A 119,677-nucleotide genomic window follows, 5' to 3' on the forward strand; every position below is an offset into this window, starting at 1 on the left:
GTGTTCTCTGGTCCTTTCTAATCTTTTTTGCTTTTGATATATATTTTTTTTTCATCTTTTCTCCCCTCAGAGAGTCCCCCTGAAAATTTCTTGCAGGGCTGGTTTAGTGGTCACAAACTCCTTTAATTTTTGTTTGGGAAACTTTTGGTCTCTCCTTCTATTTTGAATGATAGCCTTGCTGGATAAAGAATTCTTGGCTGCATATTTTTCTGATTCAGCACACTGAACATATCCTGCCACTCCTTTCTGGCCTGCCAAGTTTCTGTGGATAGGTCTGCTGCAAACCTGATCTGTCTTCCCTTGTAGGTCAGGGACTTTTTTTCCCTTGCTGCTTTCATGATTCTCTCCTTGCCTGAGTGTTTTGTGAATTTGACTATGATATGCCTTGTTGATTGTCGGTTTTTGTTGAATCTAATGGGGGTCCTCTGTGCTTCCTGGATTTTGATGTCTGTGTCTTTCCCCAGGTTAAGAAAGTTTTCCACTATGATTTGCTCACATAACCCTTCTACCCCTATTTCTCTCTCTTCCTCTTCTGGGACCCCTATGGTTCTGATGTTGTTCCTTTTTAATGAGTCACTGATTTCTCTAATTCTTAAATTGTGCTCTTTTACCTTAATCTCCCTCTTTTTCTTTTTTTTTTTGCTTCATTATTCTCTGTAAGTTTGTCCTCTATATTGCTGATTTTCTGTTCTGCTTTGTCCATCCTTGACACCCCTGCATTCATCAGTGATTGCAGCTCAGTTATAGCATTGTTAATTTCATTCTATTTTTTACTTCTTTTATCTCTGCAGGAAGGGATTCTAATCTATTTCTGACTCCAGCTAGTATTCTTATTATCGTGATTCTAAATTCTGGTTCAGCCATCTTGCTTGTGTCTGTGTTGGTTATATCCCTGGCTGTCGTTTCCTTGTGTTCTTTCTTTTGGGGTGAATTCCTTCATTTTGTTATTTTGAAGGGAGAAAAGGAATTAATGAGGTAGAAAAATTGAAATTAAAAAAATATTAAAATTAAAAAATTAGGGGCGCCTGGGTGGCGCAGTCGGTTAAGTGTCCGACTTCAGCCAGGTCGTGATCTCGCGGTCCGTGAGTTCGAGCCCCGCGTCAGGCTCTGGGATGGCTCAGAGCCTGGAGCCTGTTTCCGATTCTGTGTCTCCCTCTCTCTCTGCCCCTCCCCCGTTCATGCTCTGTCTCTCTGTCCCAAAAATAAATAAACGTTGAAAAAAAATTTTTTTTTAAATAAATAAATAAAAATTAAAAAAAAAAATTAAAAAATTAAACACACACACAAATCGAATAAATGATGCTGGATCCTAGGTGTGTTTTGGTCTGGGTGTTGAAAGTGGTTTGACATATTAGGGGGAAAAAAAGGGGGGGCAAGAAAAAAAAGGCAATCAGTTGAGAATTTGAAAAAATGAATACACTGAAGTAGACTAAAATGAGATGATGGGAGTAAAATAGAATTTGAAAAAATACACACAATAGTAAAGAATACAGTAGAAAAAAATTAAAGAAAAATATTTTAATAAAAATTAAAATAAAAATGAATTTTTTCTTTTTCTGTATTCAAGAAAAAGAAAAGAAACAAAAAAGAGAAAAAAAGGAAAAAAGCGAATACACTGTAGTAGACTAAATAAAATGATGGAAGTAAAATAGAGTTTGAAAAAACTTATATAAAAGCAAAAAATATAGTAATAAAATTAAAGAAAAATATTTTAATAGAAACTGAAAGTAAAAATGAAGTTTTTCACTTTCTGCATTCAAGAAAAAGAAAAGAAACGAAAAAGAGAAAAAAAGAAAAAGAAAAAAAGGAAATCGTTTGAAAATTTGAAAAGGTGAACACACTGAAGTAGACTAAAATGAGATGATGGAAGTAAAATAGAATTTGAAAAAATTTACACAAGAGTAAAAAATATAGTAATAAAATTAAAGAAAAATATTTTTAATAAAAATTGAAAATAAAAGTGCATTTTTGCTCTTTCTGTATTCAAGAAAAGTGTAAAGGAGAAAAAGAAAGAAAGAAAGAAAGAAAGAAAGAAAATTGAATAGATAGACCTGCTAACATATTGAAGTAGGACTAAAATTACTTCGTTTTCCCCTAGAAGTCAGACTATGAAGCGCTTTATAGTCCATAAACTAAGCCGGCAGTGTGACTTGTGTTCTTGAAGAGCGAGGTTGACCCAGTTGGGAGTGGCTCAGTGTAATGGCTCCGATCGCCACTAGATGGCGCTGCTAGCATACTGGGGTGGAGTGTTGTGGCACTCGTAGGTGCGTATGCGCATGCGCGGGAGCGGTGAAAATGGCGCCACCCAGCTACCCAGTCTGTCCTCCCGGATCACCAATGGCGCACCCATCCTCCATTCTCAGCTCTCATCCACTACCCACTCCTTCACTCTCCGTGACCAGGCTCCAGGCAGTACCTCTCTCCCGAGTTTTGTCTCAGATGTGGCTGTTTTCCCCAGCCCCTCACTTCCGACGGACTGTGTCTTTGACCCATTCTGCCCCTCTGCGGGAGGGTCTCACTGAGCAATGGCCGAATGTCAGCTGCACCCAGGAACGCTTGCTGGATCCTGCTGCTGCCGGTGCCCTGAGTCGGCAGCCAGGTGCCAGCCCGTCCCAGAAAAAGTTCGCGAGATAGTGTAGCAGCAGCTTTTGGGGGATTATGGAAAATCACAACACACATCTGGCACCAGGCTTCACCCTTAACGACCTTGTTCCAGCACCAGCGAATGTGGCCATTCTCTGGGGTCTGCTGGGACCAGGTGGCTTCCACAGTGTCTACCAAATGTCCTCCCAGCAGTGGAACCGCTTTTCCCCGTGTGGCCCGAGAGCCTCCCGGACCCCACTCTGCTGCTGGGGATTCACTTTTCCCACCAGAGCACCGCCAGGTATGGAGCTGTGGAGTTGCAGCCTTTGCCCTCCCCTTGTTTACAGTCTTAATGGAGTTTAAACCCTCTCCTTTCTCCTTTCTCCCTTTTTAGTTTAGTCCCTGCGGCTGTTTCCAACTTTCCACTTTCTTGCTTTTGGGGAGGGGTGCTTTTCCCATATTCTCCCCTGCCCCCAGTCTCCGTCCTCTCTCCGCCCGCAAAAGCACCTCCCTTCCTGCGCCTTCTAGCTCCCCAAGTTCACCTCTCCGCGCCGCGTACCTGCTGAATTCTGTGGTTCAGGTTGTGCAGATTGTGGTGTTAATCCTCCAATCAGTTTTCTAGGTGTGTGGGATGGTTTAGTGTTGCTCTGGCTGGATTTCATGGACGCGAGACGCACAAAATACTTCCATGCTGGGGCGCCTGGGTGGCGCAGTCGGTTAAGCGTCCGACTTCAGCCAGGTCACGATCTCGCGGTCCGTGAGTTCGAGCCCCGCGTCAGGCTCTGGGCTGATGGCTCAGAGCCTGGAGCCTGTTTCCGATTCTGTGTCTCCCTCTCTCTCTGCCCCTCGCCCGTTCATGCTCTGTCTCTCTCTGTCCCAAAAATAAATAAACGTTGAAAAAAAAAATTTAAAAAAAAAAAAAAAAACTTCCATGCTGTTCCGCCATCTTGGCTCCTCCCCCCCCTAGAGTTATAAAATGTTAATGTCATCTCTTTTTGTCACCCCTTGAGCAAGTAGCCCAACCCCAGGTCCCTGGGCCTCACAAACCCTGTTGGCTTTCCCCGTCCCCTGCTGCTGTGGGTGGACCCTTTGGAGATGCGGACAGAGTGACCTTGCTCCCTTCCTCAGGGCAGAGTGACACCTGCACGTGTGTTTACCTCAGCAAGCCCCGGAACTGATATTTACGTGGTGTGCCACGAATAAAGCAAAATACTCCGTGTTCGGTTTGACTCCCAAACCTGGACTTGGAATTCCGTAACAACAGTTGTCATAGGTTTTGTTGTGAGAATTTCTGAATTCCCAGCTTCCCCCTTCAGATGCCGAGGCCTCACCCGCCCACCTGGGATGGCAGAGACGGCCCCTCGAGGGTAGGGGTCTCCGCTTTATTCACTGATCATCCCCCCGTGCCTAGAACTGGGTCTAGCCCTGGTGCCTGCTCGGCATTCTCTGGGGGAAACAGAGAAGTGATGTGCTCCCTGGTGTAGACAGGCCAGGTGCTGGAACGCGAAGGAATTCCCTTGCGGGAGTGAAGGTAATGTAGAAAGCCTTTCCCCCTCAGACCCCAGAGAACCGGGAAGGGCTGAGAGGGTCCTCACTCATTAGGAGAGGCGGGCAGGCAAGCTGGGAGCCCCCTCAGCCACAGGGATTGCCTGGCTGGGAGAGAGGCTGGCTGTAGTCACTCCAGGGCCCCGGGGCTGCAGCGTGGAGGCCAGAGAGTACAGGAGTCCCTTCACTGTCCTGGAATCCTGGGGCTGGGGAGAGGCCAGGTGACAAAGAGAAAGATCTAAAGCCTGAGCTGAAGCGTGTGTGTTTCAGATGCTCCCTCACACGGTGGTTCTTTGGCCCTTCCCTTCACCAAGGTGGCCAGGCGACAGGCCCTCCTAATAAGTAAATAACATGGTCTAGCAACAGGATTATAATTGTCATAATTTCGAAGTAGTGATAGGCATACATGGAACTTTGAGATTCCCCCCCACAGCTTAACGTGCTGAGAAAATGTCTATGACTTCCACTGGGGGGACGAAACTCACGCGTTTTTTGAGGGAAATGCTGAATTTCAGTTGAAGACAAGGAAAAATGAAATGGTTGTGTTTCCCCCCTTTTCTGCTCCCAGGGATCCCAGGTTAAGAACCCAACACCCTAGGGCCTGTGGCTGCCTGCCAGAGAATCAATTCTGAACCTCTGGTTTGCAAAGCAGCCAAATGTGCCCTTTTGCAAGGCGGGCAACAGTGGGAAGAGTGGCCGAGCAAGTGACAGGTGGCAGGAGCGGGAACCGTTCATCAGAGGGGCCTGGGGACTCGGCATCAGTATTCAGAGAGTAGACTCCTCAGGCGCTGCCCCGACCTACTGATTCTAATGCCCAGTGTCAGTCCTGGGAATCTGCATTTTAACCTTTATTTTTGAGACAGAGAGAGACAGAGCATGAACGGGGGAGGCTCAAAAAGGAGACACAGGATCTGAAACAGGCTCCAGGCTCCGAGCTATCAGCCCAGAGCCCGACGCGGGGCTCGAACTCACTGGCCGCAAGATCATCACCTGAGCTGAAGTCGGACGCTTAACCGACTGAGCCACCCCGGCGCCCCAGGGAACCTGCGTTTTAAACAGAAGGCCTGGTGATAATTTTCACCAACATCCCACAACTTTCCTGGTGCCTTGTCCCAATTAGGGACTCCGGGTAGAGGAAAAGGGCCCTGGGATGCTCTTCACATCCCCCCGCGGCCAGAGTGCAGGTGGCGTCAGAGCTGGGAGGTGAGCTGGCAGCTCCTGGCCCCTCCAGGGCCCCTCCGTGTGTAAGTGATGCCTGAAACGTGAGGCCACACTGCCCCTCTGCTGGGAAACCTGAGCGGAGGAGTGTGTGGCCGGATTGAAGGGCTGGGAACTCCCCGCCTCCTTCCTCACCTCTCTCCCGACCTTCACCCACCTCCAGTTCAATCTCGAACAAGCCAAGGGGCCCCGGCTGCCATCAGGGCCCAGAAAGGAAGCCCGGCCACCATGAGGGCAGGAGAGCGCCCCAGGCTGAATGAAGGTGCACATGGGCCAGCCATCGGTGTGAGCCAGCGTGGGGGCTGAGGCGCTCCTCTGACCATGAACCGTCAGCCGAAGAGCCTGGGGGAGGAAGGTGAGTGGTCCCCAGCTCCGAAGGGCCCACCCACAGTGTTCCGGAGCAGCAGCAGCGAGCCAGGGGAGCAAAGGGGGTCTCTTGAGGCACAGGGACCGGGCTTGAGCCCAGGGTCTGCCACTTGCTGGCTGAATGGCCCCAATCTGGATATCCAGCCTCTCCCAGCCTCACCCATGAGATGGACGAAGGCAACTTGCTCCCAGGCAGGACCATCGAAGGGACTGCCAAGGGCACATGTAAAGTGCCCCGCACAGTGCTGGTGTTGGCAGAACCCTGAGACTCCAGCAGGGGGTCTCAGTCTCCTGCTCTCTTGGTTAGAATCACCTTTCCTCAGCAATCCCCTCAGCAAACTTCTCTATCTGTCCGTCTGTCTGTCTGGGGCGGGGTGGATGGGGGATGCGGGGATGTTCTGACCTCGTGTCTGCTCCAGGGTGTCAGAGATATGTCAGGACTGGGGATGCTTGTTAGTAAAATTATCGGGGCCAGGTCGTCATCTGGGGCAGTGGGGACCGGCTGAGGGCTCCCCCACAGCAGAATGGGGGTGATCCAGGGAGGGGGACGCCCAGAGGTCGGCCATCTGTCATGCTTCATCTCTTCCAGCAGGCAGTGGGGTGAGAGGACAGGTGAGGAGCGGCTCTCCAGGCACAGGTGAGGTGGGGTGATGCCTGAGTTGGGGTGTATGTGAGATGGGGTGATGCGTTCCTGGTCTGGCCGCCACCCAGAGTTCTCTTCCACCCTCCCTTCCCCTCCCCCCTCCCTTGTAAGGACCCCTGGGGGCGGGGCGGGGGTGGGGGGGTGGGGAGGCAGGTGCTTTCATTGGGGAAGGGACGGGATGCTGCACAGAGAGGCCCTGCCCGCAGCCCAGAGTTCGGGACACTGAGTCGAGCCTCAGGAAGCAGTGACCATTTAGCAGGGAAGCACCGTCCAGGCAGCGGGTTGGGTGTGGAGCCAGGACTCACACCCAGGCGGCCTGACTCCAGACAGCACGCTCGTCACCTCCACGAAGTACCAGCAGTAGTGGGGTTAGGCCACCTTCCCATCAGGACTGCGGCCACAGCTCTTCTGTGAGCCGGGGAAGGCTGTACCCAAAGTGGGGCCACCTGCTCCGGGAGGAGCCGGAGGAAGCCATCGGCAGGAGAGAGGACCCTTCGAGGCCATGAGGAGGGCAGAGGCCATACTCACAGGTCAGGCAGCCTACGCTTCGGGTCATGAGACGTGTTGTGGATGTTATGATGCCATTTTCTCTTTCTTGAATCCCCCCGATAAGCGAGGAAGCAGAATTGCAGGAAAGGATGGACATCCGGGGTGAGGGTGGAAGAGATTCCCCCAGCCAGTTCCGAGGGGGAGGGACTCGTCTGGGCCCCCACCCAGGCACACTGGACTGGCTCGGACGAACTGGCCAGCATCCACCTCGTCTGTCTCCTTTGCCAAGCCCTTCTCTCTTGTCACCCTCTGCTTCCCCACAGCCAGGGGCCCGAGTCCCATCATGACAAGTCGGGGGGGGGGGGGGGCGGGGAGAAGAACCCAAGAGCAAGGCTTGTGGAAAAGCCAGGACCCTGGGCAGGAGGGAGGGGCCAGGGCACCACCAACTGGCATCTCAGCCCTCCTTTCTGCCCCCAGAGCTCCAGAGCTGCCCCTTGGCCACTGTCTGTCCTCCCTACCCCACCCACCATCCAGTCATTATCTCCCTCCAGACATGCCTGCGTGTGGCTGGATGAGAAACCCCTTCCCCACAGGAGGGTCAGCTCTCTTGGTGACGGTTGTCTAGATGTAGGATGCACAGATCTGTTTCTCCACATCCCATTCTCCTTGCCCATGTCCCTCCTGCACCCAGCCTGGCTCCCCTCTGGCCCAGCTGAGGGGGCTGGCCTTGGTGTCATGGGTGGGCACATGGCCCTCAAGCAGGACTGAGATGGAAAGTCATTTTGCCTAAAACACAAACATTTTCCTACAGAAATATGCCACTCACCGCCCCCCCCTTGCCATGCTCCCTTCTCCCATAAAAAAGAAGAAATGAATTTTCATTTCAGGGGTCCAGATGGTTAAGGAATACAGCAAAGTTAAATATTGGGAATCCATTAGGTTAACTGAAGCCCGATTACATAAAGATTTTCATTTTAAGTCTCCTCTGGAGTCACCTCTGAGGGGACCTGATAGCCTCTTCCTTCAGCTTCTAGGATGTTGAGGGGGGAAAATGTCTGAGAATACAAAGCTATTTTCTCAAAATAATTACAATCTGTCATTCTGTTAGTCGAAGAGGGGGGTCAGAACTCTCCCGCCTTCCAGATCCTTCGGTAAACGTATTTAACGGTGAAAATCACCGAGCTGGAGGGTGAGCCAGACCCTGCTGGGCCTTCCAGCTTCTCCTCAGCCAATTTTCACTTTGGATCAGGTCCATGCGCCCGAGGAGGCCTGTTACGAGTGAGGGAGTACATGCTGGGGCTTGGAGGTCTTCCTAAGGTAGCAGCTGCTTTTCTGGCTCCTAAATTATTCATTGTGTGGAGTCCACGGAACACTGGCTGTAAAGAAAAACTAAAAAAGTAGAAGAGGCTTGGGGAAGATTGAGGAGCAAATTCTGGCTTGCTTTCCACATTCCGTATGGATTTTGTTCAGTTGGGAAATAACATTACAACAGGAGTTACAGCCTGTAAAAAATGCATGAACCCTCGACTTTCATCCATAGCGTTTGAAAAAATGCTTGGTATAGCTCATTACCAGAAAGAAAACCATTTGTTAGCTGATTGAGGACACACAGAGCTCAGAAGAAGATGCAGACATATATCGACATTTTTACCCAGTTCTTTCAAGCAACATGCAGCTGGTGTTGGATGGGACCCAGGAGACCTGTTGCACACACTCTCTGCTCTTCTGTCTTCTCTGAGAGCATAGCTCAGTTCTAGAACTCTTCTAAAGGGTCACAGCTGCAGTAACACACACTTTGTCACACTCGCTCCTGGTCTTTGGACAGGGTGGCCTAGTTTCTGGCTCCACCCCCCCCACCCCCACCCCACCCCCATGAGGGGGGCCGAAGCCTTCCAGAGCCATGCGGAAGAACATCTACAGGACAAACCCATCTCTCACTGGCTGATACTGACCTGCTTCCTAATTTGGATGAGTTACCATTACACTTAAATAATCTTGCGTTCACATTTTCTGACCGAAACCCTTTTCCCGTAGGAGGGGAGTCAGAGATGAAAGAGATCAGGGCAGGAGGGAACCAAGAAAACCTATCCAGCCACACATATGATCACCTGTCTTTGCATCTAGAAACAACGCTCATTGCTTTTCAATGAGCTGACACCAGTTACCTCGTGCCATAATTGCAACAATGAGAAACCGAGTCCCAAAGATTGTTAATGGTGGAGTCAGACCCTTGCTCGGTGCCTTTTCTTGCCTTCACAGCGAACATGCTCACGGGGCCTGCCTGCCCTGCAGTGACCGGGAACCGGTGTCCCAACCCCACAACAGTTTCATCAGTGCTTCTAGCAGCATTCTCTGATGCAGACCACATCCTGCACAACAGGCTCCAGTATCACACCCTCGCCCTCCAGATTTTAACCCAGCTGCCCCATGGGTACAGCTCTCTGGGCAACCTCCCCTGTGCGAACTCCCCACCCCAGCAACCAGATTATAGCCCAGACTCTGCCCTGCCTTGCTCACCCATGCATCAGACCTCTTGGCGTTTCCACTGGAGCCTCTCCATTGCCTAGAATCCCCCCACCTTGCTAGCACCGCCACTCCCTTCTCCCCTTCTTCTCTTGGCAAAATCCTGTTCATTCTTCCAGAATCAGAGTGAACATCAGTTCTTTGCTAAGTATTTCCAATCATCCCAGTTATACTTTATCACTCTCTCTCTCTTTATTTCCATGACTTTTTTTTTTTTTGGCCCACCATATTTATTCCTTCTTTTTAAAAACAAAATGTGTTTATCTAAGTTGTTGTCAAAAACCGGCTTCCTAAATATCACCAACACAACCTATTGATAAGATAAAGCTGCTTTATTGCTTATAGCGAGAAAAGCTTTGGAGGGCCTCAGGAAAGGGAAGGGAAGGTCAGAATTTACTGAAAATTGAAAGTTTGATTTAAGGCAGGACTTTCAAAGTGGGGGCTAGATTGGAATTGGATGAGAATTCTAATACAAGAGTCAACAATAAATGGCAAGGTCAGGATTTTGAGGCAAAGCATTCAAAGAATCTTTGGGTGCAAATTTTTGGTGATGCTTTCCATTGAAGAGTTGATGAGTCTTTGGGAAAATCCTGCAATGACCAATCAAGCCATTTGCCTGGGGGAGGAGACTCTTGGAAAAAATAAAGTCATGCTAAGGAAGGCAGAGGTATAACACAAAGTCATCTTAATGAGGACCCTAAGGTGTAGTTTTGGGTTCTCTGTGTTTGGGCGGAGTGTGGGATGATGGTTTCTGTTCTCAGTTGGTCCTTGTGGTCATTATTCAGCCCAAACTGAAGGTCAGACCATCAATATCTGAGAACATCAATCCAGATCTTCACCGCTGTTTGAGGTATCATAATTGCATGTCAATCACCTGTGGATAGTTGTTTCAACCTCCCACTTTCTGGGGATAGTTGTTTCAACCTGTGTGTCACGTTTTCCAGTTCTTTCTTCTGCATGACCTTTTGCTGAATCATTTGATGCATAGCAGGTATGCAACAGCATTTAAAACTCTGGAGATCACACATCTGAACACTGGTACACAGACAAATACAAAGAGAAGGAGTATGGCCAGAGTGTGCATAGTTCACTTTTCAGCCAGGAGCCAAGAATGCCCAGACTAAATAAAATAACAAATCTCATGCACAATCGGAAAAGTCCATGGAACCAAATATGGGATCAAAGTTCCCCGCTTCCTGATATCTTTGTTTACTTCTTGGATCTTTTTAGTCATGTTAAAGATCTCTGAGAGGTCTTCAGGAATGTACGTACAACATTCCTCCCCTGAACATTGCACATTACCCTCGAAAGGCCAAAATATATCTGAAGCAGCTCTGATATAAATCATCTCTTGTCCAATGTCATAAACCTCTCAGGAGATGGATTCTTGGTGGATTATCTAATCACCTTTTCTTCTCTCAATAATAGCACATAAGTTTCATTTTACCATCCAGACTTCTTCTAAAGTATGGAAATGAAAGTCCTGAATTTCACAATACCCCTAGAATAAGTAGGAGTTTCAGTTCTGGAATTAAGGCCCAAGTTTTCTTTCTTCAATGAAACTGTTTACTAATCTTGTTTTCCTAGAGGGCAAACTACTGGGCCAAAATGGATCCTGGGTGATGTCAGAAGCAATCCTGAGAATAGGTATTAGTTTACCTAAGTAACAAGTTCCTGTCTGATTTGTGGGTAATAGTAGGCTTCTGTACCAGATCCAATACCGGTCACTGGGGGCCACGTAATGATCTGGTTTGGGCCAAAATACTACTATGGGATTGGGAAATAATGCTGTAAAGTTTTGACACCGTTCATCAAAAATAGATTGGTATCAGGTAGTGAATGTTGTAGTATCGAGGTTATTAGGTGGGTCTAAAGGAAAAGTAACGTGTTTTGTTGATCTGCAAAAGCGAGACAGTCTCCAAAAATACACCACCTGTCCCCTGATCTCCTTCTAAGCTTTAGTTCAGTGACACTATTGTTTCAGCAGAGTCAAGGCCCTCCTAGAATGTGATGGGGGTTTTGGGTTTCCGGCCACTTGGCCTATTGTGGAATTTACCATCTAAAACATCACGCAGTGGTTGAGTCCAGTTTGCCAGAAAACCAACTGATTTCTTACATGGAATTGGGACCAAAGACAGCTGAGTGGTTCCCAAGGGAAATATGCACTTTAGGTAGTTCATGGGTGAATTGTAACTGGGTATTGGATTCATACCAAGGAGTGATTAAGGAAGCAAACAGGGCTTTATTAGTAACACAACTAAATACAGCCTTACGTTAGTGCAGGATGGAATTTAGGTTAAAGAATAGAAAACAGGGGAATACAGGTTACAAAGTGGCAATCTATGGTCTTGTTCCATGGATCTTGGGCACAACTGTCTATATCCAAAGACTGTCCGCTTCAAGAGGGCTTCTAAGCACCCTCAGCTTGAGGTCACCAGTAGCGATGGTCTTCCAGTAATTTGAAGATGGTGATGTCTCTTCAGTCAAAGGACACGAATCCAAGAATCGACCCCTTGAGAGTTTCACTACTGTGCTAGTTGTTAACAATACCTGCTAGAATCGTTCCGGTCGGGGTTCTGAGACAGTCCTTTGATTAAAGACAAAAACTCTAGACTACAGCTGAGATTTCAAAGAAGTTTCAGGGTAAAAACAAGTAGTATCTGTGGGTGACAGAGACTTAAAATGGCTACGGTTAGCTTATTACTAATAACTTACAAAAGTGAAATATGTCATAGCAATAATGAAACTGGCCAGGAAATTTGGTTGTTTCTATGGGATGCAAAACAAACATAATAGGGCAATCTAAAAGTTTTGGGCAAAACGTTTATAATGAGTAGGCATGTTTTTGTATAGACAGGGAACATTATATCTGACTTATAAAGTTGGTTAAACATAATCTTTACAGAGAAAAAATGTCTTGAGATATAATGTATAATTAGATAAAAACATATACATAATATAACAAGAATATATCAACCAGATAAGAAAAATAGATCAAGAAAATTATGTAAAGAGGGGTGCCTGGGTGGCTCTGTTGGTTAAGTGTCTGACTCTTGATTTTGGCTCGGGTCATGACCTCATGCTTGGTAAGATCAAGTCCCACACAGGACTGTCAGAACAGAGCCTGCTTGGGATTCTCTCTCCCTCTCTCTTTGCCCTTCACCAGCTCATGTACATGTGTTCTCTCTCTCTCTCTCTCTCAAAATAAAGAAATAAACATTTTTTAAAAAGAATATTATGTAAAGCGATTCATTCAGTCTAGAGTAGGTCCTAAGCTTATGTGTTTTGTTTTTTTTTTTTTGAGAGAGAGAGAGAGAGAGCACATGCACATGTGCACTGGAGAGGCAAAGGGAGAGGGAAAGAGAATCTTTTTTTTTTTTTTTTTTTTTTTTAGGAGACAGAGAATCTTAAGCAGGCTCCACAGCCAGTGCAGAGACTGATGCAGGGCTTGATCTCACAACTGTGTACCAGAATCAAGAGGTGGACACTTAACCTACTGAACCACCAGGCGCCCCAGCATGTGTATTTTAATAAAACTCTATAGGTAAATCTGATGTGCATCTCCAGTTGTAAGCACTGGCCTAAAAGATGCACTGGCCTAAAAGAATATTGTTATCAAATAAACATTTTAAACGATAATTGAGTTGTGACTGATTATTATACTGTTGCCTAACATCAGGCAAATCACCCGCAGGACTCTGATTAATGGAAATAAGTCATGGACAGCAAGGGCATGCAGCAGACCTCTCAGAACTGCCCATAGGACATACAGTTGCTGAAATATTTAGGGGCGCCTTGGTGACGCAGTCGGTTAAGCGTCCGACTTCAGCCAGGTCACGATCTCGAGGTCCGTGAGTTCGAGCCCCACGTCGGGCTCTGGGCTGATGGCTCAGAGCCTGGAGCCTGTTTCCGATTCTGTGTCTCCCTCTCTCTCTGCCCCTCCCCCGTTCATGCTCTGTCTCTCTCTGTCCCAAAAATAAATAAACGTTGGAAAAAAAAATTTTTTTTAATATTTAAACATTTGACCTATCCCAATTTAACCTAGGAAAGGCTAAGCGTCTCCTCTGATTTGACAACTTTTCCCATGAAACTCCAACAGTAACATCAAATAATCCTAATTGTTTCTGGCACCTGTCTTTGTCATAAGGTGGAAGAATAAGTCTTTGTGATTTTCCAGGGACCTTCTGGGAAATCTCAAAGATAGTTTTAGATACAAAAGATATTCTGAAAGTTATTTTTCTTCATTTTACACTTAGGACTCACTCTTAGAAAAAAGAAATCAACAGTTGTCAGATTTGAACACTTAAGAGAGGATCGTGGTGCCTTAGAAACCATACCTGGCTACTCATTTGTTTTACGGGCCAGAGTGTAATCTATCTTCATGAATGTTCCATGTGAGCTCAAGAAGAATGTGTATTCTGCTGTTGTCGGATTAAGTATTCTATAAACTTCAATTAGATCCAGTTGATTGATGGTGTTGTTCAGTTTGACTATGTCCTTACTGACTTTGTGCCTGCTGGGTCTGTTGATTACTGACTCCCCAACTGTAATTGTGGATTCGCCTGTTTCTCTTTGCAGTTCTATCAGCTTTTGGTGTTGTGTTGTTAGGCGCATACATGTTAAGGATTGTTATGCCTTCTTGGAAAACTGATGATCTCTTTAGCATTATGTAATGCCCTACTTTTTGCCTGATAATTTTCCCTGTTCTGAAATCTGCTTTGTCTAGAATTAGGACAGTTACTCTAGCTTTCTTTTGGTTCGCATTAGCATGGTATATTTTTCTCCATCCTTTAACTTGTAATCTGTATTTATCTTTATATTTAAAATGGATTTCTTGGGGCACTGGGGCGCCTGGGTGGCGCAGTCAGTTAAGCGTCCGACTTCAGCCAGGTCACGATCTCGCACTCCGTGAGTTCGAGCCCCGCGTCAGGCTCTGGGCTGATGGCTCAGAGCCTGGAGCCTGTTTCCGATTCTGTGTCTCCCTCTCTCTCTGCCCCTCCCCCATTCATGCTCTGTCTCTCTCTGTCCCAAAAATAAATAAACGTTGAAAAAAAAAATTTTTTTAATGGATTTCTTGTCTTTCCCAATATCGGCTCTGACAACCTCTTTCTCTAATTGGTAGACCATTGTTGTTAAAGTGATTATTGATATAGTTAGATTAATATTTGCCATATTTGTTGCTGTTTTCTATTCATTGCCCTTGTTTTTTGTTCCTAGTTTTGTCTTCCACTCTTCCTTTACATTTTGTGGTTTTGACTGAGCATGTCCTATGATTCCAGTTTCTCTCCCTTTTTAGCATTATCAGTTGTACTTTTTTTAGTGGTTTCGCTAGAGCTTGCAATATCCATTTATAATTAACACAAGTCCACTTTCAAATAACATTATACCACTTTATGGGTGGTGCAGGTTCCTTATAACAGAGTATTTCCAGTTCCTCCTTCCTGTCCCCTTAACACCACTGTCAGTCATTTCACTTATCCATACGCTATAGTCATCCAATATATTTTGCTATTATTATGTTAAACAAACTCTTATCTGTTGGATCAGTTAAGAATAAGATCTTAGATCTCAGCTTATCAGTTTCCTTCTTCGAAAGGCCTTCGTTAATTCTGGGTGAAGCCCACCCCTGTGCTTCTTGAATCATAGAACTGATCACGCTATCTCTTCCACTAACTCAAAATGTGTTGAGGGACAGAATCTTGTCAATCTCATTTGCTGCTGTAGCCTGTAGCCAAGCAGGCAGGCACATTGTCCATTTGAATATGCCACCAATATCCTGGTTTGAAACCCAAAAAGAGAACTTTGAGTAGTTTCTCTCTGAACCTCAATGCAAATTGCACTCACTAAATCTAACCCCAGCTCACATCACACTTGCACTGATACTATCTCGGTTGGATTTCCCGACCACACTTTGAGGTAGGTGCCTATAGATCGATCAGGTTCCCTGGAAGCAGAGCCTGATATGGGGATTCGTGGGCATGTGATTTATCGAGGACGGCTGTCAAGAGACAAGGAGTGAGGGAAGCAGGACAGGGCAAGGGAAGGAATCGAGCCAGGATGTATGCTCAGATGGACTCTAACCATCCTGTGATCCCACAGGAAGCTCTGGAGTATGAATGAGCCACAGATTGCTCAGCCTTGAGGCAGAAGACTGGACTTTTGTACCTCTGTATCAGTTAGTAATTGGCCATGGGCTGACTCAAGGAGAGGAAAGGGATGTAAACATCTGGGCATTTCCCGGCAAGATGGCTCCCGTCAACCAAAGGCTCCCCGGAGAAGGGAGAGCCTGTGAGCTGTTAGAGCCTCCATGCCCAGGAACCAGGGGATGATGCAGTGGCCCGGTAATGGGATCTGGGTTGACCAGGGGCAGCACTTACCAGAGTACCCACAAGGAAGCTGACTCAGAAAGAAAAAGCAACCTGCCCAGCGGTACCCAGATAATAACCATCAGAACCAGACTTCAGACCCAGACAGCCAGACTCTGAGTCCCCAACTCTGTCTGCCCAAATCCAGCCCCACCTACCACAAACTAGTTCTGGTTGCTGTTTGACAGGGTGGCCTGCTTCTCAGAATGTAAAATCTCTAGGGGCAGGGAAGCAGCTAGGAAAGCTCTCTGTGGCCACTGCATTGCATGCACAGCCTTGAGAGACTGCATAAGGAGTAGGGTAGAGGTGAGAATTTGGGAAGCTGAGAGTCCACATCCCAGCCTCCATGACTGCTGCTGGGAATGGCAGGTGATGAACTTCTACTCTGCTCTGCCCAAAGTTGGGGCTCTTGCAATGCAGCTGGGGAAATCTGCCCGGCCATGACACAAAAGCCTGGATGGTGGCTCCTGTGGACAATGAGACCAAGTGCCCTGCAGAAGAGTTCCCAGGCACTGCCCACTCAGAGGCAGGGCCTCAGGGTGCAAAAGTGGGAGGCAGGCTGGAGACAGGAGGGGAAGGGGACTTCGTTGAATACACCCCCATGGGCCAGACTTTTTACTCCTGCTTTTCATTTTTATTTTTATTTTTATTTTTTTAAATTTTTTTTTTATTTTTTTTTTCAACGTTTATTTATTTTGGGGACAGAGAGAGACAGAGCATGAACGGGGGAGGGGCAGAGAGAGAGGGAGACACAGAATTGGAAACAGTCTCCAGGCTCTGAGCCATCAGCCCAGAGCCCGATGCGGGGCTCAAACTCACAAACCGTGAGATCGTGACCTGGCTGAAGTCGGTCGCTTAACCGACTGCGCCACCCAGGCGCCCCTCATTTTTATTTTTTTAATGTTTATTTGTCTTTGAGAGAGAGACAGCGATAGAGTATGAGCGGGGGAGGGGCAGAGAGAGGGGGAGACACAGAATCCGAAGCAGGCTCCAGGCTCTGAGCTGTCAGCACAGAGCCCGACACGGGGCTCGAACTCATGAACTGTGAGATCATGACCTGAGCCAAAGTCGGACGCTTAACCAACCGAGCCACCCAGGCACCCCTACTTGTGCTTTTAATTAACCTCCCAACCACATAAGGAAATAAGGGTTACTAGAGCCATTTTACAGATGAGGAAACTGAAGTGCAGAAAAGTAATTTATTTGTGGCCACAGAGATAATAAATGATAGATATGATCTTTTCATGCAAACCAACATAGCTCGTAACCTGTGTTCTTTCTAGAAGTAAAAAATATCTTATTTCTGGGGCACCTGGGTGGCTCAGTCGGTTAAACCTCCAACTTCATCAGGTCATGATCTCGACCTCAGTTCATGAGTTTGAGCCCCGCATCTGGCTATCTCTCAGCACAGAGCCTGAAGCCTGCTTCCAATCCTGTCTCCCTCTCTCTCTGCACTTCCCCCGCTCATGCTCTCAATCTCTCTCAAAAATAAACAAACATTTAAAAACATTTTTTTAATACTTTATTTCTGGATTAAAAGTATCAGGGGAGTGCCAACCGTTCTCAGATGTCAGTCACTGTTCTGTGTTCATTAACAAGCTGATGGAGAAAGTATGAACATCCCCATGGCAGATGGGAGCTCAGAGAGGTCAAGTGACTTGCTCAAAGACACCCAGCTAGTAAGTGACGAAGAGGTTGGTTATTCACACCAGAACTTCATGATAACCTTGCCCGTATGTAATTCGTAACTTTGTGAATAGTTGTACTTAGCCTAGCTGTTGGGCAAACTGTTGAGGAAATTTCATACTGTAGATTCTGTTCAACCAGGCCGTTTGCCAATGCTACAAAGTCATGGTTGATACACACACTCACAGGCAGGGTCCCGTGAGACAGCAGACCCTGGAGAAAGGAGCCTGTCAGTGGTCCAGACACAGCCTTGCCAAACAGAGACGGGGGCTTGGCCTGGCCCTGGGGGTCAGGAGATGACTCCGCTCTGACCCCAAAGAGCTGCACACCCACAAAGAGGAAAGGCATGTGCCTAAATCTCTAACCGAGCTTTATTTTTTTTTTGTAATGTTTATTTATTTTTTGAGAGAGAGCGTGAGAGCGTGCACATGAGTGGGGGAGGGGCAGAGAGAGGGAGAGAGAAGCCCAAGCAGGCTCCACACTGTCCGTCCAGAGCCCGACGTGGGATTCAAACCCACGAACGGTAAGATCACGACCTGAGCCAAAACCAAGAGTCGGTCACTCAACCGACTAAGCCACCCTGGTGGCCCCCATCTACCTGAGGTTTAGGCAAGAGCGTGGGAGTGCCAACCGGTCAGAAGAGGGAGACGTTAATTCTCATCCCAGACCAGGGGCTCTGAAAGAGGTGGCCTTTGGAGCCAACAAGCTCCAGGAAGTATCTTGGACATCTGGTGTCTCACAGCCGGGGGCACTTTCCTGGGGTGGAGGCGGGTGAGGCCAGAACTGCCCAATTCCTGCCCCTGCAGGTGACAGGTCCGGGAGGAGACCCTCAAAGAAGCGGGCTCCCAGAGCCGAGGGTGCCGCGGGCAGGCGCGGAGCCCAGCCTGGCCAGAAGGAACGGGCCGGGGGCAGCCCAGGGCCGGGGTCCCCCCGGGGGAAGCAGGCAGAGCGCAGGAGACACCGAGAAGAGCTGGGGGAACGGGGGCGGAGCTCCGCAGAGAGGACCTGCACAGAGAGGAGGAAGAAGGATGGGAGGACTTCCCTCAAGGAGCAGAGAGCACCCTCAAAGAAGGAAAAGGAGGTGCCGAGGAAGGAGGAGACTTGGAAGCGGCTGAAGAAGCACAGGTATGTTGTAATTCTGATCCAGGTGCGTTTATGATCAGTGCCCTCCTCTCCTTTGGTCTTTCTCCCTCCCATGACAAAGGGCTGATGTCCCCTCCCCTGGTATAGGTGACCCCTCCAATCTCCTGCTTCTGTTTGTCCCCCACTTTTCCACCACCCTGCTCTCCCCATCTGGGGCAGAAATGGGAAGAGGGTCTTGGCCACGCTAGGCGGAGGGGACACTGGGTGCTCTCAACCGCAGTGCCTCATGTCCGGCAGGTGCAAGTGGACATACTGAGTGGGGAGGTGACATGGCAGCGGGGTGGGACCAGATCCCAAGTCTCCTAAATTTCAGCTGGTGGCTCACCGCAGCTCTTGAAGAGGAACTGAGAGAAAAGAACAAAACTGAATTTAGGAGTCATCGTAGGAGTTAAGCACACCATTTCCCCAGTCTGGACCTGTGTCCTCTTCTGTGAAAGGTGGCATTGATTTAAAGGACCCTCGAGGGGGCGCCTGGGTGGTGCAGTCGGTTAAACGTCCGACTTCGGCTCAGGTCACAATCTCGCAGTCCGTGGGTTCGAGCCCCGCGTCAGGCTCTGGGCTGATGGCTCGGAGCCTGGAGCCTGTTTCCGATTCTGTGTCTCCCTCTCTCTCTGCCCCTCCCCCGTTCATGCTCTGTCTCTCTCTGTCTCAAAAATAAATAAACGTTAAAGGACCCTCGAGGATTCCACCAGCCCTGAAACCTAGGATGTGGGGGGTTTGTTTTTTTCCTTTGTTCCATTAGCGCTGGCACATGTGGGTTCACAGACAGAGCCAGCTTCAGGAGTCAGCAAGTCACGATTTGGGTTCCATTCTTTGCTGCCAATTTTGATGGGACATCTCCTTCTCTTTGCCCCCCCCCCCCCCCTTTATAGCTTTCCTCACTTCCCGGGATGTTTTAAGAATCCCTGTTGATAATGGCTGCAGAGGCTTTTGAAACAGTGGAAGGAAGCAGGGCTAGGGTGAAGGTGATGTTCCTTCCCACTGGGGTCTAACCCCCTCAAAAGGGTGTCCCACCGCCCCTCCCTGCCTTTACAGAGGGAACTGAGGCCCTCCAAAGGGCCACTGATTTCTTCTGTCACCCATGCCGGTCATATCCGGCGTGGTTAGGGCTTTTGTCTCCTGCCTGATTGTCCTTGGACATAAGCTAAAGGGGTAAAGAGTGCATGGTGCCCATAGCAACTTAAAGAGAACTTGAATGCATGTTGATCAAGCCCTGAAGTGTCCTGAGCGTTCGAGGGAGGCTGCCCCACCCCAAGCAGACCGCAGGTGTCTGGACGGCAGAGGCAAAGCGAAGGGTGCCATTCTCAGCTGAGTGTCGCGGAAGGGCAGAGAGAGACGGAAAAGACTCAGTCGTGTTCCCCAGACGCTGACAGTCTAGTAGGTATGATAGGACATGGGCATCAGTCATCATAAGACAAGGCGGAAAGCAATATGCACTCGAGAAAGGGTTTGATGAAATGCCTTTTCCATGGGGCCCTGGGGCATCCGGGTTTCTCCATTGAGAAGGTAAGCATTTCGTCCAGTCCCTGAAGCACACGGGGAATTGAGGCAAAGCCTGAGTGCCCTGCACCCCCAGACCGAGGGACCCCTGAGGAGAGACTCAAAGGAAGCTGTCATGAGATGTGCATGAGGCATGGCAAGACACCCCTGTGCCCTCGGCTGTCCAGCGAGGTGCTGGACCCCTCTTTTCTCCTCTGGCCCATGAGATCTCCTCCGTTCTTTGAGTTCCTCAGAAATTAAAACTCATGGGGGCTGCTGCAAATTGTTCTCTAAAACCTGCAGGGACCCAAGCCCACATCCTGTATTTACATTTATGGAAGTGGCTAAGAAGGCTGCCTGGGTCTGGCCTTCTCCACCCACTCCCTCACCCCATGGGCAGCTGTCCCGCTCAGAGTTTTTTTCCGCAAGCAAAGGACACTGTGAGGAACACACACAACAACTTAAATGCTGCAGCAGCCGGGGATGCCCGGGTGGCTCAGTTGGTTGAGTGTCCAACTTCGGCTCAGGTCATGATCTTGTGGTTCATGAGTTCGAGCCCCGCGTCAGGCTCTGTGCTGACAGCTGGGAGCCTGGGGCCTGCTTTGGATTCTGTATCTCCCTCTCTCTCCGACCCTCCCCCTCTTGCTCTCTCTCTCTCTCTCTCAAAAATAAGTAAACATTAAAAAAAGGTTTTTTTTTTTTTTTTAATTTTGTGGCAGCCGAACACATGTGGTCTCGGCTGTGAGATGTTGAGGCTCCTTACACAGGGAGAAGGTTTCTGGATGCAAGTCCCCTCCCCCATGCCATCCAGTACGACGGCCACCAGCCACATGCTGAGCCCTTGAAATGTGGCCAGTGTGACCAAGGAGCTGAATTTCTAATTTAACTTCACTTTATTTTTTAAGTTTATTTATTTATTTTTTATTTTGAGAGAGAGAGAGCGCGAGCAGGGAAAGGGCAGAGAGAGAGGGAGAGAGAGAGAGAGAGAGAGAGAGAGAATCCCAAGCAGACTCCGCATGCCAGCACGGAGCCCAACTTGGGGCTCGATCTCACGAACCATGAGATCATGAGCTGAGCTGAAACCAAGAGTTTGCTTAACTGACTGAGCCATCCAGGCACCCCTCACATAACTTCATTTTAATTCGGTGTTAATGCTACTGAGCTGACACAAAAGTTAGTGAATTTACTTCACTTGGATGGACAGCTGTAGTTTTGAAATCAACTTAACTTTGAGGCACCTGGGTGGCTCAGTCGGTTAAGCGTCCAACTCCGGCTCAGGTCATGATCTCGCGGTCTGTGAGTTCGAGCCCCGCGTCGGGCTCTGTGCTGACAGCTCAGAGCCTGGAGCCTGTTTCAGATTCTGTGTCTCCCTCTCTCTCTGCCCCTCCCCTGTTCATGCTCTGTCTCTCTCTGTCTCAAAAATAAATAAATGTTTAAAAAAAAATTAAGAAAAAAAAATTTTTTTAATTAAAAAAAAAAAGAAATCGACTTAACTTTGAAGCCAATGCATTGCTCCTTTAAAAAAAAAAAAAAATGGGCCAACTGCTTTTGTCCGTGCAGATGTAAATGTCAAAGGAAAATGATATTCTGCCATGTAATTCGTTGGTTGGGAAACTTTTAAGTATGTCTAAAACCATTTGGGTATGTGAGTCTACCTTTTCAACTACAAATCTTATGAAATCCAGATACAGATCAAATATGTTCACTGAAAATGTAATGTCTAAATCGACACACATAGGGGTTGTGAGAGGAACACCAGATTTTGAAGACAGCACAAGAAGAATATAAAATGCCTCATTAATAATTTTTAGATTGGTTACGGGTGAGAACGACAATTTTTGACATGTTGGATTCAACGACGTGTATTATTAAAATGAACTTACCCATCTCCTTTTGCCATTTTAATGTGGTTACTAGAAAAATTTCAGGGGCGCCCGGGTGGCTCAGTCGGTTGAGTGTCCGACTTCGGCTCAGGTCGTGATCTCGCGGTCTGTGAGTTCGAGCCCCGCGTCGGGCTCTGTGCTGACAGCTGGGAGCCTGGAACCTGCTTCGGATTCTGTGTCTCCCTCTCTCTCTGCCCCTCCCCCGCTCATGCTCTGTCTCTCTCTCTCTGTCAAAAATAAATAAACATTAAAAAAAATTTTTTTTTAATTAAAAAAGAAAAAAAAGAAAAATTTCAAATGACAACGTGTGGCTCGGGCTGTATCCCTCCTGGGCAGCACTGTGCTAGAATGTGGCGGGTGGGGAGCACGCAGAGAAATCGAGTTGGGGGAGGCGACCCTCCCGGTGTCTTAGGCTACAGGACAGAGTGGCAGTCTCTTCTGATGGGTGCTGGGAGTCACTGAGGGCTTCTGAGCAGGGGCGGGCCTCTGAGGGGTGGTCAGGGCTGGGAGGGTCAGGGAACACAGCCCGCCTGCCTTGCCCGTGGGCTCCCCTACATTCCGCAAGATGCCTAAAGACACCAACTTCTCACTCTCCCCTCCTCTGACCCGGGCTCTGCCTCCAGATCGCCCTCCTTGGCCTCCAGTGCCTCTGTCGGGGAGTCTCTGTCAGAGGAGGAACTGGCCCGAATCCTGGAGCAGCTAGAAGACAAGAAGAAGCTCATTGCCACCGTGCGGAGCAAGCCCTGGCCCATGGCGAAGAAGCTGACTGAGCTCAGGTGAGCAGGTGGTGGTCGGCCGGGGGCCTCTTGATGTTCGAGAGGCTCAGCTCCTTCTGATGGGCCCGGAGTCCCTTCTCCCTCTCCGCCCCTTGACAGGAAGGGAGATTCACCCTCCCACTCTGCTTTGGTCCCTTCAATCCCTAACACAAGCATAGCGCCTGGGTTGGGGGGGGGGGGGTTGTTAGAGCCTAGACAGGCATGAGCAGTGACTGTTTATTGACTGAGGCCCTTCCGTTGGCCAGCACTGACAGGGTCTGGCGGGAGAGACAGAGGATCGTGGCGCTCTGGCCTACACCCAACCTGGCATCCTTTCTGTTTCGTGTCCTTTCCTCTCATCTGGCGGCTTCTACGCCTCCCTCACAACCCAGCACCGACGTGCCTCCCTTGGGCGGCTTTCCAGCCCCCACCCTCCCCACCTCGACACGTTCAGAACGCCCTCTGTGTTCTTTGGGCCCCAGAACCTCTTTGTGTGTGGCACACTCACGCTGGGCGCGTGGAGAACGGGGAGTGTGTCTGTCTCAGCTACTCTCGAGTCCCAGATGCCCGACAGCTCAAGGCCCAAGCTTGAGGTGACGCTCCATGAATGTGGTTCGGGCCTCCTCCTCTCCGAGCCCCTGACTCCTGTTTTCAGCTCAGCCCTTCTCCCGTTTCCACACGAAAGGCCGGCACACCAAGCGTTTTGTGAGTCTCGCGTCTCTGCCGTAGTCTTGAGATGAGGCCAGGGGGTCACACTGTTTAACTGGTTTTCTACTGGAAAAAAAAAAAAAAATCCCATCCAATATTACCATTTCCCCCCAAGTTCCCCCTTGGTTTTTCTGCCACTGGGGGCTGGGGGCGGGGGGGGGGGGGAACACTCCCCTTGTCCTTCCCTCTTCATAAAGCCACTTTTGCTGGCTCCTGTCACACCTGAGTTTCCAGTCTGCCAACCGCCTCACCCTTTATGATGTAGAACAATTTGGCAGCTGTATTTTGACTCGGCCTCCCCGTTCGCTCCCAAGAGGTGGAGCGAAGAGGCCCGTTGCACACAGTGCAGACCCTGAGGGAGTTCTGGTAAACCCAGCTGACTCTACGCACCCAAGCAAATTATTACCGGGTGCCCCAGGCTCCTACGGGAAGAAAGGCCTCCCTGTGGTGCCTCCGGGCCAGTGCTGACCAACAGAACTTTGGGGCGTGACGGGGATGCTCTAAAGCTACACTCTTACTGCCGCCGCTAGCCCTATGTGGCTGGGAACCACTGGAAAAGCCGTTAGTGGGACCGAGTAACTGAATTTTTTGTTCTATGTTAATTTATTTAAATGAAATCATCCCACGTGGCCGCTGGCTACGGCTCGGGTGGCAGGTGCAGGCGTGGGCAGGGGCTGTCTTCTGGGTCTCCTCTCCCTGATCCCTCAGGGCCAGCTTCTTCCTCCTGTCAGGGGGCCCAGAACAGCCATCTGTCACTCTAACACCACCTCGCCCCCACTCAGGTGTCACCTGAACACATCTTTTATTAACAGCGGAAAAAGAGCAACCCAGGTGCTCGTGGAAATGAGATCTCCAGCAGGCTGAAGCCTCGGGGACCGTGAACATTTCTTGAGGGCTGTTCGGCTGCCCAGAGGAGATGCGTGACATCTCCTCCAGCCGGAGGGCAGAGCTCCCGCCCCCCGGTACCAGCGGCTAAGGCCTGGGAAATCAAACAGACCCAGGCGTCTGTCTCCGGGGCAGGTCTCCTCAACCCACACTGGCCTCTTCCCTTCACGATTCCCTCCTTCCTCTTCCCTCTCCCAAGACTCCTTATCCCAGAGTCAGGTCCAAGGTGGACAGCCTCTGGGTCTCCAAGCAAGCTGGGGCCTCTCCCTAGAAGATCTTTGCTTTCTGCCGGCCCACCTGGCTAATTCCTACAACCCTGTAAGACTCGGGCCAAGCGTGCCCTCTGCGGGGAAGCCCCCACCGCCCGCCCCACATTCAGGCTGAATTATTTACTGCCCCTCAGATGCCCAAGGCAGGGTGTCCTCACTCCACCGGATGCTCTTGTCCACGGAGCTGGGTCTAACACATCTCTCAGTACTCTCTTTTTGTACATATGGCCACCGCTTGTTGAGTGCCCCCTGGGTACCAGATCTATTCTGAATGCTGGTATGTAACAACCAGTTACATACCAAACCAGTTGTTGGTAACCACTCCTTTATTTATTTATTTATTTTATTATTTATTTATTGCCCCCACTTTACTGATGAGCAAACACAGAGCCATCAGGTCACTTGCCCAAGTTTTACCAGGTGAGGTAAGGGGCCTGGCCCGCATTTGAATTCAAGAGTTCTGGCTCCGGTACCTACACTCTTAATCTGTCTTTTGCGTTTGTCTGTTTATTTGTTTTATTTTTGAGAGAGAGAGCAGGCGGGGGAGGGGCAGAGAGAGAGGGAGACAGAGGGAGACAGAGGATCGGAAGCAGGTTCCAGGCTGTCAGTGCAGAGCCCGATGCAGGGCTCAGACTCAGAACCATTGAGATCATGACCTGAGCCAAAGTCGGATGGAGGCCTAACTGACTGAGCCACCCAGGCGCCCCACCTACACTCTTAATTTGTAATCATCTGTCTAGGGTTACTAAACATTCTAGAATGTTCGCGTCCTCCATGATTTCCTCCCATCACAAGTAGCATTCCCAGACTACATCTTCTTTTGTTAGAAGCAATGGTGTGGGGACCCGTCTCTGGCCCACTCGGGCAGCTGGTTGACCCGGGCAGAGTTGTTGTGACAATCAAAGCAGGATGACGGTGCATGAAGAACAGAGGTGAACTGGGGCAAGGCTGTGTTCACACCTCTGCTGCATCTAGGTGACTTTGGCTGGCTGTCCAGTGCCGCTCGGATGATTTCCTTCCCTGAAGCCCTCTGAGCCTCCCTGAATTCCCATTCCCACTCAGCAGTAATGAAGAGTCCTACCCAGCCCCAGGTGCCAAAGTAAGCCAAGGGAAGAACAAGGACCTCCATCTGGAAGTAACCAGACAGCATCCCTTTCACCCACTGGGCCAGTGTCAGAGGAGGCCTGCTAAAACAGAAGATTTCAACAAGATCCAGAGTCTTATAATATCCAACGTGTCCAGGCTTCAACTGAAAATCACTCATCATACCAAGAACTAGGAAGATCTCAAGCTGAATGATAAGAGACAACTAAAAATGCTAACACCAAGATGATATAGATGTTAGAATCACCTGGCAAAGATTTTAAAGAAACCATTACAAAAGTGCTTCACCGAGCAGTTATGAACATATGAAACTAACGAAGAAATAGAAAGCCTAAGAAATAGAAGATATAGGGGCGTCTGGGTGGCGCAGTCGGTTAAGCATCCGACTTCAGCCAGGTCACGATCTCGCGGTCCGTGAGTTCGAGCCCCGCGTCAGGCTCTGGGCTGATGGCTCAGAGCCTGGAGCCTGTTTCCGATTCTGTGTCTCCCTCTCTCTCTGCCCCTCCCCCGTTCATGCTCTGTCTCTCTCTGTCCCAAAAATAAATAAACGTTGAAAAAAAAATTTTTTTAATAAAAAAATTAAAAAAAAGAAATAGAAGATATAGAGAACAACGAGAAATTTTTATCTTTGAGACTACTTATTTAATGTTGGTTTATTTTTGAGAGACAGAGCTCAAGCAGGGGAGGGGGAGCAGAGAGAGAGGGAGACACAGAATCCAAAGGAGGCTCCAGGCTCTGAGCTGTCAGCACAGAACCTGACACGGGGCTCGAACTCCTGAACTGTGAAACCATGACCTAAGCCAAAGTCAGACACTTAACCGACTGAGCCACCCAGGTGCCCCACAACTAGAAATTTTCGAAGTAAAAAAATACAATCACTAAAATTTAAAAAAACGAACGAGTGGGCCCAACAGCAGAATGGAGAGAGCAAAGAATCAATGAAATTGCAAGTAAAACGAGAGAATTTACCCAATCTGAACAATAGAGAGAAAATGGTCTGGGAGAAAACGTGAAAAGAACCTCAGGGACGTGTGGGACTATAATAAATGTTCTTACATTAGCGTCTCTTTCAAATCCCTCACCCTGAATATGAGACGGTTGGGGGAGGGGTCCCAGAAAAGAGGAGAAACAGAGTGGGGCTGAAAAAGGTCTTCAAACAAACAATGCCCCCGAATTTCTCAAATTTGGCAAAACTTACAGATTCAAGAAAGCTAAAGAAACCCTCCCGCAGGATAAACCCAAAGTAATCTATGTCCAGACATATCATAGTCAAACTTCTTACAAGCAGTCAGGATATTTACAAGCAGTCAGAGAGAAACAGTGCATTGCCTAAAGGGGAAAGCAATTAGAATGACAGAAATTTTGTCATTAGAAACCCTGGAGGACAGAGGAAGGGAGCACAAAAACTTTTCAAGTGCTAAATGAAAAGAATTCTATATTCTGCAAAATATCCTTTAAGAGTAAAGAAATCCAGACATTCTCAGGTGAAGAAAACCTAAAAAAATCTGTTACCAGCAGACTATCCTAAAAGAATGGCTAAAGCAAATTCTCTAAGCAAAAAGGAAATGATGAAAGAATCTTCAAACATCAGGAAGGAAGAACATGGTAAGAGCAAAAATATTGAAAACTGTCATAGATTTCCCTTCCTCTCTTGAGTATTTAAAATTATGTTTGACAGTTGAAGAAAAAATCCTAACGTCTAATATGGTTCTCAATGAATGTAGAGAAATATTTAAGACAATTATAAATGGGAGGATAAAGGAACACACAGGGAAGTAACACTTTTACACTTTACCTAGTAAAATGTCAGCTCCAGTAGACTTTGATAAGATATATATATGTGTATATGATATATATGTATATGTATATGATATATATGTGTGTGTATATATGAGTGTTGTGTACAAACACATTATATGATAATATACAGTAATAATTAAATTATATTATTATAATATAATATATTACAGAATATTTTGCTTAGAGCAACTACTGAAAAGGCCATACAAAGAGATAATGCTAAAAAGCATCATAGATAAACCAAAATGGAATCCTAAAAAATGTTCAAGTAACCTGCAGGGAACAAGAAAACAGAAATGAAAAACAGAGAGAACAAACAGAAAACAAAAAATAAAATGGTAGGTTTAAACCCTAACACATCAACAGTTACATTAAATGTAGGTGGTCTAAATATACCAACTAAAAGACAGATTGGCAGAGTAATTTTTAAAATGACTTAACTCCATACAGTCCACAAAGTGAGTCCATAGACTCACTTTAAATATGATGATATAGGTAGGCTGAGAGTACAAAGATGGTAAAAAGACATATCCCATGCAAATGTTAAGCAAAATAAAGTAGAAGAGGCTATGTAAATATCAAATAAATTTGACTTCAGAGTAAAGAAAATTGACAGGGACTGAAAGGAACATTATAGAATGATAAAAGGGTCAATCCACCAAGAGGAAGATGTAACAAACCTAAAAGTGTAAGCACCAAAAATAGCAGTGGTTTGAGTTCTACAGTATATTATCTCGGGATGTATAATACATTACCCCAAAACTTAGTAGTTTAAAACAATAAGAAACATTTATTATCTTCTATGGGTCAGAAATTCAGGAGCAGCTTCGCTGGGCAGTTCTGACTTGGAGTCTCTCATAAGGTTGGGTTAAGATGTTGGACAGGGCTGCATTCATCTGAAGGCTTGACTGGGGCTGGTGAATCGACTTCCAAGGTGGCTCACTCACGTGGATGACAAGTTGGTGCTGGTTCGTAAAAAAAGGCCTCAGTTTCCCCTCAGAGGATACTTGAATATCCTCATGGCATGGCAGCTGGCTTCCTTCAGAAGAGGATGTATTCAAGGAAGAAGTCACAATACCTTTTATGTCCTCATCTCAGAAGTCATAAACTGTCACTTCTACTACTTTCTAGTCATTGGCAACAAGTCACTAAGTCTGGCCTGCATTCAAGGGGAGAAGAATTTAGTTCTCCATTTTATTTTATTTTTTATTTTTTATTTTTTTAATTTAGAGAGAGAGAGCAGGAAAGAGGGAGAGAGAGAGAGAAAAAAAAAAAACCTCAAGCAGGTTCCATACTCATTGTAGAGCCTGCCATGAGGCTCGATCTCACAACCCTGGATTATGGCCTGAACTGAAATGAAGAGTCCAACGCTCACCCCAACTGAGCCTACCCAGGCACCCCTGGTTCTCCATGTTAAAGGGAAGAATAATAATTTGGTGACATATTTTAAACCACCACTTCTGGAAGCCAGGCATGCTCGCTTAACCTCCCCTCTCTCAGATTGATTCACTGAGGTCTCTAGAGCAGATGCCTCACCTGACTGATCTCAATTTCCACTTAGCATGAGTTCAGGGTTTCTTTGACCCTTGTCTCCACAGCTGAAAATGGAGATTGCTTGGGGACAAAGACAGACACCAAGCCAGCCTGGCCCAGGCCGCCTTTAACCACTCTGCACCTCCAGCCCCTCGCCACCTCCTTTGGACCTTCGAGTGCATCCTTCCTATTTCCAGGTGTCTTCTAGATGTCAGGCTGGCTGATGCTCTCTCCCAGTGTCCTGCAAGGGACAGCAAAGCTCTGTGAGGATCAAGCACACAGTGGCTCTGTGTCTAGTTTTAGCTGTGCATCTATAAATTAAGTGTGATTTTGAATCTGAGCTCCTTCATCAGGGAAGAGTTTGGGGAGGTATGTAATGTCTCTGAGAGATGCCTTGGGTCAACTTCAGAGTGTTTCCACTGTGGAAGGCCACGTCACTGAGCCCCTTGTCAAGGCACCTGGGAGAGCAGAAGGTTCCACCCCAGCCCCTGAGCTTGGCAGAGGCTTATCAGCTGCCCACCCCAGAAACTGCTGCTTCCTCGGAAGGGAGAGGGGTGGCTGCCTGCTGAATGAAGTCCCTATGCTCACCTTGCGAGCATGCACACCTCCAATTTTCACATCCTTGTCCCCATTTCTAGATGAAAAGTGCCACTCTGGGAGGCACAGAACCCCGCCTGGGGCTCCATTCTGGCGCAATACATCCTCCTTCCCTCCCAGCAGCAATCACTGGCCCCCTCCCAACCGTGTTTTCCAAACTGTGGTTTGGGCCACTTTATTTCCAAGGAGGGTCCTCCGGGAGGCGAACGTGAGGGGATTCTGAAGCGCTGTCTGTGGGTGACCGCGCCTGAAAGCCCCTTCCTCCATAGCTTCCTCCTCTGCCGAGTGTTGGAGGCATCTAAGGGGCTCATCATCACTGCCAGGAGTGACCTGGAGATCCAGGCCCCGTGAAGCTTCCTCAAAACAAACGAGTCCCTCCTCTCTTGACTTCTCACTGCGTTTACCGCACACCATCCGATGAGAGGAAAAAGGCGAGTTTGTGCCATGTTCTCGTTTCAAAAGACCGTTGGTGACGAGGAGGGGACAGAAGCACCTTACAGAAGTAAGATGTGCAACAATTAGGAAGTGCAGGGCAGGAGCGAGTGGTTTCCATAAACCAAATATTCTCTGGTAAGGAAGAACACGAGAGCCTGGATTGCAGGTAACAGGGGTACAGGAGTGCACTGCAAAAAGGTAGTTGTTACTATTTGTATCCTTTTGCAGGACCCAGAAAAGCTTGCTGGGTCCATCAGTGTTCTTAAATGAGGTGGGTCCTTCACTGGGAATGGTCCTCAGAGTTTGCACCCAGCGCTGGGCAGGGCCCTCTGTTCCCCTGAGTGCCCTTTGGGGGTCTAGACACAGAGTCTGGACGTCAAGAAGAGAAGCATTTGCCACCAGGCTCAATGGCTCAGGCACAAGAGCTGGCTCTTACTTTTGAGAATCCTCATTTGAAGTCCCCAAATCGTAAAAGCTGGCACATTGAAAGTCACAAATTCCCAGCGCTTACAAGCCTCTGCTCGATGTAAGATACAAGAAGAGAACAGAAACACACATTTTATTGGGGGCGTTTGGGTGGATCAGTCGATTAAGCGTCCGACTTCAGCTCAGGTCATGATCTTACGGTTTCTGGGTTCGAGCCCCGCGTCGGGCTCTGGGCTGACAGCTCAGAGCCTGGAGCCTGCTTCAGATTCTGTGTCTCCCTCTCTCTCTCTGCCCCTCCCCTGCTTGCACTCTCTCTCTCTCTCTCTCTCTCTCTCAATCTCTCTCTCAAAAAATAAAATAAAACATTAAAAAAAAAAGAAATACACATTTTACGAAAACATTTTTTTGTGACATGGCTATGTTGGTAGCTCCAGATAGCTCATTGACTGGACATGTCCTGCCTAGGGGACAACAGGAGCTGATCCCATTACAGAGACTTAATCCCACACAGACCAGGCTTTGACCCTGGGCTCAGGAGCTAAACAGTCAGCCTCATTAATTTGAGACATCGGAAAAAATAAAAACCAGCTTCAGGATTGACCTGAGGTTAGAATGCGACTTTGACTCTTGTCATCTGCCCACGCCTGCGCTGTGGGGGTGGGGTAGGTATTCTTCCGGCCCCCCCTGAGATGGACTTCCTTCCTCACCCCCTTGTGCAGGTCAATCCGGTGGCTGCTGGCAAACTGGGTCTCTGGGGGGTGGGATAGAAGGGGCCTGATTTGTAGCCTTTGCTGATTTCTGTGGTCTAAAGACTCCCACCGTGGCCAATTTCAAGCTACCAACAGTTTAACAGCTCGCGGGTCAAGTTCCTGAATATTTAGCAGTCGGGTCTCAGGCAGGAGTCGGTTCTGACCAACTGATCGGTGTCTGACTCATTCAACATTCAGGCAGTCCACAAATGTCTGGTGAACACTGTGTTCGTTTCCTTTTTCTTCGCTGAAGCGTGACATACGACGCTCTGTTAGTTTCAGGTGTTCAGCGGAGGGATTCGACATTCACATACATTAGGCAATGCTCACCGCGCTAAGTCCGCCTACCATCTGTCACCATACAACACGCTTGCAATATTATTGACTGTATTCCCTAGGCTGCACTTTATATCCCCGTGATTTACTTATTTTATAACTGGCATCTTTTACCTCTCAATCCCCTTCATCTGCTTTGCCATATTTGTTTCTCTTGCTGCCGCAACCCAAGTTTCACAAGAGTAACCGTTTAAGACCGTGCTCATCTACCTGTTCACAGTGCTGCTGGCCAGAAGTCCAGCGTGGCATGGCTGGATTCTCTGCCCAAGGTCTCACTGGGCTGAAATCAAAGTAGTAGCAGGCCTGAGGTGCCCATGTGGGGCTAGAGGTCCTCTTCTGGTTTTTGCGGAATTCAATTCCTTCCCTTGCTTTCCACGTGGCGTCCTCTTGAGGGGCCCCAGCAACAGAGGGTCAAGAATTTATTCTAATTCCTCTGACTTCCCCTTCTGCCACATCTGTCGGACTCTTCTGCCTTCTTCTGTGTGTAAGGGCTCATGTGGTCACTCTGGGCCCTTCCCGAGAATCCAGGATAATCTCCCTATTTTATTTATTTAATTTTTTTTAAGTTTCTTTATTTTTGAGAGACAGAGACAGAGTGCTAGTGGGGGGAGGGACAGGGAGAGAGGGAGACACAGAATCTGAAGCAGGCTCCAGGCTCTGAGCTGTCAGCACAGAGCCTGACGCAAGGCTCAAACCCATGGACTGCGAAATCATGACCCAAGCCGAGGTCGGATGCTCAACTGACCCAGGCACCCCGGATCTCCCTATTTTAAATTAAGTCATGGGGTGCCTGGGTGGCTCAGCCGGTTGAGCCTCCAGCTTCGGCTCAGGTCATGATCTCACAGTTCATGGGTTCGAGCCCCGCATCAGGCTCTGTGCTGACTGCTTGCTCAGAGCCTGGAGCCTGCTTCAGATTCTGTATCTCCTCTCTCTGTCCCTCCCCCGCTCACGCTTTGTCTCACTCTGTTTCTCAAAAATAAATAAATGTAAAAAAAAAAAAATCTTTAAATTAAGTCAGGAATCTTAATTACATCGGTAAAGTCCCTTTCGACATTCATGGGTTTACCACCAGAGGGCAAAGGTCATGGGAGCCAAAATTCTGCCCACAGGTGCCTACCATGTACTAAGCACCATTCTTAGCATTTGGGAAACATCAGTGAATGAAACAGACAAATGCCCTACCTTCACAGAGCTTACATTCTAACTAGGGGTATAAAAACACATAAGGCTTCCAGCCACATGTACACTCTCATAGTTCAGATTTCTTTCAGTTTGGGATTAAAGTTCTGCCTCTACCCCCCTCACCCCCCCTTTTTTTTTCCTAACCAGAGAGGCCCAAGAATTTGTGGAGAAGTATGAAGGAGCCTTAGGAAAGGGGAAAGGCAAGCGACTCTACGCCTACAGGATGCTGATGGCTAAGGTGGGTGAGAGAGAGGCAGCAAACCCCGGGGAAGGGCTTGCTCAGCCTCTGAACCTGGGTGACATCACAGGCACCTGCCCAGCCTCTGCATTTGTGGCTGGCTCCCCCCCCACCGATCCTCAGTGCGAGGTCCAGCCGACTGACTGATTTGTCCGGGAAAGGAAACCAACTGTTTCCTGTCAATTTCTCTACATTTATCTGTGAGGGCTCCGGTGTATCTGAGACTCATTTCCTCCCCAGTGAAGAACTAAGCTCACAAAATTGATGAGGTTAAAAAAAATTAAAATAAAATAAAATAAAATAAAATAAAATCATTGATGAGGTTAAAACCACTGGGATCTTATTTTCCAAGCCCCAAATCAGGACAGTTCATTTGATAAATCATCTATTTTTATGCAACACCTTGAGCGTTTTTTCCTGTATTCCCTGTTCATGGGTGTGTTTGAGTTTTAACTTTTTCTTGGGGCCATTTTGATATTTCGTATTCTTCCCAAAACTCAATCATTTAATTAAGATCTTCGTATGTATTACCAGAAAGTTGCAGGTGGTGGTCCCATAATTTTTGGAACTACTTTCTGTGTATGTTGGGTTGGAGTCTTTTTATTCCTAATATTCTCTTTTCTCCTTTTTCTTAAATTTTTTTTAGGCTTATTGATTTGTTTTAAAAGGCAGACAGACAGAAAGAGAGGCAGAGAGAGAGACAGACAGAGAGAGAGAGAGAGAGAGAGAGAATCCCAAGCAGGTTCTACACGGTTAGCACGGAGCCCAAGGCAGGGCTTGAACTCACGAATGATGAGATCATGACCTGAGCTGTTTTTTCTCCTTTTTCAATTTTACTTGCCCAATAACTATCTTTGGGTCATTTTATTAATTTGATCTAGAGACTATTTACCACTTAATAACTGCACACTTAGGTCTTCCCCCCCCCCCGCCACCCCCACCCCAGCTGAGGAATGTGCTCTTCGAGCATATCTTTGATAAATGATTCTGTTTAATCATGTTTCACTGCAAATAGTTCTAGTTCCTTCCTTAGGAAAAGGATGGCTGTCCCTCCTCTGTGTTTACCTTCCCTCATTGTTTTAAATTCTTTACTTCCTCTCTTTGCATTCTCAGAAATGTCTCAGGTTTATTCTCAGTATCACTGAACCCATTTTCTTCTGCTTCAATTATAGGCTTTATTATATTATTATAATGTTTCTTCTCCTTCAATTACTGGGCTTTTAGTTACCTTGTAATCCTTCCATGCTTCCCTTACATTCTTTTTTAAAACTCAAAGTGTTATCCTTTACTTAGAAACCACATTTCTTGTATCCTGTTGTGAATGCAGGCTCGTTTGTCAAAAATTAGTTATGGAGCCTAGAGGCAATGCTTTTCAAAAGTTACAAAGAGGTGTGTCCCCTTTTCCTTGTTCTGCGATACTATTTTTCAGGCCTCACTGGCTGTTTTAGTCATCCAGATCTGGATTTCATGCGCGGACAGAATGGGTAGCTTGCCTGTGTCTTATTTGCCCGCTATCAGAAAGCCTGTTTCTGTAGCCAGCCAGAGACAAGCATATCTCATCGCCCAGTCCTGGGAGAGCAGCTCCCGCCTCACCTGGCTCTGAGAAAGGGAGCTGAGGTCTTCTCCTGCCCGCGTCCCATCCCAGTTTTCTGATTCTCTAAACCAATGAGGGATAAGAGCTTCACTACAGAGCTTCCCCAAGGCCTTCTCGGCCTCTGCCCCACCTATAGGGCATCACTTTTCAGGCCGAGATGCCCACAGCCTTGAGGGGCTGTCAGCTGGTTGCCGAGTGATCAACTAACTGGCAGGCCGTCCCCAGGGGCCTCCCTGAGCCATGTTCATTACCCCTATTGGCCTCAGCCTTGCAAGCCTACATTCTGTACTGATTTTATCAGCACCCCGACAGGGGATTGATCTCTCAAGGGAGGACTCCTATTGATAAAGCTTCCGAGACCGATAGGTAAAACCAGCTGGTGGATTATTAATTTACAAGGAGAAATAACCGATGACAGAACTAGAAATGCGAAGTCCGCATCAGCAGTGCCTTTTATTTTTGATAGTAGAGTTACTTACACGGGTGGCTAAACCATAATCCCAATTCCATGTTATTGATTTGCAATGACAAAACGCTGCCTTCGAAACCAAAATCCTCACAGCCCAGGTGACGGGCAATGCTTTCCTTAGAGACAGGCTTACATAGAAAGCCAAATAAGCCAAAGATTAATTTTTTTTAACGTTTGAGAGAGAGAGAGTTCGAGGCAGGAGAGGGACAGAGAGAGGGAGACAGAGGATTCAAAGCAGGCTCTCGAGATCATGACCTGAGCTGAAGTCAGACACTTAACCAGCTGAGCCACCCGGGCACCCCAAGCCAAAGATGAATTTTGAGCGTGGAATCAGAGCTAGGGAAGGCAGATAAAGCCATGGGACTGAAGTGCCCAATGTCCACAGTCTGCTATTCCCCTTCTGGTCTTAGGGATATCTCTGCCATTGTTCTCAACCAGGTTTTGCCCTCGGCTCGTCTTCTCTGTTGCATCTGTGACCACCACCCTCTTCCACACACGGTTTCCTTCCTTAAATAGCAGTCATCCCATCGGGTTACGGTCAAAGCCTACAGATCTAGAAACTCGCCTGATAAACTTCCCTTTTGATCCCTTAGTGAATTTACATGGGAAACCTCATTTCCTTCAGGAACATGTTCTTAGGAGACCTTTATCATAATGGAAGCTGACCTTAGGGTCTTCTCCCTCCTACCTCCTTGTCCTCTGTTTTCTGTGAGTTGTTGTTTCTGTTGTTGTTGTTCAATTCCAAATGGATTCGTTGCCAGGGAGTGGGGTTGTTGGAGAGCAGCCCCTTGAGAGCTAACCAATTTTCACCCAACCGGCAGCCAGACAGCCACTCAAGTTCCTGACTGGTACGAACTCTGAGTGTTGGACCTGGAAACAGACCACGGAGAGAAGCAAAATGCCTTTCTAACTCCTTTCAGCAAAAAAACAAAAAAACCCCACAAAAACAAAGAAACGGGCTGTTGTTTCACCAGGAGAAGAATGGAAGCCATGGTTTGAGGGGGCTTACTCATTTCACCAGCACCGCGTTGGAGGGACAATTCCTATCAGATTTAGACACCTGAGTGTCCGCTAAATGTGGGTTTGAGAGCTACGAGACTTCTTTTTGCCCTTCAATTTTTGTTTTAAGATTTTAAAAAAAGTTGTGTCAGAGGCTGCTAACCCAATTTGATCCCCCAAACCAGACGTCCTATACAGAATTCCTAAATTCACATATACACGGTCCAAACTTGACATTTTATCGGCGCCACAGACCAACACAAGACTTTATGTTGTCCTGGCTTCTCTTACCCTCTGCTCCTGATTTTGGTGGTGATGTGTCAGCATCAGTGTGTCCCCCCCCAGGCCCCAAGGCGGGATGGTAATGAACTGAGTGTGTTGCCTGTTTAATTTCAGAAGTGGGTCAAGTTTAAGAGAGACTTTGATAATTTCAAGACTCAGTGTATACCCTGGGAAATGAAGATCAAGGACATTGAAAGTGAGTATTTTGGTGTCAGCATTTGTAGCTGGTGTGCTAGAGTTTTCCAAGGGCTTGGGTTGCGTTCGTGACCAACTGATCGGATTCTTCCGTAGGTTCTGTTGTACTGGAAAACAGAATGGGCTTGGAACTAGTCAGACCAAGATTTAAACTGTGTTTCTTCACTGTCTGACTGTGGGAGTTTAGGTAGAGTGGTTAATCCCACAGAGCCTCAGGTCACTTATCTGGAAAAAGAAAATGGAGATGAGAACATCACGTTCCACAGCTGATGTGAAAACTGAATCCGTCACCCACACAAAGCGCTTGGTAGTGCTAACGTCCTCCTTCGGTGATGCTTAAATCCTACCGTCTTTTCTCTCCCCAGGTCACTTTGGTTCCTCAGTGGCATCGTATTTCATCTTTCTCCGATGGATGTATGGAGTTAACCTCGTCCTTTTTGGCTTAATTTTTGGCTTAGTTATAATCCCAGAGGTAAGACAAGGGCTTTCTATATCTTCAGATAGCGTTGAGGCTTATCATGACACCACCCTCTTTAATCAAATACTCTTCTGTTTTACAAAGAACCAGTCGTTCATTTTAAATTCTACACTCCCATCAATTGCCCAGATAGTTCGGGACAAAGCACGGAACCAAATACTTCTGTTCCTAAATTAAGAAGTGGACCCCACACTTTTCTATCTTTTGTTTTACTTTAAGATCAGTAGAGAATTAATATCTTAGTAAGTTTTTGTTTTACTCTGGAAAAAAAAAAGAGATGGAATGCATTCTATCGTAATTTATTACAAAACAAACAAACAAAAATGAACCCTCACGAGGCGCCTGGGTGGCTCATTCAGTTGAGCGTCTGACTCTTGATTTCAGCTCAGGTCATGATCTCACAGTTTGTGGGTTCAAGTCCCACGCCAGGCTCTGTGCTGACAGTGAGGAGTCTGCTTGAAATTCTCTCTTTCTCTCTCTCTGCCCCTCCCCCACTCATGCTCCCTCTCTCTCAAAATAAAGAATGAAATAAACTTTAAAAACAAAACCCTCACATTTAAATAGCACTCCTCACTGTTCTCCCACTATACCCTTATCACAGATGTAAGTACATCCTTACCTACTGATGAGTAATTGAGAAACAAAAAAGGAATAAGCAAGTTATGTAAAGTCACACAGTAAGTTTGCAGTGAATGAGATCCCAGGTCTCCAATGTGAGCCTGGAATCTTTCCCAAGGGAAATTTAACAAATTAGATGATTTCTGTGAGGAATACCATCAAGCATTACAGGACCAATATATGAGTGAATAAACAGGATGACTTATTCTTGGAAGGGAAACTTAATACCGTAAAAAAAAGTCAATTCTTCCTAAATCAATATGTAAAGTTCATACAATTCTGATTTTTTTAGAATTAAGGATGCAAACACAGGCGTATATATTAGAGTATTGATAACAGAACTAGATACATGCAAAGAACTAGCAATATTTCTAATGCCCAACAAAAGGTAATTTGTTAAGTAAGTTTATGGTAGATACATGTGGTTAGATATTTTGAAGCCATTTTATTTTGAGACATACTACCTGCCGTATAGAATTGGTCATAAAACGGGGCGCCTGGGTGGCTCAGTCGATAAGCATCCGACTTCGGCTCAGGTCATGATCTCGCAGTTTGTGAGTTCGAGCCCCACGTCGGGCTCTGTGCTGACAACTCAGAGCCTGGAGCCTGCTTCGGATTCTGTGTCTCCCTCTCTCTCTGCCCCTCCCCCACTCACACTCTGTCTCTCTCACACAAATAAATAAACATTAAAAAAATTTAAAAAAAAAAGAATTGGTCATAAAACAATAAAACAATATTATGCTAAATAACCACACTAATATATATTTTATTATATATATGTTTATATATGTATTTGATATTCATATTTATATATGAATTTATATAACTATATATTTATATAATATAAATGTATACAAGTATATATAATAAAAATGTATACAATTATATATAATATAAATGTATATAATTATATATGTAATATAAACTTATATGATTATATGTATAATATAAAATTTTATACTTATATATTATGTTTATATAATATAAATGTATATAATTATGTATAATATAAATGTATATAATTATGTATAATATAAATGTATATAATTATATATAATATAAATGTATATAATTATATATAATATAAATGTATATAATTATATATGTAATATGAATTTATATAATTATATATAATATAAATGTATATACTTATATATTATGTTTATATAATATAAATGCATATAATTATATATAATATAAATGTATATAATTCTCTATTTTATATATTTATCTAATATAAATTTATATAATTATATATTTACATAATATATATATAACTCAGAAACAACTACGAGGAAACATACGCATATCTAACCGTCATGATCTTCGGAATGTGGAGGTGATAGGGAATTTTTTTAATGCTCTCCTGCACTTTTTCACATTTTCTACAACGAGTACATGATAGGTCTAAAACCAGAGAAGTGATTAATGTCATCTAAAGGAGAAAATGGGTATGTCCTGCTCTAAGAAGGGAAATATTGCACGCCGGGTATGAATGTCTCCATGTGTTTGTATTTTCTCCACACGTCATCGTGTCGTCCTGTCCCTTCACAAGGTACTAATGGGCGTGCCCTATGGAAGTATTCCCAGAAAGACAGTGCCTCGGGCTGAGGAAGAAAAAGCCATGGATTTTTCGGTCCTTTGGGACTTTGAGGTACCATCACTAACAAGCCAATGCGCTTCTATTCTGTGATTGTGAGGCCTAAAAGATTGCATGGGTATGTGTGAAATATTGCATTGAATCCCTGGAAAACCAGTGCTTTACTCAAATGGGAGCCCCCACTATGCAAAATGAGCTAGCCAATCATGTCCTCCTAAGTCCCCTCCGTGGGTCCTTTCTCCAGCCACACACTGCCCCCCTCTCTCTGCCAGATCCATCTAAATGATCTTACAGGGAAGTTTTCTCTCCCCACACCCACATTAAGACTCCAGGGCTCGCGCCAGTTCAGCCGTTCCCAAGCTTCACATGGCATCCTCAACTGAATGTCCTACCTGCTCCTGAAATTCAGTGCCTGTCCAGCCAAACCCACATCGCTTTTTTCCATCTCCTTTATTGGAACCACCATCCATCCGAACACTGGTGTGAAACCTGAAAGTCATCCTACACTTCTCCCTCTTCCCCACCACCACGCCCCACAACCAACCACTAAATCTGAGCCTTTCTCCTAAACCCATCTTGACTCCGTCCCCTTTGCCCCATCCCTCTCGCCTCTTCTTCCAATAATGTCCCCACCGTACCAGGACCATGTCCGAATCTTCTACCTCTGCTCCTTGCTTTGACTTGGCTCCTAAAATCTCCATTCCCTCTGCTGCCAGCATGATCTTTCTGAAAGGCAAACCTGGCCCTGTCACTTGGCTACCTTGGATATTCATCTATTCCATCGTTTCCAAATGGAATAAAAGCCAATGTTCTGAATCAGGTTTACGAAAGAACCGTTCACCATCTGGCCACTCCCTCCCTCTCCAGCTCCATTTCTATCTCAGCCCTCACACCTTATGTTCCTGTATTTGTCAAGTTTGGGAGAGATCCCTGAACCCATCACATATCATTGCCTCCCTGCTTCGGCTCAGGACACTGCCTGAAACGCCCTTCCCTCCTTTCTGAATCCACTCACCTCCGTGCCTCTGGAGGGCTTGGTCTGTAGCTCCAAGGAGTTCCTGAGGCTGAGAGGCCCGGCTGTGATGGTTCAGGCAACAGGTCATTGCTGCTGTTATCCTTCACACTCCTAGGCAGGTTCGAGACTTCTCAGGTATGCGTGGAAGTGAGTTGGAGTATTTTTCTAAGATTTTGGAATAAGTGTGTTTCAAATAATACTACACAACTAAGTATTATATACAACTACTACTGTGTATTACCACTAAGGATTTCCTTTATTCTTTTTTTCTTTCATTTATTTATTTATATTTTGAGAGAGAGAGAGAGAGAGAGAGAGAGAGAGAGAGAGATTGCATGCACGCATGGGAGGGGCAGGAAGAAGGAGACAGATCTGGAAACAGGCTCCGTGCTGTGAGCGCAGAGCCCAGTGGCAGGGCTGAAATTCACAAATGGCGAGATGACCTGAGCCAAAGTCAGACGCTCAGACGCTTAACAGACTGAGCCCCCCAGGCGCCCCTCCGTTGTTCTTTATTTCACTCAAGGACTCCTATGGAATATCCTATGTGCTTAAAACAAACTGAATTTACTCAACAGTAATCCTCTGTTTTGTTGTCGCTGTTGCTCCCAATGGGCAAATTTTCTTTTTCTATTTTTTGTAACGTGCTGTTTAAAAAAGTAATCTCTACCCCCAGTATGGGGCTCAGAGTCACAACCCCAAGATCAAGAGTCACATGCTCCACCCACTGAGCCAGTCCAGGTGCCCCTAAAATGTCTCAGGCCAGAATTAAAGTTTTGGAGAACTTCTATCCATCACCACGAAGCGACAGTGTCCGTTTCTCAGTGATTAAATCCTTTTCTGATGAGATCAACGAAGATATTAACAAAGGTGACTTTTTATTTTATTTTATTTTATTTTTAATTTTTTTTTTCAACGTTTATTTATTTTTGGGACAGAGAGAGACAGAGCATGAACGGGGGAGGGGCAGAGAGAGAGGGAGACACAGAATCGGAAACAGGCTCCAGGCTCTGAGCCATCAGCCCAGAGCCTGACGTGGGGCTCGAACTCACGGACCGCGAGATCGTGACCTGGCTGAAGTCAGACGCTTAACCGACTGCGCCACCCAGGCGCCCCCAAAGGTGACTTTTTAAATACGGTGTAAGAAGTATGTCAACATTTGGCAGATTTTTATAACATACGGAACCATTATGTTCCCTGTGACCAAATACATGATGTTACAGAATTACGTGTGGGTAAAAGATAGTACAGGATGGAACAATTAAGCTTTAAAAACTTTACATCTCGAGATAATTTTTTATTAATTTTTTTTTTAACGTTTATTTTATTTTTGGGACAGAGAGAGACAGAGCATGAACGGGGGAGGGGCAGAGAGAGAGGGAGACACAGAATCGGAAACAGGCTCCAGGCTCTGAGCCATCAGCCCAGAGCCCGACGCGGGGCTCGAACTCACGGACCGCGAGATCGTGACCTGGCTGAAGTCGAACACTTAACCGACTGTGCCACCCAGGCGCCCCTCGAGATAATTTTTTTAAATCTTGGGACAATTTGAAGCTTACAGAAGAGCTGCGTAAATAGTACAGAGTTCCCATGTACCCCCCACCCAACTTCACTTTATGACACCATCTTACATGATCAAAACTAAGAAATTAATCTTGGTAGAATAGTAACTGAAGTGTGATATTTATTTGGATTTCACCAATTTTTCCACTAATATTCTTTTTCTATTCCAGGACCCAATTCAAAATCTCATACTGTATTTGTCATGTCTCCTTAGTCTCCTCCAAATCCATGACAATTCTCTGTCGTTCAGTGACCTTGGTACTTTTGAAGAGTACTGGACAGTGGTTTCGGAGAAGGTCCCTCAATCTGGGTATCTGTTCTCTCACGATTGTAGTGAGGTTATACATCACTGGGAAGCCTACCACAGAGATAATATGCCCTTCTCCGGGGGTCAGATCGGGGTTACATTATGCTGATGTGTGTTATTAGTGGTGATGTTAACAGTGACCAGTTGGTTAAAGTCGTGTCTGCCAGAATTCTCTGCCATAAAGTTAGTATTTTTCTCTTTTTAATTACTCGGTATTTTGGGGAGTGCGATGGATTTTAATATAACAAGGTATGAAAAGTCAATTACGTGATTCGGATTCCACATGACAACTAACATTTAAGATGACCGTTTATTGAGCTTACGTATCATATCAAAGAAACAACCCAGGGGCCCCGGGCTCAGTCGGTGGAGCATCCGACTTCGGCTCAGGTCACGATCTCACAGTTCGTGGGTTCGAACCCCGTGTCAGGCTCTGTGCTGACGGCTCGGAGCCTGGAGCCTGCTTGGGATTCTGTGTCTCCTTCTCTCTCGTCCCCTCGCCTGTTTGCACTCTCTCTCTCTCCCTCTCTCAAAAATAAATACACATTAAAAAAAATTTTTAAAGAAGAAACAACCTTAGGTATATGAAAGACTGTTACGATTTGTTTCCCCTTTCCAGCTACATATCTATGTGAGGCCAGAATAACCCCCCGCTTTACATTCAGCAAAGATGTCAAAGAAGGGCCAAAATTCTAAGCTTCTGTTACAAATAAAAAGTGTACTGATTATACCTAAAACCAAATTATATCTGAAAACCAAACCAAAACTTGAAGTTCAGGGGTGCCTCGATGGGTCAGTCAGTCGAGCGTCCCGCTCTTGATTTCGGCTGAGGTCATGATCCCAGGGTCGTGGGATCGAGCCCCATGTTGGGCTCCATGCTGAGTGTGGAGCCTGCTTGAGATTCTCTCTCTCTTTCCTGCCCCTCTCCTCTGCTTGTGCACGCTCTCTCTTTCTCTCTAAAAAAATAAAATTAAAATAAAGGGGCTCCTGCGTGGCTCAGTCGGGTAGGCGTCTGACTTTCGAGTTTGGCTCAGGTCACGATCTCACGGTTCGTGAGTTCAAGCCCCACGTTGGGCTCTGTGCTGACAGCACAGAGCCTGCTTGGGATTTCCTTTCTCCCTCTCTCTCTTCCGCTCCCCCACTTACACTCGCTCTCTCTCTCTTTTTCTCTCTGTCTCTCTCTCTCTCAAAATAAATAAATACACTTTATAAATAAATAAGCTTGAAAAAAAAAGCAAAAATCCTAAATAGAAATGAAAAAAAGACTTGAGGCTCAGATTCGACTGTGAGTCTTATAATGTATAGTTTTCTCTGTAAGTTTTGCACTGAGAAAGCTCACAGACTCCCACCTGCTTCCAGAGTGTTAAATCAAGACCCTGGCATTGTGGGGGGAAAGAATTTGGAGCTCTACGTGCCTGTGTGCGTGCACATGTGCACGCACACACACACACACACACACACACACACATCCCCTTATCCCCAATTTTATCCGGTATGTTAGCAACGCTCTCCTCCTCGTCCTGTATCTGTAAGCATTCTGTATAATGGAGAATAAAGAGAACAAAGGAGAGACATGGAGACATGGATAGACTCGGGAGCACTGGGGGAAGTAAGGTACCCACAATTCTTCCTTTCTCCTCTCAGACTCCCATTAACCCCCTGAGAAAGACATTCCCAGTAGAATGAAAGTGTCTGGTGACTATATGCACGAAGCTTACAAACCCGGAGCGTTTGATCTGCTGTCCCGCAGGGCTACATCAAGTATTCTGCTCTCTTCTACGGCTACTACAACAACCAGAGGACTATCGGGTGGCTGAGGTACAGGTTGCCCATGGCTTACTTTATGGTGGGGGTCAGCGTGTTCGGCTATAGCCTGATGATTGTCATTAGATCGTAAGTATGACCGTGTCTTTCACAGGCTTTTCATTTCCTTCACACAAACATCCTGCTCCTATGGCCACTCTGTGCCTGCTTACCTTCCTGTGGGAATTTAGAGAGAAAATAAGGAAACAAAAAATGCAGATATGCATTGTCGTATGTAGTATAAAAGGCATAAACAGGGTAATAGGGGAAGTTTGGGGAAATGGGATAGAAGCATCTTTACATGATGCTGAGAACTGCCAATCGCACTGAGAGTCTGGGGGACAGCATTGTATGCAAAGGAAGAGCATGTGCAAAGGGCCTGAGGCAGCAGATATCCTAATGAGTTCCAAAACCTGTCAAAAGGCCAGTGTGGCTTGAGAGGGAGCAAGTACCTGATAAGGTAAGACCAGAGAAGTCTTTGAGGTCTGTTTTTGCTTTCCCTGGAGCTCAGCTTCTTCAAAAAAAAAAAAAAACAAAAAAAACTCTCCTGCTCCTCTGTAGCTCTAGCTTGCATGTCAGCACTGAGCCCCTCACTTATCGACAAAACAGCGCAAAGGAACGTATATGGTGCGATTAACGATGGGTTAACGATGGTGTCCTCTCTAGCCCCAACTCCACCTGTCTCTGTGGTCAGAAATGGCCTTTTAATTCGTCGGTGCCTCTTCATTTATATTCTCTGAAGAAAAACCTTGGCCCGTGAATTGCCTTCTTCGAAGCCAGGGGACCCCAATCAGCACAGGCTGGTGCAGGGTGGGGGACACCGTCTCCTGCACAAACCTGACTACCAGGGCCCACCCACCCTTCAGCAAGGCCGTAAGAGGTCACTCCTCCCAGAAGCGTACGAGTAGCTGCGTCTGCAGAAGAGTGGGGCACTCTGGGAGCCTGGATAGGACCTCTGAAAGGGCAGTGTGCGGGCCCAGCATGGCTTTCTATCACATCATCTCGGGGGAAAACGCTGCCGTCCGCCAGGGCCTGCCCTGGACGTGACAGTAACCACCAGGTGATAGGCAGCCGTCCGGCCAGCTCCATCAGGCAACAAAGAAAAGCAAGGAGATAAGCTTGGCCCTCGTGTTGTTACATTTCCCCCCTGCTATTATCCCAGATAAGTACAGAGATATGGAATGTTTCCCCGATGAACCAGAAAGCTAACTAAGCCCTTGGAGTAGCAAATCCCGAAAGCCAGCACATGAGACGGAGAGGCGCGACCTGTCCTGGCTATCGTTAGCCCAATTCAAATCGTGTTGGCTCTCTCCTCCCCATTGGATGTCTGCCATCTGTGCCCCAGACCCGCTGAGGCCAAGGTTCCCTGGGCAGTCATAACAGCAGTGGTGTGCACCCTACAGGATGGCCAGCAATACCCAGGGCAGCGCAAGCGAGGGGGAGAGCGCTAACTTCACCTTCAGCTTCAAGATGTTCACCAGCTGGGATTACCTGATCGGGAATTCAGAGACAGCCGACAACAAGTATGCCTCCATCACCACCAGCTTCAAGGTAGGTGCCTAGAGTAGTTCCTACTTCCTGGGGGGAGCTTCGGGTCCCGCTGGTCATTAGGGGACTTCACCCAGCTGGGGCATGGTAGAGAAGATCCCCCAAGTAATTTGTGGTAAGAGCTCTACCAGAAGTGTGGGCCTAGCTCTCAAGCCTTCCAGAAAGGATGCTCAGGACTGATACCCACCATCTGTTTTTTAATATGGTGGAGACCCATGGATGCTGAGACCTGGTCCTGCCTGTTTCTTCGTGGAACTGTTTTCTGCCAGAGGGAGTAGAAGGACTCAAGTGGGGCTGCAGTTCTCAACCTTTTATGCACGATGGAGTCACCTCAGCAGCTTTAAAAATCTTTTGGACCCAAACCCCCAGAGATTCTGGAGTCATTGGTCAGGGGCTGGGGAATTCCTGGCAATGGAGTCTTTGAAAGCTCTCTGAGAGATTAGGAAACCTAGAAAGAGTAGCGAATGCTGGTTGTGGGAGTCAATTAAATGTGCAACTCCAGGGGCGCCTGGGTGGCTCAGTCGGTTGAGCGTCCGACTTCGGCTCAGGTCATGATCTCGCGGTTCGTGGGTTCGAGCCCCGCGTCGGGCTCTGTGCTGACGGCTCGGAGCCTGGAGCCTGCTTCGGATTCTATGTCTCCCTCTCTCTCTGCCCCCTCCACGCTTGTGCTCTGTCTCTCTCTGTCTCTCAAAGGTGAATAAACGTTAAAAAAAATTTTTTTTAAATGTTCAACTCCATATTTAATTATCTCATTGATTTGTCACAAAAGATATGTGAGGTGGCCTATACATCTCTATTTATTTAAAAAAATTGAAGCAGACCTAAGGGTAAGCAAATGAATGAAGGCAGAAACTGGTATGCCAAAGCACTGTGCATCTTATTTTTTCCTCCATGACTGTAAAAAACCATTCAGAGCTATTGATAGTTCAATATTTCCCCCATGCGACCAGACTTTCTTCCCTCACGACCTGCCAAAGGTCAGATGCACGACATCAGTGTGCTTGTCTTCTTCCCTCCCCTCTCTCCTTGCCCTTCCTGGCCGAAGAGGGCTGCTGCAATGCAGACAGACGGCAGGGACACCCACCAGGGGCAGAGCTTGGGCTCAGCAGCTCACTACATGGGTTTCATGAGCCCATAGTCCTGACAGCTTGGCAGTGGGGAGCTCAGGGAGCTGCCTGGGTTCTCCTCCCTTCTCCTTCTCCCAGCACCAGGGGCCCATTGACAGAGCATCCAAGGGCAGGAAAGGGATCAGTGAGGGCTCTGCCTCTTCCTCCAGGCCTATCTGAGAAAGACAGAGAAGGTCAATGCCTATGAAGCACTTTAAACATCTGGGAAGGTGAAAGCTGCTTCTCTGAGTCTATTAAAACCAGGGATAAACCCTTACATAACAGGACACACGTGCCAACAGCATGAGCTGAGGTATATGAACGGGTTGATAAATTAGTTAAATCTGAACCTGAATATAGTAACTGTTTATTGAGTGGAAAAGTCTCCTTCCAGGTACTTTGGAAACTGGGAGGCCTCATTTATCATCTTTGGTCTGCCATATACTGCCATCTTGTGTCTTCATAGAGAATTACAGATGCAGGATGCAAAGTTTATAATAAAAAAAAAATCTATTGTATTTTTATATACTAACAGCAAACAATTAGAAAAAAATGTTTAATCCCATTTACAATAAAATTACATGAATTACATAAAATTCTTAGGAACATAGTTAACGACAACAAATATACAAGATGGCTACACCAAAAAATATGACATTTCTGAAAGAAACTAAGAAACTCTAAATAAATAGATATACCATGTTCATAGATTAGAACAGGGATCAGCAAATTATGGCCCAGGGGAAAATCCAGCCTCCTGCCTATTTTTGTAAATAAGATTTTATTAAAACAAAGCCATGCCTATTTATTGCCATATTGTCAAAGGTTGTTTTCATGGAGTTGTGAGAGAGACCATATGATTTGCAGAGCCCAAGCTATATACTATATGGCTCTTACTAGAAAATGTTTGCTGGCCCCTGGATTAGAAGACTCAATATTCTTAACATTTCATTGTAATCTATTTAATCTATAGTTTTAAAACAATCCCAGTCAGACAGTTGCTGAAATCTTTCCGGGCCTTAGTATCTGAGATATGGGTAATAATAGAAACTACTCCATTGGTTTGTTTTGGGGATTAGGAGAGATAATGCAAAGCAAGGGTTTAGTACCACGTCTGGCATATAGTAAGTATTCAATAAATCTAAGCTTTTGTTATCACATGTTCCAAAATAGCAATAACAATAAGCTATATCGTCTTAAAGAAAATTATTCTCCATAGGGCCACAGTGCTCTGCACCACCTCCTTTGTAGTATTTCATTTATGAAAATATAGTAAATAGTCATCTCAGGAACCCAACAACAATGGTTCCTGTTGGTTCCTGGCCTGTAATTAGTCACATCTCCTTTCCACACATTAAGGAATCGATAGTGGATGAACAAGAGAGTAACAAAGAAGAAAATATCCATCTGACAAGATTTCTCCGGGTCCTGGCCAACTTTCTCATCATCTGCTGTTTGTGTGGAAGTGGATACCTCATTTATTTTGTGGTGAAGCGATCGCAGGAATTCTCCAAAATGCAGAATGTCAGCTGGTATGAAAGAAATGAGGTAAAGAGGACATCTCTGTGGAAGTGAAGATTGAGGGCAAACACAGAAATTATATTCATTCCTATGCCATTCTGCTGAATTAATTGAAAATCTGGATTATGGGACATCTTTTAAAGAGTGAAATTACATCCCTTTCTAGTCAGGTAGCATGAACCTTTGAACCAAGAGTCACCTCTTATAAGGCTTTTGTAGGTTGATAAAGCTGCATTATAATTAGCATGTCAGTCAACTGAATAGTCAGTTGTCTTAGCACCAATTATTAAAAAGGTGATCCTTTCTTCACAGCTCTACAGTGCCATGCATCAAAAATCAAGTATCTGTTAATGTGTGGGTGTGATTCTGGGATCTCTAATCTATTCCATTGGTTTATTTACCTGTTCCTGCACTAAACACACACTGATAAACTATGGCTTTATAGTACGTATTGATATCGGGTAGACTGAGTTCCCTCCCAACAAGATCCACAATAGGATGCATTGAAGTTTCATTGTAATTATATTAAATCCGTAAATCTCTTTTGGCAATCTAGCATCTTAGTAGCTAGCAAAAATGGCTACAAATTCTTCCCCTTATTGTATTCCTATATTTGTTTGCAATATGATTTTTCTAACTCCTCTCATGAAGAGGTGGAATCTGTTTCCCCATCCCTTGAATCCAACTAGGCTTGGCCATGTAAGCTCCTTTAGCCAGTGAGACAGTAACACCCATGATATAAGCAGACTTGAAAAGGGCTTGTGTATTAGAACTTGCTCTCTTGGAAACCCCGAGACCTCCACCATGTGAATAGTTCCAGACTAGCCTATTGAATGATGAGAGATACAGGACCCATTTATCTCATCATTCTACATTATAGCCAGCCAATGACCAGACATATGAATGAAGCCATCAACCATCAGCTGACCACACATACACGAATGAAGCCAGGTGAGGCCAGCAAAAGAACCACCTACCTAAGCCCAAAGAACAAAATACTGACCCACAGAATCATGAGCTACATAAATTAAATAAAAAGAATCTATTTCCTCCCACAAAGCAAGAAAGGATAAAAAAAGAAATATGGAACTTATAGGACAAATGTAAAGCACAAAATCAGACAGATTTAAATCTAAATCTATCAGTGATTACAATAAATGTAAATGGATTACAACTACAGTTTAAAGGCAATGATAATTGGATTGAATTTTTTAAAAACTACATGCTATTTACAATGAACCTATCTAAAACATCAGGTCACTAAGCTGTGAGGGGGATACAAAAGATGCTTGACATGGATTCTGCCCTTAAGTGGATTTTGTAGTTTCCTTAGGAAGCAGATTTGACAAGAATAAACCAAAGTACGAACAGAAATAGGCTGGAATAGTGATCAAATAAGATGTTTTGGGTTACAGATGTGTGGCAGGTGGAGAGGCCAATGTGAGCTGGAGAGACAGAGGGAGTTTGTGGCAAAGGCAGGAATTAAGCTGTGCATTAAAGAAACATGTGAAGAAAGGTAGCAGTGGAAGAGGTGCAGTGATGGCTTTCCAGGTGGGAAGCACTGCATGAGCCAGTGTGAAGGTATGAAGATGATGAGAAACCAAGCCAACAGTCAGTGTGACAGAATGTGAGGGAGTCAGAACCAGCCCAGAAGAGTTGACCCACCTGTACCTTGGTCAGCAGTTTAAGGATTTACTCTCCACTAGATGAGCAGTTTTAATTTCAGAAAGAATGTTCTACTGTGGTCAGATTCAGTTACACGAGTAGGATTCTCCCAAAATTGGAGCCAAAATTTAATGCTTACCAGGCTCTGGGCTAGTAGACTTACATCCATCATCTATTCTGACTCTCACAACAAGAACTGTCTTTCCCACTTTATATGTGAAGAAACAAGGAGCCTGAGCTCCTATCTCTGAAGGAATTATGTAACTTTTCCTGAATTACAAAGCCAGCAAATGATAGAGCTGGGGCTCAATCCCAGAGAGCTAACTCCAAATGGCATACTCTATTTTTAAAATTTTTTGTTAAGTTTATTTATTTTTTTTTAATTTTTTTTCAACGTTTTTATTTATTTCTGGGACAGAGAGAGACAGAGCATGAACGGGGGAGGGGCAGAGAGAGAGGGAGACACAGAATCGGAAACAGGCTCCAGGCTCCGAGCCATCAGCCCAGAGCCTGACGCGGGGCTCGAACTCACAGACCGTGAGATCGTGACCTGGCTGAAGTCGGACGCTTAACCGACTGCGCCACCCAGGCGCCCCAAGTTTATTTATTTTTGAGAGAGAGAGAGAGAGAGAGAGAAGAGATGAAGAAGGGGCAGAGAGAGAGAGAGAGAGAGAGAATCCCAAGCAGGCTCTGCACTGTCAGCACAGAGCCCGACATAGGGCTCAATCTCACGAACCGTGAGATCATGACCTGAGCTGAAATCAAGAGTCAGACCATTAACCGACTGAGCCACCCCAGCACCCTGAAATGCGATACCGTTAACCACATCTCCCTGCTATTAGTTCCCTCCTGTGATTTGAGCTGCCTATCTTCCATGATCCTGAGATAAGAGCTACCACAGTGACTCTTGCCCAGCTCATGACTTTTACAGAACACAAAACACTGTTCCATATGTTAATTCATTTATTTCTCAAAGAAAGTTTGTTATTTCTATCAAGACTAATGGCAACATCATGAGAGCAACCAGTCACAGAGCAGGTATGATGTGTGGGACATACAGTGACTGCTCAGGGTGTGTTGGTCCCTTAGCCAAGGCCACACAGCAAGTTGTGGAGACCAGAGGGCATCTCCAGAGGCAGAGGAGGGGGCAAGAAGGAGCCGGGGATTCATGGCCCTAGGGAGTGCAGAGATGGTGGCCAAACAAGTGATATTAATGGCACAAGTCATCCAGGCTTTCCTGATTTTCTCAGGTAGAAATTGTGATGTCCCTGCTTGGTATGTTTTGTCCCCCTTTGTTTGAAACCATCGCTGCCCTGGAGAATTACCACCCACGCATTGGACTGAAGTGGCAGCTCGGACGCATCTTTGCACTCTTCCTGGGGAACCTCTACACATTTCTCCTGGCCCTGATGGATGATGTTCACCTCAAGGTAAAGACCACCAACTCCCCCTAATCCCTGGTGCCCACCAAATTTCCTTTTCCCACTGTAATAATTTCCTTATGAGCAATTCCTATTAAGTGAAGAAACTTTGGAAAGTTGAGGAAATGAAAATGAAGAAAAAAATATCCCTAGCATCCTATGACCCAAAGACAACCATTGTTAACATTGCGCTGCAGGTCTTTACGGTTTTTTCCTCAGTTGTCTTTTTTACATCATATACATGTCATTTGGTCCCCTTAATATTTTATCTGCAGCCTCTCCTATGTTGTATCGTAGCTGCCATAAATGTTTACCAGCCAAGTAAGTGTCCATTGAGATGATATGGCATGATTGACCCAACCTTTCATCACTGCTCACCTGACGGTTATGGAGCACCCACTATGTCAGGCCCTGAAGGTACAGCAGACAGCAAGACACGGTGCTGTTCCAAGGGTATTCACATCTAGGGTGGGAGACAGACTCGTTCATTACAGCATGCTGTGGCATGTGCTTCGATGGGGGCAAGCCCAGGCAGCATGGCAGTGCATAGGAGGGACTCCAGATTTCCCCTGCCCAACCTGAGAGTCTTACAAGACACTGGAAAAAACAGAGGGAATGGCTGGTCCAAACAAGGAACTGCAGGATGGCTAAGAAAGGAACGGAGGGAAGAAGGGGAAAATGAACCTAAGGGAAGGGTCAAATGATGATGGTCCTCTTCCCCACCACTTCCTCCTCATTATTGGGCTGCATGAATTTTTACCTGAGGTTATCAGAAAGCTATTGGAAGGTTCTAAGCCTGGAAGTAATTGTATCTGTCCTTTGTCTACCCCTCCACCTTCATTTCTGGCTTTCCTCCTACCCCAGTGAACTGCTCTCTTCTCCTGAACCTCACATTTCTTCCCCAGGACAAAAATTTCTCTTGCCTGTCTCTCCACCCTTCTCCCCTTCTTTGACTAGTTGACTAATCCTCCCCAAGGTTTTGTCTCAGATGTCACTGCCTCCAGGAGATTCTCTGTGGCCCCCAGGGTCTGACGTGGATTTCCTTGGTCCCCAGAGGATATTTCCCATAGCTCTTATCGCTCTGTTCTATAATTGACTGTTCATCTCTGTCACCTACTAGACTGTGAACTTTCTGAGGACCCTGCCTTGCATGCCCAGAATAGACTCTCAAAGAAATTATTCTCAAAAGAAGAATGAACGACTGGATAGATGGATGGATGGATGGATGGATGGATGGGTGGATGGATGGATAATAACTTAGAAAAGATATCTTCGTAGGAAAGACCCAAGGACTTCAGCCAAATGCCCCCCTCTCCTGTACAGACTGAAAGGCTGGGAAGGTATTCTTATAAAGACTGTTGTGGGGTAGGACAGAGGCCAGGTGGCAGGGTAGTGGCATATTCTGCTTTAATTGTTGTTCCCATGGAAACAGTTGGACCACCCTTGGCTCCTTCCAATCCACATCTCCATCTTCCATTTTAGCTTTCTAATGAAGAGAAAATAAAGAACCTCACTCACTGGACTCTGTTTAACTATTACAACTCCTCGGGTTGGAATGAGAGTGTCCCCCGGCCACCCCTGCACCCTGCAGATGTGCCCCGGGGTTCTTGCTGGGAGACAGCTGTGGGCATTGTGAGTAATTATGCTTCCCTGAAAAAGTGATCCCTGTTCTCAGTTCTTTGTTATTTCTTCCTTGATGTTTCTATTTTTAAGCCACCAAAATGTCAAGCCAGTATTTCTTCGGAAAGTTTCACCTTTTCTCTTCTCCCTTTTTTTTCAGCATCCCACATATTTCTCTGAATGCTCTGTTCAGCAGTCTAATGCCACTTGTATTCATTTAGAGTTTTACTGCAGATTTCACTGAAAGCCTGAGGCTTCTCCACCCGGAAATAATGAATAAATACTCCTAAAAATTGAATGCAGGATTCGTGTGTGCATATGCCTCTGTGCATTATTGTAAAGAGAATTAATGGTTTGGATTAGTCTCAACAATTAATAACTACCCTTTCTCCTAACCACTGTCACCACTGTTCCTGTGGGTCGCACCGTGTGGACTTCAAAGGCTAATGTCTTTCGTCTTCCTGGGCAGACACTTAAAGTATTTGCAGGCAACACAGGGATCAGCGGCCCTCTTTTCCTCAACTTTTGCACAGGATTTCTATTCGGACGCCACCCCGCTGAGACGCAGAGTTTATCACTTCTTCGTGGGCTCCCTGAAGAACCCACTCACATCCACCCGCATCAGACAACAGTGTTTTTAAATTTTTTTTTTCAACGTTTATTTATTTTTGGGACAGAGAGAGACAGAGCATGAACGGGGGAGGGGCCGAGAGAGAGGGAGACACAGAATCGGAAACAGGCTCCAGGCTCTGAGCCATCAGCCCAGAGCCCGACGCGGGGCTCGAACCCACGGACCGCGAGATCGTGACCTGGCTGAAGTCGGACACTTAACCGACTGCGCCACCCAGGCGCCCCGTGACAACAGTGTTTTTAACTGAGGATGGCAAAGTACAATGAAGGAGGGGATTACATCACTCAGTCCATCAAACACTGCCTACGAATCCACGAGCAGATGTTTTCCTGCTGCACAGTGTCCTTCCCATGTGGCCCTGGGGGGCCTTTTCTCCCTCCTGCCCCCCGAGCCTTCCCTCCATGGAGGGCTCAGACTCACCATTTCTTGTCTCCTCCAGTCCAGATTCCCCCATACTCTTTAAATCCTCCTCTTCGTTATTGTACAAAGCAACCCAGCTTCCCTAGCTCATGCATTTCTTTTTTTTTTTTTTAATTTTTTTTTTCAACGTTTATTTATTTTTGGGACAGAGAGAGACAGAGCATGAACGGGGGAGGGGCAGAGAGAGAGGGAGACACAGAATCGGAAACAGGTTCCAGGCTCTGAGCCATCAGCCCAGAGCCCGACGCGGGGCTCGAACTCACGGACCACGAGATCGTGACCTGGCTGAAGTCGGACGCTTAACCGACTGCGCCACCCAGGCGCCCCCCTAGCTCATGCATTTCTAAAGCCCTCACGTGTGTAACAAAGAAGGCGTCCTCAAGTCAATGAAACCCACCCTCCTTAGAAGGCCGAAGAGAGTTTATTACCTACATGGTTCCTTTGGAGTATTCTGCGATAGAATGTCTCATTTCCTGCTTGGATGCCCATCACCGTTCCAAACACTGATTAAAGCTTGTCTCTTTCTGAACCTGTAGCAATGACAAGTGTGAGCTGTTAAATACTGCTCACCTGTACCCTCCACCGCCTCCACCCCAGGCCCCAGAGCATCACCTTGCCCAGACGTGGAGACCTGATACACGTTGATTTGTCTTTTACTTAGGAGCATTAACTTGAATTATTATTGAGGAATACTACCGAAAACTCATCAGCCGTTCATCCAGCATTTATTAATCATCTTGGAGGATGCAAACAATGAATAAAGCAGACCCTGTGCCCCATAGGAACTCCAAGACGTCTTAAAAATTGTGATAATGCCTGGTGGATCTTTTCCACTTTTTTAAATTAATAAATTATATTCACCCTATAAAGCAGAGAAAAGCTTTGCTTTTGGCTCTTCCATTGTGTGCCTCGTGTAAAATCTGCATTATTATCTCCATATAGCAAGCAAAACATCCAATGAGCAGGAGATGAAGAATGCTGGCTGTTGTCCCGAGGGCAAGTGGTCAGATTCAGTCTTAGCTGGGGGCAGCTGCACGTCAGAGGAGGTGGGGGGAGCAAGGAGGGAGACTTCAGATCCTCTCTCTGTGCAACAGTGCTGATAACTACCATATACTGGGCCTTGCCAAGGTGCCGGGCAATTCACATGCATAATCACTAAGCTTCCCAATAACCCTGCAAGGCTGATAGCATTATCAGCTTCGAGAGGCCCCGAGATTATTCCAAAGCAATGCAATTGGTAACTTGTAGAGCTAGGACCTAAAAATAAACATTTTCCCAAGCCGAGGGGCCTTTTTCTGCACTACCTCTCTGTCCCCAAGAACCAGAAGGTCGCAGAGAAGCTTCAGGTGGGTGAGGAAGACTTTGCATGGCTGCAGTCCACTGGAAGGGATCGGCAAGGTTTGACCTTAACCAGGCCCTTTTCCTGTGTTCCGCCTTGCAGGAATTCATGAGGCTGACGGTGTCTGACATGCTGGTAACCTACATCACCATCCTGCTGGGGGACTTCGTGCGAGCTTGCTTCGTCCGGTTCATGAACTACTGCTGGTGCTGGGACCTGGAGGCTGGGTTTGTAGGTCACCGTTTCAGGGACATTTCCGCAAGAAGGCATCTCAGCCATCCTGTCTGATATAGCCAGATGCATTCCTAGGCATTTATTTAGATAATCGATGCCAATCTCTGCTCTGGGAAGTATTGACGTATCCCATGTGTATGTCCTTTAAGTGTCATATTTGCCTTCTCAGAGGAAACTCCACTTCCCCCATGCCCCCATGTAATTAACAATGCAGCCTTCCTATCCGGGAAATGGGGGCATTTGGTCTGGGGAAAAGTGGAGCCCATGCTTCAGTGCTGAGCAGACGGTAGTAAAGAAATGCCACAGTGGCATCGCCTCTCACTCGAGAAGGCAAAGAACACTAGCCTTTGAAGTCCGCACTGAGCAAGCGATGGGAACGGTAATGGAAGTGGATGAGGGGACAAGGTAGCTCGTAATTTTTGAGACTCTGTGAAATCTCGGGGTGGGAGAGGGCAGATGTGGACATGACTGTTTCAGAAAGTCTTGGAACACCCAAAGAACACAGTCGCCATTGGTGCAGTCTTCTGGATTATGCTCTGAGAAACCTCTTTGGATTCATTCCCTCCACCTGGAATACTCCTCTTCCCCACCTGCCTAGGAAACTGCTCGTTCTAAATGTGGGTCATTTCCCCTCTGGGTGGCCTTCTGCGATATGGCAGAATCTCTGACCTCATCCATCCTGTGTGTGGCTCTCTCACAACGCATCACTCACTGACCCTGTAGTCACTGGTGTTGGGGTGGGGGGCACTTTCCCTGAACTGAGCCCCATATCTTGTTTACCTGAGTCGTTTTCATCCTGGCCTGCAATAGAATTGGCCTGGCCTCGGGGCGCCTGGGTGGCGCAGTCGGTTAGGCGTCCGACTTCAGCCAGGTCACGATCTCGCGGTCCGTGGGTTCGAGCCCCGCATCGGGCTCTGGGCTGATGGCTCAGAGCCTGGAGCCTGTTTCCGATTCTGTGTCTCCCTCTCTCTCTGCCCCTCCCCTGTTCATGCTCTGTCTCTCTCTGTCCCAAAAATAAATAAACGTTGAAAAAAAAATTAAAAAAAAAGAATTGGCCTGGCCTAGGTAAGGGCTCCAGTACAGGTTTGTGTCATATTTTTTTTTTCTTTTAGTCACCAACCACAATGTTACACAAGCCTCTTCAACTCCTCCTCATAGCAAGGAAAACTTCATAATTTCATCTGAGAACAAGAGTAATCAACTTTATGCTCAAAGAGAATGCCATCTTTATTTTTTTATTTAAAAAATTTTTCGGGGCGCCTGGGTGGCTCAGTCGGTTAAGCGGCCGACTTCGGCTCAGGTCACGATCTCACGGTCCATGAGTTCGAGCCCCACGTCGGGCTCTGTGCTGACAGCTCAGAGCCTGCAGCCTGTTTCAGATTCTGTGTCTCCCTCTCTCTGACCCTCCCCTGTTCATGCTCTGTCTCTCCCTGTCTCAAAAATAAATAAAAACGTTAAAAAAAATTAAAAAAAAATTTTTTTTCAATCTTTATTTATTTCTTTTAATTTTTTTAACATTTATTTATTTTTGAGACAGAGAGAGACAGAGCATGAATGGGGGAGGGTCAGAGAAAAAGAGACACAGAATCTGAAACAGGCTCCAGGCTCCGAGCTGTCAGCACAGAGCCCGATGTGGGGCTCAAACTCGTGAAACGCAAGATCATGACCTGAGCTGAAGTCGGCCGCTTAACGGACTGAGCCACCCAGGCGCCCCAAGGAAAAAAATTTTAATATTCATTTTTAATCTATTTTGTTTATGAGGGGGGGGAGGGGCAAAGAGAGAATTCCAAGCAGGCTGTGCTCTGTCAGTGCAGAGCCTGACATGGGGCTCGATCTCACGAACCATGAGATCATGACCTGAGCCAAAATCAACAGTTGGATGCTCAACTGACTGAGCCACCCAGGCGCCCTGGGGTGAGGAAAAATTTTCTAACCAGGACACAAAACCCAGCAGATGAGAAGTTTTTAAAAATATTTTTAAACGTTAAATTTCAAATTTCTAAGATTTAACCCTCCCGTATCTGGAATACGTATGTTTCCTCCCTTGATCCATGCCTGACCTTCCTTTCTCTCTCTCTCTTGACTTCTTCCTCCTCCCCACCCCCCCCCGTCACCTTTGACCTCCATTCCCCGAAGGACAAATGGAGAAGTCGGTTTAAGCATGCTGCATAAGGAGGCCCAACTCCCTAGTGCTCAAACGCTTTGCGTTCTTTCACATAGTTGACGGATCTCCGAAACTCAAAATCAGATTCAGGCTGAAAATAGGAATCTGGCTGAGCTCTTTCCTTTCCATGAACTGCTCTGAGACTAGAGGAAGGTGAAAAGGAGAAAAGAGAATTGAAAGAGTGGTTTAGTTATTTTGTTTGCTTGTTTGCTTTAAGAAAATGTTTATGATGTTTATTTATGTTTGAGAGAGACAGAGTGCGAGTAGGGGAGGGGCAGAGAGAGAGGGAGACTCAGAATCTGAAGCAGGCTCCAGGCTCTGAGCTGTCAGCCCGACACAGGGCTTGAACTCACAAGTGTGAGATCATGACCTAAGCAGGAGCCGGTCGCCTAACCGACTGAGCCACCCAGGTGCCCCTGCCTGTTTGCTTTCAAAATGATGGTTTTATTTGACTCCTCATCTGATTACTCACATTTGGTTATTTATTCGATTTATGCCTCGGCTATAATTTCAAGGTCCATCTCTGATTAGAGCATTGATAAAACGTTCTCCTAGGGGCTAGTGCCCTCCCAAGAACACACTGTTGGCCTGCAATCCCTAAAAGGTAAAAATTCTCACTTTTTTTGTCGAAAAAGTCATTGGAAAAAATTTCAACTTTGACAGCTTCAAATCTTCTCTTGAAACGTGTAAAACGTGTTAAAGAAACAGAGCCGTGAAACCCAAGTTTCTTCAGTCACCAGAGCAGGCCCTTTGGGATAGAGCGGCCTTGGCTTAGCCAGTTGGCTGGTAATAGAGGCTGGCTGATGCCTAACGGATTCCTTTCTCTCTGTCTGCCTCCCCCTGCAGCCCTCTTACGCTGAGTTCGATATCAGCGGAAATGTACTCGGTTTGATCTTCAATCAAGGAATGATCTGGTGAGCTCTGCATTTTCTATCTGGGGACCACCTCATCGGGGGAGTCAGAAAAGTGGCATCCCAGGCTTTGCCCCCCAGCTAGCTGGGGAGAGGCTGGACAAATCTTCAGACCTCTCTGAACTGCCTCTTTTGAGATGACAAATAGAGGGCAGGATGGGATGAGAACCAGGGCAGTGTCTGGCCAACCCATGTGCTACCATAGAGTGGGGAGGGGAGGAGAGTAGGAAGAAAGAGAGGGGAATGAGAAGGAGGAAGGAGAAAAGGAAGAAGTAGAGAGGGGAGGAAGGAGGAGAAAAAAAGGGAGAGAGGGAGGAGAAACAGAAGGGAAAGGAAAGAAAGAGGGAAAGAGGGAGAAAATAGGAAGGAGAGGAAGAGTAAAGGAGCCAAGGGGCTCCCTCCTCTGAGACACGAGTTGGAAGAAAAGGCTGTGTAACTTCAGCCAAAGACTTTCAAGACTTCCGAGGGCTCGCCGCAAGCCAGTGTCCAATGCTCTCAATTTCAGGACTTCAGATACTTTTCTGGGCAGCAATGCTGTTTTAGGGGGGCCACAGAGAAATGGACAGGAGGCCAAAAAATTTGCTAGGTGCCTTGTGGTGAGACAGTGGTTAAATCCTGGCTAGAGCCCAAGCCGGGGGTGCTCAGAGCGCCTCCTTCCCCTGAGGAACCGGTGGCCAAGGCTTGGTGACAAATGTCCTGCTTACGTGGGAGACCCCAGCCCTCGGGACCTGCAGGGAAAGCGGCTAGGCTTCGTGCTCCCAACCCCTCGGTCCCGTTTCCTCCTGTCTTCCTTCCCTGGCCTCTCCTGCTGTTGGGCCAACCAGGTGTGTGATGTCTGCCCTTCCAGGATGGGCTCCTTCTATGCCCCGGGACTGGTAGGCGTCAACGTGCTGCGTCTGCTGACCTCCATGTACTTCCAGTGCTGGGCGGTGATGAGCAGCAACGTCCCCCACGAGCGCGTGTTCAAAGCCTCCCGATCCAACAACTTCTACATGGGCCTCCTGCTGCTGGTGCTCTTCCTCAGCCTCCTGCCCGTGGCCTACGCCATCATGTCCCTCCCGCCCTCCTTTGATTGCGGGCCGTTCAGGTGCACAGGCTTAGTCGCCGGGGAGCAGCTCCTCTCCCAAGGCAGCCCACTCAGAGAGTGCTGGCTCAGAAGGCCAGGTCTAGCGTCACACCGGGCTGCGAAGGGCCATGGAGCCTTGGGCAAATCATCAGGGCTGTTCAATAGAGATTGTTGCAGGGCCGGAAGGGTTCTATGTCTGTGCGATCCAATACGGTAGCCACCAGCCACACGTGGTTACTGAGCACCTGAAATGAAGACCGAGAAACTAAATTTCTATACTCCATTACAATTCATTTTCACTGAAAGAACGAGAAACATGGCCGAAGGCTACCATGTTGGACAGCACAGCTCTGACCTTTTAACATCTGGATAATCTACAGCCCTGGATTACCTTTTTTTTTTTTTTTAATTTTTTTTTCAACGTTTTTTATTTATTTTTGGGACAGAGAGAGACAGAGCATGAACGGGGGAGGGGCAGAGAGAGAGGGAGACACAGAATCGGAAACAGGCTCCAGGCTCTGAGCCATCAGCCCAGAGCCCGACGCGGGGCTCGAACTCACGGACCGCGAGATCGTGACCTGGCTGAAGTCGGACGCTTAACCGACTGCGCCACCCAGGCGCCCCAGCCCTGGATTACCTTACTGTAGCATGAGTAATGGGAGATATTCTGAAGACGAAATAACCATATATTTACAAGTGCCTTTCAAGCGTGAAGCAGCCCCCTGAGACCCTGGCCTGGGTCCCCACGCTCTGCAGAGCATTTGTCAGTGCTGTGGGCTCAGGGGATAAGCCGGACTAGTTTAGGGGGCTGGGCGTTGCGTAAAGAAATAAATAATTGCAGAAGGAGGTACATTGAGAAGCCATATGCCATCTGTTGCTATCTTTCCAAGTGTGAGGCCCCTTGGAAAGAAAGCCATCTCTCTACTTCGTAAGAAGGGGTTCTGTGGTTCAAGCAGTTTGGAACACGTTACCCCTTTCACCCGCCACCTTCTCACTTAGAAATGCTGGAGGCACACTCTTTATTAAAGGATTGGAAGAATCGTGCGATAAGATCACCAATGCACACCAGTGTCTCCAGCCTTATTGACCACAGACTCTTTCGTCACGTAACAACCATCCAGGGCCAGGAGTAAGGTGAGGCCAGGAAGGAAGCTCCACGAGGGTGTGATGTTTGCTTCCTTTCTCGCTGCTTCATACGCGGCGTCTAGAAGAGCACATCTGGTTTATGGTCACCGCTCAAGCTAGACCCTTCATGTCACAAAAATTCACTTGTACAGGGAGGGACTTAGGGCTCCAACCAGATCCAGGCAGGCAACATAAATGAACGAGACGGGCAGTATTGCATCACATGAAGTTTTTGCAAATAAAGTGTAATTGGAGCACAGCCACACCCACTTGCTTACTTCTAATCTACGGTTGCTTTCTCAATGTAACAGCAGAATTGAGTCATTCCAACAGAGACCATCCGGTTCAAAAAGCCTGAGATTGTTATTGTCTAGCTCTTTCCAGAAAAAAAAAAAAATCACCAACCCCCTGACTTACAGCATAGACTCTCGAGTCAGCTCTGTCATTTGCCAGCTGGGTCATCTTGAGAAGTTACTTAGCTCCCAACACCACAAGCTAATTGCCTCTAAGATGGAAACAACAGTAGTGCCTACCCCAGAGGGTTGTTTTGAAGATTTAGTGTATTATTTGCCAAGTACTTAAAGGAGTGTGCTAATCCATAGTAAGCCAAGCTTGAGCCCTGGCCAAACTGGGGGGGGGAGCTGGGACTCATAACAATGCTATGAGGTGGGAGGCATTATCTACACAAGGGCTTAGCTAACTTTTTCTGTAAAGAGCCTGAGAGCAAATATTTTAGGCTTTAGGAACCAAGAGGAAAAATCAAGCGTATCATGTAACTACTGATATAACAAGAGAAAGAAATGGCCACAAAGTTTTTGTTGACGAAATTCAAGATAGGACGACAAGAGAGAGTAATTTTTTGTAATATAGGTCTACCAGTGAAAAGAATGGAGTTCTTTTATGAGAAGGGGCGATAATAGTTCACATAAGAGAGGCTCAAAGTTACTGTTCCCCGTCATCAAACGTCAATTTCACCGCTCAGATGGCCACCTTTGCCGCCCGGATCCATCACTGTACCAGACGTGACGACACATCTCCTCCCATAGGAAAACAATTGCCAGTAAGCTTTCCTGCTGCTAAGCCATCGAACTGCTGTGCAGTAGGGCAAGTCAGAATAGCTGGCTTCTATCTCTTTCCTTTTTTTAAAGTTTTGTGTATTTAACTAATCTCTACACTTCACGTGGGGCTCAAACTCACGACCCTGAGATCAAGAGTCACACGCTCCTCCAACTGAGTGAGCCAGGCGCCCCTGGGCTTCTGTCTCTGACAAAAAAAATGTACGTGTTGGAAAAGGACTAAGTCATGAGAGCGAAAGAAGTTCACCATCGACATTACTGATGGCGATTGCGCGTGACAGATTCATCTATTTTCTGCAAATTACCTACAGCTGAATAAGAGAATGAATAACCATAGTTTGCACACATCCAAAATTTCACGAGCTTTGTCAATTTGTCCAGCTAAGCCGTCTTCTGCTCTACACATACTTCGACCGTTATCAGCTACAGCACGTCTTAGCAGATCCATTTCGTTTCACCCACACTGAATTCCATTCCATTCAATGGAATGGGTACATTCTCGATGGAATTCGGGGCTAGTGGTACCAAATATAGGGTTTACTTAACTTCTTTGAGAAATTTTCAGCCAAATTTGTTCCACACAGTATATTCACAGAAATCAGTCCTTCAGCCACTTCAAACTTGGCATTCATTCCTCAAATGAACAACTGAGTTGCATCAGTAACCTCTATGGACCGGTCAAGAGCCAAAGAAAAGCACTCGAGGTCATTTGCTGTCCTTTGAATACAATGTTGCTCTCAGTGTCCTCAACTCTTCCAGCAGCTGCTTTTGCCGGAAACTCTAAAAGTCTTAAGTAAGTTTCTTTTCTCCAGATGCATTTCTTCAGCTCCTGCAATCAAACGCAATTTAATTACTGCACCACTGGTCAGTGACGAACATAATTTTGGAAAGCGGAGGGGGGGGGGGGGGAGGTGGTCCTTGCTATATAGAGAACAGAAAGCTTAGCTGAATTATGTCCAAGAAGTGTATGGAAATCTGAATTTATAAATCATGAACTTGCATGTTTGGCTAAGGAGACTTCTAAGCAAAGTGTTGAAGGTGCAGCCTGGTTTCTTCTTGCTTTAAACTGAAATGGGAGAGGAAAGAGATAAATTGAGAGAAAAGAGCTGACTAGAGAAAAGGAACCAGAACTTGATGATTTGGGAAAACCTTATCCAGATTGAAAAAGACCCTAAAAACGAATTCATGGTCAGGAAAGCACACTCGAAAGAGAAAACGAAGGGGCAGCCTGGGCAACTTTTTGCTAGTGCTTCTGAAGAATCAAAAAACCTGAATATTCATTCATGCAGAGGATTTTTTTTAAGCTTGTGACTGGGATCCTCTCAACCACCCCAGCGGAAGCCAAAAGTAGAGACAGAATTCTCCAGGAAAGATCTGGGTACCACCCTCTGGTCTAAGGGACTGAATTCCCACAACCTACATGGAAGACCCACCAGGTACTTAAGAAAGTTATATAAGCCGGGGCTCCGGGGTCACTCCGTCGGTTGAGCATCTGGCCTCGGCTCAGGTCATGATCTCACAGTTCATGAGTTCAAGCCCCGCATCGGACTCTGTGCTAATAGCTCAGAGCCTGGAGCCTGCTTCGGATTCTGTGTCCCCCTCCCTCTCTTCTCCTCCCCTGCTCATGCTCTGTCTCTCTCTCTCTCCCTCAAAAATAAATTTAAAAAATTAAAAAAAATTTTTAAGAATGTTATATAAGCCAGCTTTAACTATTATCTTATGGCCGACTGACCAGTGTATTCGTGGAGTAAAGAACTTGTTTTCTGGTTTCCCAGGTCCACAGATAGAGAAGAATTTTGCTCCAGGATGAATCCTATCCAGAGTCGCATCTATACCTGATTTAGATGATGAAATTTGGGACTTTTGAGCTGATGATGTTTAGATGAGATTTTGGACTTTGGGTTGATGCCATAATGGGCTGCAACTTTGGGGGAGGAAAGGAAGGCAAAGAATGTGTTTTGCAGGTGGGACAAATGTGAATCTTCAGGGACCAGAGAGGATGCAGTGGTGGGCTGAATAATGGCTCCCCAAAATATTTATGTCCTAATCCCTGCAACCTGTGGGTGGTAGCTTATTCAGCAAATGGGCCTTTGCCAATGTGATTAAGTTAAGATCTTGAGATGGGGAGATTATCCTAGATTATCCAGGTGAGTCCTAAATCACGAGTGTCCTTATTAGAAGGAGACAGAGGGAGATTTGACCACAGAAAAAACAGAAAGTGATGTGACCATGGAAGCAGAGAGAGATTTGAAGATTCTATGGCACCGGCTTTGAAGAAAGAGGAAGGGGCCATGAGCCAAAGAATGTAAGGAGTAAAGGTCTAGATACTGAAAAAAGGCAAGGAAACAGATTCTCCCCTGGAACCTCCCTCTGAAGGGAGCGCAGCCATGCCCAACGCCTTGGTTTCAACCCAGTGAAATACGTCAGACTTCTGGCCTCCAGAACGATAAGAGAACAAATTTGTATTATTTGAAGTCACCCGTGTGGGAATCTGTTGTAGCGCATACTGGAAACTAATACATCATCTAATACATCACGATTCAAGGACAAAATAACCCATGCTTGACTGTGACTTGAAATCAGAACACGTGAGATTTGCTTTTCTTGTGTTTACATGACGGGTAGGTGCTGATAATAATAAAAAATTAATTACCTGTCATAATATGGTCATACGCAGGGCACTTGAAATGCTGTCGTTATAACTGCATCAGGGCAATTCGTAGTTTGCTGTGCGATAGCGCTCAGCATTGAGATGGTAACAAATGGTCTCTGACCCAACTATTCATCGTCAGCCATCGTAGCACAAAAACAACCCTAGACCATATATAAAGAAATGAGCGTGGCTGTGTTCCAATAACATTTTCCCTACTGACACCGAAATGTGAATTTCCTACTTCAGTTTCTATGGATCACAAAAAATTCTTCTTTACCCCCCCCCCCAACCATTTAAGTACATAAAAACCATTCTTCATTTTCGGACCATATGAAAATAACAAGCCAAATCTGGCCCGTAGACCATTATTTGCCAATCCTTGATCAATACTTTCGAGAAGAGAAAAATGAAGCTTCTGGCTATAACATTTTGGAGGGCACTTACAGTCTGACGGTCCCATACACAAAGTTGTATATAAATTCATATCTATGTCCTCTAAACTACCCTCGGGGGCAAATACTATTATTATGCTTATAATCCCATATTATACTATATTATTATTATACTATATTATACAGAAGAGGCAACTAAGGAAGAGAAATTTTCAGTACCTTGGCCAAAGATATCAAACCTCCGCAGCACTGTCCAATAAAATTTTCTATGCGAGGGAAAACATTTCATATCTCCTCTTCAAATACAGTAGCTACAAGTCATATGACTACCGAGCACTTGAAATGAGTGACTAAAACCCTGAATTTTTAGTTTTACTTAATTTTACTTAATGTTTAGTTTCTTTTCAATAGCTACACTGGACAATACTGCTCTAATGGGGAGAGTAAGGGAACAGATAGACACAGGAAGAAAGAGAATAAGTAAATTATCCACGGTGTCCCACAGCTAATAAATGAAGGAGCAAGGACTTGAAGCAGGACTTTCAAGCCCTAAAGTCCATTTTCTTGGCACTGAAACGACCAGCCAAAGCTAGCAGTGGACCATGATTTCTGGGCAGGTGCTTGTGGAAGTCAGTCTATGTAGAGGTTCTTAGGTATTTGAAGAAAATCGAAATTGCCGCTGTGACCTGTCCAGGAGCCCGTCCCAGGTGGTCCATTCTCCTGAAACTATAATCTGAAGACTGATTGCAGGTGTTTTTGAGAGTCACCCTGAGGTTGTCTATCACGTAAGCCTCTGGAGAACTGTTTCCAAGCCAGGGGGTCCAGAGGGAGCTCCATGTTGGGCTTACGGCTACATCTCGCAGGGCAGTTTTCTCCCACGAGAGTGTCGTAGAAAACCCATTTCATCTTGTGGAGGAAGGTATCAGACACAGGAGACCCATGTGGTCTGAGAAGTTTTGAGGGACCAAGGGGCCAGCATGAAGCTGGCGAACCAGGGCTCTGCCCCAGCTCTAAACCGTAGCAAATGGCAGCTCCTCGTGGGGCATTTTTCACCTGCAGCCCATTTGGAGCAGAGCTCTGGGTTTTCCAGGGAAGCAGGGGTGAGTGGCAGCTTTGGACCCACAGGGGCAGGGGCACAGTTGTGTGTCAGGCGAGCTTTCTGACGTGCCGTAATGTGTTCTCTCTACAGTGGGAAAAACAGAATGTATGACGTCATCCAAGAGACGATTGAAAATGATTTTCCAACCTTCCTGGGCAAGATCTTTGCTTTCCTCGCCAACCCTGGCCTGATCATCCCAGCCATCCTGCTGATGTTGTAAGTCAGCCAGGGCCCCTCCCCTTGCCCTTGAGACTCCCCTGGCAGGTCCTCCTTTCCTGCCCTCTTAATCTACACTTCCCAGAGGCAGAGCCCAAGACGAAGACTCGAACGCAAATAGTTAATTGGTGAGGGAGGAAGGTCATTATCACTGGGATGATTTTAATGTGGATGTGGATGGGGGTGGGGGGGGGTGCTCTGGGAAACAGTGTGTCTGGGTCATCCTGCTCAAGGGTGAGGGATGGGGCTTTCGTAGACCAGCACCCATCGGTCACTGGTTGGGTGAGATCAAAGGGGAGAGGGGTTGTTTCCTCAGCCATTTGAGTCAGGTGCATTTGTGGGTAGAACGGATTCCGCAGGGGAATGGAAGGGAAACTCCAGGCATAGAGGTGAAGGAACTGGCAGTTGTAAGTCTTTCGGGGAGCACGCTGAAAGACAGGGTCCAAGGAATACAGATGGGCAAGCCAGTATTTTGCAGCACCCTCCTAAACGTTCGCTAGAAATATCAACGATTTCTGGGCTCTGAGTCTCTGAGGGCTGATTCAGCCTGTCCCTGGCTGGGCCCCGGAGGACTTCTCCACAGGGCACGCCGTGCACCTGCACATTTGGGTCTCACCACTCTCCCTCCTGAAGACTGAGAAAGCCCCGAGGACAGTGGGTGGGTTTGATGATTTCTGTACCCCCAACACCAGCCTAGGCCGTAGGAAGTAAATGACAAATAGTCAAGGAAGGAACGAGGGAAGAGAGAAAAGAAGGGGGGAAGCAAGAGTCCTGAATTTGAATTACTGTCATCAACAATGTTCTAGTGAGGGGCGCCTGGGTGGCTCAGTCGGTTAAGTGTTCGACTTCAGCTCAGGTCATGATCTCACAGTTTGTGAGTTCGAGTCCCGCGTCGGGCTCTGTGCTGACAGCTCAGAGCCTGGAGCCTGCTTCTAATTCTGTGCCTGCCTCTCTCTCTGCCCCTCCCCTATTCATACTCTATCTGTGGCTCAAAAATAAATAAATATTGGGGCACCTGGGTGGCTCAATCGGTTAAGCGCCCAACTTCAGTCTCATGGTTCATGGGTTCAAGCCCCACGTCAGGCTCTGTGCAGACAGCTCAGAGCCTGGAGCCCGCTTCGGATTCTGTGTCTCCCTCTCTCTGCCCCTTCCCCAGCTCACACTTTGTCTCTCTGTCTCTCTCAAAACTAAATAAACGTTAAAAAAATTTTTTTAATAAATAAAGGTTAAAAAATTTTTTTAATGTACTAGTGAAAATATTAGGGTATTTTTCTTCATAAAAATCTTTTTTTGGAATGCTTTTTTTTTTAATTGTGAAATATTCCTGGGGCACCTGGGTAGCTCAGTCAGTTAAGCATCAGACTTTGGCTCAAGGTTTGTGGGTCCGAGCCCCGCGTCGGGCTCTGTGCTGGCAGCTCAGAGCCTGGAGCCTGTTTCCGATTCTGTGTCTCCCTCTCTCTTTGCCCCTCCCCTGTTCATGCTGTGTCTCTCTCTGTCCCAAAAATAAGTAAAAAAACGTTGAAAAAAATTTAAAAAAAATTATGTAGGGGCGCCTGGGTGGCTCAGTCGGTTGAGCGTCCGACTTCAGCTCAGGTCACGATCTCGCGGTCCATGAGTCGAGCTCCGCATCAGGCTCTGGGCTGATGGCTCAGAGCCTGGAGCCTTCCGATTCTGTGTCTCCCTCTCTCTCTGCCCCTCCCCTGTTCATGCTCTGTCTCTCTCTGTCTCAAAAATAAATAAATGTTAAAAAAAATTTTTTTAATAAAAAAATAAAAATAAATTATGTATTGTGAAATATTCCTAACCTACAGAAAAGTAGAGACAACCATGAACATGATTCCAAGAGTAAACAGATGTTAGTATTTTGCAGTGTTTGCTTCAGATCTGTCAATTTCCACGAAATAAAATGTTACAGATAACACTTCAAGTCCCACCTAACACTTCAAGTCCCACCTAATCCTGCTCTCTCCCTCCCTCTCTCTCTCTCTCCCAAAGTAACCGCTCTTGGAACCATTTGCACGCATGGTTTGGTATTTTCATCACGTTGGCCGTGTCCTATTGTTTTCTGGGCTTTAAATTTTTTCGTGAATGGTTCACCCAGCATAGCTTTCCTCACTCAACATTATGTTTGGGGAATACATGAGCACACATTTTAATGGCTCTACTCCCATCTGCTGTATGATTAAACCACAGTTTATCCACCCCTCTGCCTAGAGGTGGGTAAATTGTTTCCACTTTTTTGCTACTGCAGATGTGGTCCTTGGGCAAATGTGAGGGATTCCCTAGGACAGACCACAGGAAGTGGAGTAGGGAATTGTGGGTATGAGTTTCTTCAATCTTTCTATTTTATTTTATTTTATTTTATTTTATTTTATTTTATTTTGTTTTATTTTATGTATGTATGTATGTATTTATTTGAGAGAGAGAGAGAGAGAGAGAGAGAGAGAGGCAGAGCAGGCAAAGGGCAGAGAAGAGAGGGAGGCATAGAATCTGAAACAGGCTCCAGGCTCTGAGCTGTCAGCACAGAGCCTGACACGGGGCTCAAACTCATGGACCATGAGATCATGACCTGAGCCAAAGTCCAGACACATAACCGACTGAGCCACCCGGGGGGCCCCTTTCCAGTCCTTTTAAATAGCGCTGAAGTGCTCCCCCAAATAGGTGTATTTCCTCCCATCCTTGATTGGAACATCAGCCTCTCTCATCCTGGCCTGAGAGAGGACTGGGATGATGGTGACAACCTGGCCTATGCCTTGACCGCCAGAGGAAATTCTGGAACCCACACACCAAGCCTGACCCTTGCAGGTGGCACCAGGAAGTGCTAAATTTGGGGACGGAGGGACACAGCCACCCATGAGGATTTCACCCTCTCCCACCTCCGATTCCTCCCTAATAAATGGGTTGTTAACTAGGAGAGAAGGTGAGGCCTGGCACAGAGCAGGGACTTGCACAACAGATTCCGCTCCCCCTGCCTGTCCTCCCTTCTCTCCTCTGAGTCTCTGCGGCAGGAGGCTCCCATGACAGTCTGGGGCCCACGCTGTGCCCCGAAGACAAGGTGATTCCTCCCCTCTGGCGGGGGGGAGCTGGCCGATTGGAGTTGCCCTGAGTGGGCCCCACCCAGAGGGGAAAGCTTAGAAGACCCAAGCTGGAGCAGCTAAGGCTTGAAATCCAGGGAGAAAAGTGACAAATAAGGATGAACCACGAAAGCCCCCAAGGAACAGGCCGACACAGCACCCCATCCGGGTGGCACCTCGGCTTTTGTGGCCCCTGCCCTCTCAGGTGGTGCACCCAAGTCACAACCCCCCCGATCTCAGGTCCTGTGAAAGGGAAGCCCAAGCTCTGGCCTCAAAGGACGCGTAGGCAGCCGGTAGGAGCTGGACCTTGAAAACCATCAGCCCAAGACAGTGCTCCCTAAGCAGGGACCTCCAGGACTTCGGCAGCTGTGTTTTCAAGCAAACTTGGAGCAGGCACCTAGCGCCCAGACTCTCCTCTCTCAGCCCTCGAGGCCTGTGGAAAAGAGCTTTAGCTAAATGCGGGCTCCCCCAAGAACTGATAGATGGGGCCACCTCGGGCAAACTCCTTAACGTCTCACCATTCCAGGTTGCTGACCTGGAAAAGATCGTCCTTTCTACCTCATGGGGTTTTGGTGAAGACCGCTGAGATGTGGAGTGGGATGCACATGGCGCAGAGCCTGACACAGGGCAGGTACCCAGGAAGCAGGGTCAGGAGAGCCTGCCCCTCCCCCACCTCTTCAGATTTCCAAGAAGGAAGGCTTTACTGAGCACTCTGAGAGCTAAAAATGTGTATGTCATTTCCACATTCAATAAAACAGAAGGCAGAGGTGTCCAGAACCTCCCCCGCACTAAGTGGAGACAGGAGAGTAGGTGTTCTATCCCTCCAGCCTGCCCAGAGGCAACCTACTCCAGGAAGCCGGCCTTGATTCCTCTGGAAGGGGTCCAGCTCTTGTCACTTTCCAAGACTGCGGTATCACAGGAGGCTCACTTTTCTCTTGCAGCCTGGCCATCTACTACCTGAACTCGGTTTCCAAAAGCCTTTCCCGAGCGAATGCCCAGCTGAGGAAGAAAATCCAAGCGGTGAGTCTGTCGGGAGTTTTCGCTCAAACAGATGTCACGTTTTTGTTTTCTGCTGATTCGCTCTTTGAGCCCAGCTGTACGATCTACATGGCTTTCTTCTAAACGAAATCCCAAACTATCCATATTGCAGGAAGCCTTATAAGATCGAACAACACGCATTTACGTTCTGAGGATATTTGGGGGGCAGACAATAATAACGCCTTCGATTTGGAGAGGTTGCTAAAGAACAGGAGAAATTCAATAAAACCAGTAAACATTTCAGTAAACCCAGTACCCATAATAATACCTACACTTTAAAGCTAACACAGTAAACACTAGAGAAAATATTGTCAAAATGACTTAGTGCTTGTGCCCAGGGCCTAAGGGGTCTCTTAAGCCCCTCGCCACTGTTTCTCTCTCCCTCTCCCTCTCTCTACCAGCTGACTTCTGACTGCTCTTTTCCACTCTCCCAGCCCCCAAGCCCCTCCTACACATGGTAAAGGGCAGACCCCAACCCTCTCTGAGCCTTGTCCTCCTGGCTCCTTGCCCCCCGCTTCTGGAATAATCTCATTTGTCTCACAGCCACTTCCCTATCCACATCTCCCTCTGTTAATCTCACCATCCTCCTGCCCAGATTCCAGAAAGCCTTGAAATGGAGGACTGGCGAGGTTTCTGTCCTCCCCTGGCCAGATGTTCCTTCAAATACTGTGCAAACCTGAGTCTTGGGCTGTCCCTCTTCAACCAGTGGTGAGGACCGACAAGAACTGAAGACGGAGTCCTTGTCCCCCTAGATCTCAACATCCTAGGCTCTGAGCCTCAAACACTCATTTCCCTGAGAACTAATTATTTCTCCTGCAGCTCCGTGAAGTTGAGAAGAGCCACAAATCTGTCAAAGGCAGGACCACAGCCAGAGATTCAGAGGACACAGCTAAAGGCAACTCCAAAAATGCCACCCAGCTCCAACTCACCAAAGAAGGTAAATTCTAGGGGCGAGTGGAAGGCTCAGTCGCTTGAGCATCTGACTCTTGATTTTGGCTCAGGTCATGATCTCACGGTTCGTGGGTTCGAGCCCCGCGTCGGGCTCTGTGCTGACAGCTCGGAGCCTGGAGCCTGCTTCCGATTCTGTGTCTCCCTCTCTCTCTGCCCCTCCCCTGCTCATGCTCTGTCTCTCTCTGTCTCAAAAATAAATTAAAAAAAAAAATTTAGTGTCCAGGGATGAGATGCAGAAGAGTGACTGGCTGGCAGCTTATCGTAAAGCTGAAGAAAATATTTGAAATCTTCTCAGTTTCCCACATGGGACAGGAAATGGAGTAAATGCAATGTTATGTTGTAATTTCACCAGCAGAAGTGAGACCAAAAAATGGAACGGACGTATCTGGGCGCCAATAGACTTAAGTGTGGAAGGGGAAAAAAAATAGATGTACAAAAGGTTTTCTATGAGAAACCAAGAAACGCACACTGGTTTGGCAGTGGTAGTCTCATGGCCCCCACAGTCCCAATGTGCCTGTCCCTCTTACCCACTCCTTCCCCGCCCTGCTCTTCTGGCTGCTGCTTTCAAGCCTGCCCTTCTCCAAATTTGAGTTTTCAGGGGCCCCTGGGTGGCTCAGCCGGTTAAGCGTCCGACTTTAGCTCAGATCACGATCTCAGGGTTCGTGGGTTCCAACCTGCTGCCGGGGCAGAGCCTGCTTCGGATCCTTTGTCCCCCTCTCCGTCTCCCCCTCCCCAACCCCCAACCAGACGCGCGTGCCCTCCTCTGTCTCTCAAAAACAAACACTTAAAAAACTTTTTTGAATTTTTATTACAAATCCAAAGCCCTTTCAATTGTGTACTGAGTAACTCAGCACTGCAGTGTTTGATGTTTAAAAAGTTAGCGTGATCTAGAACACATCAGCGGGAGTAGGCTGGGGGGGGGGGGGGAAGCGCCTAGGAAGATGGCCAGCATTTCATCTGAAAAACTCATGGCCTCCATCGCTGCCCTCACTTAGCTTCTCTTCTTGAAGAATTTGCTAGAATGATACCAGTTACTGTAACAAACAGGCCCAAACAACTAATGACTCAAACACAACGAAAGTTTCCTTCTCACTCCACGTAAAGTCCAAATTGGGTGTTTCACCTGACGGCCACTTTCTTCGCAAGTGACACCCGCAGGGACGCTGGGTCCTTCCATCCCGTGACTCCACCCGCATCAGGTTGGTGCAGGGGGAAGAGGCCAGAGGACACCTGGAAGTGGGGCTGGCCAAAGCCTGGACTTCAGTCACAGGCCACATTCACCCACCGTGAGAACCTAGTCCATTTCTGTGTCCCAGGAACTGGGTCTGGTGAAGAACGTGCCAACAATTGCCCCGAGGTCAGAGTGAGGGGAAGAGAAGGACACGGGTAAGAGAAAGCACTGGAAATCGGATATGATGCCACACAGGTTGCAAAGGCCCTTCCAGCATCGTCTGTGACCCTGTCAGCCACCGGGGAGGCTGTTATTATCATCCCAACGTCATGCTCAAGAGAACCCAGGCTCAGGGGGTCCAGCTTAAGGCCAACATTCGAAATCTAGCTCTCCGGCCAGCAGACCATATTCCTCCAGCAGATCCGTTTATGCTAAGGCTAGGCCGAGTCCCAATAGTGGCCCCCAGACACCTAAGGGCCACCTGACCATTGTCACATCACCAGATGGGGCTGAAATCCACAGGCCGAGCAGGGCAGCTCCAGAAGGGCTCCGATTCGAGAGCTGGCAACTGAAGCAAATCCTCCCACGTCCTCATTCTTGTCTTGGTTCCTTTTCCAGGGACCACGCCTCACTCTGCCAGCCAAAGCCAGACCGCAGGCAAGAAGGCCCAGGATCCTGGGATCTCCAGTTCTGCCAGCAGGATCACGCTGCCTGTCTCCCAGCACCTCCCCGTATCTCGGCCTCCTGGTGTCAGACCAGATTCTGGCCAACCTCGGCCTCAGACCCATCCTTGGAGGTCAGCCTCTGGAAAGAGCGCTCCCAGACCTCCCCACTGATAGCGGGGATACACAAGCACCATTCTGGGGCTGATCCTTGGGCCCCGCCAGCTCACACACCCAAAACGATATTCTCTCTTCCTCTCTCTGTCTCTCATGCGCGCGCACACACACACACACACACACACACACACGATACCCATGCACGCGCGTTCTCTCTCCTCTCATTGAATGTGGGAATTTCAATTACTTAGTCTCAGGCACTTGTTGGCCACCACAACTGGAGGACAATGGCTTCATCCACTCTTTAGGGGAGCTGAGCCTCCCGACTCCCCCTAAACTGCCCTTCCTAGTATCTTGGTTCAGGCAGCCTGGACCTTGAACTCACCATGGTTCTCTCGGCTCCAGACTTCGGGAGGAGGGACCAGGGCCATGATCATCACCATAGACTTTGTCATGGCACCCATGTTGGGACCCTGGTTTCTGCTAGCCTTACTAACTGGGAGGAGGGGCCCACATTCCTAACTGTCAGCCCTATCCAAAGGAGATGAGGCGGTTTAAATAAAAGGTACAAGAAAGCACTGAAAACAAAGGTAAATGAGCCAAAGTGCAGCCATGGTGAGTGGGAAGATGGTTCTCCCCCAGAACCCAGCCTGAGGGGAGCTGAGGCCATTAAGCAGCAAAAAATGCATCGGAGCCTTCTAGCAGCAAGGCAACAAGCAAGTGTTTCTTCCAACCGAAGAGGATTTAGATTGCTCGGGGCAGAAAATCCTTCTCAAGCATCAAATTCTAAAAAGAATTTGATAGTCTGCTTATTGTCTAGGGAATGTTGAAGATGGTTTCTCTGAGGAGTTTTGCAAAGGATGCAATGCAATCGCCTTGTCTGGCGATTCAATGTTCAGCTAGCATCATTATGCGGTTCTCTGCAAAATGTCTCCTCGGGGGCATAAGCCAGGGAGCCCCAAGCCACGGAGAAGGCCTCGCCAGCAAGGACAGAGGCTCGGCAGGGAGCGAGTCACAGCCCAGGACACTGACAACGCAGGTATCCTGCAGGTGGTTTCCTCCCCTCCTCTGCCCCTTGTTCCCAGCCCCCCTGAGCCATGTGGCTTCAGAATCATCTCATGCCTGGTCTCTGAGTGCTCTAAGGGGAGTCCTCTCCCCGACCCACGGCCCAACCATGGCTCCAGGGGTTTTCAGGAGAAGCCCCCACACCTTGGAGGTCAGGCAAAGTCCTGGTGGGGAGATGGAGATTTTATAGAGATTTCGTAAGCTATAAATTAAAATAAGTCCCAGATTCTCTCCCACTTCCTTCCCCTTCCCAACCCAGCACCAACGTTTCACATGTGACCTGGAACGGAGTGGGAACGGGGACCACATGACGGGGAGAAACAGATCAGTTCTTTCTCCCCTATCTCCGGGCGAGGCTAACGAAGATGTTTGTGGAACTCAGGTCCGACCCTCAATCCCAAACTCTTGTGTGTCATGTGCCTTCTTCTGGGAGGACACAATCGGGTCCTGAGCTTACTACCTACCTGACCCCTCGACATGGGAATCCAGGTTGCCTAACCCAACCACCCAGGACTGGGAGGTCAGACACCTGACCTTCAGAGTCACCCGCCTAGATAATGCCAGCCCCTGGGGAGGGGAACGAGAGGGGCCTGAGTCATCAGCCTCCTAGTGATCCCTGTCCGGCTCCCAATGGCTACCCAGATGCCTAAGCACCCACTATAAACACAAACACACTATCCTTTTCTTTTTTTTTAAGATTTATTTTTGAGAGAGAGTGCAAACGGGGGAGGGGCAGAGAGAGAGGCAGTCAGAGGATCCAAAGCAGACTCTTTGCTCACAGCAGTGAGCCCGACTCAGGGCTTGAACTCACAAACCGGGAGATCATGCCCTGAGCCCAGGTGGGACGCTCAAACGACTGAGCCACCCAGGTGCCCCACAAATACTTTATCCTGTCCTGAAGATGCACAATTGTATGTGAGGGAGTGTATTTGTTGTCTGTTTCTGCATAACAGATTACCCCCCAAACTTAGCAACTTCAACACTTAGTATCTCACAGTTTCTGTGGGTCAACCATTTGGGAGTGGCCTTCCTGGGCAGTTCTGCCTCTGGGTATCGCTCAAGATCTCAGGCCGGGCTACAGGCGCCGGAAGATTTGGCTGGGACTGGAAGATTTGCTCTCAAGATGGTTCCTACACATGGCTGTTGACGGGAGGTTTCATTCCCTGCTGGCTATTAACAGGAGACTTCGATTGCTCCCCATGTGGATCTCGCCAGGGAGCTGCTGGGGTGTCCTCACAACACAGCAGCTGGTCCCCACCCCCATCCATGCCCCCAGAGCAAGTGATCCGAGAGAGAGAGAGAGAGAGAGAGAGAGAGAGAGCAAGGAGGAAGCCACGTGCCTTTTATAGCCTAGTCTCAGAAGGTACACCGTCAATCCTACCACTTTCCATCCGTTAGAACTCAGTCGCTAGGTCTAGCTCACGCTCAAGGGTAGGAGATTAGGCCCCATCTCTCGAAGGGAGTTATCGAAGAATTTTTGAACGTGTTTTAAAAGGAGCTTTCCTAACTCAAACAGTCGCAAGACTTCGGTCAAACTCTAAAGCTTTTTCTTTTTTTCTTTTTTTTTTTTTTCAACTTTTTTAATTTATTTTGGGACAGAGAGAGACAGAGCATGAATGGGGGAGGGGCAGAGAGAGAGGGAGACACAGAATCGGAAACAGGCTCCAGGCTCCGAGCCATCAGCCCAGAGCCCGACGCGGGGCTCGAACTCAAGGGACCGCGAGATCGTGACCTGGCTGAAGTCGGACGCTTAACCGACTGCGCCACCCAGGCGCCCCTCTAAAGCTTTTTCAAGAGTTGTCCATCAGAGAATTAGCTAAGGTGGTTCCCAGGACCCTCAAGCAACAGCAATCTTCCACCGAGCTAGGGAGAGAGGCAGGGGAAGAAGGCACGGGTAAGAGAGGAAGGGTGTTGTTGATACAGTGTGGCTTTACAGTGGGGGCGTGTTATTAGAAAACGGTCCTATCTGCGATTCAGCCTACCCAGGAGCCATCAGACATGAAGATCACTCTTTCTTCTTTTTACTCCCTTCCTCCATCCCTCCCTCTGTCTCCCTCTCTGTCTTTCCTTGTGCAGCTCACCTAAGAATGATTTGAAATAGAAAGTCTATTTAACAATTTATCCAGAGAACTACGGCTGGTGTCTTACTGATGATACCTTGTTTGTGCATTTCTTACTGGGGGCAAATGAAATGGACACCGGTTTTTATCTGTCAGGGGTTATTTCTGCAGTCAGATCCTTTCATTTCCGATAATCGCGCTCTATGACCATAAAGAACGTCATTGTACACAGACTCACATAAGTAGGAACACATCTTTGGGGAAGATCAAGGAAGACACCTGATCTCGCCATGGCTTGCATACTCACAGAAACCGGGGTATGGTGCACCAGCCAGTAAGGGGAGCTGGGCCATGTACCAAGAGCATCCACTCTGCTGGTGACCCTCAATTCAGTAAACTCCCTCTAGACATTCTCGGGAGAGGCCCACCCAAAGCTGAGACACCCAAGTTCCTATAAGGGATAATAAGAAAAAAAAAAAAAAACCTGCACTGCAGAAAGGGACGTTTGTCCTTTTTTGACCTTGGCAGAAAGTGGAGGAGGAAAAAGTCTCCCTTGAGAATTTATACCCACAAGGCAACCCTCACACAGAGGATCTCAGCTCCCACACCAACTGGGCATTCCCAAAACCTCAAATGGAAAAGTTTAATTTAAAGTGATCTCAGGTTCATTGCACCTCCGAGAAAGAGGGGGGCAGAAAGGCAAAGCAACAACAACAAACAACGTAACGGACAGAAAGCGTGTAAGATGAGAGAAATAGGATATATCAGCAATCAAAACAAACGCAAACAGACCAAGCCCTGCAGATAGAGGACAGAGATTATCAGATGAATATTTTATAATCCCATGTGCTGTTTCTAAGAGATACCTTTAAAACCTAAGGATAGAGTCAGTAGGGACTTTATCCCTTTTTGTTCCTAGGGAACAAAACTAAAATACAATCTTCAAAGGCAAAATCACCAGGGGTGTGAGGGCCATCCAATTTTGTAAGTTAGGCTTGTTTTTGAGTGCTGAGGATTGCTGTTAAAGACAGCTCTCTGCAGCAGTGTGCCAGGTAATTTATTCTGCGATGCAGTGTTGGTTTTAGAAAGTGTGAAGAAAGGCCCAAGATAATGGGTTGGGGCAGATGAGGTATACAGAGCATTACAGACATCTCTGTCACCGGACCATGTCTGCAAAATGAGCCATAGAAACCTGAGCTCCAAAGTCCGTTAGAAAGATCCTACAAGTTGACACGCGTAAGACACATGTAAGTCAAGCACGGTGCTACAGGCTCAGAAATAACAGATATGATCACAGGCGTGGACGAGATCAAACATCCTGGAGGGGCGCCTGGGTGGCTTAGTCGGTTAAGCGTCCGACTTTGGCTCAGGTCATGATCTCACGGTTCAAGGGTTCAAGCCCCGTGTCAGGCTCTGTGCTGACAGCTCACAGCCTGGGGCCTGCTTCGCATTCCGTGTCTCCCTCTCTCTGCCCCTCCCCCACTCATTCTCTGTCTCAAAAATAAACAGATATTAAAAGAAAATTTAAGATCAAAAATTTATGAACTCAATGATCTTCCTTGGATGCTTTTCATTCTTCTGTGCCTGTGGAAATATTGTTCATATGTGTAACTCATTACCAAAGACTGTTGCAGGGGTTGTTTCCACATTTGAGAAAAGGGCCAAGGAATTCTTGGAAGTCTTTCAAATTCAGTGTGAGCGGTTTCCATTCTAGAAATGAGTGTAGAGTGCCGCCATCTTGAGGTTGTTTCATGCAATTTCCTTTCCTGAAGTTCTCCCCACGCGCTGGAACTTAAAAAGCATCTTCCATTTCCATAGGTCTCCAGTAGTGTCGACAGGAATGAAAACTCTGGGCTAACTTACACCAAAATGACACAGTGAGCCACAGCCTGGGCTAAATAAAAGCGGAATAGATGCTATAGAGTATGATTCTTCCCAGTGAATGGACAGTTCTATCTACAGGGAGAAAGAAAAGGCTCCAGGTGCCACATGGCTTTAAAGCTTGAACCTGGGGTGCCGGGGTGGCTCGGTCAGTTAAGCGTCCAACTTTGGATCAGGTCATGATCTTGCGGTTTGTGGGTTTGAGCCCTGCGTTGGGACTCTGTGGTTGGAGCCTGGAGCCTGCTTTGGATTCTGGGTTTCCCTCTCTCTCACTGCCCCTCCCCTGCTGGTTCTTTCTCAAAAATAAACTTTAAAAAAAAAAAAAAAAGCTTGAACCTGGAACATGCCCGGGCAACCAGCACTCTTGTTCCATCCTATAGCTCATTTTGTTTTGTTTTGTTTCAAACATTTCTTTTTTTTAATGTTTATTTATTTTGAGAGAGGGAGACACGGAGGGCGAGCGGGGAAGGCGCAGAGAGAGAGAGAGACCCAGAATCCGAAGCAGGCTCCGGGCTCTGAGCTGTCAGCACAGAGCCCGATGCAGGGCTCTAACCCACGAGCCGTGAGAGCCGGAAGTCAGAAGCTTAATCTGCCGAGACCCCATCCCGATCTCTAAATGACCCACACATGCTTCTCGTAACTACCTAGAACCTCTTCTAGCTGTAAAGTCTTCCCCAGGAACTTCCCCAGGAAGTTGTCTTCCGGTCAGCCTCCCACACTATTGCACTAAAGCCCTTGGTGATGCTCCACTCCTGGGATTATAAAGTCTCCGAGGTCAGAGGTCACAGTTAGCATCACCGTCACTGTTGTATCTCTGCTGGATGCCGCCTCTTCCCTGAGGGCCTGGGTAAAACAACACAACCTTCCGTATTGTTGCACTACACATTTACTTGATTTTTTTTATCTCCTTCTAGAATGTAAACTCTGCCACGGCAGTGACTTGGTTTCTTTACTACTGTCTCCTCAGCACCTAGAAAGATACCTAGCATGCTATAGGGACAAAAAAACCTTTTTTCCCGTTTTTTTGTTGTTGTTTTTTTTTTGAGAGTGTCTGGGGGGGGGGGAGGGGGGGAATCCCAAGCAGGCTCCATGCTCAACAGGGGCCGATTCCACAACCCTGGGATCATGACCTGAGCCAAAATCAAGAGACAGATGCTCAACCAACTGAGCCACCCAGGTGCCCTAAAATCTTTTTTTTTTTTTTTGGATGAATAGAAGAATTCACTGATGCTGTCGCTTCTTGAATACCCAGATTCCTCATCCTGACCCCTGAACATCCTCATTCCTCCTCTGCGAAAAGACGTCGGATCGTACAGCGTCCGAGGTGCCTGCTAGCTTGAAACCTACCTATATCCTCAAAGACTAGCCCAAAAAAGACTGGCTGAATTCAGTTGTTTAGTGTGGCTTCTGAGATGAATGGAGGTAGCTTTGGGCTCGCTTCTCTGCTCCCTCCCCCCACCACTTGCCACCAGCCCATCTTCCTGTCTGTAAGGTGTCTGCACGCTGAAAGAAATCACCTGGGCCTAATACAGGGCGCCCGGGTGGCCCAGTTGGTGAAGCGTCTGACTCCTGATCTCAGCTTGGGTCTTGATCTCTGGGTCGTGAGTTCAAGCCCGATGTTGGGTTCTACACTGGAGAAGGAAGGAAGAAGCGAGGGAAGGAAGGGGAGTCCCCTGGGCCTCATGCATATAAGGATGCCAGAGGTCAGGACCACATCAGGATCTACAAGACTGAGCTGAAATGATACAATCAGGGTAGTAAATCTGAGGTTAGGAAGTTCACCAGCTTATGGCATCCCCCATTTTTGCAACAGCATCTTGCCTCCTTATCCAAAAAGTAAGCAACAGCCCTCACAGTGCATAACTGGATGCCACCGGGCAGCGATGGGTAGCCGAAGTTTTTCAAAGAAAAAGCAGACGGGGCGCCTGGGTGGCGCAGTCGGTTGAGCGTCCGACTTCAGCCAGGTCACGATCTCGCGGTCCGGGAGTTCGAGCCCCGCGTCAGGCTCTGGGCTGATGGCTCGGAGCCTGGAGCCTGTTTCCGATTCTGTGTCTCCCTCTCTCTCTGCCCCTCCCCCGTTCATGCTCTGTCTCTCTCTGTCCCAAAAATAAATTAAAACGTTGGAAAAAAAAATTAAAAAAAAAAAAAAAAGAAAGAAAAAGCGGAGGAAATAACACTTAGAAAGCAGCGACAGGAAGCAGGGAGGACATCAACCTTTATCACCAATCCAAATAACATGTGGGTCCTCACAGCATCCATAAAAGACACCAGAATACATTTGGAATTGAATTGCGATGAAAATGTTGCACACCAAAAACGCGTAGACTACAGTGAAAGCAGTACTTTGGAGGGAATGCAGAATCAAAAAGAAAGGTTTACATTAATGAGCCAAATGAACCCACGTTTGCTGACTGATTCATGGTTATGGCTGCTTGGCAAATCATCCCCAAATTGAGTGGCTTTGAGCCACAAGGTCATTTCTCACAATTCTGCGGGTAGATGGGGCTCCAACAGGTGGTTCTTCTGCTGGCCTTGTGTGGGGTTGCTTGTGTGGCGGCAGTCAGACGGTGGCTGGGGCGGGAACACACACAATGGCTTTATCTACCTTCTTGACGGGGACAGCTGGAAGGCTGGGCTCGGTTGAGCTGCTCAGAAAGCTGGGACCTGTCTGTGAAGTCTCAGGGCCTTTCCTTCTCTACGAGGTCTCGCAAGCAGAGTAGCTGAATTTCTCATTAGGAGACTCAAGGCTCCGAAGAACGCAAAAGGCTGAGGCTTTGCCCTGGCACACTATCACTGCTACCACATTCTATTGGCGAAAATGAATGAATCACAGGCCCAGTCTGGTTCCTCGTGGGAGGACTACACGAGGACCTAATGCCAGGAGGGATGGATCACTGGTGGTCATCTTCAGAGACAAGCTACCACAAGGAGCTCCTGAGACACCAAGCCCTTAATCTTTCCTTTACTTCATGCTACAATGAGCACCTACAAACAGAACGTGATTGGATCCTCTGCCTTAGGAAGATCATTCTGGCAGTGGCGAGGAAGATGGCTTAGAGAAGGGGAAGCCAGAAGTTTTGCCACTTTGGTGGCCAAGAACTGAACCTAGGTAGGGATGAACCCATCCCAAAGGGAAGGAAGATATGGTCTCTAATATCACATGCTGCAGAGATGCCCATCGAGGTCAGGATCATGACGTATCAATGAGACAACTCAGTTAAAGAGGTGGAGGTGAGCGGCCCTGGGTGGCTCAGTTGTTTGAGTGTCCAACTTCAGCTCAGGTCATGATCTCATGGTTCGTGAGTTCGAGCCTTGCACCAGGCTCACTGCTGTCCGTGATGTGCCCACTTCGGATCCTCTGTCCCCCTCTCTCTCTACCCCTCCCCTGCTCGCACTCTTTCTCTCTCAAAAATAAATAAATAAGAAGCAAGGGCGCCTAGGTGGTTCAGTCGGTTAAGTGTCTGACTTCGGCTCAGGTCACGATCCCGCAGTTGGTGAGCTGGAGCCCCGCATCAGGCTCTGTGCACAGAGCCCGGAGCCTGCTTCAGATTCTGTGTCTCCCTCTCTTTCTGCACCTTCCCAGTTCACACTGTCTCTCTCCGTCTCAAAACTAAATAAAAATTAAAATTAAAAAAATTGTTTAATTTAAAAAGCAAAGAGGTGGAAGTGAGGAAGCCACAAGAATAGTGTTAGTGGTTACACCACATCCCATCTAATTGTGTGTATTTCACCAGTTGAAGTGCTATTCTCTTCCGCCATTTCTGTAAGTTAGCCAAGGGCTCTACCACAGTTCCTTTATAACCAGACAGCTCAAATCTATGGTTAACTTTCAGCTCGGTGACTCGCAGGCCTCTTGAATTTAATCCACAGAAATGTATGTTTATGTATATATACCCACACTATAAATTTGCATGTGTGCATATGGATTTTACATACATACATACATATTTCTATGTATGCTTAGCTGAAGCAAACGTCTTACAGATCAATCCTCTGTGTGACCTATTATTATGTCCTATTCTCTTTCTTCCGATTTTTATTTATTTATTTATTTTGAGAAGAGAGAGAGTGTGCACAAGCAGGGGAGGGGCAGAGAAAAAGAGAGAGAGGGAGAATCCTAAGCAGGCCCTGCACTATCAGCACAGGGCCCAGTGTGGGGCTCCATTCTATGAACCATGAGATCTTGACCTGAGCTGAAATCAAGAGTTGGATGCTTAACCAACTGAGCCACCCAGTGCCCCACATCCTATTTTTCTAATGCTGGCCGAGAATGTCTAAATTAATTCTGCAATCCACTGATGCATTCTGACTTTACCTTGAAAACCCCTACTTTAGCAGGTAAGCACCTGTAACCCCGGGAATATTTAGGATTAAGTACAGAAATAATGAAAAAAATCAGTCATAGCATTAATATTTTCTGTTACATTTTGGAAACATCTACTTAATTTGGTATTTATAATTTAAGAGAATTTAACATACTGATGTAGGTAACAGATTAATTTTGCAATTCCTTAAAATGTGAAAGAGTGGGGCACCTGGGTGGCTCCTTTGGCTGAGCATCTCACTCTGGATTCTGGCTCAGGTTACCATCCACCGCCAACGGTCCAGGGTTGTGGGATCAAGCCCTGCCTCGGGCTCTCCACTGAGTGTGGAGCTTGCATAAGATTATCTCTCTCACCCTCTGCCCCTCTCCCCTATTCACGCTCTCTAAAAAAAAAAAAAATTTTTTTTAATGTGAAAGAGTAACTGATTCAGATTCATGACTGTACAAGAATATATGTGATAAGAATTTAATCACATTTTAAGCAATATTGAGATTATGAGATTTTAAGGTTCCTCGTATTTTTAAGAGTGAGCTCAGTACTTGGATTTTGTTTACCAAGGAAGTGAATTGCCTAAGAAGAAAATATGTTCAATTTATAAATGCGCTTTAGTTATGGGGATATATGGAATACAAATCCCCTTAAAATGATTTTTTTTTAATTTGCCAGCATATTTACTACTTTAGGATAACCAGGTTTGGGGTTTATAGCTCTAATATTCATTACTAAAGCAAAGGGAATTTCAAAAGTCACCAGATTGCCCAGAACCCCGTCCTAGAGGGCCTGGAAGCAGCTCCCATTCACCTGGAACTGGGCGTTCAACGGGGCGAGCAACACGTGGCCCTACCAAAGGAACTGGTTCTGCTTCAGCAGGGGAACCAGAAGCCGACCAAGGAACAGGTGAGACTGTCATTCGTTTCTACTGTATCGCCTGCCACCCTCATTTTTTAAAGTAATAAACAAAATACAACCGAAAAGCTCGAAGCAGGCCACGAAAAGCCGTTTCCTCCGGGTCTGCGCCATCGCGCCCCAGGCCCCGCTTCCATCCGCGGGAGCAGGGTGGTCCCCGAGTGGGAGGCGGGGACGAAGGGGTCCCGGGAGGCGTGGGGAGCAGGGAGGGGTCCAGGGCTCTAAATCACCCGCGTTGCGGAAGGCGGGCTCGGCAACAAGTTTCCGCGTGGGAATAGTCGCCGCGGCCCGCACGGGATCTCCCGCCCGGCCTCTGCCGAGCTCTGCCATCCACGATTCCTATGATGAAGACCTGGTGCTGGAATATTATCTGGGAAAGCGCCTTCCCAAACTGCTTTGCGGCCTGCTGGCCGGGCCGCATCCCGCGCGTCCCCGGCAACCGCGCTGACCCGCGCCGCAGCGGGGGCCGCACGGCAGCCCGCGCGCTCGCGCTCCCAACTCCCGCCCTCCGGGCGATACCACCGCGGCGCACCCCTCCGAAGGCCCGCAAAGGTATCGTCCCCGGTCTCTGATTGGCCGGCGGCGCGGAGGCGTGGCTTCCGGAGCCCGGTTCCGCGCGCCGGAGCCCACTCGCCGCATTGCGAGCCGGGCCAGGAGCGGGCGCCATGGTGAGGAGTGGTAGCGGGTGCGGGCGAGGCGAAGGCCGAGGTTTGGGCCTGAGTTCGGACGGGAGCCCGGGCCGGGGCGGGAGTCTGCCCTGGGAGCGGGGCCGGGTGAACTCGGGAACCACGCTGACGCCCGCGCCCCGGCTCCCGTTCCAGGTGCTGCTGCACGTGCTATTCGAGCACGCGGTCGGCTACGCGCTGCTGGCGCTGAAGGAGGTGGAGGAGATCAGCCTGCTGCTGCCGCAGGTGGGTGGAAGCGGTGGGCTTGCCGGCCGCGCCACGCTCCTGGGGCCGCCGGGCCCCGGCATGCACCGCGCGCTCCCACGTGGCCGGTCGCGCTTTGGGGGGGTGCGCTGGGCCTGAAAGCTCCCGACCTGGCGGTGGGTGGGTGTGTGGGGGGGGGTCCTTACCTGCGTTCGTAATTAGTGTCGCGTTAGAAGCACTTGCAAGTAAGCCCCCCCGGATTGCACCCCGTACGATGAAGCCGACCGGGATTCAGGGCCTATACTCGGCTCGTTTTCAAAGCGTTCGGTTGGTTCTTAAACATGCGTGCAGGGCTGAGAACCGCTGCTTTACTGCGCCCTAGAGGCAAGAGCCAGGGAAGAAAACCGCTCATCCTGTTTCTTCCCCAAGGTGGAAGAGTGCGTGCTCAACCTGGGCAAGTTCCACAATATCGTTCGTCTCGTGGCCTTTTGTCCCTTTGCCTCGTCCCAGGTTGCCTTGGAAAATGCCAACGCTGTGTCTGAAGGTGAGTCGGCCACCACCAAGTATTTTACGGAGATAAGTCAATGTGATTTCTTTGTGGGCCTTCTAGAGATAAATGCTCCATAGGTGAAATCCGGTAGGGAGGCATGGTTTGATGGTAAAGGTGGTTCTCTGGTAATTGTCGAAGCGCTTGGAAAAGGCGGTTTTGATACAGAAGAGCCAAGAAAAGAAGATTATTCCAGAAGGGAAATCAGGCACTAAATGCTTACTTACACAGCACCCTAGGGTGTGTTGGAGGCTTCAATTATATATTGCACACGCTTGCAATTTGACCTGAGTCCTGTTCCTTCCATGGTTGATGCGGGCTTTGCGGTGATGACGTGAATCTGTCAATCCCCTGAGTGCAATCACTGATGTCTCCATGTCTCTGAGCAAAGCCTGAAGCAAGGAAGGATCTAGGTGTGCCATCCCAGCATGCCCTGTGGGACCAACATAGGATAAGTCTATCACTTAATCAGCATTTAGGGTGACAGGATCCCTTTTATGAGTTAAGCATTCTTCAGTATGTTAGTGGAAGCTCTCTGTTCTCTGCCCTGAGGTGTTGTTCACGAGGACCTCCGCCTGCTCTTGGAGACACACCTGCCATCCAAAAAGAAGAAAGTACTCTTGGGGGTTGGAGACCCCAAGATCGGTGCTGCTATACAAGAAGAGTTAGGGTACAACTGCCAGACTGGAGGCGTGATAGCTGAGATCCTGCGAGGTGGGACTCCTATTAACATTCACTGCATTCGTGGCATCTCTGAGGGGGGATCTGGAAACTTAACAGGGTGCTTAGCTTAAGGTTGCTTCTGGGAAGCCCTTCTGCTTGGCTGGTGCCCGTGAGTGCAGAGGTTGGCTTAGAACCTTCCCTTGCTCACAGTCTCGCTCTCCTCCAGGGGTTCGTCTGCACTTCCACAACCTGGTGAAGGGTCTGACAGATCTGTCTGCTTGTAAAGCCCAGTTGGGGCTGGGACACAGCTATTCCCGTGCCAAAGTTAAGTTTAACGTGAACCGGGTAGACAATATGATTATCCAATCCATTAGTCTCCTGGACCAGCTGGATAAGGACATCAATACTTTCTCCATGCGTGTCAGGTAAAGAGCCTGAGCAACCCCTGAGAAGGGGGTCTTTGGCCTGTGGTTTAACTAATTTGAATGCTGAAGTCAGGACTGGCTCCTGCCGGCAGAACCGCGTGGGGTGGGGCTGAGCCTCCTGGTGCTTACCACAGGCTGTGTTCTTACACTGACTGTACAGAAAGAGGAGGCAGAGTAAATCCACCCATATACACCCCAGCCCAGGTGCTTTGCCTGGTCTGTATTGTGAATGGGGGGACATGGAGTTGACATTTTGAATCTGACTTGTTTCCTGTTCTTCAGGCAAAGAATAGAAATGGAGAGGGTTGAGGCTATAGCTTTGAGACCTGGCAGCTGGGCAGGGAGTGATTGTGCTGGCTTTTTGCAGGGAGTGGTACGGGTATCACTTTCCTGAGCTGGTGAAGATCATCAATGACAATGCCACATACTGCCGCCTCGCTCAGTTCATTGGAAACCGAAGGGAGCTGAATGAAGACAAGCTGGAGAAGCTGGAAGAGCTGACAATGGATGGAGCCAAGGCTAAGGCTATTCTGGATGCCTCGCGGTCCTCCATGGGTCAGTACAGCTTGGTGGCCAGAATAAGTTTGGCGCTGTGAATATCTGGTCTTGCATTCATTCTTGGTGTCCCTTAGGCATGGACATATCAGCCATCGACTTGATAAACATCGAGAGCTTCTCCAGTCGTGTGGTGTCTTTGTCAGAGTACCGCCAGAGTCTACATACTTACCTGCGATCCAAGATGAGCCAAGTAGCCCCCAGCCTATCAGCGCTAATTGGGGAAGCGGTGCGTCATGGGGAACACAACATGGGGTTAAGGACTATTACGACAGAGGTCCATACTGCTGTATTTTCTGACCCATTGTTAATCTTCCCCAGTTGCACTTGACGACGGGTGAAGTGGAATTATGCAGTTGGTAGAGTGGCGATTCCAGCTTCTCTAATTCCTTGAATCCTTTTCTAGGTAGGTGCACGTCTCATTGCTCATGCTGGCAGCCTCACCAACCTGGCCAAGTATCCAGCGTCCACAGTGCAGATCCTTGGGGCTGAAAAGGCCCTGTTCAGGTACCAGTGAGGGCACCTGCCCACACACCGGTGCCACTTGCGGTGCCCACTGCTTGTTTGGGGATCACAGTGATGGCTGACCAGGGCTCCCTGACCTATACAGACCTCTGCTATGGGGTGATGGCCAGTCCTGGTGTCTGAGTGATTCCCAGGGCCCAGCAAAGGGACCAGATTTCCAGGTCAGCGACATTGGATGCCTTCCCTCTGCCTCTGGGAGCTGTGGGTTGGCATGAGGTGGGGGTGTAGAGACCCAGTCCAGCCTAAGGCTCACTTTGGAGACTGGGGGAGCACGGGAGGGGAGGAGCTGCCTCGGCTGGTGGGGTTTAGATTTCTGATCTTAAACTCCCCACTAAATATTCTTCTCCCAGAGCCCTGAAGACAAGGGGTAACACCCCAAAATATGGACTCATTTTCCACTCCACCTTCATTGGCCGAGCAGCTGCCAAGAACAAAGGCCGCATCTCCCGATACCTGGCAAACAAATGCAGTATTGCCTCCCGAATTGATTGCTTCTCTGGTATGGGTGGGGGGGTTGGAGGAGAAGGGGCTGGGAGGAGGGGAGGCTGACTACCTAGCAGCTTCTACAATGATGGCAATATTTTTCGTCAACAGCAGTTCACCTAGTGAGTGTTGAAACCTTGGGTCTGAGTGAAGCTGAGGGTAGAGGGAAAACGGTGGGGACTAGCTGGCCCTTTAGGAGCTGACAGGCTTTGTTTACCCACACGCACACACACACACATCCAGAGGTGCCCACAAGTGTATTTGGGGAGAAACTTCGAGAGCAAGTTGAGGAGCGGCTGTCCTTCTATGAGACAGGAGAGATTCCACGAAAGAATCTGGATGTCATGAAGGAGGCGATGGTTCAGGTCAGTTTGGGCTTTGCTGGGTGGGGGAAGGACCAGAGCTGGCTGTTGGAGGTGATGAACTGGCTAAGCCTGACTTTGTAGAGTGGAGGCAAAAAAACTGATTTAATGAGCCTGATCCAATGAAGCCGGAAAGGAGGCCTAGAGAACCTGCAGTCTTCAGGGCCTTTTCAGCACTTTTCTTTGGCCAGGCAGAGGAAGCGGCTGCTGAGATGGCCAGGAAGCTGGAGAAGCAGGAGAAGAAACGCTTGAAGAAGGAGAAGAAACGGCTGGCCGCCCTTGCCCTCGCGTCTTCGGAAAACAGCAGTAGTACCCCGGAGGAGTGTGAGGTCAGTGGGCAGGCCAACCCTCAGCCCAGGGTGAAGGCCCCGGGTGTAGGGTTCTTGACAGCAGAACAGAGGATGTGCTACCTCACATCATGGTCTCGAGTCCAAGCTTTTGGACTAAAATCAGGACCTGAAACATCTCAAACTACCTCTTGATTCTATAGGAAGGAGATAGGTGCTGAGAGAACTGGCTCAGGAGCCCAGAGAGCTGGTTGTAACACACCCGGTCCCTGGGCAAGTGTTCTGTCCTCGGCTGCCTCCCAGGAGTCCTCAACCGGGGGTAGTGTGAATTCCTGCTCTGCGTGTTCTCAGCCGTGTTGTCCAGAGGTGGTAGCATTTCATAGTGGGGCTTGGGGCAGGGAGGTCTCCATGATGTGTGCTAGGTTAGGGTCCTCCCCAGGATTTTCATGCAGCGCCCAGTTTGTCAAGTAGTCTTTCAGGGTCCCCTTTGGAACATGGCATGATGGTTCTATTGTGTGTTTTTCTATAGCTATTTCATGGGCTTAGACAGCAACATATCCTCCTTAAGTGGGAGTCCCCTTGGGGATGGGTTTGCAGCATCTTGCCTATAGTTAGAAATCCTTTCTGAAACACTGGGCGATTTTCACACCATTTCCACCAGTTTCTCTGCCCTATTTAGTTGCTGGAATTTTCAGAGGTGCGCATATTCGTACGATGGAAGATTGTTTCACGCCCATTTTTCTCTTTAGGAGATAAGTGAGAGACCCAAGAAGAAGAAAAAGCAAAAGCCCCAGGAGACTCCTCAGGAGAATGGAATGGAAGACCCATCGGTTTCTGTCTTCAAACCCAAGAAAAAGAAATCTTTTCCCAAGGAGGAGCTGGTTAGTAGTGATCTTGAAGAGACCGCTGGCAGCGGAAGTCTTCCTAAGAGGAAGAAATCTTTCCCCAAAGAGGAACCAGTTAGTGATGCCGAAGAGGCAGCAAACAGGAGCATCCCTAAGAAAAAGAGGAAATTCTCTTCCAAGGAGGAGCCACTCAGCAGTGGACCAGAAGAGGCTGTTGGCAGCAAGAGCAGCAGCTCCAAGAAAAAGAAAAAGCTCCAGAAGTTCTCCCAGGAAGATTAGAGTGGACATTTTCCTGGTGGGGCATAACCCACATGGCATTTCCCAACCCATCCCTTATGTCCCAATAAAAACAAATTCACAGGAGTCCGTATATTTGTTTTATTGAACACCTTACATGGCTATGGGTGTGGATGGGACCTACTGGTGAGGCAGAGCACCAATGACCGCCTCAGTGAAGTCTTGGCAGGTGGCATAGCCACCCATGTCAGAAGTTCGAACCTGTAGGGGAGAATGGTCATCATCCCTGTGGCCTAGGCCCCATCCCTAGGCGGCCCCCTACCCCCACCTAGTAATACATGGGTCCCTAAGGAAGCCAGCCCCAGGACAACCTAGGCTCTGCCCAGATGATTATGGTCTAAAAGGTTTAAGAGCTCTTCTCTGGTCCACTGTACTGAAGGGAGGTGTAGGTAGTATGGTCCTTGTGAGGTTGGAGGGAATAAAGGGGTTTAGCCCCCGTGGGGGTGCAGGTGGCCGATGACAGACTTGATGAAGTCGGTTGTGGTACTGTAGCCGCCCATGTCTCGAGTCCGCACCTACAGCCACCACCGGCAAAAGCCGTGGGGAAGAAGAGAAGAGAGCCCATGAAGGGGGGATAGGGCAATGTGATGGGCATGGAATCCAAGAAGGAATGACAAGGCCAGAAAGAAGATGCAATGCAGCAGAATCGCAAGGAGGTGGCCAGGTTTGGAAGAGCATGGGCTCCCCCACTCCTGTCTGGGCCAGAGCCACTATCAGAGAGCTATGCTGCAGCCTGAGCAGGATGGGAGGGAGGCTGAGCGTGAAGTGAGATGGGAGATGCAAGTCCTGGAGGACTTCAGACCACGTGGGAGGACGGAAGGCAGGGGAATGCAGATGAGGAAGGGCTTGCAGGTGTGGAGAAGCAGACACCTGTGCCTCATCCTGCCTGCTATCTCCCTCTGCTCCTCTGGCCCCCACACCCTCCCCCAGACAGCAGCCACAAAAGAGCCGATGGATGGAGCAGGAAAGAGGGCATAGCAGACAGTAACCAAGAGGCAAAGGAGACCCAGAGGATGAAACAGCCAGGAGAAGGAAGGTGAGGAACAGCCCTGAGAGCTGCAGGGGAAGATCAGAGCGCAGAAGATGTTCTGGGGACCTGGAGGGAAAGGAGGCCCCGATTCAGGTTCCCCAAAGAGGAGTGCTGAGGCCCTGAAACCCACAGCCTTTCTGACTCACCTTGCCAACTTTGATCACCTTCTTCACGGCATCTGCAATCATGTTGGAGTGATACTCAAGACTGTCAATGTAGACAGGAAGAAACTGAGATTCTCCCCACATCATCCCCCTGATTTCCCCACCTGTGCTCCCCCTTAAAACACCCAGCCTCCTGCCCCAACCCACCAACACCTACTTGAGATGCCGCAACATGTTGGAAGCTGACAGCAGCATGGCTGTGGGGTTGGCTATGTTCCTGCCCACTGCCTGGGCAAATGGGTGCCGGGCGCCCTGTGGAGAGAGGGCAGGCCAGAGTCACTAGGAGCAGATGTTACGCAGAGGCTGAGGTCAGGGAAGGGCATTGAGGAAGAGAGCTCAGGTCAGACACCCAGGGTAGAAGCATACGGCAGTGGGGGGAAGAACACACCAGGGTCACTGAGGAGGGGGATGCATCGGAGGGCAGCTGTCAAGGGACCTGAAGTCAGAAGCCAGGCATGCAGAGAGGGCCGGGCGAAGAGAAGAGGTGACCTCACGTACCGTCTCAAAGACCGCATACTCTGCGCTATAGCTCTCACCAGGGACCACACCAGCTCCCCCAACCAAGCCGGCAGCCAGATTGTCAATAATGTTCCCGTAGAGATTGGGCATCACCAGCACATCAAACTGGTAAGGATTCTGCACCAGCTAGGAGGCAAAATGGCGGCATGGAGAAGTTCTGCTCCGTGCCCATCCCGGGCACTCTGAGGGCGGAGACATGGGGAGGACATTACCTGCATGCAGCAGTTGTCTATGATCATTGTCTCAAACTTGATTTTGGGGTACAGTTCAGCAACTTCCTCACAGCACTGCAGGAACAACCCATCCCCAAGTTTCCTGTCCGTGGGCCAAAGGGAACAGATTCAATCAAGAAAGTGCAAGGGGCTACCTTCTCAGGGGCTCCTATCCCATGCAAAGACATGTCCCTCACATGATGTTGGCCTTGTGAACAGCCGTGACCTTGCCCCGCCCCTTCTTGGTGGCATAGTCAAAGGCAAACTTGGCAATCCGCTGAGATTTGGTTCGGGTGACGATCTTCAAGCACTCAATCACACCCCTCGCACTCTGGATAAGAAAAGAAAAACAGCCAGGTGACCCTGAAAACAACGGAAGGAGCCATGCCGCTCTCTCCCTTCACCCCTACCTTCCCCAGTTTCCAGGGCCTCACCTCATGTTCCAGTGAGCTGTACTCCCCTTCTGTCTGCTCTCGAATGATCACGAGATCTAGATTGTTGTGTCGAGTCTTGTACCCAGGAAGCGACTTCACGTGGACTACATTGGCAAACAAGTCCAACTTACGCCTGAGGGTGGGGCAGAGCCATCAGCACTCTGCCTGGTGCCCCAGGACTCCTCTGACCCACGGCCCCCGCCACCTACCTCAGTCGCATATCATAGGAGGCCAGTTCTCCCTTATACTCCATCGGGGTATGGATCTTTCCTATGTAAACAAAGGGGGAGGGGGAGGGCACAGGCTAAGACCAAGGGAACCCAGATCAGTGTCCAACCCTCTCAGTGACATGATGCAACCCAGACTCTCCTCTCCCACTCCCAAATCACTGACTCTTAAATGCCTCTGGAGACAAAGAAGAAACTGATGCTTGCAGGTCTATTTGACATTTTTTCAACCAATACTTATTGAATACTGACCATGTATCAGGTACTAGGGATATCAACCAAAAAACACAATACACAATTCCTGTCCTCAAAACGTAAACAAGACATTGGGAAAGACGAATAATATGAAAGACACGATAAGTATCACAGGAGAGGTATTAATGTCATACACAGAAGCACAGAATAGAAATCCTCTCTCGTAATGTCAAGAAATTTATGAAAACAGCTGGCACTTCAGCCAAATCCTAGGTTAAGTGGGTACAGTAGGTTGAATAGTGAGCCCACAAGAAATGTCCATGCCCTAACCCCTCAGAACCTGTAAATGTGACCTTATTTGGGAAAACGGTGTTTATAGACATAATTAAGGATCTAGAGATGAAATCATCTTGAATTAGGGTGGGCCCAAAATCCAGTGTCAAGTCTTTATACAGGAAACAAAAGAGAAACAGATACACAGACAAAGAGGGAGAAAAGCTGTTCGAAAAATGAGGCAGAAATTGCAGCAATGCATCTACAAGCTAAGAAACACCAAGGAACACCAAGAGCCACCAGCAGCTGGAAGAGGCAAGGAATGATTCTCCCCTAAGCCTTCAGAGGAAGCCTGGCCAACACCTTAATTTTGGGAATCTAGCCTCCAGAACTGTAAGAGAACATATTTGTTACTTTAAGACACTAACTTTCAGGTAATTTCTACAGTAGCCCTAGGAAACTATAGTAGGGTAAGTGAGGACTATTCTAACAGCATCAAAGGAAGAACATTCCAGGCAGAAGTAACAACGTAAATCAAGATAGTATTTGAAAACTAACAGTCCAGTGTGCCCCAAGCACAGAACAAGTGTTATGGAAATGAAGGCAGAAAAGCTGAAAGTCAGCTTACGAAGAACTTACTCTCCCACACTAAGGCAGGGTCTGGCAAAGCCATGTCGGTCTTTCCAAAAGAACAGATGCAGAAGACAGATTGTAGGGGCAGAACTGGAAGCCAAAAAAAAACTCTAATGGGGAGATTAAAGCAGGGAAGGAGGGGGGGAAGACAGAAGAAAAGAGGCAGCTAGAAGTGGCATTCAAGAAGCACAATTAACAAGATTTGATGACCCATGATATAGCCCCCTGACAGACTTCAAACCCTTGAAACCCTCCTGCACAGGCAGCTCACGTGATCTCTCAACTCCTGGGTCCCAAACAGTAAGAAACAAATGGCCACCACAAAATAGTGATGGGAGCCCGGGGGACTTAAGGTGTTAGTATGCGCCAAAAGAAGCTTAAAGAACGTTTGCTCGTGTGATTTTAAAAGGCATATGGGTGGAATAGCAAGGGGGCACACGTACCAATGATGGCCACCTTGTTCTCCTTCATGGAACTCAACACCTGCTCCAGCTTCTCCTCAGATGCCATATTCTGCACCTCGCTCAGGTGATGCTCCTGGAACTCCACTGGGACAGAGGCAGCCTTCAGGGACAGGTCCCCAAAATCTCTGGGTCACGATGGGGTAAGTCCTTTCCAACCCGCCCCATAGTGTGTGCTGGCTGATTCCCCGACGTCACTCACCTTGAACACCTCCTTGACAGCGTGCATCAGTTCAGGCCCCACGCCGTCGCCTGGCAGCATGGTCACGGGAAAGGCGCCCTCCACCCTCATGTCCTCAGCCTGCCAGCGGGACCATCAGAGCCACAGCTGGGGTGGGAGCACTGGTCCCGGGGAGCGGGGGACGAGGGGACAGGCGCGTGCACAGACCGGAGCCGGACTTTCCCTTACCTGGCTTCGAGAGGCGGCGTGCGCCACGGCAGAGGTACACAGGTTCCTCCATGTCCCGGAATTCGGGGCGGCGACCAGCGCCTGCGACAGAGACGCACACGCCCGTGAGGTCGGGTACGGGGGTCCCACACCCCGAATACTTCAGTGAGCCTGGTACACACCCGCCGCACCCCCACCCGCCCCCGGCACGACCTGACCCCAGGCCTCACCCGGGTCAGCCAGCGGACACCGCTGAGAGCCGCCATGTCCTCCGCAAGAAGTCGCGGGGGAAGTGACGTCAGAAGCCCGCGCGGGTGCGACCCCGATTTCCGGTCTGTTGTAGGGCAGTGGGCGAGTCTCCCTTGCCCGGACCAACGCTAGCTGGCCTCTGTTTTCCTTCTGCCCTTGACTCTTCTGTTTATCCTTTGCCGTGGAGCGTGAAGGGACACACACACTTTGCTGCTTTGTTTTTTTTTTTTTATGTTGAATTTTTATGTTTAATTTATGTTGAAACTAACACTAAAGGAGAATATGAGATTTCATGCTTAGGGAACGAGTGCCGGAGTTTAACGGGGTGAGACTACTGAGGAATCTGTCCTTTCTTCATGTTTTTGTCTCTATGCCATGGTAATTCTTTTAAGCAATACGCACTGAATATTCCGTATGTCAGGCACTAAAAACATTAATGAACACAACACAGTCCTTGGGGGAAGGTTGTGTGTCTGGTTTCTCCGGTAGTCTCCTAGCCTGCCCAGTTACTCTGTGTTAATCACATTTCCTCGTTGTTTCTTCCTATGTGGTCTTGTTCTTTGCTCTGACAGTTGTTTCCCTAAAAGTGTGTCCGAGGCCTCGACTACCCTGGGCAGAACCATTAGTTGGAGACAGAAATTATCTCAAGCATGTAAGTGGGACCAAAGGGGAATTTTGAACTACTTTTCTTCTTAAGATTTTATTTTAAAGTAATCTCTACACCCAATGGAAGGCTCAAACTCACAACCCTCAAGATCATGAATCAAAGGCTCTACCGACTGAGCCAGGCAGGTGCTCCCAGACTGCTTTTTTTGTAATTTTTTAATGTTTATTTGTTTTTGAGAGAGAGAGAGCGTGAGCAGGGGAGGGATAGCGAGAAGGAGACACAGAATCCAAAGTAGGCTCCAGGCTGTCAGCACAGAGCCCGACAGGGGGCTCAAACCCACAAACCATGAGATTGTCTGAGCTGAAGTCCCTATGCTTAACCAACTGAGCCACCCAGGTGCCCCCATATTGATTTTTTAAATTCCATTCACATGCTGCTTTCAGATGACCTGCCTAAAAACAAAACGACACAGGAGGATTTTGCCTAAACCGATATTCTAGCAGTGTGGTTTTGGATCACCTGTCCCAAGTGGACCAGTGGCACTTGTTTTTTGTTTTTAATTTTTTTTTTAACATTTGAGAGACAGAGACAGAGCACGAGTTGGGGAGGGGCGGGGGGGGGGGGTGGACACAGAATCTGACGCAGGCTCCAGGCTCTGAGCTGTTAGCACAGAGCCTGACGCTGGGCTCAAACTCACAGACCGCAAGATCATGACCTGAGCTGAAGTTGGCTGCCCAACCAACTGAGCCACCCAGGCGCCCCAGCAGCACTTGTTAAAGATGCAGACTTAGGAGTTCTACCCCAGACTTGCAGAATTTGAATCTCAAGGCTGGGGCACCAGAAAATACATTTTTAACAGGCACCCCCAGATGATACACACTGAAAGTTGAATACTAGCTCTCTGTAATTTATATACTTCATCCATCAAAAAAAGGTGCAGGGCATTCTGGCAGCCGAAGGGAGGGAATGTAGTCTTCTAAATTTTTTTAAATGTTTACTTATTTTTGAGAGAGAGAGAGAGAGCGCGAGCGGGGAAGAGAGAAAGGGAGAAACAGAATTCAAATGAAGCAAGCTCCAGACTCTGAGCTGTCAGCACAGACCCGGACGCGGGGCTCAGACCCACAAACCACAAGATCATGACCTAAGCTGAAGTCGGACACTTGACCAACTGAGCCACCCAGGTGCCCAGGGGAATGTAGTCATTCTATTCTTAGGGACCAAGTACAGGCTTTGTGCTTCCTTCTCTGCATTCCTTTAGACAGCGCAATCTCTACAGTCGTGGGATGAAAAGATTTATAGATTTTTAAAGATTAAGTAGGAGCCTTGAGCAAATGACAAGTGCTGTGTAAATATAAGGCTGTTATAAACTTATAGTTAATATAATTAATGTACACTATTAATGTAATGTACTCCTCCATCCCCATTCATATATTTCCATGAAACAAATCAAACCAGAGAGCATCATCACATTGTTCCCATAGACTCCCTAGTCCCACCTTCCACACTGCTATTGCCATCCACCACCACTTTTCTTCTCCAAATATTACTCTTTCTGATGCAGTGAGAGATTTACTTTTCTTAGAAATCTATATCCTCTTACTTGAGGAAATTTAAGGTGGAAAAGAAGAGGGATGTGCCATCTTGATCCAATCTCTGGTAATAACCTAATTTTTATTCCCCCAAAATGTTAATTTTCTTTAATTTTCTTTTTTCTTTTTTTTTTTTTGTTTTTTTAGAGGGGGGCAGAGAGAGAGGGAGAGAGAGAATCCCAAGCGTTGAGCAGGGAGCTGGATGTCGGGCTCGATCTCACGACACTGAGATCGTGACCTGAGCTGAAATCAAGAGTCGGATGCTCAACCAACTGAGCCCCCACCCCCTGCCCCAAAATACTAATTTATCTTGAAGATAACTATGTTATTTTCATCCCTAAATTCTGCCCAGCCTGACATTCAAGCAATATCTGCTAACTGATGTGACACCCTGTAGCTACCCACAGGGTGACTCCAATTGACTCAAGCCAAGAAGATGAGACCATCATTGTCTGGAGGCCATTGCATCTTCCCTAGGAGCTTGATGAGTTCTCCTGGCCTTCAAGTCCCCAAGGAAGTCATCTCTCACTGATACTGCCTGACAACAGGGAAGTTTAGTCAGGACCCTTGAAAAGTTCCTCAACCAGTCTCTTGGGCAGGGGAGAGAGGTTAAACCATCTGTTTAACTGTTAAGTTAAACAAAGCATGTAGTGTGAGGCTGAGTGAATTGAATGTCAGTTTCCTAGGCCTAGAAATCCTCTAGTACGGAGGTCCTAAGCTGGGGTCCACAGAGCCTATAGGCGTCCACGAATACAAATCAGTATCATGAACTTCGATGGGGAAAATCCAAAAATCACATCTTTGTTCTTACTAACCTCCAACTGAAATTTAGCATTTCCTTTCACTGTGAAGGTAGAATGAAATTTTAGTTCTACCTCTAGTACCCTTGACTTTGTTACTAATAAAGATTATATTTCACTCCGCATTTCACTTAGGCCCTGCATGGCCGAACCCCCCAGGCATCTCTCTGGCTCTTGGAGGCTCCTCTTGTCCATAGACAACCCACCAGAGAAGGGGGTAACTGTGAGCACTTAACAACTACCATCTGAAGCAGTTGGGGAAATGGATACACCCGCTGACAGAAGATCTGAACCGGGCAGCTCCTACCCTGTGGAGGTGAGATGAACATCGCATGCTGGGACACAGTGAGGAGAGCAGGCATGTTTGAGGAGGTGATGTAGAGTGAGGAGTAGTGAGTAAAACTGACACAAGTCTTAGGGCTGAGAGAAATAGGAATTTATGGGCAATACCAAGGACCCTGTTGGGATGGCAATGTAAATTTATCATGGTATGGTACAATTGTGTGCGATTTCACGGAGAAAACTAATTCTTGCGTTCATCCAAAAATATTTTTTTGGCCAGAGAGAGGTACAAGGGGGTTGAGGGTGTTGGCAACATGGAGTCCAGGGGGAAGAAAAGACAGAAGCTAATGGATAAGCAGGTGAGGAGAGGATCAAAGATCCCAAGATATTCTAAGAGTAGTGCTCGTGGGAGTCACTGAGCAGTAAGTTGGAAGGGAAGGAGGGATTCTCCATCAGCAATAATGAAGCAATAATGAACTGGGAATAATGAAGTCCCAGACGGGGCTGTCAGAGCGGGTGCCAGAGAGAGCTCAAGATGACTCGTACAGAAGAGGACTCAGACCCACAATTATTGGATGAGTCATCAGTGTCCCCATGGGAGTCACCCATGATAGCGTCATCAGCTGAGGCAGGGGAAGGGCGAGGATTCAGGTGCCAGAACCTTCCCCTGAGAGCGGGAGAGACCAGGACGCCAGTCATGTCAGAAATGAGAAAGGTGGTGTCAGTGACTAGCAAGAACCCTCAGAAAGTAGGGCTGCTTTTTTCTGTGAGAGAAACCGAGAGAGCCAGTGGGGGAGGGGCGGAGAGAAAGGGAGGAAAGAATCCCAAGCGGGCTCGGCACTCAGCAGGAGCTCACCCGAGGGGCTTAATTTCAAGACTATGAGACCACGACCTGAGCCAAAATCAAGAGTCGGACACTCAACCAACCGAGCCACCCAGGCACTACACTTGGATATTTTTAATTAGTAAATTATTACATTCCTTTTAAAAAATATTATAAATTATAAAGAAGGCCAGAGTTTCTTAGCACCCCAGCCACAGCCCCCAGTCCACCTGCCCTATCTCCAGAGGCAGGTTCTCACCTCCTTCGAAACCTTTTTCCTGTGCATGTACAGCACCCAGAGTATATAGTATTGTTTTTAGTGGATGGGTGTGCCCTTTAGAAGAAATAGTTTCATGCTCTATATACTTACTGTCCAATAATGCACTTTTTTTCACTCAATACTATGTCTTAGAAATCTCGGGGCGCCTGGGTGGCTCAGTCGGTTAAGTGGCCGACTTCAGCTCAGGTCATGATCTCGCGGTCCGTGAGTTCCAGCCCCGCGTCAGGCTCTGTGCTGACAGCTCAGAGCCTGGAGCCTGTTTCAGATTCTGTGTCTCCCTCTCTCTGACCCTCCCCCGTTCATGCTCTGTCTCTCTGTCTCAAAAATAAATAAACGTTAAAAAAAAATTTAGGGGCGCCTGGGTGGCGTAGTCGGTTAAGCGTCTGACTTCAGCCAGGTCACGATCTCGCACTCCGTGAGTTTGAGCCCCGCGTCAGGCTCTGGGCTGATGGCTCAGAGCCTGGAGCCTGTTTCCGATTCTGTGTCTCTCTCTCTCTCTGCCCCTCCCCCATTCATGCTCTGTCTCTCTCTGTCCCAAAAAAAATAAATTAAAAAAAAAAAAGTTGAAAGAAAAAAAAATTAAAGAAATCTAAGATACCATGTTTTAGAAAACAAGCAGACTCGGGGCGCCTGGGTGGCTCAGTCGGTTGAGCATCCGACTTCAGCCCGGGTCACGATCTTGCGGTCTGTGAGTTCGAGCCCCGTGTCAGGCTCTGGGCTGATGGCTCAGAGCCTGGAGCCTGCTTCCGATTCTGTGTCTCCCTCTCTCTCTGCCCCTCCCCCGTTCATGCTCTGTCTCTCTCTGTCTCAAGAATAAATAAACGTTAAAAAAAAAATTAAAAAAAAAAAAAGAAAACAAGCAGACTCATTTTGTTTTGCTGCACGGTATTGTATAATGTCTGTTTACTAAATTTATCGAGCCTTTCTCAAGTTGATGGATATTTCGGTGGTTTCTAGTTTGGGCCATTACCAGCAATATTGCTGCGTAAATCTGATTTTCTTGGTACACGTGATAAACATTACAGAGTGCCCCCAAAGCATCTGTACTCATGTATGTGTTACAGGTTGTGAATATGTTCTGCCGTGATAAACAGAAAACTCATTAAACAAATAACAGTTTGGGTTTTTTTCCCCTCATTTCTGAATTTAAGGAGTCACTGGGGTTGGTTTAACTGCTTAGTGACACCCCCTGAGACCCCAGCTTTCTGACGTTTCAGTCTGCTAACCTTAGCGTGTTGTATGAGAACCTCATCCTTGGTGCCTCATAATCACCATATGGCTGCTGCAGCTCTAGACATCACTTCTGCATTCAGCTGGGAAGGGGAAGAAAGAAGAGGCCCAGCCACATCTGCTCTTTCTAACCAGAAATGTAAAAGCTTTCCCAGAAACCCTCTCGGCAGATTTCCACTTAGGGATCACAGGTCAGAACTAGGTCCGTGACCACTCCGACTGCAAGGGTGACTGGGAAAGAGGGGAAGAGGTTTGTCCTGATTGGCTTAAGCTAATTCTTCACACCTGGCTGTATTTTGCTCTCACCTGGGGAGCTGCTAAAAAATGCCTGTATTCGGATGCCACTGCCAGATGTTTCAGGTAGCAGTGTGGGATGGGGCCCCTACTGGTGTTTTTCACAAGCTCCCTGGATGATTCTAAAAGTTGACCAGCGTTGAGAACCAGTGGCTTACCTTAATCATGACCCTTCACCTGGGACCGGGCAGGTGTATCAGTTAGGATGAGATTCAGGTGCAAGGAACAATGTACAACATAATCTCAGCCCAGATAAGGGAAGGGTTTATTTCCCACTCACATAGAAGTCCAGTGACAGTGGGTTCGGGGCTGGGTTGGCCCTCTGCGGTCAGAGGCTCTGACTCCATTATCTTGTTGCCCCTCCTTGGAAGGCCTCCATTCCCAAGTTCATTCAACACCTAGGACAGTTATTCCGGCAAGAAGGAGGAGAGCAGAGGCCCCCAGCCGATTAGTGACACTCCCCGAGGTGTCCACACACCATTTCTGCTCACAAGCTGTGTGACACAGAAACATGACAGTCTTTGTCTTCAAAGCTCTGACTTCCGTTTCAAGTCCTCCCCTAAAGATGAGAAATATATTCTCCAATTCGTTTCTTATCTGAGAGAAAGTTTATTGTTCTGATTTACTGAAACTTAAAATATTCCATCAAATTTTCCAAGAAAATCCACGTAGCAGAAATATTTGGGGGCGCCTGGCTGGCTCAGTCAGTAGAGCATGTGACTTGATCTCAGGGTTGTGAGTTCAAGCCCCATGTTGGGTGTAGAGATTACTTAAAAACAAAATATTTTTAAAAATATATTCAATACTGTCCGCTTCTTCAAGAGATCTCAAATAAGTTTTTATTTTTGAGAGAGAGAGAGAGAGAGAGAGGGAGAAATTATGTGTGTGGGGGGGAGGGGCAGAAGGAGAGAGAGAGAGAGAGAGAGAGAGAGAGAGAGAGAGAGAGAATTGTAAGTAGACTCCACACTAAGCATGCAGCCTGATGCAGGGCTCAATCCCATGACCCTGGGACCATGACCTGAGCTGAAATCAAGAGTCGGTCACTCAACCAACTGAGCCACCCAGGTGCCCCTCAAATAGATTTTAAAAGACCAAAGAATATTACACACACACTATGCTATGCCACTTAAAATCACTCTACCTCGTACACTTGGAGAATTCGAGTATAGAAAAATCTAGTGCTGAGGTTCTGTTGTAGCCTTCCTCCCAACATGTCTGCATAGGTATTTACGGTTAAGTGTGAATATCACTCTGAGGTTCCAAGTCACTTCATGAATCAATACCATTTCAATTTCAGGCCAAAGGGAGCATATTACACATGACTGTCTTCAGTGTGCGTGTGCCTGTGTGTGTGTGTGTGTGTGTGTGTGTGTGTAGGGGACAGGTATGTGCCAGGGTAAGGCTGCCTGAACCACACTGGTAATGAATGTTAGAAGTCTGCTGTTGTTGGTAATACAGAAACATACAGTCTTTAAGTTCAAAGTCTTCATGGGGATTTCCTCGTAATTTTATCTGTTTAAGTCTCATTCAGAAATTTAGCTTCCTGCTCCAAAGGCCAAACGCCTTGGCTACTTCATACCGAAGACCTTAGTGGGCCAGTCCACTCTGCCCAAGGGGGGTTTCGAGCAGGAGAGTGACACTGTTCCCATGAAGCACTCCTGCGGGCCTGTGTTCAGGAGCTGCAGGTTGATGCACTGGCTCGGGCTGTCCCCCCACAGTGGGGGCAGACCCTGCTTCCACCTGAAGCGTTTTTCCAGTGAGACTCTGTAAGTCGGTTTGGTTTCGCATTTCTGTTTCACCATGGAAGGCAGCCAGCCCTGTATTCATTACACCAAAAATCCTAGTAACAACACCTCAGTTTTAAAAGGTCCACCCTACTCTCGCCTTTGGATTTTCCAGAAGCAATACTCCACCTTGCTTGCTGGCATTTGTACACATGTTAAGATGAACATGCACAAGCAGGGCCCGGCGGGGATAAACCCTGGGTGGGTGTGATTTCCGGGTCAGACCCATTTAACTGTATTTTCCCCGGAGTAAGGACTTTATCTGATGTTGGAACTGGATATGGTTCCAAGGGAGCCTTGATGGTGGCAAGTATGAACTCCATGTGGCTTTTGATAACATTTTTCGGACACTTGCCTTCAGACTTTGCTTCATAGTAAGCTACTATTTCATCAGTTGCAACCAGATTGCACTTTTTGCCAATTTTCTGGATATGAGCCACTCCTTCATCCATGACTGACTGGTCAGGGGTGACGCCCAAAAGAACCAAAGCCTGGGCAGCCAAGTGTACAAACCGCGTCGTCCTGCCTGTTGTCTGATCAAAGGCGTACAGGAGACCAAGGTCCCCTTCATTTGGTTCATGCCTTCTCCAACAACGGTCCCCCTCTCCTGGAAGCACTCCGGCTCCTCCCCCCTCGGCTGCTTGATGGACACATCACAGCCTTGAAGGCTCCCTTCAGAGGCTTCCCTGAGGACCACAGGATCAGGATCTGCCCTGAGGCAAAACCCGTACGTGTATTTTGTCTGTGGGCAGCATAACTTTTCCAGCACTGAGTTCCTCAGTGATATACTTCTCCAAAGACTTGATCTCGTTAAGAGCTCTTGATCCTGGGGTGCCTGAGTGGTTCAGTCAGTTGAGCATCTGACTCTTGGTTCGGATCAAGTCATGCTGTCAGGGTCAGGTGGTGGGAACAGCCCCAAGTTGGGCTCCGTGCTGTGCATGGAGCCTGCATGGGACATTCTCTCTCTCTCTCTCTCTCTCTCTCTCCCTAGCTCTCTCTCTCTCCCTCTCTCTCTCTTCCCCCACCTTCTCTGTCCCTCTCCTGCTTGTGATCTATCTCTAAAGTAAATTGAATGAATGAATGAATGAATGAATGAATGAATAAATAAATAAATAAATAAATAAATAAATAGAGCTTCTGGATGCTGACAGAGAACCACAATTTTTTTCAAAAGATACTTTATCGGAATGGTTTTGGGGTTTCGAATCACTCGCCGACATTCAATCACAGACCATATCCCAGATACTGTGCCCTCCATTTTCTTGTCAGTCAACTTCTCTCGAACATGGGACAGCATGGGGTGGTGGATGCTGAGGGTGTCTGTGTCCTGGACAGAAACAGGGTCAGTCAGCATCTTTAGATTCCAGTACACCAGTTTAGGAAGAAAAGGTGTCTAGGGGCCATCAGTCCGTACAGAGAAATCAGGATACTAAACAAGGTCTCCAGGGGCATAACACGGTCCTCCTCCCCATTTCCACCCTTTAGCCTTCTGTGGTTCATCCTGACATAGCAATTGGTCAGGACATCCAGAAACTTGATCAGACAAAGCATTGCAATATAGAGTCTATAAGCTGCCATTTTGGTCTGAAAGAGCCCAACAAGCAACTAACTGCATGAAGGACGGGACCCGCCAGTGTGGGGTGTTGGCACTTTCTTTAACCGTGTTCTCATTGTAGAGGAAGTCCATTTCTTCCTCCTCCTGCAGCTTCAGGAAGTTCTGGATGAGGAAGCAATAGGTATTGTACCAAGGGAGGAGCATGTCCTTCAAGACATCATGCACCCCCTCCTCCTTAAAGCAAAGGTTTTCTGTTCTCACCACAGGGCAGTTAATCAGATACAATCTGAGGACCTAGGCACCACATTTATGGATGATTGAAAGTGGATCCAGATAATTCTTATTCCGTTTGCTCGCTTTTTGGCCTTCACTTGCCAGGATGAGCCCATGCACAATCACATTCCTAAAAGGTGGCTGTCCAAAGAGAGCAGTGGCCAGCACCACCAGAGTGTAAAACCATCCTCTGGTATGGTCAATGTCTTCAGCAAGGAAGTCTGTAGAAAATGTATCCTCAGACTCCCTCTTGTTTTCAAATGGATAATGAACTGGAGCATAGGGCATGCTGCCATTCTTAAACCAACAAACACTTCAGAGGCACGACACAACAGTTTTCACAGCAGGAAGGGATGGTCTCTCTGTGGAGATCAGAGATCTTAGCTCCCAATAGCGCTTCAAGTTCTGCCATTGATCCAACGCATGCTGCCTCCTTGAAGTCATCACTGACCCACAGTGGGATAGGGGCGCCCCAGTATCTGTTTCTGGAAATTGCCCAGTCACGTGAATCCTTTAGCCAATTTCCAAGTTGCTTTTCCCATACAAACTCTGGGACCCAGTAACACAGGTCATGGTTCCTCAGCAGCTGGTCCACCCTGGGCTCCACCCACAAGGACCAGCCAGGCACTACTTGGTACATGAGGGGAGTGTCTGACCCCCAGCAGAAAGGGTCGTGGTGAGTGAGGTTTCGGGCAACAAGAAGTCAGCCTTCTTCCTCCAGGGTCCTGATGATATTTTTATCAACCTCCTTCACATACTGTCCTGTGAAACCTGTCACTTCCACAGTAAAACAGCCTGAAGCATCCACAGGGCAAACAGGAGGAGAGTCTTTTTTGGTTCTTAATTTTTTTCAGTTTATGTATGTTCAGAGAGAGAAAGGGAAAGAGACAGCACGAGTGGGGGAAGGGCAGAGAGAGGGGGAGAGCGAGAATCCCAAGCAGGCTCCCTCCACAGGGTGAGCACCAAGCCCGATGCGGGACTCAAACTCATTAACCGTAAGATTATGACCTGTGCCAAAACCAAGAGTCAGACACTCAGCTGACCGAACGCCCCAGGAGGAGAGTCTTTATGAATGATGTTGAAGTCCATGCCGACCTGATAGTCATCAGCACCGAAGTAAGGAGCCTGGTGCACCCCTCCAGTGCCCTCCTCCTCCTGCATAGAGCCATCAGTAAACACAGTGAAAGCACCACCAACCTTACCCCGCACAAAATAGTCAAACAGGGGCCTGTACTTCTCGCCTTTGAGATAGGTACCAGGAAATCTTGCAAGGATCTCATGGTCACTCTCCAACTTATCAAGAGCTGATACTACGGCTTCCATTAAAATGAGCAATTTTCCCCCGAAAACATCTTTAATCTTCACGCACTGCATATCTGGATTAACGCACAGGACAAGGTTACCGGGTAATGTTCAGGAAGTGGTCGTCCAGACAACCAAGGATACGTGTTCATCTTCCTCCCAAAGGAAAGTTACAAAGGTGAAAGGATCTTGAACATCCTTGTATTTCTGGTGAGACTCAATGTTGGAGAAGGGCATGACTTTCACACCTCTATCCACAAGGCCTTTCTCATAGGGTTGTTTAAAGACCCACCAGACAGATTCCATGAATTATAGATACAGCGTTTTGTAGTCAGTGTCAAAGTCGATCCATCGGCCAAGTCTGATAACTCTGGACTTCCACTTAGTAGAATATCTCATCACAATTGCTTGGCACTGATTGTTATGCTCTACAATCCTCGTTTTGGCTACATCCCCTGGTCCTCTGATTCCCAATATTTTATCGATATCATATTCCACAGGTAAGCCATGACAATCCCATCCAAATCTTCTGTCAACAGGAAACCCACTCTGGTGAGGATATCTGGTAACCGTATCCTTAATTGTCCCTGCAAGTATATATCCATAGTGAGGCAGTCCAGTTGCAAAAGGAAGCCCATCGTGAAATGTAAATTTTGGCCTATGTTTGATTGGTTTAAGCATGCCTGAAAACAGTTAATTTCAGAACAGTACTGCAAGATTTTTCTCTTCTTCAGCAGGAAAATTCACGTTTCCTGCAACTTGCTGAACCATTTTGTTGCTGAAGGGCCCCCGGACCAGTGCACCCCAGAAAGAGCCGAGGTGATATATTCTCCAATATTTTTGCTAATGCTATTATGGTTTTGTGCGTTTATATGGTTAAGATCATTAATTTATCTGAAATGTAGTTTTGTAAAAGGCGAAAGATAAATGCCTAACCTTATTTTTTCCAAAAATATTAGCTCATTGCCCTAGCATCATTTATTATCTTTTCTTCCAGATAGGAAATCTGCCTTCATCAAACGCTACACTTGCACATATGGATTAGATCAAACCATGTGAGATTGTTGACATCTATCATCTCCCTCAGCTTTATTTTCCCAATGATCCCAGTCACTACTAGATGTCATATTACATATTTGTTTGTTTGTCTCTGTCTCTCACTTGAATGTAAGTTCAGTGAAGCCTGGAATTTTGTTATTTTTGTCAACTCCTGGCTCATAGGTATCTGCTAATCGAAATAACAAAATTTATCCTTGAACCTGTTAATATTCATGGATGAGCCTTTTAATGCTGGGCCATCCTTATATATGTTAGAAAAGCCAAGTTGGTTATGACATAGTGTTCTTTAAGCACACTGCTCCCCTCTACTTACGTCTTTTGTGTCTGTGATCCTAAAAGAGCTTGGATTTCTCTTGTCCTTGTTCCTTCTCCCACCATCCAGTCTGGGCATCAGGACTGAGAAGCAGGGCTTTTAAAAAAAGAGATAGGCATGGCCTGGAAGTGGACACGGGGTGGGAACTATTGGGAGAGCTCGGAGCGTCTCTGCACATTCTTTCTGGGTATGCCAAGAATGCAAGGTCCTAACTGTTCTTAGCCTGTGCCGTCCCTCAGGCTTGTGTTTGCAAAGCAACTCTGAGGAATGCAGTAATATCTCCCTCCAGGACGAACAGCAGGCTTGCCTATTTCCTGCTATAAAAGAGGTAGGTCCCCCAGGCTCAGTGTTCCTCAGCTGCGACACAAACCTGTTGCATGCACAGCGTCCCCTGAGGTCCTTCACATTGTCCCTGTGGGACTTGGCGGGGGGAGGGGGGCAGGGAGCCAATGTAAACGTTATGTTTATGCTACTTACTGTGCCGTGAGTAATAAAGTTCTTAGTCTCTGACCCAGGCGCCTCGTCTTGGCCAGCATCCATGAAACCATAAGAGGCCAATTAATCACTTACCAGCAGGATAAATTCAAATGCCAGACCCTGATGGTTTTGGCAGTGAAGATGGGATGCTGACAGAGACAGGGCTTTCTGGAAGAGGCAGGACCCTGTGGACGAGGCCAGGGGTTATGAAAAGATTCCCTGGCATATGTTAGTGAACCCTCTCCCCCACGTGGTGGGCAGCAGGGCAAGAGCTGCTCAAGGGAGCGTCTCACACTGGCCTACCTGTTAAGCAGTGAGAGGTAGGACTGTTAAATAAGTCACCAGAATGGTGCTTTGGTTCCCGCTCATTCTCCTCCATGCAGGAGGTGGAAGGGATTTGTTTTTTTAATGTTTATTTACTTTTGAGCAAGAGAGAGAGAGAGAGAGAGAGACTGAGAGTGTGAGCAGGGGAGGGGCAGAGAGCAAAGGGGACAGAGGATCCGAAGCAGGCTCCGCGCTGACAGCGGAGAGCCCAACATGGGACTCAAACTCACAAACTGTGAGATCATGACCTGAGCTGAATCAGCCGAAGCTTAACCGACTGAGCCACCCAGGCGCCCCGGGAGGTGCAAGGGATGTTTTGATAGTGGGGCAACAGTATCCATGTGGCTGCTACATCAAAAGACCCCAAAGGGCTGAAATAAACAGTGTCAGCCAGGATGTTTGAAATAGAACTTTAGGTGAACCAAAAGCAGTACAAGTTTATTTGGGTGAGCCCTGCAGGTCACCATTCAAACCCAAAGCCAACGAAAACCTTTGCTTACTGGCCCAGACCTCCTCTGTCCCTCTCTGAGCCCTGGTCCCTCTCTCCCCTCTGCTGCTTTGATGAGAAAGTATGCTTGCAACTTGCTAGAGGCGAGGGCCTCAAACGCTTGTAGCTCTCTAGACTCCAGCCATCCATGGCGCCACCTTACCATGTCCTATGGATAGACGCAGCAGGGGTAGCTGAAGGCACCAAGGAATGCAGTGCAGAACGGGGCGGGGGGGGGGGGGGGGGCGCAAAATGCCCCTGGGGTCGGGTGCTCCCAGGACTGACACTAGAGATACACGGCGCGGGGGGGGGGGGGGGGGGGGGGGGACAGTGGTATGCCAACTCTAAACCCGGAAGCCAAGAGAAAATAATATCCTGCCAGCTGCCAGCACTCTCTGCTCTCCCCCATCCCTCCTTCCACCCCTTCCCCAGCATTCCTTGCCACCCCACCCCCACCCCCCCCACCCCCGCCCCTTGGAATGGCAAGGTCTCCTGCAGCTGTTGCGACAGCTCCTGATTGGCGCACAATAAACTCCTTGGTCTGTTTTCCCATAAGGTAAAAAAAAAAAAAAAATTCTTTTTCAATTGCTGGGCTCTGAGCAACGTTTGCAGTAGGGAAGGGAAATGAAAGCGGCCCCGTAGCGGGGTCCTTTGTGCCAACTCAATGTACCGCGCGGGGGCTGCCACGGCTGAAAATATAATTGGTATCGGTGCTTGTACAGGCTTGTGCCGTGAGTGCCCCTAAGTGTCAGCGCATTTGCCCTTTCGGAGGCTACTGTTTGTCCCCAGGTGATTCCTGAGCACTCGGAATGGCCCAGAAGAAACTCTATAGGCTTCCAAGAGGAGAAAAGTTAACGGGAGGAATGGCCTCAACGGCCGCAATTACGCCAGAGGCCATCTTCCAGCACAACAGCGCCACCAGCCGGACGCAGTCCCAAAGTACATCGCTTTTTAAAAAAAGGAACCTAGTAACTTGTTACTGACCTATGCAGGTCCTGTCGCTCTCCAACCTGACATTTTGGAACAGGTCAACTTGGATTTGGTGGCTCTCAAGAGAAGGGGACAAAAATCCTTAACAGTCAAATGGAAATTCTTTATTCAAGAGCACAGCTGGCCTGGCCCTGACATTACCTGAATTGTACACGAAAGGGTGGTGGCGATCCCTCTGGGGAGAGCTCCATTCCTCACCTCATCACATGAAGCAAAGCTGCTACCTCAATGGGGCCCTCAATTCACAGAGTGTCCCCCAAGTGCCTGCCTGGTTCCCTGGTCGTTTAACTAAGCTGATACCCGATGATGTCCACATTCAACCTCGGCACTAACAATGCAGAATCAAAAGTATGGGGGCACCTGGGTGGTTCAGTCGGTTAAGCGTCCGACTTCAGCTCAGGTCATGATCTCGTGGTTCATGGGTTCAAGCCCCACTTCGGACTCTGTGCTGACAGCTCAGAGCCTGGAGCCTGCTTCAGACTCTGTGTCCCCCTCTCTCTCTGCCCTTCCCGTGTTCGTGCTATGTCTCTCTGTCTCTCTCAAAAACAAATAAACATTTAAAAAAAATCAGAAGTATGCATGGTCATTCTGCTCAATGTGCAGAACTCAAGGCAGTGCTGATAGCCCCGGCTAATACTTCCCGTGATGAGGCCAGGTACATTTTTTACTGCCTTTTGTGTTGTTGTCAATGGGCTGGCTGTCTTGTCTGCAAGTCCGGCCGATCGAAGACGTTTTTCTTGGGAGCTGCAAACTGTGGAAACAAATTTATCTGCCAATCAGACAGCCTGGGTCATTCAGAGAGATGCCCACAGTCAGGACCCTTCTCTGGTATGACCAAGCGGAATCAGCCTGTTGATCCAGCCTTCAGTGGCCATACCACTGCCTGGATCCATCGTTGCACCAAACATGGTGACACATCCACCGCTGTGGACAGAGCGCAAAGTAAAGACTTGTATCTTTCTGATGAAGAAGCCTCCTTTGGGATGGCTACATACCAGCTTTGGGATGCCTCCCCAAAGTTGGACTGTCTGTCTTACAGTAAAGAGGCTGCACTGCGTGGGGCATCGCTCCTGCCTGCTCTTGGATGATTGACCACCTCAGACCTTTGACCCCCCTCTCTGGACTCTCACTGGTGCCTCACTGCGGTGGGCAGATTTTCAGGTTCTAGTCTGAGCAGGAGACTGGCCACACCACTGTGGCCCTTGTAACTAAGCCATGCCAACTTTTTGGCCTTTCACACCACCCACAGTCTGACAAGGCTGCCTCTTTGTTGCAAAAGCCACCCAGCCCTGGGTGTTCGTCAAGGTATTTGCTGGCCACGCCATCTGGCCTCCTCAAAAATAAACTCAGCTTCTGACTGCCTACCTCATCTCCTTTTGGTCCACACACTGCAGTGAGACAGTGTGGTCACTGCACGCAGTTGTCCCCAGACAGGAATCCTCCTTTGGCCATTTCTTAGGTAACGATCGGGACAAGAGGGGTGGATTCTATAGACCTTTTCTGGGGATTTGAGATTCTGACTAATCCTGGGCATAGACAGTGCTTCGTTTTTTTCCTCCAACAATAACCCCAGGCCAGTCTAGCCGCTACAGCCTCCAGTTGTCAGCCTGGCAAAGGGGGCCTAGGGGATTCAAACTTCATTCTGATTTAGCCACCTGGATTCTCCTGATGGATTGTACACGATCCCAGGTCACAAAGGTAATGACCACTCGGTTGAGTACACTGCTTGCCCAGTGCCCCTACGCTGGCCCACAGAAGCCAAGGCGGGAGATATAATAGGTCTCTGTACCTTTCGTCGCACTCACCCCTGGCCCCTCCAGATAAAAGGTCAGGGTGTGAATAGGGAAAGACTGGAGAAGAGGTGAAGGTATAGCTATTGGCATGGGGCATACTCCTCCCATAGCCACGGAGGCCTGGTGGCACCCAGATGCCAGTGGGAGCAGGGAGGGAGGGATGATTAACATTCTCTTTGTCCCCCAAATCCTGGCAAAACCATCACCTGGTTGATAGGAGTTAAGCTTCAGCCAGAAACCTGACCCACCTGGCTTTGTCATCCTGTCCGCCTGCCATGGAAACAGGAAACATGTAGGCAGGGATGGTCCCAGACTATGCGGCTGTGCCCTTTGTCACCAATGGCAGCTCCTGAATGCGGAAGCCCCCCCCCCCCCCCACCGCCCTGTACTTGTACAAACACACCATCCAGCCCACCCCTGTTGCACTTTGACTGGTACAAGTGCACAGAATTTCCCTGTCACCCGAGTGGTCTTGCTTCATATGTGGCAGATGAGGCTGTACCTCCTTGGTGACACGGCCCATGTGGCTCAAGCAAAGCAGTGTAATGATGGCACAAATCAGAATTCACCGCCAATCTTGAATTGGAGTGGCATGTGAGTCTTCAAGGCATATGTTTGTATGTGGGCCATGGAATCTCTCCGTCAGAGATGGGATTGCTTTTTGGCCCATCCACTGCCTCTTATAATTATTGGCAGTGAGAGCAGAAATCAGCAGATTAGTCCAAAACCCACTTGTGAGAATTTTAATGGATAATGGCCCGGGTTTAGACTCTATCCTAACTGTCTGGAGTCAGACCTACTGATTCCCTTGGGACTGATTCACTGGTGACCGGATCTGGGACCCTCGGTGGCAAGTTTGAAGCTAATACTTTTAGGGTGGCCTCATCTTGATGCTTGAAGTTCTATAGATAGTAGCCTTAATTAGATTCTGTATGAGACAGATGGAGCAGATTTGGTCCCAGTCTCTGTTGATCAAACTAATCAGAGTGGCGGATGGAGTGGCATATTCATGTGAACATTCGAGTCAGCCAATCGTGCACAGGGTCGATGGTTGGGAGAGGCAAACCACATCGGCCCTGGGCACCGCTGTACATTTTTTACTGGGCATGTCAAGAATATAAGGCCCCGACCACTCCATCTGGGCTATTTCTTAGGGTTGGGTGTGTCCGGTAACCTTGAGGAATGAAGCCCTATCTCTAAGACAAAGAGCTTGCTTACTGCCTTCTGCAAAAGAGGCAGCTTCCCCGTTCTCATGTTCCCCAGACGCAACAGCCCCCAGAGGGCTCCTCCATGTGCCCCTGTGGGACTTGGAGGGCGAGGGAACTGATGCAAACGTGATGCTTTTGAACTTGCTGTGCTGTGAGCAATAAAGTTCTCTGTCTCTGCTCCAGGAGTCGTGCGTCTTCTGACAGCATCCGTTAACAGGTTGACATTAGCGTCCGGTAACAGGTTGACTTACCAGCTTGAAAGTAGGGCAAGATCAAATTCCAAATACTCACATGTAGTGAGGTGAAAGGGAATAAATGGTCACTGCTAGAAAGGGCCTTGGGAGAAAGGCTGACCTTGGGTGTTATCTCAGTCTGCTCAGGCTGCCGTGACAAAATACCATGGACTAGGGGCTTAAATAGCAGACATTTCTTTTCTTACGTGCTGGAGGCTGGGAAGTCCAAGATGAAGGTGCCAGCCAATTCATTTCCTGGTGAGGACTCTCTTCCCGGCTTGCAGATGGCTGGCTACTCACTGTCATCACATGGTAGGGAAAGAGCTCTCCCTTCCTCTTCCCACAAGGCCACCAACCCTATCAGATTAGGGCCCCATCCTTAGGTCATGTAACCTTTATCACCTCCTCACAGGCCTATCTCCAAATACAATCACATTGGGGTTAAGGCCTCAACATATGAATTTCAGACATCAATATTCAGTTCATAACCAGTGTCACTCAGGTTTCAGTTAAGACTATAGATGAGATGGGGCGCCTGGGTGGCTCAGTCGGTTAAGCTCAGGTCATGATCTCGCGGTCCGTGAGTTCGAGCCCCGCGTCGGGCTCTGTGCTGACAGCTCGGAGCCTGGAGCCTGTTTCAGATTCTGTGTCTCCCTCTCTCTGACCCTCCCCCGTTCATGCTCTGTCTCTCTCTGTTCAAAAACAAATAAACGTTAAAAAAAAAAGACTATAGATGAGAGAAACCTTTCAAGAAATATCGAGAATATGAGGAAGTTGGCTAACTATGGAGAAGGGACTCTGAGTGGTGTGGCCAATGTTTTGGGAGGATGAGTCGGGGCCAAGGAGAAACAGAGCACTGGGGGGACTGAGTATATGGCCAGGAGGGCCAACGTGTGGAATCCACAGTTTCATAGGTGAGTGACAAAGATAGGCATAAGAAGCATTAAAACAAAACAAAAACCTTTTATTGAGGTAAAGTTATTAAAAGTCAGCACTAGGAAAACTACCCAGAAATGGGAAAACTCTTACCCATGACACATGGATAAAATCCCACAGATATAACAATGAGTAAAAGCCAGATACAAGAAAACCACACAGTGCATGATGCCATTTAGATGAACTCCAAAGATGGAGAAAATTTGTTTACAGTGCTGGAAGTCAGGATGGGAATGCAAGCTGGTGCGGCCACTCTGGAAAACAGTATGGAGGTTCCTCAAAAAACTAAAAATAGAACTACCCTACCACCCAGCGATTGCACTAGTAGGCACTTATCCACGGGATACAGGTGTGCTGTTTTGAAGGGACACATGCACCCCCATGTTTATAGCAGCACTATCCACAATAGCCAAGGTATGGAGAGCCCAAATGTCCCTCGATGGATGAATGGATAAAGAAGATGTGGTATATATATACAATGGAGTATTACTCGGCAATCAAAAAGAATGAAATCTTGCCATTTGCAACTACGTGGATGGAACTAGAGGGTGTTAGGCTAAGTGAAATTAGTCAGAGAAAGACAAATATCATATGACTTCACTCATATGAGGACTTTAAGACACAGAACAGGTGAACATAAGGAAAGGGAAACAAAAATAATATAAAAAACAGGGAGGGGGACAAAACAGAAGAGATTCATAAATCTGGAGAACAAACAGGGTTACTGGAGGGGTTGTGGGAGGGGGGATGGGCTACATGGGTAAGGGGCACTAAGGAATCTATTCCTGAAATCATTGTTGCACTACATGCTACCTAATTTGGATGTAAATTAAAAAAAATAAAATTAATAAAAAAAAATAGAAGTCAGGAGAGGGGCATGCATTGATGGGGTGGAGGTTCCAGAGAGGCTGCTGGGATGTGGAAAAGGGCTTGTATCTTAATCTGAACAGGGGTTATATGGGTATATATGTGCAAAAAAAATTATCGAGTGTATGTGTAAAATTACTGTTATACTATAATTTTTTTAAAAATCAATCTTTTTTGAAAACCTAAAAAAAAAAAAAAAAGGTGGGCATTGAGCCGAATTGATCACCCACATACCTTTCACCTAATCTGAAGTGACGTCGCCAGTAAAAACTGCCCACACGCAGCCTGACCCAGAACATGGAGTCCCCTTGTCCGCCATTCTTGTTCAAGGGGAAGCTTGTATCACTGGGGCCCGCACCGGGGCGCTTTACTTCTGCTTGCCTGGGCTCTGGAGAACTTCTTGTGTATGTCTTTTCCCAACACGTTCAGGAACATTAGTAGTTTGAAACTAGCCATGGTGGAAACATACCTCATGAAAACTGGCAAACGTGGGGCGCCTGGGTGGCTCAGTCAGTTAAGCGTCCAGCTTTGGCTCAAGTCATGATCTCATGGTCCATGAGTTCGAGCCCTGCATTGGGCTCTGTGCTGACAGCTCAGAGCCTGGAACCTGCCTCAGAATCTATGTCTCCCTCTCTTTACCCACCCCCCCCCACTCGAGTGCTATCTCTCTCTTTCAAAAATAAATAAACATTAAAAAATTTTTTTGAAAAAAGAAGAAAAGAAAATCAGCAGATGCTACAAATCAGGTTTATTTTTTGAGAAGCGGTTGTGAAACACTTAACCATCGCACCAGTGGACCCTCAGCACCCCAGGCTTACCCAGGAAGTGACTGACGCTAAGGATAACTAGGTGATAATATTTAATTATATTAACTATAATGATAATTAGGCAAGAGTATTGCCTACTCGAGTCTCCAGACCCTGAGTCCATTTCACTGTGTGGTGCATCCCAAGGACCTGGCTCCCATTGGCCAAGTGGCTATCGAAGGTTAAAAGGGAGAGACCTTGATGCTTTCTACCTCAGGAATGGGTCCGGGTGACAGGGCAGGGCTGGGGGACAGGTGGTGGGTGTACTAAGCCCATCTATTTGCAGCATTCTGTGGGACCCCCACATACCTAGTTAGTCATGAGTTCCTGACCTGTACCTCCCAGACAAGTATTCATTACACAAGTATTCATGTGCTAGGCACTATTCTCAACAGTATGGACACCAGAGAAGAGGCAAACCACCTCCCCCCACCCCCATCAGCAAGAGCTACAGGTCAGTAAGTGACAGCGCGTTTTCGTTAAGACGTATCTCTCTTCTGTTCCTCATTCCCCCTTGATCTGCCTTAGTTTAGGCCTTTATTATCGTTTACCTGCATAGTTCCTACCCAGCTCCAGGTCCTATGGGAAGATGTAGGTTCAGGGGGCCCTGAAGCTCATAAAACCAAAGGGGATATTGCTCTTTCAGAAGAAAAATACAAACTGGGGCGCCCAGTCGGTTAAACATCCCACTTCAGCTCAGGTCATGATCTCACGATTCATGAGTTCGAGCTCCACATCCGGCTCTGTGCTGACAGCTCGGAGCCTGGAGCCTGCTTCAGATTCTGTGTCTCCCTCTCTCTCTGCCCCTCCTGCTTGTGCTCTCTCTCTCTCAAAAATCAATAAACATAAAAAAATTTTTAAAGAAATATACAAACTTATGAAAACACAATTATATATAACCATGGGAATGCACTGCAAGGAGCCTTCAAAGGGCCTTGGCAGGGGCCTGTGTGGATGAGGGTCCCTGAGGCTTAAGCCTCCTGGAGAATTGGCCTTTGCCGGGCCATCTCCCCACTTCACCCAGGACAAGGTGAAAAACAGCCCCTTCCCACCTCCCCTCCCCTCCTCCCTTACCCTACCCTGCTTTATCTCAGAAACGATGGCTTCCTTTCCTGTTGACCCCACAGCCATCAGAAAAGGAATTTGATCTTGCCCCACAAGTAAATATATATATCACACTCACATGCTTTTATTTCTGATTTTCCACCACTGCCTGTGGATAACTAAGGGGCAGGCCTCCAGGGACAGTGTTGGATGTTGCTACAGCATTAGTTTGGAAATCTGCAGGTCCCAGGGCCTTCTCTGAAAGCTGCTGGATGAACAAAGCACATCTTGCTGCACCAGGTAAAACAGTCCCCTTCCTCTGCCTCAATGAGGGTGAGACTAGTTGTCTTTGAGATGGTTCGTGACTGGTAGGGGTGTGGACAACCAGGAAAATTGAGGGGACGTGCAATCTGTCTTTTAGCCCAGAAATTGGAGATGGGAGCTCAACTCTTCTTCCAGAGTGTTGACTCCAATTGTGTATTATTCAACACTGAGTAACTCAACCTAGATTCGGGAGTGGGAGGGATCCCAAGGCAAGATGAACACCTGTAGTGTGGGTCTTTCCCCTGGCAACAGGGGAAGTCAGCCAGGAGGAAGGCTGAGAGCCGGGGCATACCCACAAGGAAACCTTCTGGAATGGCCCCAGGCATTTTCTTTTTCTTCACGGAACACGCGAACAACCGTATTTAGTGGATGCTTTAGTATGTTTATTCTGTCCCTCTGTTAATTCCTATCAGAAAACTTGACCTTGAAGTGGATCCAAGTGCCTGAATCTCCTGGGCCTCCAGGGGGCGCTGCGGCCCAACACTCAGCCTGGCCTGGAGCCTTGTGCCTAAGGCACCACCTGGGATCGATTTTCTGTGGTGTTGCAGCCCCCTTTTGGAGAGAGGGAGGCGGGAGGGGGAGAGAGAGAGAGACAGAGAGTTAGTTTTGATTTTTGAAATACTGTTTTAAGGCCCAGACCTACAGGAAAAATGCTCTGCTCTCCTGCATCCCCTGGGGTGCTCCAGGTGCTCCACCTTGAAGCCCATACTGCAAATCCACGCGTTCAGCTCTACTGGCCTTTACAGATGCTGTCCTGGTCTCAGGCTCAGGCCCTTCTTCTGTACTGGCCCCAGTACTCGCCCCTGCATCTTTACAGCCCAGGTCACTCACTCTGCAGTGACTCCGAGTGTTCGTTCACCAGGCACCGTGGTGCCCATGAAGCACAAGACAGAAAAACACACCCGGAATTCCAAGAAACAGACTTGCTGGATCTAAAGCAGAGACACTTACCTCCAACCACAAGGACTGACTCAGACTTTCCTCGCTGGCCTTCCATTTACTGGTCCAACCGATAACCGTCATCACCCAGAGGCCTTGCCCCTTGGTGCAGTGGCTCTAACCCAGAAGCCTTTCTCTGGGGCTGCAGGACCTGGGAAGCCTCAGACACCATCCTGGTTGGTTTCTTTCTAGTCCATGTGGTTAATAATAGAAACCCATACAAGTCAGGAGCCCATCCAACCTGGTCTTAGCTCAGTGCCATTAACAGTCCCTTTCTGCCCCGGGTTAACTCTGAGCACCCATACCCCAACCCTACTTTGGGAAGAGTCTTCTAGAGCCGTGAAGATCTGCAACAGCCAAGCCCTTCAACCATCATGAAGAGGAACGTGGACCCTGTTGCTTCCAGAGAAGAAAGGTGGGGCAACAGTGAGGGCACCCCCCCCCCCCCGCCCAGGAACCAGCCAGATGAAAGGCCTGCTGTTGTTGACAGTGGTAGCCTGTGTTGGGGGAGGAGTAAGATCTTTGGTGTCAGGTAAGCAAGGGACTAGCACAGAAAGGGAATGGAGGGAAGAGTGGCAAGGGACATCCAGATCAGGCATCAAAGGGCTCAGAATGTCCCTAAACTAAGTCCCTAAATGTCTACTCGGGGAGCCATGAACATCTGGAAGTTTCTAAGCAAGTGGTGGCAGGAGAATGGAGGGTGACTGGGCTGGGCAGCTGGGGGCAGGGAGATAGCTACGAAGGTCATCATCAGACAAGGGCGGAGTTCTCCTCCAAGCCAGAGTGGAGTCCGGTAGAGGACCAATAAGTTTCATTGTTAAAGATACTCACTGTGGGCACTGGGGCAGGGAAGAGGACCCCGAGGGGGAATCCTTACAATCTGACAAAGAGTTGGCTGTGGTCAGGGTGAGGAAAGTATCCGAGATGAACCCCTGGGCTCCAAGCCTGATGGGCGTCAGGAGGAGGTGCTGCGGACAGACAAGAGGGGTGGGGGTGGGGGGGCAGGAGGAGGAGCTGGTTTGTGGAGACGAAGCAGCCACATCCCAGGCCCAGGGACAGAGCTATTGCGTTAGGGACCCTCCATGGAGGCAGGTGCTCCCCTCCTCCCCAGGGAGTCAAGGCCGCCCCTGTCCTCACCAGCTGATATTCAGGGCTGGCGGAAGCAGGACGGAGGCCCACACTAGGAGATCACGTCCCCAAGACAGCCTCTGAGGCTGTGGAAGATCACCGGCTCTCTGAGGGGAGGAGGGAGAAGGCAGCAAGGCACAGCAGCCCGGGGTACTCACGGGGTCAAGAGAGGCAGAGTGGTCTGACCATCTGGATGGCTTCCCTGGGAGGGAGGGGGGAGGCTGGAGAGCCCAGTGCCGCAGGGAGTCAGAGGGCCTGAGGCCTGAGAAAAGAGCAAACAGCGGCAGAGCTGGAAGGGAGCCAGACCGCCAGGGTTTCGGAGTGGCTTGCGGGGGGGCTGGGGAGGCATCCTTGGTGGAGTGCTCCCAGGACTCTCAGACACAGGAGGGGCACATGTTGGCGGGAGAGGCGGGGACAAGGGGAGGGTTCCTTTAAGAATGCGGAGGTCTGAGCAGAGGAAAGAAGGATGACCAGATGGGGCAGCATCAGGAGGTAGAGAAGATGGGACTTAGTAAAGGGGTCCCTGGGTCCGCATGTTTTTCGGGGGTGCAAGGACAGAACAGAATGGGCGATAAGACTGAGAATGGATGAAAACCACGAATGGCTGAGAGAGACAGGCAGGATCCGGCCGCCATTCCCCAGATCCTCTCCGTGAAGGAAGAGGTAGGCTGTCTGCTGGAAATGTAGAGAGCCAGAGGTAGGTTTGAAGGTCAGAGAGAGGCGTGAAGCAAGTGCAGAAAGCTGTGAGGGTTTCTCTAAAGCAACGCTTCCCAACCGTGATGGGTGCATACGTCCCCTGGGCTCTTGTAAAACTGTAGGTTCCGATTCAGCGAACCCGGGGAAGCACCTAAGATTCTGCCTTTCTAACAAGCTCCAGGTAGTGCTGATGCTGGTGGTCCAGGGCCCACGCTGGGAGGAGCAAGGATTTAGAGTCAGGAAAGAGACTGGCAGAAGAATTCACCCTAGGGAGAGACCTACCTTTGATAATCTCACCCGGGGTTAAAGCTGACACCTGGGGAAGTCCGGGTGGGAGCCACAGGTCCTGCAGGTGATGGGGAGGGAGACATGGAGAAGAGGCGAGAAGTCAGAGAGAAGGTAGGGGAGCCTCTGGGGTGATAGGAGGCCCAGCAGTGTCCCCTGGGACCCCTCATCTAGGTCGATGTGGGTGGCTCCCCAACTGCACACTTGGAGGTCCCCCAACAGGATGGGAGTCAGCTGGGGCCAGAAAGTGGTATTCCGCGGGGGGGGGGGGGGGGGGGGGCGGCAAAGGGCAAGTCGCAGGCAGAGCAGGACACCCCCATGCCGCCCTGCAGGGCAGTACTGGACTCCTTCTGGGCTTGTTCAAAGCTTAGCCAGCATACACCAGGCCAGAGTGTGAGGAGAGGGGCAGAAATGGCTCTGCTCCTGGGAACAAGGGTGAGTTGATTTTTGTGCCAGAAACTAAAAAAAAACAAAGAAAGAAAAAAGTAATGAAACCCGCGAAGGAAGACGCTGGGGAGAAAGAGGAGGTGCGTTGGGCTCGGAGTCCTAACTCTCAGTCCCCAGTGTCTAACTGGCAATCAGAAATCAAGAGGTTTCAGGAAGGCACGGTCTGCCAACGAACATGCTGTAGGTTTGGGCAACCCAGGGAAGGGGCCTAGGGATGGGGTGCGCAGGGACGCCGCTCGCTAGGCTGTCTGGGGCCCAGCCTAAGAGAGAGAGGGAGCTTTGAGTCCTAGGCTGAGGTCACACCGAGGTCAGGTTCACCAGGGGGAAATACAAGGAGGACAGCAGGGTGAGCAAAGAACAAGAGTAAAAGCTTGGAGGCGTCGGAATGAGCAGCAAATGCAGGAACAGGGTGTCAGCGCGGGGAATACGGCGGGTACTCGGAGAGGGAGGTGAGAGGCCAGAAGCCCGAGCTCTGTCCCGCGGCGACCCCGAGGCGGCGGAGGTTTCTGAGGGCGGCGTGGCGCGCTCCCCTGGCTTTGGCC

General features: G+C 48.1%; 3 protein-coding genes, 5 non-coding genes and 1 pseudogene across 11 annotated transcripts; 7 read left to right on the top strand and 2 right to left on the bottom strand.

Annotated features, from left to right (window-relative positions):
- The first annotated feature begins 5,667 nt into the window (after positions 1-5,667).
- On the top strand, positions 5,668-74,833 carry TMC2 (transmembrane channel like 2). Its single transcript, XM_043553311.1, has 20 exons — positions 5,668-5,701; positions 5,857-5,937; positions 18,225-18,543; positions 22,547-22,699; positions 32,850-32,940; positions 36,399-36,480; positions 36,845-36,951; positions 39,131-39,229; positions 43,808-43,950; positions 45,264-45,411; positions 47,874-48,062; positions 50,951-51,130; positions 52,604-52,753; positions 55,234-55,362; positions 58,376-58,443; positions 59,288-59,527; positions 65,942-66,067; positions 70,083-70,161; positions 70,999-71,116; positions 72,920-74,833. The coding sequence occupies exons 1-20, from the start codon at positions 5,668-5,670 to the stop codon at positions 73,135-73,137; spliced, it is 2,754 nt and encodes a 917-aa protein (XP_043409246.1). The 3' UTR covers positions 73,138-74,833.
- Positions 74,834-83,885: 9,052 nt separating this feature from the next.
- Positions 83,886-89,241, top strand: NOP56 (NOP56 ribonucleoprotein). 2 transcript variants are annotated; one of them, XM_043602732.1, is made up of 12 exons: positions 83,886-83,985; positions 84,139-84,228; positions 84,616-84,730; positions 85,286-85,447; positions 85,623-85,821; positions 86,189-86,376; positions 86,454-86,605; positions 86,783-86,883; positions 87,252-87,400; positions 87,628-87,749; positions 87,938-88,075; positions 88,783-89,241. In XM_043602732.1, exons 1-12 carry the CDS (start codon positions 83,983-83,985, stop codon positions 89,155-89,157), a joined length of 1,794 nt encoding a protein of 597 aa, XP_043458667.1. In that variant the 5' UTR covers positions 83,886-83,982; the 3' UTR covers positions 89,158-89,241. The 2 variants fall into 2 exon arrangements, with proteins under 2 accessions (XP_043458667.1, XP_043458668.1); XM_043602733.1 differs by having other exon boundaries at positions 88,241-88,802.
- LOC122467439 lies at positions 85,055-85,122 on the top strand. Its single transcript, XR_006292967.1, has one exon. It is a non-coding gene; the product is annotated as a small nucleolar RNA SNORD110 (small nucleolar RNA).
- LOC122467428 lies at positions 85,934-86,064 on the top strand. Its single transcript, XR_006292955.1, has one exon. It is a non-coding gene; the product is annotated as a small nucleolar RNA SNORA51 (small nucleolar RNA).
- On the top strand, positions 86,946-87,030 carry LOC122467436. Its single transcript, XR_006292965.1, has one exon. It is a non-coding gene; the product is annotated as a small nucleolar RNA SNORD86 (small nucleolar RNA).
- On the top strand, positions 87,465-87,535 carry LOC122467414. Its single transcript, XR_006292943.1, has one exon. It is a non-coding gene; the product is annotated as a small nucleolar RNA SNORD56 (small nucleolar RNA).
- LOC122467413 lies at positions 87,796-87,867 on the top strand. Its single transcript, XR_006292942.1, has one exon. It is a non-coding gene; the product is annotated as a small nucleolar RNA SNORD57 (small nucleolar RNA).
- A 1-nt stretch (position 89,242) lies between the features above and the next one.
- IDH3B (isocitrate dehydrogenase (NAD(+)) 3 non-catalytic subunit beta) lies at positions 89,243-94,060 on the bottom strand. Of its 3 annotated transcripts, XR_006300825.1 has the most exons (13): positions 93,942-94,060; positions 93,733-93,813; positions 93,526-93,624; positions 93,306-93,426; positions 91,744-91,804; positions 91,535-91,667; positions 91,298-91,431; positions 91,101-91,203; positions 90,868-91,014; positions 90,527-90,621; positions 90,352-90,412; positions 89,487-89,690; positions 89,243-89,376 (listed from the first exon to the last, which is right to left on the bottom strand). XR_006300825.1 is itself a non-coding variant. In XM_043602735.1 (12 exons), exons 1-12 carry the CDS (start codon positions 93,975-93,977, stop codon positions 89,296-89,298), a joined length of 1,152 nt encoding a protein of 383 aa, XP_043458670.1. In that variant the 5' UTR covers positions 93,978-94,060; the 3' UTR covers positions 89,243-89,295. The 3 variants fall into 3 exon arrangements, 2 of the variants coding, with proteins under 2 accessions (XP_043458670.1, XP_043458669.1); XM_043602735.1 differs by lacking the exon at positions 89,487-89,690; XM_043602734.1 differs by having other exon boundaries at positions 89,243-89,690.
- Positions 94,061-101,294: 7,234 nt separating this feature from the next.
- Positions 101,295-107,088, bottom strand: LOC122496481 (annotated as a pseudogene).
- Between the last annotated feature and the right edge of the window lie 12,589 nt (positions 107,089-119,677).

This window comes from Prionailurus bengalensis, chromosome A3 (assembly GCF_016509475.1).
Source record: "Prionailurus bengalensis isolate Pbe53 chromosome A3, Fcat_Pben_1.1_paternal_pri, whole genome shotgun sequence".
NCBI lineage: Eukaryota > Metazoa > Chordata > Mammalia > Carnivora > Felidae > Prionailurus > Prionailurus bengalensis.

Excerpts from the sequence above, each read along its gene's own strand:
- NOP56 (XM_043602732.1), top strand. Across the intron at positions 84,229-84,615 it reads TCAGCCTGCTGCTGCCGCAG|GTGGAAGAGTGCGTGCTCAA; the intron begins GTGGGTGGAAGC and ends TTCTTCCCCAAG. Across the intron at positions 87,750-87,937 it reads TGAAGGAGGCGATGGTTCAG|GCAGAGGAAGCGGCTGCTGA; the intron begins GTCAGTTTGGGC and ends TTCTTTGGCCAG.
- TMC2 (XM_043553311.1), top strand. The coding sequence starts at position 5,668 with ATGAACCGTCAGCCGAAGAGCCTGGGGGAGGAAG. Across the intron at positions 32,941-36,398 it reads ACAGGATGCTGATGGCTAAG|AAGTGGGTCAAGTTTAAGAG; the intron begins GTGGGTGAGAGA and ends GTTTAATTTCAG. Across the intron at positions 52,754-55,233 it reads GGGAGACAGCTGTGGGCATT|GAATTCATGAGGCTGACGGT; the intron begins GTGAGTAATTAT and ends TCCGCCTTGCAG.
- IDH3B (XM_043602734.1), bottom strand. The coding sequence starts at position 93,977 with ATGGCGGCTCTCAGCGGTGTCCGCTGGCTGACCCGG. Across the intron at positions 91,204-91,297 it reads GTTCACAAGGCCAACATCAT|GAAACTTGGGGATGGGTTGT; the intron begins GTGAGGGACATG and ends GCCCACGGACAG. Across the intron at positions 89,691-90,351 it reads AGGTGATCAAAGTTGGCAAG|GTGCGGACTCGAGACATGGG; the intron begins GTGAGTCAGAAA and ends TGGTGGCTGTAG.